The following is a 140,224-nucleotide window of genomic DNA, read 5'->3' as shown; positions in this document are numbered from 1 at the left end:
CCATGTGTCTCTGTCACCCTCACTTTGGGCATTTTACACATGCTTTGCTCTTCTTAATGGTAATAATTTCAATCCTTTTCATTTGACACACCTGTAAAATGTTGTGTAAAAACCTTGTTGAGTACAAGAAAGGAAGCCCTGTTCCCATCCTTTTAAACCCCACCATTACTACTACTGCGCTACTAAAAGCCCACCACCATTTATTACTTCTATTTCTTTTTCTTCCCCTTCTTTTAGCCTTCCTTCCCCTTGACTGACTGACTGACTCCCCTTTCCACCCCCCTCCTCCTTTTTATATTTCCCTTGTTTTTGTGTGTGTGTGTTTGTGTTTTGTTATACGATTATCAATAAGAATCATCATCATCATGTCAGGCTTATACACACACAACTTCTCACCTGTAAGAGCATCTCCGCATGTAAGAACAACCCCTGATGTTGACAGGTACTTGTTTTCTATCTCTGTTTCGATTTCCTTCTATCTTCTTTGTCTTTGTTTCGAAGTTTTGATTTATTTTTTTCCTCGTTTTTCTTTTCCTAGTGGTCAGTATCTGGCAGAGCTGTTCGAGGAGCACCAGAAGTTTGAACCTTTCATGCAAGTCCTTCCTATCTGTAGCCGACTTTTGAATCAAGGTTCTTCTTTTATCTTCTTATATAATCTCGATCTCTTTGATTCTTTTTATTTCTTCATGATCTTGGTGCTGTATATGTCAAGTAATCCCTTTCGCTCTTGTTTATAATTGCTGTTATATCTATGAGGAAAAACCAGAAAACATGATTCCCTCCCTTTTAAATTTTATTTTCCCCTGATGCTGCGCTTCTTTGAATGTTGTAGCCCTCTTTCTTAATTGTTTTTGAATGGATGAGAGATATATGTATATGGTTCTCTTTAAACTCAATCCTTTTTTATGCTTGGATAATGTTAGTCAAGCTACTTCTTGCAAAATCAATTGATTTAACATGATTGAATCTATGGAGTCCTATCTCTACGCTCCACTATGCATTGACTGTTTCACACTTCGTGGTTTCCATGGATGAGAATAAAACACTAATCAAAGTAGCTTACATGTGATGTTAAGGTTGCCAACCCCAGTGTATCTAGCGGAAAAGCAATTTACAACATGCCAAGCTGTTTCTTGGATAATTTAGAAGTAGTAGGAGGCATGTGAGTTGTTATATTCTTCACGCTTGCAAAATCAATCACTGTAATGAGTCATGGTCTAAAACATTCAAGCAGTCCAACTTTCAGGCATAGATGTCATGTCTAATTAATTTCTATTATTCTTGAAAAATATGAATGTTATATAAGAAGTGCACATAAAGCTCCAGCCTTTTGATTGCAAAAATCCTTGATTTCTATTTGCTTGTGACGGATCACATTTGTAGGGAATCTCTCTAAAATGTATTTCATAAATCAATATCTTGTCTCATCCCAAGCTAAGTAAAGTGATTTTTTAACTCATCGCCTTGCTGATTACTAGTATTGATGGTGGTCCTGAGCAGCCATGTGGTTAATGTGTATATCCTCTATGCTGATTACACTCCAGTACTCTACGTGCTTTGACCACTTAAATTATAAGCATGTAAACTTCAGCAGGAGAATGGTTATAGTATTTTTCATTTTGTTATTCCAGAGAAAAAAGAAATTAAAGTATTTCTTTATGTTAGCAGAGATATTGAGGGTCTCGGGAAGGACCCCCAACCAGGGGTTCAGTGACTTTGACAGACTACAATATGGAAGCCTGAGCCCTATGGCGTCTTCTGACATGATTCCAAATAATATAGGAACAGGCTTCAATGGGTGGAATGGACTTCAACACGAAGTAAGTATTTCAACTACTCAAATGCATCCCTCTTCGGCTTGGCATTCCTGTCAATGATTTTCTATTGTAACCCAAATACTTGGGTCTATTGTCAAATTCTAGACCAGTGTATTTAAATGAACAAAATGCATGGAGTTTGAAATATCTAGAATAAGATATGAAAACAGATATGGGAGTGCAGTACCGGTTTTCCTCAATATGATGTACCTACATCTTTTTTATAATTTAACTAGACAAGAACTGCTAGTTGCTGATTATATTTTGTTTTCAGAGGGCTACTTTTCATCAAGAACCTATATTTTGGTAGGTTGAAAATGGTCTGGTTTTTTGCCTCAGTCAGCTGATGAATCTTCTTTAGTTGGTTAAGTTTTCATTTTCCTGCATTTGCTCGGTTTTCCTGAGTTTCAGCATATGTGGTTTCTGCTCCATCAAGATTTGTGGCATTGTGCTTGCTGGTCAAGCCAAGCAAGCTCCTTTGTTCATCACTAGCTGTGAAGTGGATGCCTTGCATCTTACCTATGAAACTGATTTACCATGGTTTTGCATCACATGCCTTTTCTGTTTCTTTCGCGTGAAATATTGGTTACGCTAGCATGAACTCATAGCCTCATCCTCATTACATGACAGAGATTAGGACCACAGGGGATGAGTATAGACTGGCAAGCAGCTCCGGCGAGCCCAAGTTCTCATATTGTGAAGAAAATACTGCGCTTGGATATTCCAGTTGATAGCTATCCAAATGTAAGCAATGCATTCACTTTGGAATTTATTATGTTGATATCTACACGTATTGTTCAGACAGTAAAAGGCTATAATGTACTAAATGCCTGATTTCCTTGTGGGCTTCAGTTCAATTTTGTCGGGCGGCTTCTGGGACCTAGGGGAAATTCACTAAAGCGAGTGGAAGCTTCTATGGGCTGCCGTGTGTATATTAGAGGAAAAGGTTCCATAAAAGACCCAGAGAAGGTAATGTGTTTTCCCTTCGGAATAGCGGTTAGCTTGGGAGTGGCCTCTTGGATTCCTGTAAAGGCAGTCAAACTTATTAAGCCTTTTTTGTTATCATATCCATCATAACAATGTACATGCTAAGCTACCAGACGGTTCTGCTTGAATCTCCCTGTTTTAACAGAGTTTTCATTTCTTTTTTTACTCCAAAGGAAGAGTCTTTAAGAGGAAGGCCAGGTTACGAGCACCTAAGCGAGCAGCTGCACATTTTAATTGAGGCTGAATTACATGCCAACGTTATTGATGCGAGACTGAGACAAGCACAGGAAATCATAGAAGAACTGCTCAAGCCTGTGGTATGTCTTTGAATACAATCCTTTTCTGTTGTTCTATCTGGCTTTTCTAGCATTTTTAAGGAATGTGACTCATATTTGATTCGTGCTATTTTTTTTTCTATCAACATGCTGATCTCACAATTGTTATCAGTAGAAATTATGTTGCCTATGTTGCTTGTTTATCATGGCCAGCATATGATCAAGGACGGCGATGGACTTCTATTTATATTTTTTTCAGTACGCTCATCCTCAATTGAACAATTATGCTATCAGAATTAGAAGACATCCTCTGGCAAACTTGCAGTGCTACCGATGCACCCTTTCATTGAATCCCGAGTCCTTTTTCTCTGCTTATGGCATTTGTATTTTGATTTTATATTACTTAAGATCCATGTGTTAGTATCGCAAACGTTCTGTAGTCTCCTACCTTGCTGTTCCAGACAGTGAGATTGCTGTGTGATTGAAATTGCAGGATGAGTGTCAGGATATGTACAAGAGGCAACAGCTGCGAGAGCTAGCAATGCTGAATTTGAGTTATAGGGAAGACAGCCCAGGTGGGAGTGGTAGCGTCTCTCCCTTCACCTCAAGCGGAATGAAGCGGGTCAAAACCGGTCAGTAACAACATTTGATACGGCTGGTCCAATCTCCTCTCTGGTGGATCTCTGGAAGACTCCTTGGAAGGAATGTCATAAATATAGTAATGTATTGCTCTGCTCTACTTATGGTGGTGGCGGCATGTCAAATTCTGTACAGCTAGCTGCAAACAAGTATGGTTTGGCCAGTTGGTGATAGTTTGAAACAGGTCATTCTTTGGTAACCAAAAAAACAAACACTAGTAAAAAACAATTGGAAAGGAAATAGAAATTCATTTTTTTTTTAAATGCAATTGTCTGTTTGCAGTCGTAGTGAGAGTGTGTATACACACACACATAGAAGAGTGATTATATATTTTTTAAAAAATATGTTAAGAATCAGCAAATCTATTTTTGTAGAACTTGGTCAGTCTTGTAATATAAGGAATGCCAAAGGCAATAGTTGCTTGCTGCAAACATGTTCTTCTTGGAGGGGGGGAATGAAGGAAGGACTGACTCGCTAGTTCATTTGCCTTCTTACATTGATTGATTTTCTTCTCGCTTCGCTTACCTCCTCCTGGATGTGCGACGAAACTAGATGAGATGAGATACATCACGAATGATAGGATAATAACGATGGATGGAGAACGATCAGCAGAGCATACCTTTTGTTTTTTCCCTCACTAAATGATATTTAAAAAGAAAAAAAATAAGCAGTGAGAGTTTGAGTTTTTGGGTACGTTTATGTTTTTTGTATAGCTTCGTGATGTTAAAAAATATTTTTTTAAAAAATAAATAAATAAATTATTTTGATAAATTTTTAAATAAAAAATATTTTAAAAAAATAATCATTAGAACTGGTAACAACCTTAAAATTATAATTGTAATAAAAAACAATATTTTTTTTATGCTTTTTTATTCCAATTAGAATAAGGCTAAAAGAATTTTTAAGAGTGTCTGAGATTTTTTTTATTAATATTTTTGATATTAATTCATTATGAAAAAATATTAATTTAATATTTTTTAAATAAAAAATAATTAAAAAACAAATAAATTAAATTAAGAAGTTATGACAAACAGTCAAACACCCTAGGTACATAGTTAAGGTTAAGATGTCGGGTATAAATTGGGTGGATCATGTATAAAGGGGCCCAATGGACCAGCTTTAGAAAATAAAACCCGGCTCCGATTATTCAACCAATAAATGAAGGGAGCGAAGAAAGAGCAGGTGCGATTGTCTTGGAACCGTGGGGTTTAGAAGCAGCAGCAGCAGCAGCAAGGGAGACGGGAGTGACAAGAAAAGGAAAAGGATGGGAAAGCAACCGGTGAGAATGAAGGCGGTGGTGTACGCTCTGTCACCGTTCCAGCAGAAGGTAATGCCTGGTCTATGGAAGGATCTACCTGGCAAGATACACCACAAAGTCTCCGAGAACTGGATCAGCGCCACCCTTCTCCTCAGTCCACTCGTCGGCGTCTATACGTAACCTCCTCTCCTCTCCTCTCCTCTCTTTATATATTATTCAATTATTCAATTTTCGATTTTTATGTAATGAATTAATTCTTTATTTTAAAATTATTTTATAAAAGCAATTAATTTGCGCTATGCTGGCAGAAGAAATATTGGATGATGAGATGAGGGCTAAGAGTGTGTTTCTTTGCATATTCTAACAAAAAAATACCCCCCCTCCCTTTTTTTGCTGCATGCATGCAACTACAAAAATAAAATAAAGTTTTCTGCTTTCTTCCTTTTTACTTCATTAATTCCCACTGTCTTTTTCTGCCAAATTTTGTGTTTTTATTGACCTGCTGCTGCTGCTGCTGCTTCCACCCTTTTGTTTCTTAGGGCTCCTTTGGTATCCTTTGAGGCTTCCGTTTTCGAATTTTCCCAACAATCACTGTCACTTTGTTTGGTTTTGAAAACATTTGATAACAGATGTTTTTTTTTTTTTTTACATTTTTTCTTTCAAGAAACAAAAACAAACGAGGTTACTTGTCTTGCTTATGTTTCATGCCAGGCAAGAAACATTTGATAATCAAATTTTGTGTTTTTATTGACCTCCTGCTGCTGCTGCTTCCACCCTTTTGTTTCTCAGGGCGCCTTTGGTATCCTTTGAGGCTTCCGTTTTCGAATTTTCCCAACAATCACTCACTTTGTTTGGTTTTGAAAACATTTGATAATCAATTGTTTACATTTTTTTTTGTACAAAAACAAACGAGGTTTCTTAAAAACAGAAATGATACCAGACGACCCCTTAACTTTGCACAAATTCAAAACTCCAAACATCATTTATATCAATTCTAACACTAACTGTTGATGTGTGATTGTGTTCTGCGTTGTAGTACCGGAATGCTTGGTCATATCCTTCACCAATGCTCTTTTCCTCTCCTTTTCTTTTCTAATTTAAGTCTCATTTATAACGGAAAATAAGAAAACCCTGCATATTTTACTATCAGGTTGATATTTTTTGCTTGCATGTTTCATCTGCTCCTCCTAGAAAAGATCTCACCTTTCAAAATAAATCAAGGGAACACTCAAACTGCTTAGGTAAATAGTTCCATGTGCTATTTTTGTTATGTTGCTACTCATATATCAAGTAAGAGATGGGCACTTTGGTATATCTATAGTTTCCCCTTTATCATTTGATAACAAGGAATACTTGATAACTTCATATTCCAGAATTGAGCAATACGCTAACCATGGTTAAGCCTTTCTATCCTCTGGTATCTAATGCATCAGATTCGTTAATCTGGTTTCTGATGTGCCTTTATGTTTTCCTTCTTCTTTATGCAATTAATTTGATGTGAATACCTTTCAGACATAGTAATAGTACCCTTCATCCATATTCTCATTTATCCATTTGTGAATGGACGGGAAGAGAACTCAAAAGGAAATTCCATGGTTCAAAGGTTACTGATTTTGCTTAAGTGCACCATAACTCAGCCAAAAAGGTTGCACGATACTCAGATCAGTGAAATGTTCTGCTTTTTGGACTACATGTTAATGCCATAACCACATTCTGAGCTGAATATGTTGTCATGTGTCAAGTATTCAGACCTTGTGCCGTCTCATTGCTGTCTTTCTATGCTCTTAGCTGCTGTTAGCTTGAGCTGACTGTCTTTCCCTGCTTCATTGTCTTGTAATCCACACAGGTATGTGCAAAACTACCAGGAAAAGGAGAAGTTGTCACACAGGTACTGAGGTCAGGCACATGGTCAAATGGATGTCTGCTTTTTCTCGAAGACTAGATATTTTTTCTTCGTTCTGCTGGCAAATAAGCTGAATGTTACTAGCTGCATTTGTAGTTTTCAGAACTTGCAAGTTTCTTCTGTACTGGGTCATTCTGATGATTTATAGCTTATGTTCCAACTTGCTTTTAAGCTTTTTTTGTGGTGTTGCATGTTCATCACCTGTTGTGACCCAATTATAAGATACGGGGGTGTCGCACATTTCTCTCTATTTGATAGCATCATCTTCGCTGCTGATTTATGTGGCATATATATGGTGTTGTACCATGTACGTTGGGCACACTGTGGACAAATTCATATCTATCCTCATTCTGTAGTGTTCCTTGAGGACTGCATGTAAGGAGTTGCTGGAGAAAAATAAAAAGAAAACGAAAAAGGGATTGCTTGCCAAGTCTTTGTTTTTGAGATAGAAGTAAATCATTTGCGCTGCAATTGAGGATACACATGTTTTAGATGCAATCTGAAAACTATGTTGTGAAAACTTGCAATTACCAAATGATAAACGGTGAACGGATTTTTAAAGTCTCAGCCAAATTACGTGAAGTATCTAAAATCTAGTGCCGTGCTTAATTTGCATTTTTTGCTAATTATTATTATTGAAGGAACTGTATTTTTGGATCCAGGCTATAGTTTAGTGGTTCTGGTGGCCGGCTGGCTGCTGGGTCTCGTAGATGGTATCCGCCTTTTCTTTTAAGTCATCCCAAAAAGTACAGGTTTGAATAAAAACATTTCTGAGGCAAAGGAAGAATTGGGAATTAGGGTTGATGATGTTTGAATAAAATGACCGTTAGCTATGCCATGAAAACACAGCGTTTGGGTTAGTAATGGGAGTCAAGGAAATGCACCGTTTTATTTAGTTACAAGAAACAATGTTATCATGCCATGTGGTTACTGTCAGAAATTGTTAGTAGCCTTAGCTGACAGTTTGTTAGTCTATTTTGACTATATCTGTAACTAACATTTCTTAATGAAAGGCATGGATGGGTAATTTTGCAATTGCATCAATCTCCCTCCCTCTCTCTCCTTCTCCTTCTCCTTCTCCTTCTCCTTCAGCATCATCTTCTTCTTTCTTTCACAGTGGTGAATGCTTCTTCACTGTCTTTTTGCTGGCATTACCTTCTAACTATCAAACCCTCCTAGTTGCTTGGAATTATTCCAAGTAGTAACAATCTTAGTTAAGTTCGCTCCAAGTGGTATCAGAGCTCTTCAGGCTCGAGCAGTGGCGCATTACACTCGATCCCAAGAAATTAAGATACCGGAGGATTCCCTTGAATCTCTTAACAAATAACAAGCACAGAAACATGAGCTAATGATGCAGCTGCTAGAATCTTATAATAAAAAACTGGGAGGCACCAGATCATCACCCATGAAGTTGGATTCATAGAGCTAAGGAGCCTTATTAATGGGTTAGCTTACCAACAAGCCTCTCTTTTACAGACCTTACAACATCCCACGTGTCCATCCAACACTGCCAAAGACAGACAAGTTCTTCATGATAACAACTTTGGTGCCCAATCTTGTTGGTCATGCGAGGGTGGGTGCAATCACCATAAGTTGCAGAAACCCAGCCATGATCTTACAGGGTTTGAAGAAAAAGGTATACACATTTTATAACTGCAATCAATACTTTGAGGTGGAAGAGAGAAAAGTCTGAGAAGCTGAAGTTGACATCATATTACTTGGATGATATGGCCTTGTATTGGCACCAAAATTTTATAATGAGTAATGGTAACCATGTAGTAACTTAAAGAGTTATTATCTGGAGGCAATGTGTGCTTGGTTTGGTGATTGAAAAGAACCGTCGAAAGGGTTAATGAATATGAGGCAAGTGAGATGTCTTATAGACAAGACTTTGATATACTATGGAAAATATTGTTGAAATTTATGAGAAACAAACACTAGTATTCTTTATAGAAGGGATGGAAGAAAATTGAGATAAAAAACCTAGTCAAAATATTTGAATAAAAAAACTCTAAAACAAGCTTATAATTTATCCAGACTACAAGAAAATATCATTTTCCTATAAATATGACCACCACAACTCTTTAAGAGCATCTACTCATTCTTAAAATCAACTTAGCCACACAAAAATGAACTCTCTTCAATCCAGTCATAGAAACCTTCCAATATTGACCTACAACACTCCAAAACACCAATAAAAATGGCATACTACCCACTACCACCAAATCATCTATGAAACCTACTAGGCCGCTAAGAAATAAGGTATTGAAAGATAGAAGGGCAAAAGAACTATGTTTCTGATATGATGAAAGATTTATCCATGGCCATAAATGCATGAACAAAAGAGTATATTCCCTTTGCCCTATTGATGATGATGAAGATGTTGACAAAGGTGAAAATGAAGAAGTAGAGCTAGACACTGAAATGGTTACTTTCCACATATCCATCAATTCTTTTGAAGGGATTGATGGTTTTCATACCTTGAGGGTAATAAGCAAGGTAAACAAATATCCTATTTTTATCATGATTGATTCTGGAGCGCACACAACTTCATTAACTCAAAAATTACAATGTAGTCTAGCAATTATTAAATTCTTAACAGATAAGGCAGCTAATGGTGAGACCATGACTTGCACAACAATGTGCAAGAATTTTAAATAGAGAATGCGGGGTGTGCATTTTGAAACTGATGTATTTATGGTAGAACTAAGCAATTGTGATGTGGTGCTAGGGGTACAATGGTTGTCCACAATGGAGAGAATATAGTGTCCAACTATTTAGAATTATAAATGTTTTGCAAGTGATGACCACCACCTTAACACCTCAAAATCAAATAGCAGGAGACTCTACGTTAGATAACCTACTGGAATGCTGCAAGGATGTGTTGAGGGGACAACAAGGGTCTGCTGGTTTGAAAAATGGTCCAGGAAGGGGCAAGAAGCTTCGTTCGAATTCAGTTGATGCCCGAAGGAGAAGAAGCGCATTCAGATACAAAAAGAGGCGAAGTAATGTCAACGAGGTTGGAGGAATGATCAACACTCAAAAACCAAAGGGAAGGAACAGAACAAACAATGGAGGAACGTTGGATGAGGGACATGATAAGAAAGACCAGCCGACTGGTTATGAAAAGGCGAAATTTGAGGTTAAGGACCGATGTGCTGTGAAGCCTAGAAAGAAAGGTGCCGAAAGATTGTTTAGGAAGAGGGAGAAGCTCCAATATTCAAGCCATTAGGTTTCAATTTTTCAATTTTAATTACTAGAACATTCTTAGCTTGGTTTACACTTCTTGGTCTATAATTCTCTTTAATAATACTTCCTTTCATTACAGTGAAGCGAATGCTGCCTGGTATCTCAAATTATACAAGACGCGGCTTAATCTAGCAGTGCAGGGGCCGAATAAAAATAGATGTACCAAAATCGATTCAACCATTGCAAAAACACCATAATACCACGAAATTTCATACGATATCCTCAGTACAGTTTGGAATAAACTTAAACAGTTCAACAACATGCAATACTATTAAAAAAGAGTAACTCAAAAATTCCTCAGATGCTAAGAGATGAACAAAGTTCCTTCCAGGAATGAAATGATCTAAGCAGTTGCAGGTAAGAATGCTCTTCCGGGCTGACGGTTGGCCAAGGGTCCATGGCATCCAAGAAGCTGCATGAAACACATACTCATCAGTTTGATAACCCTTAACTCCAGGATAAATGGATGCAAGTACATATTTTAAACAAAGGCTCACCTTGGCATTCACACCATCTGACATAATCTTGTTCTCTGCCTTCAACTTCAAATAATCATTGCGATTAAACTTGGTGAAGCCCCTGAGAATCACAGTTATCAGACAAGGTTAGGTTACTAATTGTAAATGCATCCACACTAACTAAACAAAAAATAAACAACTTCCAAAACAAAGAGAAAAAACTGCCTTGTCACAAGTACGGTAAAGCAGCACCAAAAATAAAAAAATCAGGGCACCAGGTGCGCCTCTGAGAACAAAGAAAATGCACGCTACTCCATGCATAACAATGATTGTAACAGAAAAAATAATAGAAAACAGATACATACTGACGGTTAGTAAAACAAATGAAAGAAATTGCATACCACTTCCTGCTGACAATAATCTTTTGGCGACCAGGGAACTTGAATTTTGCACGGCGAAGAGCCTCCTGAGCATGGTGACTGTTGCTGTCCTTGCAGCGAACAGACAGAAGAACCTGTCCAATTGCAACTCTAGCACAAGTTCCCTGTGGTTTACCGAAAGCACCCCTCATGCCAGTTTGGAGCCTATCAGCTCCAGCACATGAAAGCATCTTGTTGATACGCAACACATGGAATGGATGAACCCTGACTCTCAAATGGAAAGCATCCTTTCCAGCAAACTTGGCCATGTATTTGTTGCAAGCAATACGTGCTGCCTCAAGGGCCTCACTGGAGACATTCTCCTTCTCCCAGGACACCAAGTGCACACAGAATGGGAACTCATCAACTCCCTTCCTCTTCATGCCAACATCATAAATCCTAATCTTCGAGTCAGGCACACCACGGCAGTAACGTGATTTTGGGTATGGCTTATTTTTTATCTGACGGTAACATCTTGCAGGTCCTAAAAAATAGGAGAGTAAAGAAGAGTAAGAAACAGCTTAATGGAAGAAAACACTTGTTTTATAAATTCAATCACTCAAAATTCAGATGCATATCACATTTTCTAAGTACGAAAGATAGCTTTTGTGGGTACATTAGAAGGCCATACCAGCTAACATATTTAACAAGGACAAACAAAAACTAAAGGAAGTCTTTAACACACGAACCCAACTTCAATTCAAAAATATATAGCATTTAATAAACCGACCTTTTCAAACACAATAGCAATTGTACTAATAGCAGAAATGACCTTTTTAAGATAAGAATATGGTAAACAAAAAAAATCCCAATGGGGAGTATCAAAATTAAGATCTAGGTTAACATCGAAAAACCAAAACGTACTCATCCATCCATCAATACATCCCTTAGACATCAGCAATATAAACCCTTTTCCAATTGTTTCACAATCTTAACCATACCATCTTCAAATATAAGGATTTGAAGATAAAAGAAGAATCATTTACAATGAATATAGATTGAAAATGCTTAAAGCTTTGGATAATCCAATAAAAAGCTAACAATTATTCTAAACCCACAAAAAAGTAAAAAAAAAATTATAGACAACCTATAACAAAAACCCGATGAATAAAATTTAAAGAAGCATGAAAACTCAAAAAAAGTCACGAAATCATTCATATCATATTTCTCATACAACAAACATTAAGATTTACATGGATGGATTAGAGAACAAACACATTTCAAATTAAAGGAAAGAAAAGAAAACAATCATTGTTACGCGAGTTGGGAACTGAAATTCATTGTGGTTTGCACATGGAAGAGAGAAAGAAGCTTACTTCTACCCATGGCGACTTTGTGTGCAGTAGATCGGCGCAGAAACCCTAGAGAAAGAAAATGAGAGGTAGAAAAGGAGAGGCTTTGTATTTATAGAGAGGAGAGAGAAGGGAACAAGAAAAGTAAAACCCTAACACGGTTTGGTTTTGGGACGTACGTGTGTGCTTGCGTCAATATGGGCTGCAACCTCAGCCCACCATTCATACCTTGTCGGTTTCCTTAGTTTATAGCTTGCGTGTTGGACCTGACCTGCCCGGCCCCTTCTTCTCCTCTTTTCTGGTCGGTCTCCTAATCTTTTTATTTTGCAAAGAGAAACATGAGTTAACGCTGCCCTCTATATTGCATTTTTTATTTTATTTCTAGGATATTCTCCTTTTTTATTCAGGAATGATATATATATATATATATATATATATATATATATATATATATATATATATATATATATGAAGTTACCCCCCTGTTAGTTGGTAGTGGAAGGAAGGGTGCCTCGTCGTAAGTAAGAAACATGAAGGTTCTAACATCACTCTTGTTCCAGGCGTTGAGCTTTAGGCTCCTTTAAGCACAGTGATGCTTAAATTAACTGACCACAACTTCAAAAGTTAATTGCTTTTCATGTTACAATTTATAGCTTTTCTTACACCTCCCCTGCGAGAGCTACCACAACGCCAAACACTAATAAATTAACAAGGCAGTGGCATCGGCACTAGAGGAATCCAACCTTAATTTTCACGCAGTGCAACCAAAAATTCACAGAAATGATACCTGAGGCTCTTTACCCTTCATGGAAAGGCAACCACAACCAACAATTTCCAGGAATGAAAAAGATTAATGGATAGATCCCTCAGAGGCTAAGAGATGAACGAAGTTATTTCCAGGAATGATCAAAAGATCTAAGCAGTAGCTGGCAAGGATGTTGGGCGGAATCCGGGGACCAGTGATGTACTGATAATTACTCAACGGAGGGGTAAGCACACTGAGACACAATATTTTACGTGGTTCGGCAAAACCGCCTACATCCACGGGAGAGAGTCCATTTTATTAGAGTAGAGAAAGAATACAATAAATACATGGAGGAGGATCTCATCACTCAACTCCCATCTCTCTTGCTGCCTTGCAGCTGCAGGACTGCTGCCATGGGCAGCAGCCCTTTCTCTTCACTCTTTCACACACTCACGTTATTCTCCCTCTCACATAGCTCTCTTTGTATGGTGCCTATTTATAGGCAGGATGGTAGCTTCTCTTCTTCTTTCCAGCAGCTGCACATGGGAGTGGGTGGCTGTCATCTTCTTCAACAAAGGCTGCTGCCACTTGCTTGGTGGTGGTGGCCACTTTGTTTGGTGGTGGGGTAGTCCCACTAATGGCAATACCTAACAATCACCCCCTTTGCCATTCATGTGGGGCAATTGTCCGCTTGCTTCTTCAGCACAAGCTTGCATCTTGCAGCTCTTCCAAGCTTACCATTCCGAGAGCGTCTCCGGCCAAGTTTATAGGTACTCGCCAAACCTTTCAATCACCAGAGTCACCAAAGCACACCCTTGCTTACACCAAAGGATCACTTCAACCAGATGGTCTCACACATCACATCTGAAGAGTGTTAACGCTTGTCTCTGGGACAGAACATTCCCCTTCGAGCGTATCATCCATGCTCGGTCCGGAATGATTCATCAAGCCTCACACCAAGGCTTACAACACCCCCTCAAACTGATATTCCCAAGTGCGACAATCATTATCTGAGTATCTCGATATGATCACAAGCCCACCACTCTTCCAAGAGTCTACTCATCCAGGAGTTGCGCCTGCCCTCTGTTCCACCGTAGGAACCACGCCTTACTTCTCCATGAGTCTCTCGCTCTTAGTCGTAAGAGTCCAGGTAGCTCTCCACCTTTAACCATGGGGACAACCCATTAAAGGTTGATCCATATTTGTCTTCATACTCTGAGTATTACAATGCCATCTCCGAGCTCACCACCTTGACAAGAGTCAACTCGTTCCCGGAACCTGCGCATGCCCTCTGCTCCTTCATAGCAGCCGCGTCTTAATGCTCCACAAGTTATCCACTTATTGTCCAAGGCAAATGTCTTCTAGCTCATTGATCTTTAGCATGGGGGCAATATCCATGAAAGTCAATCCTGCATTTGTCTTCATACTCATCATAGCCACTTCATTGGCTATCCATCTGTCCACTTATATCTAGCCATCACATCGGCTCTGGGGCGTTCTGAACTGGGCTCATATCATGGCCCACACACCTTCTCATGAGGTGTCTCCGCTCGTCGTCATGCGGCGGTTTGAACTGGGCTCACATCGTGGCCCACACCTTCCATCTGAGGTGTCTACGCCCGTTGTCTTGGGCGACCTGATCTTGGGCTCATTTCATAGCCCTCACACCTTCTCTCTAAGGTGTCTCCGCCCGCTGTCACGGGGCGGTCTCATCCTCCTTCATTGGGGATGACTCCAGTGGCTCCAAGATTCTCTACCACCATGTGGACTTGGGAGAGATTACTGCCACTGACTACATAGAAAGAGAAAGTTGCGGTATACTCCTCGCAATCCTCCACCTCGATTTCTATGTTTGGAGCTTCTATGCCTTTCTGCTTGACAGCTCCACCTACACCACTCTCTTTGGTGTCTTCGCCTTTTATCATAGGCGGTCGCCTTTTATCACAGGCGTTTGCACCCCCTCAATTAGGTGCCTCTGCAACAGCTCATTTTTCCATCCTTGCATGCATTGGAAAGGTCCTCGCGTGTTGTCTTCATCAAGAGCACAAGAGACTTCCTGTTGTACATAGTCTCTGCTCTGAGCTTCATCTGGGAACTTTTCTTCTCTTTGCACCTGTTGTCTCATTATAGTACCTCGTTGGATCCTACGGGTACTCCTGCACAATCTTCGTGTGCCCTCGTGCAATTTTTGTTCTCCAGATTTCTCCCTATTCCTTGCTTATGTTTGACAGCAGCTCATCCTGTCACAACACCTGTCCAAGTCAAAATAGGGTGCCAATCTTCATCCCCTTGCTGTATTTCTCTTCCATTATCAGGGTCTTCATCAATTCTCCCCTCGAGAAATCACAGTCACCGAATCTAACTTCTTTGGAGAAATCACCACTCCATCAGATCCTTGATCATATGGAACCCAACTGTTCCTTTGTGCCGTCATCTTGCTAGTCTTCAACAGTTTCATAACAAACTGTCACATATACGAAAATAGTACCGTATGGATAATCCTTCCACTAAGCAAGTTCCCAGGAAAGATTGGAGGGGTCACACTGGTCCCGCTTAAAACCCAATCTCCTAGACAGAACTTCTTAGGCCATATCTATCCATCGTACTGTCTCTTCGTATATACAACCATTTGCTAGCTTTGTTGCGACTTTCCTTTACAAGTGATCTGGGATATACAGGTTTAATACATGATTTCTCAACATCTGGCGAGACTACCAGTGCTTAGATTCGACAAGATTGGTCTTCATCAGTTTTCACTCTACACCTCAAATCGTCCACATCTCGGGTGTCCTGAGTGTCCCAATTTTGCCTTCCATCAAGGCATTAAAATTTCCCCATTTAACAGTTCAGCACATGTAATTGGGTAAACATGTGCACCTTCTTCTTCTTCATCTCCATCGACCACCATGATGACCCTCAGATGCCTCCTGATCGGGCAATCTCTCTTCAATAATTCACCACTGCCATTTTCGGTCTCGAATCTCAACGATCGGACCGTACCATTGCATCTGGAATGATCAAATTAGCTGGAAACATGTCTTGAATCGTCCAAATCGCACTTTAGACGGCTAAGATTTGATCAAAACAATTCTGGCCTGATCAACGGCTCAGATTCAATCTCAGATCCGGTTGCACGTAGGATCAGCTACACTGGATCCTATCCCTCGGCTCGCGGCTCGGCTCAGTTCCAACTCGGCTCGGCTCAACTCGGCTCGGCCTGGCTCGGCTCGCGGCTGATGACATGGCATGTGGGTCCCACTGTGCTGACGTGTCTGCTGGCATGGCATGCTGACTGTGTTTGATGACGTCACCAATACATCATGCTGATGTCATCTTGGGCCATGCTTACTGTGCATGCTGACGTCACAAATTACGCCATGATGACGTCATCCTTACCCGGGTCAGCCACGTGGGTCGGGTCGTCTGGTATTCGGGTCGGGTCAGCCCATCCGGGCGAAGAAGACGCGTGTGACGCGTGGTGCACGTTTGCGCGCGTGGCCAGTCACCTCGCCGGAGCGTGACGGCGCGTGAAGGATATTCCGACGTCCGTTTTCGACGCGGTTTTCACCAGTGGCTTCGTCTCGTCCTCCTCTACACAGTGGTATGGTCAAAACACAATTTTGACAACTTTCATTTTTGAGCAAAAATCAAACACCACTTAAACCATATGCTCTGATACCAATTGTTGGGCGGAATCCGGGGACCGGTGATGTACTGATAATTACTCAACGGAGGGGTAAGCACACTGAGACACAATATTTTACGTGGTTCAGCAAAACCGCCTACATCCACGGGAGAGAGTCCATTTTATTAGAGTAGAGAAAGAATACAATAAATACATGGAGGAGGATCTCATCACTCAACTCCCATCTCTCTTGCTGCCTTGCAGCTGCAGGACTGCTGCCATGGGCAGCAGCCCTTTCTCTTCTCTTTCTCTTCACTCTTTCACACACTCACGTTATTCTCCCTCTCACATAGCTCTCTTTGTATGGTGCCTATTTATAGACAGGATGGTAGCTTCTCTTCTTCTTTCCAGCAGCTGCACATGGGAGTGGGTGGCTGCCATCTTCTTCAACAAAGGCTGCTGCCACTTGCTTGGTGGTGGTGGCCACTTTGTTTGGTGGTGGGGTAGTCCCACTAATGGCAATACCTAACAAAAGATGCTCTTCCAGGTTGACGGTTGGCCAAGTACGTCCATGGCATCCAAGAAGCTGCATGGAACACATAATCATCGGTTTGATTAACCAAAACCATTTGATTTATATTATTCTCTATAGAAAATGACTTGCCATAAGTTGCAGGCTTTCATTTTTCCAGTATGGTAAAGCAGCACAGAAATAAGAAATCAAGGCATCAGGTGTGCCTCTGAGAACAAAGAAAACGCACGCTACCTCATGCATAACAATGATGCTAACATAAAAAATAATAGAAAACCGAGAGATATCACGGTTAATAAAACAAATGAAAGAAATTGCATTCCACTTCCTGCTGACAATGAGGGAACTTGAATTTTGCACGGCGAAGAGCCTCCTGAGCATGGTGACTGTTGCTGTCCTTGCAACGAACTGACAGAAGAACCTGTCCAATTGCAACTCTAGCACAAGTTCCCGTGGTTTATTTACCGAAAGCACCCCTCATGCCAGTTTGGAGCCAATCAAAACTCATGAATCAGATTTAATAAAAATTCCAATAATTCTCTGAGACTTGCATTCAAAAATCTTTTTACCCAACATGATAGGATGGGGAGAGGAGGGAACATATTCATTGGTTCAAAACATGGGGTGGGTCAAGGCAAGAACCTCTTGCAAAACCCTTTAAATCCATCAGATCCTTAAACACACACAAACTTGAAACTAAATAGGAGAACAGGTAGGTTTTGATCTCATAGCAATATCATTAATTAATTCATCATTACATTACATTTCAGTAAAAGATATGTTGGTAGTGTAAAAGGTATCTCTATTGCTCTGCCTACTATTTTCACAAAAAGACGAAATCTACAAAGACTCTAGAAAACTAACCAAAAAGCTGATAGATAATCCACCCAATCCAATCTTGAAGCACTATAGCAATGACAATCCAAAATTTGGTTCTCCATTTTATTTTTATTCCTTGTATTTCATTTTATCTAGGAGTGATGGTAGGAGCAACTCCACTAACAAGGTCACTGCTAGAGACTTCTGACGACACACAAGGGTTCTTCAATAGAGAGCATGCAGAGGGCGAGGTCATTTCCATTCCGGTATCAGTGCTCATTGCATCCGTTGTTTTAGTATCCGATTCTGGCATCATATGCCACATGCTTTCAAGTTCCCGGACCACATCAATCATTGATGGTCTTTCATCCGTGTCATCGTTGCAACATTTCATGGCCAGAGTTAAGAACTTGTCGACGCAGTCGGAAGGATAAGAACCCATTCGTCCATCAACGATAGAGAAGATCATACCAGTTTGATATGCGATATTAACCTGTCGAATCATAAATCCAGAGACTATGAGATTCAGAGAATTGAACGGATGACAATGTTTCGTCATCAAGAAATGGACTTGGGGACTAAATGCCAAGTTCGTTTGCATGACATGGTGCTCCTACAGGATCTCTAAATCAATATTTTCCATCGATATAAGAGTAAGAAATTATAGACTCGAGCTCAAATAAGAAGAGGTGGTGAAATCATTACCTCTCTAACAATGTTTTTGCCGTGCGAGATTGGTTGCATCCCAGTCAACAGCTCTAGAAATACGACACCAAGGCTATAAACATCACTCTTGTCTGTCAATTTATGAGTCAGAAAGTACTCTGGATCAAGGTAACCCTGCAAAGTTAATACAACGTTTAAAAGAGAAGAAATACAGGGAATCAGTTGACTCCCGGTTTCTATTTCAACTTCGAATTTCATCATGCTACTGGAAGATATACATGTAAAAGGCTCAGGCTCTATTCTTTTCATTAAAACATACTAACATAGTGCGTGCGATAGACTTACCGGAGTACCCTTAACGACCGTGGATATATGACCCGGCACATCCCCTTCAATGTCAGGTACTGGGGCAAGTTTCGAGAGTCCAAAATCAGCAACTTTGGCATTATACCTGGAGTCCAATAATATGTTGCTTGCCTTGACATCTCGATGGAATATTGGAGGATCAGCTTCTGTATGTAAGTAGAGGATGCCCTTAGCTGAAGCCAGGGCAATTCCCAATCTTGTCGCAAAACTCAACGGTTCTTTTGCCTTGGCTGCGATACCAGATGCATGATCCATCAAATAAAACCCATGGGATAAGCACAGAGAATCTTGAAGTGAATCAATCTTGTTTTAGGATAAAAAAAAATGGAATTCTATAATAAAAATCGCGAGGCGTACCAGAGAGATGATCTCTGAGAGTGCCATTCGACATGAACTCGTACACCAACATCTGCACACACAAAAGGAACAGATAATACAACCTTTTCCCAAATGATGCCGCAAATGAGAATTTTCCTTGAGTTGGCTTCACGATGACGAGAAGCATGCAGTTTAATGTTGGTCAAGGTAAAAACAGGAATGGTGGACTTCAATTACATATCTCAAAGTTAAAAGACATGAGAGTGCACCTGTTCGCCACCTTCATCACAAAATCCAATCAAAGATACCAGGTTCCGATGATGTACCCTCGACAGCAACTCTATTTCTGTTAAGAACTCTCTCTCACCCTGAAAAGATGTCTCTTCAGCCCGTTTTATAGCCACAGCTCTGCCATCAGCGAGAAATCCTTTATAAACTTTTCCATAACCCCCTTGACCGATTTGGCTGGAGCTATTAAAATTGTTGGTAGCCAAGGCCATTTCAGCATAAGAAAAACACTTCACGCCTTCGATTTTCAGGGAGGCTTTTGATACTGTGCCCAAATACAGGAGCATGTTAAAAATGAAACTGTTTCCAGCAATAAACTTTTGTTATGAAGAATTCAGAATGCATATGTGTGTGTCCACGAGCGGAGGCATATGTGAAGGCATGTAAAGGCTCGGGTGGGCTCTAGTTCAGGTCGAGATTTTATTAATATTTTTTTTATTAGTTTTATATAAAACAAATTTATAATTCTCGATTGAGGTATTAAAAATTTCTAAAGATGTGTGTAAAGCCTTCTAATATAAAGTTTTAGCTTGAGTTAAAATTTCAGAATTTTTGAAAAAATTTAAAAATTTAATAAAAAATCACAATTTGACCAGTTTTATGTTATTGAATGTAATTTTTTAATTTGACCATCAGATTGAGCTGAAATTTTACGAGGGATCTTAAAATATATTGAATAAAATCTTGTTAATATTTAGGATGAATAGAGTTTGGTAATGCTAACAAAAATAAGATTGTCAAATAAAAGTAAAACGACTCATTAAGGGTAAAATAATTATTTGTCATTGAAAAAATAAAACAAATCAATTTTTTTTTTTTATATGTTGCCGGGTAAAAATAGAATAGGAAAAGAACAAAAAAAAAGGTGAGAGAGAAAGAGAGAAAAATAAGGGAAAAACATTAAAAAAAATCCAAGGAAAAAAAAAAGAGAATAACTTTGTAAATTTACAAAGTCCAACTTATAAAATACTAATCCAAGAAAGAATTAAGTGAAGGAAGGAAAAATTGAAAGGGAAAATATATAATTACTTTATTTTTAAGTTAATTTACTGGTTTGACACAAATACGAGACAAAACACCACACAAAAAGATAAAATATTTGCATAATTCTAATCTTGGAAAGGTGAGGCACTCACCACGACGTGTTTTTGACACAGCTCGGTAGTTCATCGAACGTTTTCTCAAGATAAGAAGAGAAACAACTGCTGATAATGTAACTGCTCCTGCGATGGCTCCCAATACTATGCCAACCAGAGCACCCGTGCTTATTGTAGATTTTTGACGGGAGACAAAAAGCACTGGGATATAGCAACAACAGTGAAGATGAGGATATCAAACCTTTGTAACACTTTCATCACACACACGCACCGATGAAAGCACACCAGACATAAGAACATATTCATGTATAATTACGATAAGCATTAATTTATTTTTGATAAAACACTGATAGGTTTAGGAGACAGACCATCTGCATAGGGACCCAACAGATTGATGCCGAGAAGCTCATAAGGTCCGAATATTGGACTGTCAGGAATGTTCCACCCGGTGAACATGCTAACGATGCGTCGAACCTCACTGTCGTTGAAGGTATGAGAACTGTTTCCGTTAACATAGTCAGGAAAAAGCTTCAACTGCATTTTTAATCGAGGTCCTTTTTCCCATGCAGCTGAAGAAAGGTCTAGCTGATAAAGATACAATTCAAGACCAGATGTCAAATATTCCTGGAATGCAACTCTGTAAGGGATAAAATTTGAGAAACCAGGACTTTTCAGTCGATATTCGAAGATCAAAGGGGCAGCACAGAAACAAGATGAAGCAGATGTTTGGAAATTTTCGTAAGGGGGTGGGCATGATTGAGTGAGACAGGTAACATTAGATTCTGTTGTATTCTGATCGTCCATATCACCATTCTGCGATCCACAAAATTTTACTATGTTGGAATCTGAGCATGCCGGATTTCCTTGAAGCCTGAAAACCATACATCAGTAAGTGATTGCCTGAAAGTTCTATATTTGTCCACGAAAGTAGGACCAAATTAAAGATCACATCTTTTAGTACTATCAAATGCAAAGTGAGTGTTTTTGGCAGATGAAGATTCTCATAGAAGGGTAGATAAGCATCATGCACATGTAGACATGGTGTAGCAATGCTAGTGCAGAAGCAAACCATAGCGTGACATTCTGAGGGAGACTGGTGCTGCCGGAAATATTTGAAAGCATATTGTTTTCAAAATGCCTGCAACATCGAAGAGCAAAAACTGCTGATTAGCGAAACAAGCATCGATGAATTGTTTTCATTATTTTTTCTTAGAAATCAAGAACACAAGTGTGCTTCAGTGTATTTACAACATAAAGGAAAGCATTTTCATTAGACTCTTCCGCAGTAAGAAACGTTCATTTTTATTTCAGCTCTTACAAGTCAAGTGCTTCATTCCTGTTGGTCCTGGTTTGCCAGATGGTGGAGGGAACAGAGCCACTCAATGAATTGTTTGCAATTGACCTGCCACAGAATATCACCAAGTTGAACCATTTAATTTAATTTAATACATACTACATATGTTTGGGCACCATCTAAGCTTCACCAGTAAAATCAAAATGTTACAGCTTCTATAATAACATGAGCTATAATATCAGCTTTAAGAAACCGGAAACCAATTATGAGAAAGAATGAAATAGCAAGTGGAAAAATGCTCACAGTAGCTGAAGTAGAGGAAGGTCTGAAAAGTAGGCAGGAATAGTTCCGTTAAGATTGTTGTTGGATAAACGGCTGCAAAATAAGCAATGAACATCAACGTCCAAAAAAGCTTCGCTGTCATAAGTCCAATGATTTCAAAATTTCAAATAATACTCCAGACACTTGAGCGATTTGTCTTATGCAAAGAATCTATTTATTTGACTTAGGAAAACTGCTACAAAAATGTAGATCATGTAACATTTGCAATAGGGAGAAACCTTACATGGTTGTCAAATTTTCAGAAAGCTTGTTTGGAGGTATGGGTCCAGCTAGCTGGTTGAAACTGAGGTCTCTGAGAAATCACATTGACAATGGTAAGTGAAAAAAAAGAAGCCAGCAGAGTTATCCAGGAAAGGAACATGATATAATTATCCAGTCAGGTGGAAGCCACAGATAGAAAATATATGGACTTACAGATAGCCAAGATTTGGTATCCCGCTCAGGTCAGGCATCGGACCTCGCAAGCTACAGTTCCTGAGACTCCTGATAAAGGCCAGTCAAGGAATAGACGGCAATCACAATAAGAAACACGTGCAACTTTTGAAGCTTGTACACTAAACAATAAAATGAGAAATCACACAAAGGTTCTAAGGACATGAAAGGTTTACGGAATCTAGACTAGCTGACATGACATGTCTTCACTGCAGCAAAGTAGATTATTGAAGGTGAAATGAAACAGTAGATGGCAAGGAAACGATAGTAGAAAGATACTCAAAAACTCCATATTTAACAAATTTTATTGTATGATTAATCTATCACAAATCAAAAAGTTTGGTGTGTATCAAAACTGATTGAAGGAAAATGATTGACAAGTTAGGTAGCAAGACTAGTTCAGTTGAGGATTCATCGGACATACAGGTATTGCAAGAAGGGAAAAAAAGGCATACGTAGACGTTTGTCAAAGCAACTTCTTGTCAAATTATAGGACTTATCATCAAGGCATTAAGTTCTACTCGCATGCATTTACACACACACGCGCACAAAAACAGTACCCACATCCTCATGAGAAGAAAAGACAAGCTTTACTTCTCAAATACTTGCAAATCTAGGGTTGCTATTTGCACTTACAACTTCAACAATTGAGTCATGTTTCCATAAGAAGGTGGGATTGTGCTCCCATCAAAGTGGTTATTGTCAAGCTGGCTGCAAAATGAAAATAGGCAAAGATTACTAGACACTAAAATCTACTATATTGATATAAGAAACCATAAACTCATGATTCATAGTTTCCCAGGAAGTAAGAGAGCCATACAGTATAAGTAATTTCGGCAATTTGTATAAATCTGGCGGAAGAGTTCCTGATAGATTGTTGTTATCCAGAAGGCTGCAAATATTTTTCATGTTGGCAATAAATTGACACATAAGAGACCAGCAGAACAATAAAGGGAAGAAATGAAATTAAAGTAAGCAAGTTCAGTGACGGATAAACGACACACTTCAGAAACAGGAATCTGGATATTGCAAACTTACATGTGAACAAGTTTCGGTAATCTGGAAAGCTCAGCCGGGATTTGACCACTAATTGAATTGTTGTTCATGTGACTGTCCACAAGGGAAAACGATACATGTACCATGAAGTATGAACTAGTTAAGTATAAGAATCAAGAATGTTAGCACTAGTTATAGAGAGTATAACATCAGAGTAATCCTCACAAGTGCTTTGTGCTGTTCAAGTACGCAAATGATTTAGGTATTGGTCCTGATATATGATTCTGGTCTATCTGTATTCTGTCCAAATTTGGAAGATAGCCAAGCTCTTTTGGCAAGGGACCGGTTAACTGATTTCCATTCAGGAGCCTGGAAAAATAAATCCTCCATCAAACATAGAATGGGTAAACAACTGTAGAGTGTAGTTCAGCAATAGAAACAAAATAAACTGTATTCACATTGACTTTGTTGTCAACATTCAGCGCTAACAAATCAGTTCATGGGATATAACCTAAACAATTAGAACTCAGAGACTTTAAAATGCTTGATCTGTTGTTTTCATACTGTAACACTGTTGAAAGTCTAAGCTATTAAGCTAAAAAGAAGTTCCAACTTACAAGAGTTTCAAAGATTTAATATTGCCTATCTCCGGCGGTATGCTTCCAGTAATTCTGTTCCACATAAAATCCCTTCGATAAGATCAATAGAGAACATATGTCAGTCAAGCAGATAAACTGTCAACAGATAGCCATTCTAACAGAGAGATTTGTTTCGGAGGAAAGGACATGAGCCTTACAAAATCTCCATGTAAGACAAGCGGCCAAGCGATGGTGATAAAGTTCCTGATAAATTCATATTTAACAGTTGTCTGCAAAGAAAACAAAAATATTGTTACACAGTGTCTGGGAAAAAAAGAGAGGGAAGTCTGGAAATATCCATTATTCAATCAGTATACAAAGTTCCATTAAAATTGTCAAACTTATGATCTTGGATTCTAACATGTAGCTTTTGCACGAGGCTCAGATAGGGGTAATTATCGATTTAGTAGGGAATTATGGAGAGTTTTCATGTGATTTGTAGAAGAGCACAACAAAATAATGAATTCTCGAACTGGCAATCTGCAAGCTTTAAGGTGACGTGTTTTGAAAAATTGGGCAATCCACACCAGATTACTCCTAACCTTGAAGTAACTCTGGCCAACATATATTCAACATCAAAACAAAAACTTAAGGTAAACTGAAAATAAAAATGTTCAGGCAGCTTATTGGAACTAACTGAAAAGGAAATAAAAATCTGAGGTTTGGAATCATACAATTCTCTAACATGTAGATAGGCATCCTCTTTTGTTGCATTGAAGCACAAAACCCCTGTCCAGTTTGATGTGCATGGATCCCCTCGTCTCCAATTACTCAAATTCTTATTGATGTCAATTAAACTGTTCTTGATGTCTTGCAATGCCTTCACTGCAAAATTTAAGCATTTGGTCATCATCGTTTCATTTTTCATTACGCCTTGAACAACTACTTAACAACATCACAGAAACAATAAGAATATGGTCTTCAATCAGATTTCTCAGTAGGTTCCACGATGAATCATAATATGATGTTTTCAGCATTATTCAAGATACTTGCAAACATCATCAACATTTCTTGCCTGGACAATTAGCAAACTAAGGATAAACAGTTCAAAACCACTGGAAGTCTCAAAATTTGCTCCATGTACTAATTACAATCAGTATTTGATGCGCATTCCAGCAAAAAAAATTGAAGCTACAATAAGATTAGTTAAATCAATCAAGCTCACTAATTAGGAACTCTATTCACAAGGGCATATTCAAGCCAGACTGTACTAATTCTAGAAGGAGAAATCAAGCCTGCAGTGTTGTTGTGGAAAGTATCTTTAAAGGAAAAGAAAAGAGCAGCTAACAATTCAAGCAAAATCACCTTCTTCAGGGGCAGTAATTCCATCTTGTGCTGCTACAAGCAATGAAGAGCAACAGAGCCAGATAAGCAGAACAGCTCCAAATGTGCAAGCTCTTGATTTAGACATGCCAAGAAGGGGAAAAGCACCAGAATTCCGAATCATCTCCTAAAACCCAGAAGTGAAAGTTTTTGGACAATTCAAATTTCCCACTGATACAAAGAAACAGATGCTTCAAGGGCTTGAATCTGCACAGAAAAGTCCATGCTTTCTAATGAAAATAGAAACCACGTGTTCTAATAAAAAATATCAAATATTTTCTAATTACTTCTCAAACAAGGTAGAGAGCTAGTCAAAACAATAGTTTCCAGAAGGCTAGCTAGAGATGCAATAAACAAAGAAACAAATCGCTAACAAAAACAAGAGATAAATTAAGAAAGAAAAAGATAAGATATTTTTATATATATTAAAGTATAGAAGCAAGCAAACATAAGCTTTAGGTAGAGTTGAAAATCAGTAGTGTTGATCAAGCTTGAGCAAGAAACCTGTAACTAGAGAGCTTTGATGATTCGGTAAGTTTTTGACCAGCAGTACCATTAAAATGCAGCAGCAGAGATTATTGATCATGCAAATGGTGATGATGATAGCCATCTTTTTCATATAATTCACCAACCTTTAAATCGGCGTTGAATAAATAAACCAAAATGGGGCTGGCCCTTTTGACTTTCTTTGGTGGGAGGTTGAGGAGTTTTGAATGCTTTAAACAAGAAAATGGTGTGTGGCCACCATGGACAAGAACGTAGCTCTAGCTGATGTGTTCCTTGAACGATATGGCCAACCTACCTCTACCTGCAGCCAATAGTTTAATACTAGAATAATATGGCCTAAGAATTGCCACTTTCAATGATAATCATAACTGGAATTTAGAATTTCAAGTTTAATACTAGATTTTTTTTAATCTTGTTATTAAATTTGATCAAGTGGGTTAATTTTAAAATCCGCTGATGTAGTTCTTTATTTAACTTAAGTTTTCAATTAAACTATGTAGGAGATAATTTGATTTAAATCGATTAATTTTATAAGTTCAAATGCAACTTTGATGATCGATAAAAATATGATTTAACTTTTAAAAAAACTTTAAGATGATTAAATTTTTAAAATATTAAGACAATGACATATTGGATCAATCTCGGTCCCCTTATGACCCGGGTCATGGACTTTGTTGGGTTCAATAACTTTTTTTTAAATTTTTTTTTATTAAATTATATGATAAAAATATATGCTCACAAAATTAAACACCAATCTAAAAATAAACGTTTATTTGAGACAATTATCCTGATAGAAAGCAAACAAAAATTCATAATACAATCTATTTTTCAACCAATCTAATATTAAAGGATGAAATAAAAAAAATAAAAACAATAAAAAAACCAAAAACAAAAAAATATATATAACATCGATAGGTAAACTAGTCAAACCTGTGAATCGGGTAAGCCAAGCGAGTACATCAAACCTATGAACTGAATTATAAACCTCACTAGGATTATAATTTGTTTTTTTTTTTTTCAAAAATATTTTTTATTTAACTATATGATAACAAAAATAGATGATTGTGAAATCAAACATCAACCCACTACTGATATGTTTTTTTTAGATCGCGATAACCTCATAAAAGGTTAAACAAAATCAATTATGAAACTAAATTCTCAATTAACCCAATATTCTAAGGATAAAATAAATAAAAAAACTAATTAAAAAAGTTAAACTTGCCAAATTTGCGAACCAAGTCAACCAGTCAAACCTGTGAATAGGTTCATGAACTTTATAAACTTTAATAACATAACTTTTTAAAAAAAAAAAAAAACATTTTTTTAACTATATGAGAAACAATAGACGATAAAAGAGTCAAGATCAATTAAAAAAAAAACATCCTACCAAACTTGTAAACTATGGCAACTTGGATTATCTCAACAAATTCACAAACCATGCTAACCTTATAGAAATGTAAAATAAAAGGAAACAAATTATAAAGTTAAATTCTCAAGTATCCCAATATTAAGAGAAGAAATCGACAAAAACACATTATGGATTACTATTGTCATTCACAGCGCAATGTGCGTGGGAGAACAATGGTTTACTCACATTCTTTATTTTTTTTTACTTTATAAAGTTTAATAACATGATTTTTTCTTTAAAACTATTTTTTTAACTATATGAGAAAAAAATAGACTATGAAAAACTCAGGTTCAATTAAAAAAAAAAAAAAAACAATCCACTAAACTCATAATCCGAGACAACTTGGGTTATCTTGACAAACTCGTAAATTATGTTAATCTCGTATAAAGGCAAAAAAAAAAAAGCAAATTACGAAGTTGAAGTCTTAACAATCTCAATTTTAAAAGTTGAAATCAACAAAAACATATTTTAAAAAATAAATCATAATAAAAATTCAAAAACAAGAAAAAAAAAAAGAAAAAACAAAAAGAAATCACAACTTTGTGGATTGCTATTGGAATCCATAATGCAATGGGTGTTGGGCAAACAATAATTTCCTCCACATCCTTTAATTTTTGTTACTTTATAAAGTTTAATAATATGATTTTTCTCTAAAATTATTTTTAACTATATAAGAAAAAAATAGACAAATAAAAAAAAAGTTAAGTTCAATTAAAAAAGAGAGAAAAACCCCACCAAACTCATAAACTAGGATAACCTGAATTACCTTAACAAATTTACAAATCACGCTAATCTCATATAAAGATAAAATAAATAAAAAACTAAAAAAATAATTTTTTTAAAAAATCATAACAAAAAAAAACAAAAAAAGAAGAAGAAAAGAAATAAACCTTGTGTTCAAGTAAGAAAAATAAATAATGAAAAAAACACCATTGCAATCGGAGTGTTTTGTAAAATGCTTTCTTCAAATGCTTTAGGTTATGTTAAGAATTCGTCTAAGCTGAAGGTTGTTAATATTAGACATGAAAGGCAGCGGGAAGGTGGATTACTTTGAGGGCAAAGGTTATGACCACCACTTGCTTCGACTTTCTTTATTGCAACCTTGACAAGATCAAAATATGAGCATTTTACTTCGACAAAACCAAGTCGAGCAAGCTATCTCAAAATTCATTAAACCCTTTTCTTTGATCTCATCATCAAAGATAAACAAGACCAATTTCATTTAAACACTTCAAAATTAATTAATTAACGAGGGGAATAAATGTCCAATAGCAACATTTACTTGTAATATTAAAATTAGTACTTCTCTCGATTTGACTTCCGAGCCCATTGATAATAATTGTTGAAAGATTCATTTTACCTGCTGCTTTTATTTTTCGCGATGCTGATAGAGTTGGACGTGCATGTCCTTGTTTTTCCCAGATATCTGAGCCTCCCTCAATAAATGATGAGATCCTTTCTGATCATCAGCCACATGCATGTCCTATATTTATGACCCGCATGCCACCACCATGAAAAACAAATCAACTCTAGCTATGTATACAGCACAATTTTGATGATCATATTATTACTTCATCACATCATTATATGTGAAGAAGTTACATGATTGTCACACCCGACATCGCGACGGCTTTAAAAATTAAATGTATTTTTGAAAAGAATTGATATCTGGCATCCTATTCTTTGATGAGGAATATTCTTGTTTAAGAAGTCGCCGCCTGATATTATGGTCATTAGAAATCTTAACTGGTCAACAGAGATTCTATGGTTCGGGATTAGTTACGTAAAAGGAAAGATATTATCACCCCTTAAACGTTCTGTCTAAGACAAACTACATTGCTGGTTTTGTCTTATAATGCTAAATGTTTATTAGTTTTTGTTATGATAATTTGCTTATAATATTCCTGACTCTAGCGCCAACTGTCATAACCCAATTTTGATCCTGTATTTATGACCCGCATGCCACCACCATGAAAAACAAATCAACTCTAGCTATGTATAGAACTCAATTTTGATGATCATATTATTACTTCATCACATCATTATATGTGATGAAGTTACATGATCATCAAAAGATGAAATAGAATAAGCTTGGACAATCCCTTTCTTACTAAAATGTTTAAGCGAGCGTTTCCCTAATGGCTAACTAATGCCATTTTCTCTCTCTTGTAAGTCTCTCCCATAACATACTAGTTGAAAGTTCTTTGTTGTGTGTCTGGTCAATTTATTTTTAAATATAATAAAAAATTATTTAAGTAATAGATAACTATTTAATATTATTATTAATCTTGTCGGCATAAAAGATTAATATCCAAGAAAGTAAGAAATGAGGTGGGTTGAAAATACACGAAGATTTGAAAAGTAGAAGATGCAAGCACGCGATTAACTTGATCAATAGCTGAACGAAACACGGATGATATGATTCTATAGGTGGAGCTGATGGAATGTCAACCCTTGTATGCTTAATTTCTCATTGTGATTCCGAGGACTAGTCTCACCAAATGATCCAACCATCCCCATCACTTTCTCGACGTGTAATTATCAATCTGATCAGGAAGTCAGCATAGCAACTTGCAGGTGCAAGTCAATGGATTTATTTATTTATTTATTTTTAGTTTGAAAATGCGGATCTTGAGGGAAGCTAATTAATTAGGTGATTATTTGATCAGCTAATCATACAAGGTTGTGAAATCAGGTTGTCCCCCAGATATTTCCCCATCATATTCTGGAGCCTGTTCCGCGTTGGACAATTCTATCAGCCAGTACAAGGACTCGAAAATCTTCCTTTACTTTTGTTTCTTGCTCGATCTGGGAGAGTGTTGGCAGTATCGAGATATTTGCTGTTTATACTTTAATCCATAAATAATTCTAATATCCAATGACGTCGCATCATCGATCATCATCCAATGATTCTTATGCAATGGAGATATTGGCTCTAAATTAGCTCCTAAGAAAGGACAATGTTTGAAGAACAGACAAAGTGTGTCTTATCTTAATTTCCACTTTGCAGGGATGAGGGTGCTGTCTTTGCTGCATGCCTTACGAAAAAACTAAAGCATATTGGTTCATGGCTCTCCAAGTCGTAACTAGATAGATCATTACAAATTAATTAATTAACCACTATGATCTAGCCATAACTGAGAAGCTATGATTGGATGTTCTTAGCTGTCGGTGCTTGTTTTATATGGTTATATATTTTTGTATCACGGGTCGTCATGATAAAACAAACGTAGTAGCTTCATATCTTATTATTAAGATTAAATGAGAAATACCTTGGGAAAATTACTGTTTCCTACGCTATTGTTCAGCCCGAGACAAATTATCGTAGATTGTCACAATAATTTGTGTTTTTTTTCTTACACTCTTATAATAAGCTCAAATTGATGGTTAATTATAACATATTTATTAAAAAAAAGTATAAAATTTAAAGATAAAGAACTAAACTGAATAATAATAATAAAAAAAAAACATGGTTTTTCCAAACTTGTGGCTAGATATACACTTTGATCTTTTAACTTTTCAAAGTATAAAGTTTCAATCCTTAACAATTTATAAAATTCAAACTTCATTTTTTTAATTTCATGGTCCCTGATTTGAGAGAAAAAAGAGAAAGTGATTGGATTTCAATAATAGAAAGAAAAAATCTCAATAGAGATCAATTCCAACTAGAAAAACAAATGATTTTGGTGTCATTAAGTTCCTTTTAACATGGAGAGTTTATCCAAGGTTCCCCCTTAAACTTGCATAAAAAGGTATATCTAAACATGAAAAAATTTTAGATTTTGGGTTGATTGTGGGTTCAAAACTAATTTTTAAGTTGTGAAAAGCTATAAATATATTTTACAAGGTGTTTAGGGTTTTTTTAATGAAATATGATTGAAATGAATTTTTCTTGATCTAAAATAAACAATCCTGATATTTTTAAGACCAGGTCTTCAAAATCTAGCATGGCAGGCATCCCCTATTGTTAATGTTGTTTTTTTTCAAATATATAATATTTTTAAGACCAGGATTAATTTTTTTTTTCATCTATTATAATTGTATTTTTTAATTTATTTTTTAATTTCATCACTTAATATTTAATCGATTATAAGTATCTATTTTAGATTAAAAAAATTGAATCCAATTGAATTCATGATCTTGATTACAAGTTCAACTAGTTAACTTTAACTATATAGGAATCGAGCTTCATAAAAATTTTTTATTATATAAATAGTTTTTAATTTATTTAATTAGAAATATGTATAAACTTCTCAATTTCTATGTGGAAATATTTTATACTTAAACACATTGTAAAATTCAGTATATCAATTTTATTTTATTTTTAATATATATATATATATATATATTTGAGCTGCAGCTAAAGAGGGATGAAATAGCTGATTAATGTGGCCGGCACAACATGAATTATAGCTGCAGCAAATCATCCAAAGTTGCTGATTCGCATGCTATTAATTATAAATTAGTGGAAGAAATATATATATGGTTTGGAATTTGATGAAAATACAAAAACAATAAATTAGGATGAGTATAATTCTAGGTGAAATTAGAGAGAGGCCAAATAGTGACAGGAAATTAAAGAATGTTCTATATAAATCCCGAGGGCATCACGGTCCCCTAGCCTAGCCGAGCTCATATTTGCGGCTTCAACAAGCCAATAAGTAAACGAGAGCTACTTGGATTGGAAGTGCAATAATTAATGAGAATATATATGGGCTTGCAAATCCAGTTTTAATATTGTTTTTTCACCATGCTAGCTTTGCTGATAATTAAAACTATCAAGAAAGAAGAAGGAACTAACCTAACTCCATCCAGGGTCGGAGTAGCCCTAGCTAGTGGAAGCATGATACTCTGTAGCTAGCTGGATGTAGAGAGTCGAGAATGTCCCAATCAGGCTGCATGATGAACTCTCCCCAGAGAACATTGTTTGATGCCAGTACTGCTAGCTGCATGCTGCATGAATGGTGCATAATATTGGATCCCGCGAGTAGAAATCATCTGATGCTCTCACCACAACAGTTCGTTTGGAGCTGCACCGTAACATTTCAGTGCACCACATCACATCAGAAAAAGCTCCAAACTTACCAAAAACCAAAATTACAAAATACATTGAGCATCCACCTTAACCCAATCAACACCAGCTGCTGCCAAATAACTACGCAACTCTTTATAAAACTAGGAAATTAACTTAATAATTACAACACATTAATATCAACTCTTTCTTTAGCTATTGATTATACGAGTTCAAAAAAAAAAAAGGGAGAGAAGATGTAGCACGGGTTTAAGCTAAACCTAAGGGCTCGGTTGGACTCCTTTTAGGCTCGATCTGATCATATTCAAGTCGAACCCAACCGGGCTCACTTTAGGCTTGGTTGGACTCCTTTTGAGCTCGGTCTGATCATGTTAAAACCTAGCCCAATATAGGGTTTAGCTTTACCAGGTCAAACCGAACCCAACCGAGTCTAAAGTGGGCTCAGTTTGACTTTTTTTAAGCTTGGTTAATTGAATAACTCGGTCTTCTCCTTCTCTTTTCTCCCTCTCTTTTTCCTCTTTCTCTCTAGATTATTATTATTCATCTTGACTATCCATATCTCAAGGAGGACGTCATGCTATATATATATAGACTACACTTCCATCTAAGATTCACCTATGCCATTCAACTATTACAACATAAAGTATACATATGTTGAGCTACTCCTATTTTTTTTTTTCCTTAAGGTAAGCTATAGAAACAAGGTAAAATAAAAAAGGAGGATAGATTTTCTTATTCATAACTATATGATTGCAATTATTCTCTTTATATTTTTCTGATAAAAAAAAATACCCTTTAAACACTACAGTACTAACTAAGTCATCAGAGTGTTATTTTTGCAAGTAGCACCCACATCTCCAGTCTAGTATTATCCGTGAAGTGAGCCCAAACCCAAATGAAGTTTTTCTAAGCTTCATCAGTGATGTAGCTTGGAGGAACTTGAACAAACAGCTTGCTCGTTCTCTTTCAATTTTTACAAAAAAAAAAAAAAAAACCATGGTGACAGGACTCTAGTATATAGGAGAGTAACTGATATCCCTATAAGAACTTTAGTTCCATAGGTATTCAACAACTCTCCCAACAAGTACAAGTACTCATCAACATTGTTCTAGCCATATACGAATAGCTTCGCTATCTTCTATACAACAAACAAAAAGGTCAACTAATAACACTAAGTGGACAACTCTAGATCCAAAAAGAAAATAGATAAAATAGCATGCCGAGTAGGCACCATACATGGTTATTCCCATCAATCTTCTTCCTAGTCATGGTCTTCTCATTCGCATGCTCCTCATCTCAAAATCCTAGGCACAATGTGCCCGAGATTACATCAACCTCAGCTCCTACATGTTATTCCTATAAAATGAAAGAGTTTTCACTTTGTTCATAGAGTGTTACAAACTTGCCTAATCAAGGATTGTGTCATTGCTAAAGCCAACATAAATAATTATGGTGACCTTATAGACCTTAGGGAGCATGTAAAAGTTTCAGAAGCATCATGTAGCTAGTGACAACATAAAATGACACTATGTGCAAGATTTTCCCCACAACTTTTCATGGATATGTCAGGGTGTGGTATTATAGCCTTAAACTTGGCTCCATTCTAGGTCTCCAAGATCTCTACATGAAACTTATCTCTCGTTTCAACATCAGCATTCCTACCAAAAAGAGCATTACAAAGCTCTTTGTTGTCACACAGCAAAATGATGAAAACATGATAGCATATCTCAAGAGATTCAACGAGAAAACACTAAGTGTGAAGGATCTACTTGAACCTATCACTACTAAAGCCCTGATCAATAGAGTCTACAACTATTTGACATAGGAAAAGTTATACACACTCCCTAATGAAGATTTCTTTAGCATCAAACATGTGATGGATAATCACATCAAAGTGAAAAAAGCTAGCATAACTAGACAAAGTCACCCACATTTCCACACACAAGAAAAGTCTCCGTCATACCATAAATCTTCAACGATATCGCATCCAAAAGAAGCACAAAGGGGAACATCCATGATTGTTCGACATTCCCTAATCTTGTGAGTACCACACCTCTTACTCTTACAATGAAACGTGCTAATGTGTTGGCTACTATCATAACTCAATTTTAGATCCCTCGAAATTGTTTTATAAAAAATGTATTTTTTATTCAAAAATCCAAAAACATCATAAATTAAAATTCTAAAAATATTTTCAATACAAAATGAGATAAGCCTTTGAAATGCAACAAGTCAAAAAGTTAGAAGAATGATCAAATTAGGATATTTTGACACAACAAGTTGAAGAAAAACTTAACGGAAAGAAAGTTAAGGTTGAAATCTAAACTTGACAAAAATTAGAAGAATTAATTAATTTTAAGGACTTAATTAAACTTCTAACAGGTTTAATTGACTTATTTAAGGATTTAATTGAAGAAAAATTGAGTTTTGAAAGTCAATTGGGCAAAAATTGAAAGAATTATTAAGTTTAAGGACTTAATTAAATTTCTAATAGGTTTTATGGATTCAATCAAGGACTCAATTGAAGAAAAATCAAGTTCAAAGACCTAAATCAGATCAATTCGCAAATATTGAAATATTAGAGACACAATTAAAACTTTGAAAAGCTAATTTGGTGCAATAAGTGACTTAATTGAAAGAAATTTGAAGTGTGAAGTTCAACTGAGGACCATATTGAAGAAATTCAAAACCAATGACCACTTTGTTAAAAAAAAGCTGAAATTTAAGGGTCCAACTAAGCCCAAGGGTGAAATTGCAAGGAATCTGAAAGATTAAGGCTAATTGGGGGCTTCATTGTAAAGTTTCAAATGTTCAAGGACCAAATTAAAAAAAACTATAATTTTACTATTCATTGTCTTCTAAAAAATAAAAGAAAATGATGCCCAAATACCCACTTCTTAACCCTAATTGCTCCATCACCTCTTCACCAAACTACACAAATATCATGTCAACTTACCTATACTTGTATTTAACTTTAATCCAGAATTCCAAGTTTTATATATTGAACTAAAAATAAACGCAGATTCTCTTTCAAAAACACTATCCAGCACTGCTCTACTTACAAAAACAGCCTTGTGTTCTTTTTTTGGTAGTTGAGAGCCGGACAGAACATTTTATCCTTAGCTTCTATGAATAGTTGAGATTTATTCCTCAACATCATGGGTCGAGATTTCATTAACCCATGAGCCCTAAAACCTCCTCTTTTCTCCTATGAAAATCCCACAAAACCCTAACTCAAGTAGCCTGGAGAGGGAGATGAACGCTGCCATATCTATTGCCTCCCAACCTAGACTGCAACAGTCTTTTTCCTTGTTTTTTCCAGCCTGAAACAAAACAGCCTCCGTAAGCAATTGTTCTCCGTAGCAGTTTTTGAAGAACCACCAGCAGCAGCAAACCTCTCTGCACCAGCACCATGAGCAGCAGCTTTCAAGATCAGTAGCCTGACAGAATTGGACAGCTACACATCCAGCAATATCTAGCTTCGGCAGCATCTTCTTTCTGCTCACCAAGGAGCACAAACAACAACACCGTTACCAGTGACTGATGTCAAAGCTGCAGCATCCTCTTTCTCTGTTCAACAACAAGACCACTTCTTGCTCCTCGCCAGCTGACTGTCCTCCTCCAGCAACGAACAACAACTGTTATTCATCTCCTTAATTTGTATTAGTCGTGAACTCCAGTAGCCAAGAACCACAGGACCAGCAGCATGATCTTCAACAAAGCAGCAGCTTCATCTTCCTTGTTATAACCGAGAGCCACACCAACAGAGGTCTTCAAACCATGAGCAGCAATTGTGCAGTCTCTCCACAACAAAACCAAAACCGGTGTAGCAGAGTTCCGAAGTCTAGTAGTCTGGACTTGTATTTTTACCATTGAAGGTTCTTGTTAGTAGATTCGGCCTTCAAGGCCTTATGGTCTCTAAAGAGGCTTGGGTTGCTTGTGCTACGCCTATTCCATTTCATTTGCTCGCAAAAAAAGGCCCATTTATTTTTCTTAGGATTAGCGTTAGTTTCTCGCCATGTTAAAAAGCCCAGCTTGTGTGGCTGAGCTAAGCCTATGAAGGGCCTTAAGACCATGTTTGGCTTGACAAAAATTATGTCAAAGAAAAAATGCATTTTTTAGGTTTTTAATGTTTGTTTGTCAAATATCATCATCGTCGTCGTTTTAACCTTGTCTGCTAATTTACTTAACCTTTTTCCATAGGTTGAAGAAGCTCCACCCCTTTCATTAAAAGATGTTTGCTAACTCTAAAAGCTGTAATTTAACGGATCAGGATTCTAGATTTGTTTTTTAGAGATCATAAATTCAAGCCTCGCAAACCTCAGAATCATTAAATACTTATATGATTGTTAACTTCAACGCCTATAAAATTAGTTGAGATGTACGCAAGCTGATTCAAATACCCATATTAATAATAAAAATAAAAAATAAAAAAAGTTGTGTCATTAGGGCCTCAAGTGATTCCAGAGCAAGCTAAAGTCATTACAATTTGTTGGAGAGCAGCAATAATATTATTCATCTCATATTAGATTTAAAAAAAAAAAAAACCACCAATCATTTAATGATTAATGTCAATAAAGAACTAATCTACCGCTAATTGAGAAATTGATTAGATTTTAGAGGATTTTATTTATTAATTTATTTATCAAAACATAATATATAGCTACAAAAACATACAATTTAATTATTAGGCCACGTATGAGTCATGTATCATGGTGAATATTCAACCTTGATCAATTGAACTATTTAGTATTTTACTTAGGATTATATACACATGTTTGCATGCAGAAATTGATGATAGATCAGGTGTGTGTGTGTGTGGAAATCACCATGTTGTTTGCATTGGATTCAGTGTTTAAAACTTCTTATTTTTTTATTTTGATACTCACTTTTTTTTTTTGGACCGTTGCCCATTTTTAAGGTTAAATTAAAAGGCAATCGATTCAATTTCGTTGACCAAGGATATAATTGATAAAAAAAAAAATCAAAATAGAAAAAGCGCAAAAAATGAGTGGTGGTGGGTTCATAGTTATAGTAAAAAAATCAATTTAATCTTCTTACTTTTCAAATTATAACCATTTAATTGAACCCTTAGTTTTTTCAAGTCAATTATGGTGCAAAATATTATTTTTATTATTTTTCAATTCATGATTTGATAAGAGAGAGAGAGAGAGCTTGTTCTATTACAGTGGTAGAGAGAGAAAATCGATATTGACACTAATTTTATCTATCAACATGGTTGATCTTGGTATTAACATGTTTCATTTAGTGAGAAGAGTTACACTTGAGTGTTTTTTCACCTTAACCTTGCCTAAACAACCAGATCTAAGCTCGAGAATAATTTTTTTTGTTTCAAGTTGATTTTAGGTTGTTTGTGCAATTTTTTAGGTTGTTTAAAATCATTGATAAGTTTATTAAAGTGTTTAAGGTCTTTTCTAGGTGTTTTGGTTTAAAAATATATTGAAAACTAATTTCTCGATCAAAAAACTATTAATCTTGATTTTCTAGTCATCATAGTGGGCAAATTCTAGGGAAAAATAGATGACATGTTTTTTGGCTTTAAAAAAAAATAAAATTAGACAAGCAACATATCACCTACCCCGTTAGCATTTTAAAGAAGGGCTCACGTTCATGTTGTTTTCAAATAGGCCAAGCATGCTGGCCTATTTAGGAAGGTCCAACAATGCCAGACCTCTTTCTTTCCCTTTGTCTTTCTTTTCCCTAATATTTTTTTTTTAAAAAAAAAAAATTGATGATTTTTTATATGTATTTTTTAATAATAATTTTTTAATTTATATTTAAATGAATAACCATTTTTTTTATTTTTATCTTCTTTTAAATAGCGAGAGCTTTTTTTTAATTATTTCTTATGTATTTAATTTTTTGAAGAGATTATTTTAATTCATCTGTATTTTTTTTAATTTTTTATATGGATGAAATTTATTTTTAAAAATAAAAAAATATATTTCTAGATTACATTTTTAACCAATGCAACCTTGCATGATGTCTTTATTTTTTTATTTTTTTAATTAATTTAATGTGTGTTTATTTCTATTTATCATTTAATTAAATAAAAAAATAAAGTCATTGAACACAATTGAATAGAAGATTCATATTCCAAGATTAAATATCTTAATTTACTTTTATGTTTTTATTTTTTCCTGTTATGTCTTTAGTTATTATTAATGTTTTTTTATTGGTACAAATAATTCTTAATATATTTTATCAGATAATTGCATTAATTTCTTGATTTACACTTAATATTTTTTTTGGTATAAAAATCATGTGTAAAAATTTTGCATGTTTAATTTTTTTATTAAGAAAAACAAGCAAATCAAATAAACACGAATGTATCAGGTGCGGTTGCATTACCAGTGCCTAACCCATTTGATTATAGAAAAAAATAAAAATTCATGAACACCAGTTTCTTCAATAGGAGTGGACGACGTGGCAGTATATGCCACGTGTAGATGTGATAGTGGATGAGAGTAGATGGAGATATGATTACAGTGGGAGCCCACCTTAAATTATCCAAGCCAGCAAGAAAAACATAAATGTCAGTCAAAAGTAGGGTGGATTGGTGTTGGCCCTATAGCGGCAGTGGATGGGATGCCTTAAGACGACGTGGTGGCTCACTGGCCAAAACTTTATGACAGCGGTAGCTGAAGAAGTCGTGACCACTTGTTTGAGTGGCAGAGACTTATCTCGAGACCTCCATCCAATAATGGTTTGGTTTGGTTTTGTCTGCCCTTTTTCTTTCTTCGCTGTATGGATTTTGGATTTGTATTGTAATGACTTAACAGCTTAGCTATCATAATCTTAAAAATGGACCTCTTCCTGTATGTTTTCTGCATATTCTTATCATAATATCAAACTGAATTCCCCACTCTATCTTCCTCCTCCCCTCTCCTTTTCTTTAGAATCTCGAATTTCGTTGTTAGATCTCATCAATCCAAAGTATATTGCATGGAATCCGAGCCATTTTGTACTGTGATTTTGATAATCAAAACGACTTAATTGTACAAATCTTATTTGGGATAGTTTTTGTATTATTTTCTTAAACAATCATTGAGAATCTTGTTGATATTTTCAAAATTGTCGTCGCGGAATATTAATGCCCATTTGCCAGCTAGAGGGTAGAATACATAGTCCATAGCAAGTTAGGTTAAAATATTCAAGATAACATCCGCAGAACTATATTTAGAGGAAGGAAAAAAAATGAAAGTACTACTGTAGATAAGTACGAGATTAAGAAAAAGCAACCCATCCAGTTAACATATATTCCTATATAACGCAACATGGATGCTCCCCTTATCTGAAGATCTCTTTCTTTAGATAAGACTGTGCAGACATGTCTACTCCTGTCAGAAGCAACAGCAGGCTCTCTCTTGCCATGGAGAGAACTGACCGGTGGTACTAACAATTTGTTCTTGTCTGTAATTGATTATATATGGTTACATAAACATTCTTGCTAATTGTCAGCCTTTCTTTCTAATTTTTCTTCAGGGTCTTTTCTCAAGATATTCCTACAGATGTTGTGGTTGTAGTGTGTGAAACCACTTTTTCTCTGCATAAGGTATGGAAATACTACTCTCTTTTTCCTGAAACCCATCTTGTATATATTAATTTGTTGGGGTGTGAGAAAATAATTAATGAATGAAATAAAGTAGCAGCTAGTGCTTAAACATATGCTTTGATTGCTTTGTGGCAGTTCATGCTAGTGGCAAAGAGCAACTACATAAGAAAACTAATACTGGAATCAAAAGAACCGGCCCTAACAAAGATAGATCTGTCTGGGATACCTGGAGGGCCTGAGATCTTCGAAAAAGCAGCTAAATTCTGCTATGGTGTTAACTTTGAGATCACAGTTCACAACGTTGCAGCCCTTCGTTGTGCTGCTGAGTATCTTCAAATGACTGATGTGTATTGTGATTACAATCTTGCTGGTCGGACTGAAGATTTCCTTGCTCAAGTAGCCCTGTCTAGCCTTTCCGGCGCCATCGTTGTCTTAAAATCCTGTGAAGATCTCCTTCCCTTGGCTGAAGACCTCAAGATTGTCCAAAGATGTGTCGATGTCATTAGCCTTAAGGTATTAGCTAGATTAACGTAAATTAGTAGCTTGTGTAACATAAATTATCGGGTTAAATTGCAGTACAATAATGATTGACTGATGTTTATTTGATGCTTCTAATTAGGCTTGTAATGAGGCAAACTTTCCAAGCAGAACACCACCGAATTGGTGGACCGTGGAGTTGTCTATTTTAGACATTGAATTCATAGGCAGAATTCTGTCTGGAATGAAGAAACGCGGCTCGAAAGCACTAACTTTAGCAAGTGCTTTAATAACTTACACAGAAAGAAATCTTCGAGATCTTGTTCGAGATCAGTCTGGCAAGTGCACCAAGTCCTCCGATTCTGATGATCCCAATCTGCATGCCCGTGAACGCGAGCTTCTGCAATCAATAGTCTCTCTCTTGCCCTCAGAGAAAGCTTCCTTCCCTATCAATTTCCTCTGCTGCCTTGTCCGTACTGCTATCTTCGTCAACGCCTCAAATTCTTGCAAGAATGAGCTCGAGAAGCGAATCTCGGTGATATTAGAGCATGTCACAGTTGATGATCTGCTAGTCATGTCTTTCACTTATGATGGTGAGAGGCTTTTCGATCTGGATAACGTGAGGAAGATCATATCAGGATTCGTGGAGAAGGAGAAGAACATGGCTGTTTTTGGTGGTGCTGATTTCAAGGGATCATCATATTCTGCAGCTATGCATAGGGTTGCCAAAACTGTAGACTCATATCTTGGTGAGATTGCAAACTATCCGGAACTCACCATTTCTAAATTCAATGGGATTGCTATTCTTGTGCCAAAAGGAGCCAGAAAGGTCGATGATGATCTATATCGTGCCATCGACATCTTTCTAAAGGTAAAACCACCGAAATTGTATCAGCTATGCTTGTCAAATTAAGCTCTCTTTTTTTCACTGCTTGTTCCTTTGAAAATAGACATAGAAGTAATAGTTTTGAGTGGTGATTGCAGGCTCATCCGAATCTTGATGAGATAGAACGGGAGAAGGTTTGCAGTGTCATGGACCCATTGAAACTGTCCTATGAAGCTCGACTCCATGCTTCTCAAAACAAAAGACTACCAGTACAGATTGTTTTGCATGCACTCTACTATGATCAGCTTAAACTAAGGAGTGGTGTGGATGACCAGCCTGATGCTGTTGCAACAAGGAGTCAATTGCAGTCTGATGTTTCACTTGTCAGAGAGAATGAGGCCTTGCGGTCAGAGCTTATGAAGATGAAGCTTTACATCTCAGACATGCAGAAGAATCCAGGGAGTTCAACTAAGAGTATTGCAGCTGCAGCTCCTCCGACGACTACTGGATCTCGAAAACATTCCTTCTTCTCATCCATGTCGAAAACACTAGGGAAGTTGAATCCTTTCAAGCATGGATCTAAAGATACTTTTCATATTAATGATAACATCGGTGTGGATACTACCAAGCCTAGGAGGAGAAGGTTCTCCATATCTTAGGAGTTAAAACTAGCTAGATAATTACCTTCCATTGAATGTGTGTGATGATATGTGTAGATTGATCAGGTGGATCATCCACTTGAATTATGTTGTGATGTTTTGTTTCCCTTTGATTTCTTGCTTTATTTGGATTAATAGTGAGTGAAAGTAATCCATATTTGATGTAAAATATTTTAGAAGGGAAAAATTGATCGAGAAGTTTTTTTAAAATAATTGCAGTACTTAATTGAGATTTTCATTTAGGTTTGATTTGAGATAGCATAAACCTTTAATCTTTTGTTGTACCCATGATTACGAGGGCGCGACGCTACAGCGACTTTTCCTACAATTAAAGATACAACAAGATAACAACTCCACTAGAAACACTTAGACTAGGCTTTGGAGGTTAGGTGGACGTACCCTTAATTACAAGGGTGCGACACTACAATGACTCTTTCCGCAATTAAGGATACAACAGGATAGCGAATTCACTAGAGATACTTAGACTAGACTTAGACTAGACTTTGTAGGTTAGGTAGAGAACTAACAGCTTTCCTAATGATTTTTAGTTAATGTTTAAGTTTGTGTAATCTCAATTTTTTATTGGGTGCTTAAACTTGAAATGATTGGTACATGTGCGATCTCATTGCCTACTAAGCCCCTATATTGCTTCACGAGGGTAATCACTAGGACAACGAGAGATCTTTTTAAAGACTAAATAGAAAACTCACTCTCTATATCACATTGAAGAATTAGAACCTGTTTTTAAGGTATATGCTCCCTACACATGTTTTGCATCAAGGCAAGTCCTTCATGTAGCATCTTGAGTTCAAGACTTACAAGAGACACAATGACTGTCACTCAGTGTCGCACTCGACATGGTGGTAACCTTTAAAAATTTCATGGATAAGAACATATATTTGACATATTGTTCATAGAAGAAAAAAAAGTCCGGTTTAAGGAGTCGTCACTTGGTATTACAATCACTAATAACCCTAATTGGTTGATAAAGATTTTATGATCTGGGAGTGCTTACGCAAAAAAAAAAAAAAGATATTATCACATTTTAAGGATTCTATTTAAAGTAGGCTGCATTGTTGATTTTGTCTTCAATTGATAAGAATTTAGTGTATTATGTTTTTAATGGTCTGCCTATAATATTCCTGACTCTAGTATCGGTGAATATTCAACTATGAATATTTACAACTTTGACGTTGATAAATATTACATGAAAGAAAAAAAGAGTATGGCATCCATGAACATTGATAAAGATAAAGGATGAATTTATACGATTGCAGGCAACAATGTTGCTGAAGACAGAGACCATCTTTTCATTGGATGTCCCTTTATGCGAGATATTTGGAATTCTATATTGCAGAGAAGTTGTATTAATTGAAGGGTTAGTTCTTTCAGGGTTTCAATGGGCCAAACAGAATTTGCAGAAATGTTCCTTCTTATCGGTTATGCCAAGGCTTGCCCTGTGCTCTCCTATCTATAATGTTTGGATGGAAAGTAACAAGAGAATTCACTCCATGATCGAATGCGTGGAGAAGATTTGACTGGGTGGATAACTCGGGCTGTTAAATATAAGCTGCATAATGCTCTTATTCTTGATGATCAACATCTTACTTCAACAACATGCTATCACTGATGATCAAACTGGAGCTTATAGACAATTCAGTTGATCCTGATGGAATTCTCCTCCTCCCAAGATTCTTGAAAGGATAAAGACTTCATGAAACTTAAATTTTAGACGCTGCCTGCTGGTTATCAACTGTGTAATGGAATCACAAGTAGGGCTTATAATTGAGCCGTAAAATTAAGATTGAAACTTGACTTTTCTTCAACGTGATTAGTTTTTCTGGTTTATATTTCTATCCCACAGCTAGATTCTGAAAATGGACAGATTTGACAGGAATGTTGAAGGAGGTCACAGTGGCTAGCAACTAGCTGGACAGATACGGTGAATCCCTGTGCCATTATGAACGACTTGACAGAAGACCTGAATTCCCTTCCATTACCTGACCCATCTGATGACATTACGGTCACCTAAAATGTCTCATCCATTTATTAAGATGCAGTAGTTGGTTTTTTACAAGGAAGAAAAAACAGGATCCAAGACTTCATGTCCTAAATCATTTGTCCTCCTCTTATTAGCTTTCTTTGGGATCCCAGCACTCTGTTTTAACATTCTCCTTCCCTGGACAAGTGGTGATGTTGCGACCAGCATGCTTGCATGGCCTCCAAGCCCTTGTTTGTTTTCTCATCTCTTTTCCACCTTCCTTTCTCTATTGCAAGGGACGTTCCTTTGTCTTTGACTTTGGAGGGCGTCCCACAAAAGCACCAGTGTTTTTTGTCATGAACTTCTTCACCGGACGAAACAATTTCTCCTGAAAGTTATGGTGTAATGGAAAATACATAGAATGAATTTTAAAACAATATTTGTGAAGGACTAAAAAGAAATTCACTGTTCCAAAAGACAACATGCTCTTGACTCTGTGGCTCCATACAATGTTGCATCAAGAAATTATCAATAGAGCAGCAACAATGTTTGTTCGATATCTTTGATGAGAACCAAGATAGTATAATAAGAAATGTCTAAAATAGAGCAGAAAATGCACGACAGAAGCAAGCAGAAACTTCCAGCAAAGTCACGGCAGAAGAAGTCTTTGCAGGAGGAGGATTTGCAGCAGCATTAAGTCGACAACCAGAGGCGAATGAAGAGGCAGGAGCCTGCAAATTAGTTTTGAATAAGTAAGAATTCTTCACGAGTAACATCAAAACTAAAATAAAAAATAAAAAATAGAAAGAAATTACCTTCATCAACTACTGAAATGCTTTTGTTATTTCATTGCGCAGAAGTGCATAGTCTTTCCATTTTTATCCACTCCTACGAAAATACTAAAAGGCATATCATTAAAATTAAAATTTATCATATCTGATGTATCGAATACAACAACATCTCCATGTCTTCGATACCAATCAAAGAGGTGGGCATGCAGTAGATCAAGATATATGCTCTAATTTTCCCTGTCACTAGTAAAATCATATTGAAATTTTCATCTTTAATCTAGTTCAATTAAAGGTTAATTTTCATCTTTCAAGTAACTAAATATTTTAACAACTCTATAACTAACAGTTAGGGTAAATTCTCAAAACAGATACAAAAAAAAAGAGCAAAAATGTGTTTAGTTAAAAGAGATAATAACAGATATATAAAATAATTTTGTTTCGCGAAAAGTTTTAGAGTGAGCTTATGACAAGTTCATTTGCCTCCTTTATCTTTATCTTTTCCATCTCGAAACAACAGTCAAACGCAACCTAAAGACACACGGTAGAAAATCCCTTTATTTTTTGGGCACCTTTTACACTGGAATCAAAATCTACGTAATTCACTAATATAATGAGCGAGAGATATGGACATGGAAGTAAGGTCACAAGAATAATAATGGAATTCTCTGTTTTTATTTGGTTTTTCCTCTTTAATTTCAGAATAGATAGATGGCATTGACTAATTTGCTGTTGCCAATTTACCACAGAGTATTGCAACTGTTCTTTAAGAAGCTGGAATCCATGATCTGTGGCACAGCAACTTCGGAAAAGGTTACTGGACCAGCAATATCAGCCTGTAAATCGTCGACGACAACGTGAGCTAGAAGCACAAACGAGCATCAGATTGGTCGTACGTGTTGGCGACATTAAGGCAAATTTGTTTCCTTTGATCACGCATATATGGAATCTTGGCAAAGTTTGTTGACTAACTAGCCCAGCCCCTGTTAACGACCTTGCCAAGCAAGTTGCCCTGCAGGAATTGCCACACAGATTTTTCAACTATTTGATCCGGATGTCCGATTGAACCTATAAATCCAACTCCCATTGCATGCTACGTTATGATCCAGTCGTCACTCTAATATTTGAATTAACTATCAGATAATGTTTAATCTATGCAGCTGCTCTGTTTGTCTTTCCATGTCTTTGTTATCCCCCAGAAAGCGTTCACTGATTCCGGCGGTCTAAGGAAATACACAAGAAGAACAGAAAGCGAGTCTAGAAAATTATGAAACATCACCATGTCAGCTTGTGGGGTGCCCGTGATCCTAGGATGTTGCCTTAATAATTTGAGATTCGGTTGTGACAAAAATATATAAGTGGGAGAGATGTTATTATCAGAGATGAATATGGACAATGGGGACTTAATTGGGATCTAGAAAGAAAGATTCTTAGGAGCACTCAGAGACAAATCACTTTAAATTATGCTATGATTGGCATTGCGGTTCTTTTGAAAATTTTTGAAGTTTTTTTAGCTTTAAATTAATATTTTTGATGTTTTTTATCATCTTAAAATTATGATATTAAAAATAAAATATATATATTATTTTGATATATTTTTAAATAAAAAATATTTTTAAAAGTAATATCTAACACAACACGCTATTAAACACACCATAAGTAAGAAAAGAATCACCTTTGCTAGGACAATGGTTGTAATCTTTGTCACTTGCCTTGTTCCTGTATTTTCTAGTCTTATTTTTCCTCTCTTACACCTTAATTTGTTTTCCCATTTTTAATTGTTTACGGCTAAATAATAACATGTACAGCTTATGCTTAATATGCTACTCTATTTCACCTTCTTATTAATTAAGGCTTCGTTACATGGACCTCAAAATGTTATTCATGTTTACATTTTCATCAAGGAAGCCATTTCAGTAGGGGGGGAACTATGGAAGAACACACGTATATAAGTTGATGGATCGATATATCCTTTATGAACCTCTGATGAATTTTTTTTTTTTTTTTTATCATACATGATGAGGCTACAAAAATCATTAGGAGTATTTTTATTTTCTAGAGATTCTTGCACATCATTTATAATATGTTTTACGACCTTCATTTCAAAACTACATTGGTTTCTTTTTTAATGGATCTCTTTTAGGATGTTAATATCTTCCTAAACAAATACTTGCACAAAGTCCTTCGGGGTGTTGACGGGGACCCTCCGAAGATCAAGTCAGTACTAGGTATTTTTATGTAACAAAAAACATTAATGAAATTATTAATAAGCTTTTATGAAAATAGAAAAGAGAGGAAGGAAGAAGATGTAGAATTAAAGAAGAAGAAGCAGAGAATATGTTTTTGTCTCAGAGTATAAGGTTTTGAACCCCTTCCTGTATATTCATGCTTTCTTTTATATTGCCTGACTTGACTTGCTTCATACAATACAGGAGAGGTAGAGATATAATCTTGTGATAGTAAAATAATATTATTCTATTGCTCGTGCCATCACATCTAATTAATATAAGCATATATAGGTTATTTATTCGTATTTAATAGAATATGATGTGTATTATAATTACTAACCCAGGCTTAGAGTATAGAGCCTCAGTGACCCGTTAGTTATGCATCAAATCTAAGGGATGTTGAGCTCAATCCATGCCTGAAGTCCAGGAAAAACAGGTCTAGCTCGTGATTGCACTAAAAAATAATCAAAAACAGTCATGTCCAGACCCAACTTAAAACTAGATGCGAGCATGTTCTAGCCTAAATTAGGGTTGGGCAATAGAAGGGACATAGCCCCATTTTGAATTGTAACTTCTTGAGATGACCTTTTAAATGGAGTTAGTTCATGGAAACAACGACCCATCACATTAGAAAAAGGGATAATGAAGAAAGTATCCTCAAAATATAAGGTCCTACCCTACCTAATTTGTGGACACACAATCTCAAACTATAAATTAAAAAAATCCTCGCACAAGGACAATGGAGCTTCTATTAATAAAGGAAAGAAAAGATAACGAGACATCTTTTCAAAAAAACACGGCCCTCTCAAGTTGTTTTTAGCTGCCTTTATGTGCAGTAACCACACCAAAAGATGATGAACAGCAGAGAGCTGGCCAATGTAATCAATTATATATGAGCTCGGTCAGATTTATGTGATCATGGAATACACACACAGAATCCTACCTACCTATATATACATGCATAATGATCTGGCTATCAACTCTTAATTATTATTTTCTTTAATAAGATGTTCTAATTGATGTGGTAATTACGTGATCATAAAGTAATCAGGTTTCCCGGTCCCCACTCCTCCTCCAAACTTATGACTTATTTTCAAAGTTTCCAAAATAATCCCATTTTATATGTACGTTGTGAATTAATTTATCGAAAACAAAAATCAGGCAACAAAGCTTCCACTACATCTCTGGCAAGCTGAGAGAATAATTCTTCCCGAGAGTTTTTTATCATGTAAGCTTACAACCCACTAGAGCTAGTTAATGTAAATGGTTAATATATAAGAACACCAATGCATGTAATCCTCTTGCTTTAGATATATAACATTCTTGTGTGTGTGGACAAGAGAGACTAGCTAGAGATGTGATTTGTGAGTTGTATTCTCACTCTAGTTAGCCGTGAATTATTGATTTGGAAGAAGCCATTATCTTTTCTCATACCAAATTAACAGCCCCACAGTTGCAATCATGAGCTTTTTTATGAGAGTTTAGACATCATAATTAGGGTTGGAAGTTTCCATCCGTGAATTCTTTTAGATGGGATCTAGCTAGGGAGTGGTTAGAGAGTAAGCTTTACCGGAACATTTAAGATATACAAGTGATGCAGCAGCAGGTTTACAATTTTCTGAAGGCAGCAAGGGCAAAACATGATTCCAAAATCCGTCACTTTCATCAATTATCACCTCCAGACCTCTCATTGACCAGATTTGAAAGCAAAGACAATCCTCTTTTGTCATGATTCTGCACACTTTTATATATATTTCTAGCACGTACAAGATCTGCAGCTGCATGTGTACATGGAGAGAAAAAAGAGCAATAAAATTGATTTGGTGGAGGTGGTTGCGCTTAATAAAAAAGGGATGGTCTATATTTACTTCACCTTTCCAAACCCTGCTGTTGTAGTTTCTCCGAGGACTGTCCATCTATATAACCGATAGTTTCTAAGTATGCTTTTCAATTAATGCTTACTGTTCATATTTCAGCTCAATAATGTGAACTTAATAAATCGCCTTGCCTTAATTTTTTGTGAGAATTCTGCATTGAAGCTAGCTGTGAAGTGGTGTGTCCTCAACCCATTGATGGCACGAATGAATTCATCACGCAAGGTCCTGGCTAGAGAAATTGTACCTTTTGACTTGCCCACCATTCCCACAAAGAAAATGCAGAAACTGAAGAGAGCGCTATACATTGTATGACTACATTATTTAAGGATCGTTCAGGATTAAGGTCGCCAACGCCAAGAATATCAATTTAATGCCTTTTTAATCTAGCCATGAGCCCATCAGCGTCACCAAAAAACACCCCTTCTCATTTACTTTTGTGGGGTTTGGATCGAGTGGATAGCAAACTACTATTTGCCCCCTCCCTTCCATTCCTGATGGTTGAAGTGACTTGTTTCCTTTCTCCACACCAGGGTTCAAGCTTTATTTGTATACGCCCTTATATATTCACTGGAGAGTCCATTAGTTGTGGTGCGCAAACTGGCCTGGACACCCGGAAGTGAATGAGAATTGCCGGGTAAGGTATGTGTGGTGATAAGATAACCTCAAGATCACATTCATTTTTCTTCTGTTTGGCTTCAAATGGCTTGAGAGGAGTCATTATTGTTTCATTTAATTATAAAGAAAATTTTTTTTTTTTTTTTTTTTGGGGGGGGGGGGGGGAGGAACTTGAAAGGATTAGAAATGTGTCTGTACAAAGACTAATAAGTTTGTTCCATGCAATACTTGTAGTAAAACTTTCTTCATTAGGTTTCAACATGCAACTCATGACATTCACTTTGAATTGAAAGATGCGACCCTTTTAAAACCCGAAACTCTCTGGAAGTTGCAGGGTATATTATAGACAACAGAGGAGTGAGGGAAAGAAAGTGATAAATTGATAGTGTAGGTTCACGATATACTAAAGCATTCTAATGTATTAGAAGTTAGAACAGTGTGAAGTATGAGAAGCGAGGCCAGGCAAGGCCCATGACTTTCCTGTGTAATTGCCTGTGGAGCCAAGGGTACAGTAAGTAGTCCCCACAGGCCACGCCACACCACACCGACTATTTTTTATTATTTCTTGTGTAAAGGAGAGAAGGGCAGTTAGAGTCAGGAAAATAGAAAAGAAAGAGGAAGGCTTTGCCTCCAGGCTTGCACTTGTGACTTCTATCCATGTGGACAGGCATCCTTCCAAAGACTTTATGTACTATGCATGCAGCCTACAGTGGCAGAGTTTTGAGTGTCAAGTTAGAGAAGAGCAGACAGTTGGTGAGATGACCATCACATTAGCTATCTGAATCTGTACAGTAAAGTAGCCTTCTTTGGAGTTGATTAGTTTATGGTATGAGGTTGATTATGTAATTGTCCTTAATAAGTCAAATTCACACTCTCTCACTCCCACTTTCTCTTCTCTCCCTTTTTACTGTTACACAGACCAATGTTTCTCGCTTTTTGATTTTCTCTTTGCTTCTTCTAATCTTTTGCTTTTGCCCATTTTATTCAAAAACCAAAAATTTGCCTTGTTTTCCACTCTTCAACAAAACAAATACTAGTTCTATACTCTCACTTCTGTTTATTTTTTATCTTGAGTAAACTCGAAGCTTAAAGCTGCTGCTTCTACCCTCTTAAACGCTCTGCTAATCTTGGCCTAAGAATGCTCTACTATTAGTTGGGGGTGGAAGCAAATCCTCGAAGCTTGTGAATTCCTATGTTGGTAGCTCATTGTCCAAAGATTACCCATTTCAGCTAATTACAACATTCAAACTGGATCTAAAGCTTCTCTCTTTGCAGATTCTTGATGTTCTGGAAATGAGTTTTTTCGGCTGGTTGCTTCTTTGGAGATTTCAGTTATAGTTCCTCCATGTATAGAGAGGGAGAGAGGGAGCTGTAGCAGTGGCAGCTACTGGGTTCAACTATCAAGGCATTATTTTATGCATGCTTCTTCTTTTTCCCAGGTTCACAAACTTACCCTGTAATTCATTAGTCTTCTATTTCATTAATTAAGCTCTTCAAAGTCTCAAATTTTACCTGCATTATCTACTGTTGTACATTTTGGGCATCTCTTTAAGCTTCTAGATCTGTTTCAATATGAATATTGTTTGTTGATCCTCATAAGAAAGTTCGATTTCTTGGATTTTCAAGTGAGTTTGTTGTAGTGTTTGTGGTACTTCGGTTACTTTTTAGGCTTGGCTAGTTTCGACTTGCTTTCCTTTCTTTTCAGTGCAAAGAATGTACCTTTAGTTGTTCAACAACTCTTGCTGACATTACTTTAAATTGCTTAATTTCCCCTTTTCTGGTAAAGCTTAGCACTCTTTCAGGTTTCTCCATGTCTTCTTTTATCTCTTCAACTTGAACAGTTGTTGCACTTTTGTTGTGTCCTTAAAGCAGAATTTGAATAGGTTAATCCTTCCAAATGCTTGTGATTTAGGATCTTGCTGGGTTATATCTGGTATAGAACCAAACGTGGTCGTCCTTGGATTCTTTGTTATTTTGTTTTCTTTAATTAATGTGAGTGTAATTTTTATTTGGTGCTCTTTGATGAGCAAATGATCTTTTATTTCTCACTTTTTTTTCTTTCTTTTTTTTTCCTTTGGGTGTTGAATCTCTCCATGCCCTTTCGCCATCACTATAAAGAATAAGCATTTCATTTGGGGAGCCCTGGAATGTAATGGAAGAGTATTGTTCTTTTGCTTGCTTTATTCGTTTTGTGATATCTTTTGCCTCTTGCTTTTGGATAATGATTACCTTTTCTAATTGTTTTTAACGTTTCTTAAGATACTGGGGAAAAGTTGAGAAATATTTCTTAACTTTTCTGGGAAGGGAAGTTGAGAGAATGATCAGTCCATAGCTTTTTAATTATAGATCTTTAAATCTCTTAATTGTTGAAGCACCGGACACACTTGCCCCTGTTTTGGGTGCTTCGCAGAGAAGACTGCAGTAATCATTATTGTTTATGCATTGGAAAACTAAAAAACTTTTCACTTTTAAAATTTAAGCTTACCAACAACTCAAGTAGATCTAATTTGATAGACACAGCGAGTTGAAATGCTCTTTATATGAGAAATTGCTATGCCATGACTAGTGCATTTCAGAAATGAGAATGTTCATCTTTTTTGCTATAATTAGCTTGTAACAGAGATCCATATGTTCTTTTCATGAATTGCCTTATTTGCTGGCTGTCTAATGTTGTTTTTTCGTTTCTGTGCCGAAACAGAGGTACAGCAATACCTGAAGGGCATACATTTTCATATAGCAAGTCCAAATCAACTCCCCCATGAAGTTCTTCCGGGCTTCAGTTATTCATTTATTCATCATCCTAACTATCATTTTTCCCTCTGCTATTTCTGACCTGAAGTCAGATAAGCAAGCTCTTCTTGACTTCGCTGCTGTTGTACCCCATTCAAGGAAGCTCAACTGGAACCCTGCTTCATTGGTCTGCAAGTCTTGGGTAGGTGTCACTTGCAATTTGAATGGCACTCGTGTGGTTGAACTTCGACTCCCTGGAGTAGGACTTTTGGGTCATATCCCACCAAACACCCTTGGTAAACTAGATGCCCTCAATACTCTCAGCCTCCGATCCAATGTCCTTGAAGGTGACCTTCCTTCTGATGTTACCTCTCTTCCATCACTCCAGAGCCTCTTCCTCCAACATAATAACTTTTCTGGTGGCGTTCCAACCTCCTTTTCCTTGAAGCTCAATGTACTGGATCTCTCATTCAATTCTTTCACAGGCAACATTCCCCAAACAATAGCAAATTTAACACAACTTACCGGATTAAGCCTCCAAAATAACGCACTTTCTGGACCCATACCTGATCTCAACCACACTAGGATCAAGCATTTGAATTTAAGCTACAACCATCTTAATGGATCAATTCCAGTGTCTCTTCAAAAGTTCCCTAATTCATCCTTCATTGGAAACTCTCTCTTATGTGGACCACCTCTCAATCCTTGCTCGATAGTCCTTCCTCCTCCGCCATCTCCTGCTTACATCCCCCCACCAGCAACTTCACATAAGCGAAGCTCAAAAGTGAAACTGAAAATGGGAGCAATCATTGCCATTGCCGTGGGAGGGTCTGCTGTGCTGTTTCTTGTCGTTTTAATTGTCTTGTGCTGCTGTTTGAAGAAAAAAGATAAAGAAGGCACTGGTGTGTTGAAAGGGAAAGCAGTTAGCAGTGGTAGGGGTGAGAAGCCCAAAGAGGATTTTGGAAGTGGGGTGCAAGAACCTGAGAAAAACAAGCTGGTATTCTTTGAAGGCTGTTCTTACAATTTTGATCTTGAGGATTTATTAAGAGCCTCAGCTGAAGTTTTAGGAAAGGGTAGTTATGGTACAGCCTATAAGGCTGTCTTGGAGGAATCAACCACAGTGGTGGTGAAAAGGTTGAAAGAAGTGGTGGTGGGAAAGAGAGACTTTGAGCAGCAGATGGAGATTGTGGGGAGAGTTGGGCAGCACCCAAATGTTGTGCCACTTCGTGCTTATTATTACTCAAAGGATGAGAGGCTTCTAGTGTATGACTATATCCCAGGTGGCAGCTTATCCACGCTTTTGCATGGTACGTCTTTAGCTCTATTAATGATGCTTATAGGTTGCTTTAGAAACTGATGATGGATGCTTTCAATTATTTTTATTTTACACTACAAGAACACACTAGTATGACCAGAATGCTGATAATACTGTGAAACTTTTGCACATTGCCACTGACGTTTACCAAATTTACTTTCCTCAGTTTTTCTCATCTGCTTTGGGAAAATAAAAACCATTTTCTGATATCCTACATGGAGGATTAGCATGGTAATCTTGTAACATGCCAAAGAATAGCACTATGTATTTCCTCGCATGTATAGATCAATGTGCTTAGACAAGCAGTCCACGTTCCTAGGAGAGATGGTTCTTGCCACACACGCACATACAAGGACTAAACAATTAGTGTTAGGAGATCATCTTCCATGGCATTCATCAACCTATAGTCATTGACACTTGGACATGGAATTTAAAACCGCTGCTTCACTAATATCCTAAACTCTATTCAAATTTGACAACAGCAAACAGGGGAGCTGGCAGAACTCCACTAGATTGGGACTATAGGGTTAAGATTGCCCTTGGTACTGCACGGGGAATTTCCCACCTTCATTCTGCTGGCGGTCCAAAGTTTACTCATGGAAATATCAAGTCGTCAAATGTTCTCCTCAGCCAATATCATGATGGTTGCATCTCTGATTTTGGCCTTACCCCTCTTATGAACGTCCCTGCTTCTTCATCTCGGAGTGCTGGTTATCGTGCTCCTGAGGTGATTGAAACCAGTAAGCACTCTCATAAATCAGATGTCTACAGCTTTGGTGTCATCCTTCTCGAGATGCTGACTGGGAAAGCTCCAATCCAATCACCAAGGCGTGATGACATGGTTGATCTCCCAAGATGGGTCCAATCAGTTGTAAGGGAGGAGTGGACAGCTGAGGTTTTCGATGTTGAACTGATGAGATACCAAAACATTGAAGAAGAAATGGTGCAGATGTTGCAAATTGGGATGACCTGTGTAGCAAAGGTGCCAGACATGCGACCTAACATGGAAGAAGTTGTTCGAATGATTGAAGAAATCCGGCAATCTGACTCAGAGAACCGGCCATCTTCTGAAGGGAATAAGTCCAAGGACTCAAATGTGCATACTCCATGATTGACTAAATTGTTGGTGCTTGATTTTAAGATCAAGATTCAAAAAGTGCTATGAGCACCTGCCTAGTAAGGTTTCGAGCATTTATTCAAGCTTATGTGTATGTGCAGCATCATAGAGTGTGAATTTGTCTCAATTTTTTTTCCTCTTCTTTTTTCAGATACGTAGCAGTGCTTTGATTTTTAATTTTTAAGCCTGATTAGCTGGAAACCTCTTGATTTGTTGTAAAACTTCATTCAAAAATTGTGAATGAATTGATGTGACTTGAATCAAGAACACTCCATTTTTTTCTGCCTTTGCTGTTGAAGGTACTGCCTGCTTCTTGTCCATTACAGCAGCATCTTAGATTCTTATCCATCTTCAGGAAAAATGACATTTACTAGGGTTCTCTTCTGGTTTGCCCTTGGAAATCATGATTCGCTCTGAGGCAAAGCATGATAAGATCAGTTTTTGACTGCTTGAGATTATCAGCGCCAAATATGTATGACATGCGATTCTAATTTAAGTCAATAATATATCAAAGGCCAGCAGATTTAAACCTGGATTTGTGCTGTAATGATTTCCAGAAATCACTGTCCATATCATATCATTGTTCACCATTGCAACAATACGTCCCCTGTCTGTAAATTTGTTTTTGATTCATTTTGGTTAATTAACTTTATTTTCTTTCAATTTCTTCCAAACAAGTTCCTTTTTTTCTGTACTAGATTTTTTTTAATCTCTTTTGAATATCATTACCAAGGTGTTAGAGATTGTTTCATATCAATTTTACATGAGAGAATTTTAAGTTGTTGTCAAAACAAAATAGAAAGAATAGAAACTAAAATTGATATTAACAAGGTTTCATAGCTTTTCCAAAGGAATGTAGTGTTTACACTAAAATTTTCGTGTAGTGCCATTCCAAAGGAATGTAAAGTTATACTTTAGTCCCTCAGTGTTTATTTTATTTTGAATTTGGTCAGTTCTTGTTTTAGATTTTTGTTTTGCTCTCGAACGTCATTCGTTTTGTTTTTCAATCCCTAGATCTAATGTCCTCATAATTTGCCATCTTATGGATCTAATGACCGTGCACATCTATGACTATCGAAGCCATTGACCCAGTATGTTGTGCTTCATGATATGTTTCACAACCAATATCGTCTTGCTCTGCAAAGAATGTTAACCCTAGTTTTGGTTTTGGTTCTGGTTCGTACTAGCCATATTTCTTTTTCCATGCGCCAACAAATTTTGGTAAATTAATTGATAACTTGAAAGAAGAGAGATGCCCCGGAGAATTACAAGACGGTGAACTCAAAGGGATCCCTTCTCGTGAAAAAACGCAACTAAACTGTGTTGTGAACTCGAGGCCACCGTTGAAAATGCCTTGACATGGTTCCTTGATATCTCCAACTGTTCGGTGTTGATGATAGTCAGGATAATACATAGCACAATCCAGTGTGAGTGTGTGTGTCTATATATATATATATATATAAAGTAGGATTAGACTGGTAACTTATCTAGATATTGGCTTGTTTAACAAATGGAATACAAATTATTTGTTTGAGAAAAAAGAAATGGAAACGTGATTGCGATGGGTTAACCACGGTAGGATTAAAGCTTAACGGAATCTTGTCATCTCGTTGTGACAGCATCAGGCTAGGTGGCAAGCATGTTCTTCGAATTTAAGCTATGACACTGTTCTTGACTTCACAATTCAATGACATTAATTTGTGAGGTGCGTGTTCTTATTACATGTAGGAGGTAGGACATGAGATAATGGAATCCCACAAATCATTTGACGTTGTTGGAAACCTAAGATATACTGTTTAAGAGGGAAAGGCATCGCCTTATCACCTGTCAACAAGCAATGAGGGCCTCCCTGCTGCAAGCTCTAATGCATAACATTACATGATTGCTCCACACATGCATGCTGTCTACTTGGGCTTGTACCCATCATCCCTTGCTTCCTCTCCAAGCGAAAGAAAACCTCCCAACGTTAATTTGGTTTAATCATAAACTGAAAACGATGGAATCATCTGTTGATTCTATCATCAATCTATTGCTTTCAAAGTATCGATCTTTTTATGCCTCTGCATACCCTTCTTCGAAACAGAGGTCAATTGATGACATAATTATATCATAATCTAAACACTAGAGAGATTCAGCTTTTTCTATGTAGTGAAGAGAGGTTATACAAATTACTAACAAAAACAAAAATCCATGCTTGAATTAATATGGTGGTCGAGAAATGTCTGATCAGACCCAAATATCACAGGCACAAGGATCTAGTTGTTAACAAATTGTAATTTTATAAGTTTCTCTTCTTCAAAGATGTTGAACTCAAAATCTTATTCTTCTATATATATAAGTTGACGTGGATATATAGCTAGCAAGCTCATGATCTGTGGAAGAAAATACTCCTCCTAGCAAGAAGGGTGGCCGTGACTTTCTTCTTGCTTGGAATGGCAGCGCATGCATTTATTCATCGTACTGGCATACGTTTTCTTTATCTCTATGGATCCCCCTTGGCCACGGAAAAGAGGTCGGTCGGTTATAATGATGAGCTATCCATCTCAAAAGTTTTTGAATCACCATTTTCACCGCGCAGACAAAGTAATTTCTTAATATTCAACGGAGGAGTAATTTTACGGGAAAGATGAGTCAACTTCTTTCTTCGATTTGGAGCTACCACCTAGCAAGCTAGCTAGCTAGCTAGTAGCTCTAATTCTCCCACTTCGATATACATGCATGGTATGGAAACTTCACTTAGAAAGACTGCCACCGAAAAGTAGAGGCGACCTCATAATAATTAATTACCATCGCCGCTACCGTTGTAAAAGAGAGAAAATGGAGTGGGGTACTGGCCTGAGCTGGGTTGATTCAAAGAAATTGACATGCCAGGAATAGCCCTTCTGACGCGTCAGGAGAGGCAGCTGGAAAACATTTTTTAAAATTTTTCTTTCTTTAAATCAATTTTTTATATAATTTTAATTATTTTAATGTGAGAATATCATAGATAAATTTTAAAAAATTACAAAAAAAACAACCATTATAATCGGAAAATATCGCACCTAAGCTAAAGCTAGTAGGAATTCAAGGATCCTCCCGTGCATTACACACACACACCCCCCCACGGACGCACATGCCTATATCTTACTCCGTAGATCTCTCTCCAAATCAGACACTCTTTTTAATGACTATTCTCTCTCTCTCTCTCTCTCTCTCTCTCACTCACACCCACCCCCAGAGTGAGTGAAGATCACTGAACTGCAGCAAGACATCAGTCTTTTTCTAGTTTCCCGCCAAAAGCTTACCGCCCTTAATTTGCAGCTTCAGGCTATCTAACTTCTTGATCAAACCCGGAGTTGCTGGTGTCACTTTGTCACCTTCTTCCACCTCCTCGAAGCGCAAGCTATAGCTTCTCTTTTTGTCTCTAGATTTGTCACTAGCTACTTATATAATCCCTCCAACTCTGGAGATCCAATTAAGCTTAGTATAAAGTAGCTTCCTTCAGTCTTTTTCCTCCAAGAAACCAATAAGAATCTACATCATTGATCACCCAAATAAATTAAGCTAGCTAGAACCTACCTGAGCTGGTCAGTACATGGTTTTGCCGCTGTGTCTTGACCCACTTCTTAATTGAATACAAAAACCAACCCTTGGTACGACCCACCATGCATCTTCTATTCCCCAATGAATTACATCCCATGTTTACCTCCAACGCCACCATGTCCGTTCAACCAAAAGTCAAATTTACTGAACATGTATTCATCACTAGTAAGCTCATCGAGAACCAGCAGCTGCATCCTTCTTCAAGAACCCGCCAAAGACTTGTTAGAATCATCCATACCGACCCTGATGCCACTGATTCCTCCAGCGATGAAGAAGAAGGAGAACAAGAGAGGAAGTTTGTCAAGAGAGTGAAGAGACAAGTGAGTGAAATAAGCTTGTTAGAGCAAGAAACAACAGCACCAGCAGCTCCTTCTTCCACAACTTCAAATGATGATCAAGAACCAAGAAGAAAGAGACCTTCTTCAAGATTACCGGTACCTGACGTATCTCGTCAGAAAAAGTTCAGGGGTGTCCGTCAGAGACCCTGGGGAAAGTGGTCCGCCGAGATCCGTGACCCGAATCGACGGAAACGGGTCTGGCTCGGCACTTTTGACACTGCAGAGGAAGCTGCTACAGTATATGATCGAGCTGCACTGAAACTAAAAGGACCCGACGCCGTTACCAACTTTCCTACTAACTCCGTTATAACGGAGAAAAGCTCACGTTAACTCCGGTTCAAGTGATGTGAAGTGTGAATCACGGGCGTCGCCGTCTGTCAGGGGTCCTCCTAACGTTATGGCATCACCCGCATTAGTCCTCCGTTACGGAGATTTGACACCGTCTGACCCTGTTTTAACGGAGAAGGCTAAGGTTGCTCACGGTCAGCGCGAGTCATGTCAGTCGCCGTTAAGTGGTGTTCACGATATGTCATCACCGACGTCTGTTCTCCCATACGAAGAGTTATCGCCGTTTGATAGTTTGGGTTACGGTGACGTTGACGCTTTTGGGTTCGAAATTGACGTGCCGTTAAGTTTGCCAAATTCTATGTTGTCGGGGAATTTCTTTGACAAGGAAGAATTCGTTGACCTCGATGATTTCTTGGTGGATGCCATCTGTTAAAAACATATCCTCAATTTTGTGGAAGTTTGGGGTGTCTTTTGTAATTGACACAACCCTATCGTGATGTGGCATACCATGATTCGTGATTAGAGGTGGGATGGAAAGGGCGCCTAATATAGAGTTGGAATACCTAAAGTGTCCCTTTTTTTTTTATGTTAAGTTTTTGGTTTGATTAGTCAAACCACGGAGTTTAAGTATATAATGGAGTATTAATTAGTCCATATTTAGTGAATTATATGGCGATTTTGTCACTTCCTGTTGTTATTAAGGATTTTGTGTACTCAAGATTAATAATTTATATTATTATTATTGATTAATTGTAGCTTATATTATAATTTTTCATTTTGTATTTTAGTCTTTTCAAATAATAATAATAATAATAAAGATAAGATTTATTAGAGTTTTTAGTGGAGGTTAGGTATGTGGGGTATATGTTTTTATGAAAGTATTTTTCAATTAAAAATATATTAAAATGATTAAAAAAACATTTTTAAAAGTAATTTAAATATATTAAAATGATATATTTTAGTCTTTTTTTTTTATTTTAATATATTTTAAAGTACCAACATAGATACAAAATACACAACTATAAAACGTACTCAAAACTCTTTCATTTTGATAAGAAGATCAAGCTTTGATGGATGAGGATCAATCTTAAATTAAATTCATAAAAATCCTAACTTGAAACTTTATAAATATCCTCTACAAATCAACCAAGGGGCAAGATGGAGAGAAAAAAATAAGAAAGAAAAGAGAAAAGGCTTATTCTTGGAGTTCATTAATAATCAAGTTTATTGCTCAGCATTTAAGAATTAAAAGGATAAGTTGAAGGTTGAGTAAGAGATTGGATTTTCGAAGGAAGACCGGCAGTAATTATTTTTGGGAAGGTATAATCCTTCACTAATCTAGCAGAGGTGATATACATAAGGCACACCTTTAGCTTGTTTTACATGTTTAAAGATGTTTTTAAACTTGTTTTAGTATTATGATGTTCTTTAGTTTTGATTCCAATTCGTACATAAAATGTTTGTTGTTATTGGTTTAATCTTGCTTGATGTTGTTGTTGATGTTATTGGATGCCAAGATAATATGTTTGTCATTGAGTTTGATAAAATAAAATGTTTTTATATTCCGCTAAATATGACAGTAGGTGTTCGATGTCTTTTTAGGGCTTGTTGATGCATGTTATAGGTTTCTTGTTTTTGTTTGGATTCTTTTTAGCATAATTTTAAAACATGGCCCTGTCCGGCGGGTCACCTGTTACCTAGCTGACCCGAAGCTAGAACCAGGCCGAGTTTGTGAAAAATAAGGGTAGTTAAAAACCTAGCTGACCTGGTGAGTTGCCTTGACAAGACCTGGTCAAAAACTTAGTTGCAACCTATTGACTATTTTTTTTATTTTTTATCAAAACAACGTTGTTTTGATTTGTAAAAAAAATTGAGGTTGACCCAGTAACCTTGTCAAAACTCATGACCCGGACCTTGAGCCAGATTGACTACAGGGTCGGGTTTAAAAATATTGCTTTTAAGTGTCAAGATATCAATTTTGAATCCAAATTCATAAATATATAAGTTGTTTTAAGTTGATGGTTTTGAAGATTGGAACCTCTTACATGATTTGGATGTTTTGATATTATTTGTTAGCTTTTTTTATTCAAAAATATTTGGTTATGATAGTGTGAATTGATAAAATGAAGAAATCGTGTTTTAAAAGTTAAAAAAAAAAATCAGTTTTAAAGGCTTAACAGTGGTTGGGTTTCTTTTTTTATTGGCGGTGGCTGGGTGTAAGGTAATGTTCTTCATCTTTTTAACAAAAACATTGTCTTAGCTCCATAATTTGGACCAGTTTTGATTCAATTCTTTGTATTAAACTATTTAGAAAACTTGACTAGTAAATAATCTATGATTTATTTGCATCAATAACAAGTTTCTAGGGGTTTTGATCTAAAACCCATTTTAATAAAATTGTATTGTTTCTTTGATAATCGAAGTGGATTGATGCTATATTATAGATCCTTGAATGATTTCTAAAATGTATATGTATTTTTTTTTATTGTATTTCGTCTGATTTGGGATTCACGTTGCTTGGTTTACTTTGGATGTTCTTTGTGTTCTTAATTTTTCTGCGTTTGATTTGTTTTTTGTTAGGATTTAGTGTTTTTGTGTTGTTTTTTAAGTTTGATTCATTTTAAGTTTTAGTTTCAATTTTGGTTTAGTTTTTGAATTAAATCAGTTTTTTATTTTGTTCAGTTTATGATCGATCTAAAAATTTTGAGTCAATCTAGTCGGGTCAAAATCAGGTCAAAAGATTAAGACCCTGTTTAGTTGGCAATGTTTTCTCTAAAGGTTTTTTTTTTTATTAAGAGTGTGTTTTAGCAAACACCCTGTTAAGCCTATTTTGACAATTTTGGTTTTTAAAAAAATGAATTTTTGTCAAACAATGCCTAAATAAAATAAATATATAAGATTTTTTTTCCTTGCATATGACCAAAGATCCTTAAAATTATTTGAGTATTTAAAAAAAATCTAAAATAACTTGGCATGTTTTTTTTTTTTAAAAAAAAATGTTGCAAAGATTTTACAACAAGTTTGTAAAATTTCAAAGGATTTTGGCCTATATTTCAGAAATATTAAAAAATTATTTTTGGCAAGAAAAATATTATTCGCCTATAATATAAGGATTAAAAAACCTACTCACTTTAATATAAGGATAAAAAAATATGTATAAGATTAATATCCAAAATATTATTAAGAATAATACATCTCATTCATTTATAATATAAGAATAAAAAACAGTTGCAATGAATTTTATCTTAAATATTTTCTGGAATGCGTGATAGCCAAAAATTACAAATTTTACCACGACGAAGCCTCAATAATGATTGAGGACATTTCATTATTTATTCCAAATTCTTAACCTAGAAAATCAGGGTTTGTCTATCGTAGCAAACCAGTCATAAAAGGCTAATAGAAATAGAAACATTATTAAAGCATAGCAAACAAGAAGAAAAAAAAATAATATATCTTATTTTAAATAAGATGTATTAGAGGTGCCAATACACTTCCTTTATACATCCAATCTTCTTGTCCAGAATCTTTAAAAAAACAAGTTAAAATTTATAGTAATTATAATATTAAATAGCAATTGCTTTTATTAAACCAAAAACTTTTCCAGGACATTACCTAGAAACACTACTAGAAAAGAGGGTGATTAGCATCGGATATTAGCATCAGAAAAATTTAGATACAATATTAGCAACAAATTAGCAACGGATTGTATATATATTAATATTTTAATATTAGCAACGGATTTAGCAACAAAAATTCAAATGCTAAAAAATAAATTAATATATTAAAAATCAGCAACGGATTTTCTGTTAGTAAGATTGTTGCTGATAAAAAAAAATAAATTTTAATTTTTATATATATAAAAAATAATATTTAATTGTTAATTATTTATTGGTCCTATACCTGAAAACAAAAAAAGAACCCACACAAACAAAATTTCTTCATTCTCCGGAAGAACCCGTGTCCCTTTCTTTACTGCTCCAGAAACCTAATTAACTCATATCTCCCTTTCAATTCCTTCTCTAGAAATCGAACTCACTTTCCCTTTCAATTCCTTTTCTAAAAACCAAACTCATGCGTCATTTTCCACAATTTGTCATTTTCCTTTCTTCTCCAGTTAATTTGGGCTTCCAAAAATTCCATCTTGCAGGGAACAAGGTGAAAAATTAAAATAACAGGTATAATCAAAAACCCATATTTTAGAGATTATGTTTGTAATTTAGAGAGAATATATATTGTTTTATTAACTAATTTTTATAGGATAATTTTGTAGATCTATTGCAAATTATTTGTTAAATATGGCTGTCATTACATGCTAATGTTGCTAATTTTTAATGTAGTGTTCTCAAACTTCATGGTTCTGTGATGATTTCATTGTTGTTTGGTTAAGTAGTGAGATTTTTTACAGGGTTTTGGTATTTTTTGTTTTGCTGGGTTTATGTGTGTTGTTTTTTGAAGGAGAAATATGGGTAATGTGGCATAGGAAGGATGACAGAGTTTCTGCATAATCCATGGTAAAAACTATGACAGTCGGCTTCCCAGCTGATTTACTGGTTTGTGAAGGAGAAATACTGGTACGTAGTTATGTTGATCTTTATTATTTGAAACAAATAGAGACAAGAACGATGCCATGTGGTAGTTAACCAACATGTAATCCAAAAAAGGGTATTTAAAATTATTTGCTTTTAGGCCTAAAGACTTCAGCTTGTAATCCAATTCAACACAAAATCATACCTTTTCCATGTGATAGTTAACCCACGAAGCATGACATTGAAGGCATAAATATTGGGTTTGGTGAGTTGATTAAAAACAAGGGATGCGTAGGCCAAGTCTTTGAGGTCAATGATTTTGGAAAGAAGGAAACTGGGTTTTGGTATTGAACAAATAAGCATTTGTGTGTGGATTTGTTTTAATAGGTTTTTGAATTTGCATTGTTTTATCAGAGACAAAAGCTTTTCATTCAGGGTTTGATGTTCTTTTTAGGTTTGGAAGTTGAGGTTTGAAAGAGGGAGATGGTACGGGGGTAGAAAAGAGGTAGGTTTTGTCTTGAGCATTGTTTTTTTTGGAACTTGACTTTGCTTACACCTCCAAAACATATAACTAAGGCAACGTTTGTTACAGTCTCTGGACACAACAGGCATAGCATAGATAGTTACCCATCATTTAAAAAAAAAATCGCGTTGGATTGACCCAAAAAATAATTTTTAAAAAATAAAAATCACATCGTTTTGATTTTGAAAAAAGGTTTTTTCTTGCAACACCAGTTTGATTTCTTGCATGTTCTCACCAATCAACATTTGACAGATGATATGCCCGGGAGAAGAAACTCTACCAAGAAGTCAGGGTACATCTCAAATCTTCTGCTTAACTTTTTGAATGATGCATTCTGAGCGTCCCTAGTTCTCAAGGCCATGATTATAGCATAGAATTTCAATTTATTTATTTTTGATGCTGGAATGGGGTTTATCTATGATCAGCAGCTAAGAGACGATCCACACAGGGTCCCAATCAGTTCAAAGAGATTTGGAGCAGGGTTGTCAGTTGAATGAGGCAGAAGTATGGAAAGCTAACCAAAGATTGGAACTTGCCTGAATCTATCATATTTCTTTTTTCATCTATTTTGTTATGGCATCGCTGAGTCGTATCATATGTTGATTTTTTGGGTCGGCAAGGATATGGCAGTGTTGGGATTCCCTGGTCAAGAATGGCTTCCTTGTGATTTTTGGATTATGCATTTTAGAAACCAGAAGCTTCGCTAAACAAAGCAGTTTCGACAGTTTTAGGTTTATGAATACTGTGAAATGTAGATAACTTTTTGATGCGTTGTTAAATTTATTTTTATTTGACTTATTATTTTTATAAAATAATTTCTAGTATTAATTTATGTTCTTTATTCATTTATTTATAACATTTGAAATAGCCACAAATAATTAAAAAAAATTCAATAAATGGGAAAAATAATTTAAAAAATTCATGTTTTTAAAAAATAGTCATTGGAAAAATCAGCAACGGATATTCCGTTGCTCAGCAACGATTATTAGCAATGGAATATCTGTTGCTAATTTACATATTTAGCAACTGAATTTTAGCAACGGATGATTTGTTGCTAAACAAATCAGCAACAGATAATCCGTTGCTAAAAAATTAGCATCTATTATTTGCATCTAAAATTATCCGTTGCTAATTCCGTTACTAAAATTTATTAGCAACAGATTTTAATATTATCTGCAACGGATTAAATAGTTGCTAATAGGCTCATTTTTTAGTAGTGAAAGTGTCGTAACGCCCCTGCGAGGAGGGCACGACACACTTGACCAAAACACATACATTAATTTGACCAAGATATATTCAACAATTTAACCAAATAGTTCTAACTTGATTTTCATTAGCATCTTAGATTTTGGAATAGAGTACCTCCTTTGAAAGAAGGAAATGAAGTTTTATTAAGATCAAGAAATATTACTTGTATACAAACAAATTAAATTAAAGTAGTAAATAATTAATTATCGATAACTACTTACATTTGCAATAAAATTAAATCATTGATCGAGTATAAGAAGAATTATAAAACACGTCAATAAAACATATATATATATATATATATATATATATATATATATTATATATATAAAATGATTTGTTTGTTACATTTGAGGGTCCATCACCTCGAGATAATTAATTCTCCCAGGTAAATCGATCACAGAGAAAGGAGTATCTGGGGGAGAGTTAAGACATACGTCCTCATGGCCACTTTTAAGCCATTAAAGATGAAGATCTTGAACAATGCAAGGAAAGAGATATGGGGAGATTATTATTATTCACCACAAAATACCTTGATTTAATTAATCATATTTTCTGAACTCGAGTACTTCTTGATAACGTACTATATGAATATTTTTTTGTTTTGTTTCTCTTTGAAGTGACAAAATCATGGATGTACATGACATTTCTTCGAGAAAGGTACAGCATATGAACTGTTCTACGTCATTGGACTCAAGAGCCAAGAGAGGATAATAAAGTAGTTGAATATATATTATTACAACCTTGTCATTTGTTTCTAGCTATTCTTGTTTATTCGTGCAAGACAATGTTCATGTTGCTATGGAATCATTTTTTTTTCCTTTTCCATTGTGATCGCATGGCAGGAGCCAATCATTAAATCAAACCCTTCGAATTACAAATTTTTTTTTATAAATGTAGCATAGTGGTGGTCAGTACTTAGCAATTCAACCTCAACCTTGCCGGCAAAAAAAAAATACAGAGAGAAAAGAAGAAGAAGAAGAAGAAGAAAGAACAGATATTCCAATCAAAACACATAGAAAAACAATATTGTTGGGCAAAACACTTAGGGATGTCCATTGTTGTTTGATGGTACAACGATCCCCAAAACCGTGCTCCTCGAATGCATGCAGGAATTTGGGGATCGAGAGTCAACATTTTACAGCTATTACACTTGACCATAATCCACGTAAATAGATGGGTTCATGGCGGGGGCCATAGCCCCACCACAAGGCGGTGGTTAGTGGCAAATAATGATAAAGGGTCCACCTATCTCAGCCACGCTTCACTCTAGACCACATAATGTTATTGTGATTCGAGCTTGAAAATGTGGCATCATTTAGCTATTCCACCGTCTACCGGCGGCTGCAAATAAATGGCAATTAATTTTCAAAGGTAGAAGAGCAAATCTTTAGGTGGAGGGAAAAGTTGGGAAGGGAGTCTCAAACAAATTTGGAGTAAAGGAAAACTTGAAGAAATATAAAGAAGGGGGGGGGGGGGTGTTCGTCGGCCCCGTAGTTGGTGACCAAACGGATTTGAAAGCAAACCACGGCGCCCGCCTTCCACTATCCCAATTTTTTTTTTTTCATGTTTATAATAGTACGAAAACAACAAAGGTTTGCTTTTATTTTTGTTGGGATTCGGAATTTATACAGAAATCACTCGTTTAAATACATCAAATCAATGTAAAAATATCCTTGAAACTGTTTTATGAATTAACTCAAGAGTATCCTTCATTGTCTAATGAAAAAATTACGCAGACAATGATAGCTAGCTATTTCTTTATTAATAAAACATTAAAGAGGCATTGGGAAGTGGCGAGACACCACCTCTACTCGCCCAATAATTGTGTCAGTGTTGGTACAAATTAAGCTGCAATATTAATGTATTCTCTGTTCATGGCCGGATGGATATTCACTTCTTCCTCATCATCACGCGTGGCCAGATTTTCTTGTATTGATCTCTGATTTCAAATGTATATTAGAGTGATTTTTTCTGTTTTTTGAGGAAATATATTAGGGTGACCTTGAACTTATAGAATGTTTTTTGTGGAACAAAACTATATACGATTCAGTAAAATAGTTAATAATAGTAAATGTTCTCTTGGTATGCATCAAAACCATGATGGATTGGTACGTATTCGTATAGTAAAAGTAGAGGATTTACAAAAACTTTCTTGTCACTTGACTGCAAGTTTAATTTACTTTTGCTAGATATAGGAGCTAAGAGCTCAAAAAACATAAGATTTTCTGGAACAAAAGATCACGGGTTGAAGAGAAAAGACCCACTGTTTGAAGCCACAACCAGAAGAGACTACACTCTCTCTCTCCTACACTCTCTCTCTCTCTCTCTCTGCAAAATTACTCGAGAATTTTGTGAGAATCTAATTAATGCATGCACCTACCGACACAATAGTAAATAATAAAAATAATAATCAATCTCAAAGCCACACATTTTACCCCTTTTTTAAACTTTTGTAAATAACTCTCTTTCTCGGAAAAAAAAAAAAAAAAAAAAAACGTCTCTTCCAATGATCACCAAAGGAATGACCACTAATTCTTCTATTTAACACCTACCTGATGCAATGTGTACTGCCCTGATTAATTTAACATGAGCACCAAACTGTGATTTTTTAAAAAAATAACATAGTTTGTTAAAAAAAAAAATTAAAAATAATACATATTTAAAAGATAATACAGTTTAAATATAATTACATTTTTAAAATATCATTTTTAAACAACCACTATTTTAAATTATTGTTGTTTAGTCAAGTTTCAAGACATATTTCTTTTTATAAATTAATTAACCTAAAAAAAAATCAACTCAAAATTTTATAAAATTCTAATAGCTAAAATATATGATTCAAGATTTAATTAATAGCTAAGAAAGATATATGAGATAATATGACGTGGTAAGAAATAGAAACAAGAAATGAAAAAAAAAAAAAAAAGTCATCAGATACATATCAATTTTCTATTTTTCACATACCTAATACCGCTAAAAAAACTCAAATGAGATGGTTTTAACTACACCATAAAAGAATAACAAATGAGATTGTAAGTAACTACAAACAAAACCCTTAACAAATTATAAAAATGTTTAATTATTTTTTAAGAAGTGGTTAAAAATTATCTAGTCCAGACTTTTCTAATAATATAAGATATGTTGAAAACAGAGCTCATATGTATTTTGGGAGATATTTTTTTTTAACCATTGAATTTTAAATCTCATTTCCCAGTCATTTAATTATCCCTGTAACTAAGATTTTAAATTAACTTTTTATACATGTTAATTAAATATTAAACCAAGAGAGAGATAATTTTTAAAACAACTATATAACAGTTAAATCTAATATTCCTTGAGTTTTTTTAAAAAAAAAACATGTAATATTTTTACAGAACTGTGACGACTGACGAAAGAAGGCCATGTCAGAATTCCAAAATACCGGCAACAGATCCTTGTAAATCCAATCACATCAACAGGCTCCACCTGGGGATGTGTGTTGTGAGATATTTCTTTCTGGTTTTGTTTGTTGGCTGGGACCATTCCATCAAATGTCCTCCTCACTTTACACGCAACCCTCCATTATCTAAAGAGATCGAGTTCAGACATTCCATCCATTTCTCGTACAGTTGCATGCCACTTTTAAATCAAAACACGTGTTTTGACTATTGTGCCATCCTTTAGCTTAGATTAGCTTGTACGCGATATCAAATTATAGTGCTTAGTTGTTAATAATCAAGCAGAGACTTATTTAGATCATGTTTTGAGTGTGAGGTTATTGTTTTTTTAAAAAAATATTTTTTTTGTTTAAGTATCAAAATAATAATATATTTTATTTTTTAAAAAATTATTTTTGATATTAACGTATTAAAATGATCTAAAAATATTAATTTAAAGTAAAAAAAATAAAAAAATTAAATTTTTAAAAATACTTTTAAAATACAAAAAAATAAAAATATTTTAATTTATCTCGAGTTTTTGTCGCTGATATTAGAGGAGATTAAGAATATTATTTATTATTGTAATCTGGTTTTGATTTGTCACTCTTATTATCTTTGAACAAAACAATCTTTCTCTTATTTTGTTTTTTTAGATGATATCAAAGTGGCTCGATCATACTTTGATTTTTGTCTCGGATCCGGATAGAAAGGGTCAATAGCTTGAATAGATCTGAATTAAAAAATAAAATAAAAATATCTGCGTATATTAATATTACTAGTGACTAATGTCTTCTTTGTTTTTTCTTTTTTTTTAAAAAAAAAGATAACGGGAAGTCACCCAACTGACAACGACCCCGTTTCCCCCACTTGCAAACCTAACCCGTCCAAACTCAAATAAATAAATAGCAACAAAAAGGTCATGTCCAGGTCCCCTGTACCTACCCAGTCATCTCCGAAACGCTCACCACTTTATTTTGTGGCGGTTCTTGGTGCCACGTTTGACCGACCACGCGACGGACACCGCCTCTTCCTCGTGGTGATAGATTTCCCCCCCCCCTCTCTCTCTCCCCCCCACAAGACCTAGAGAATCGTGTATCAGTGGCCGGATTTTGTTTGAGTTTTCGAAGGAAATGATTTTTCACAGGGTTTTGAAAAAAAAAAAAAGTTTATAGGTATTTTTAAATGTGATAGACCGGCTTACCATGTTCATGTTGGCGGGTTAATTTATATTTCTAACTAGATTAAATCATATTTATTGTTTTTACCATTTTTTTTTAGCTCGAATTCATCTAGATTTCAAGTTAGCTGGTTACCAGGTAAACCTAAAACGCCCATCCAAATCTTAAAACACTGCTTATTATCATCCATCAATACAATCTTCTCTTATTTTACCTTTTCACAATATTTTGAGAATATGTCACTGTATAGATGCATTTTATCATGACGTTTCATGCTATTTCTTTTGTTATACAAGTTCAAGTGATATTATCAAAACCTAACTTGAGAGAAGAAAAAAATCATTATTCCTTTTCTAACATGATAATGTTTATTAAAATAATATTTTAAAAAAATATTAATTTAGTTTTATTTTTTTCAATTTCACTAGTTAACATTATATTTTATTGGAAATTGAGATTCATAACTTTTTTTAATTTATTTTTTATAAGGTTATCCCAATTTCATGACCTATATCACAACATCTATGCATTAATTGAGTTAATCCAGGGTTTTTTATTTTTTTTATGCTTGATTTTTTTTACAACTCAATCCTTCAACTTTAATATTGGATTGATTGAGATTTATACTTCATAATTTATTATTTTTATTTGTTTTTTAAAGTTATTTCAGTCTTATGGGTTATAGATTTGGTAGGTAAACTCGAGTTAACTCACGTCATTTTGTTTTTTTATTTTTAATTTTGTCCTTAATATATTATATTTATTGAGAAGTTAGGTGTCATAATATATATATTAGTTTGCTCATAATTTTTTCTAATTTTTAATTTCAACTTGCAATAACTTTTAGATACATGTGAACATGAAAATCACAGCGTACGTAGAGGTTGAGATCCTGAGGATCAATCCCTTTTCACACCCCATTTTCAAGGGACAAGAGGTTTATTCACGGGGCTGCTAGCTCCTTCGATCGGATGTGAAAGCCTCGATCGAGGCCTGATTGCTTTGTTCCTCGATCAGTTGCGCGCAGCCTCGAAATATTGATGAATCAAAGTATATATGATCTCTTGTGAGATGAACATGTTCCTAACTTTTCCGCTCTAAGAAACATTTAAGATAAGCTCAAATTAAGAACCATACAGCAAAAATGTCATACATAATTAACGTAACACATGGTGATAATCGTCACTTCTTAGATATTTTTGGTAGAGGACAATAATTAACCCTAGCTAGCTACTTGTTTTTTTATATACATTAATGGCCGCCATCTGCTACTGTTTGTGATCGATGACATGTTTGAACTGAATACATAAAGATCATACAGAGCATTGTGCCAAGTTGCAAGGCTAAGGCAGTGTTTGGAACGCGGTTCAACCGGCATTCCCAAAAAATTTGAAAGTTTTTTTTTATTTGTTAAAATTGAGTGCAGTTTATATTTTTTGAATCGTTTTGATGTGCTGATGTCAAAAATAATTTTAAAAAAATAAAAAAACATCATTAACATACATTTTAGCACGAAAAGTTATTTGAAAAGCAACCGCTACCACATTACTAAACACGTTCAAATCACACACATGCATCTCCTAACTTATTTTATTATTATATCTTATCAAATTTAATTATCAAATATCATAATCAAGTCACCTGATTTCTAAAAATAAATACCAAAAATTCATGTATTTATAGGATTTTTAATAATGAAAGATTGACCGGACCTGAAGGACTTAAGACCTAAATTAATTTAGGTGGAGGAAAAAAAACAAAATAAAAAACATGTAAAAACGTGGTTGATGATGAAACTATGCACGAAGGAGGGGTAGGTCCCATGTTGATTTGTAAGAAGAAATGGAAACCATCAAACGGTTTCTGTCAGAGAGACGTGTTGGATTGCACCATGTCCGTCCCTTGCGACATCTGTGATTTTTCCTCAACGTTTCTGCACATATAACTCCACTCTTCCTGGGCCCTGTTTGCTCTACCTATGAGCCTATGACTCCGAACAGTTAGTTGTGTTTCTCAGCTAAATTTTCAGAGTGTTTTTGGACTTTATAGCATAGTAAAATATAATAATAACAATAATAAAATAACACTGTAAAAATTATTTAATGAAATAACCAAGGAGTTGTATGCCATGTGGGATTCAAATTGCAAATTTAATAATGATATTATTAGGAACTTTGAAAAGATATAACATCAAAAAAATATATATAATAAACGGTGATCAAAATAAACTATACAAGAATTTTTTAACTATATCAATAATATTATTATCAGAATTTTAGATTTCAAGGGTTTTTTTTTCTTTTCTTTTTTTTTTTTCTCTTTTCTTATTAAATAATATGTTTTTCAAATTTATAAGCATATGACATTTACAACTCAGCGTATCAAGATTTTATATAAAAAAAAACTCTTTAAATTGTGTTATTTCTTTATATATTTTTTGCATTTTATTATATGTTTTTCTTCTCGAATTTCCAAGTCCAGAGCATCGTACCATGTACTGATCAGAAAAGCTCTGACAGAAGCTTGGTGCATAGGGCAGAAAACCTTGCGGTCACCCACCAATCAATCTCTTGCTGCCGGAGGCCACCAGGAAGTGAAGGATCCAGGAATCTTCAACATTTTTACTTTTGCATTGTCAGAAGTTGAAGCTAGTTTATAACATACATATTGGATGGGGTCGGTCAGAACGGAGGACTGATCAGATCGGTTTTCAAGTGTAGAAATTAGGGTTTAGGTGTTTGTTTTCTTGTGTTTTAAACAAACTATTTACAGCATTCACAAAAGAATTATTTACGATCGATAGCCTACTTTTATATTTAAATTCAAATTGATAACATGGGGATTACACCCACTTAACACCTAGTATCTGTTTGTCTGGCATTAGAAATTAGGTTGATTATCTTGACTTTTGCGCTGAAAGTAAATCCAATCCACACAGATCTTAATTATATCTAAGAATCTAAGACCTAATTAAAGAAAGCCGGGGAAGCTCCATTTTGCAAGCTACTTAGACAACAGTATACCACCTGACTGTAATGTGTGTGTGTGTGTGTGTGTGTGTGTATGAGAAATAGAATAATCCAGTTAATTTAAGCTGTGCGAGTACTGCATTATTCTATGATAATCAACGGAGCCTGGCGCCTGGAGAAAATATCAATATTTGGAAAACAAAAAGGAAAACCATAAGGCAGGAGTTTTCTTGTATAAATACTTGATGGACCCATGAAAGACAGCACAAGACGAAAAGGGATGGAGGAGGAAAGTTCTTCGAGATACAAGGAGCGAGTTAATGATGGCTGACTTGTCCCTTGTCACGCTAGCTGGGTTATAAAGCCAGATTTCGTGGAAACTTCTCAGCTTGCAGTTTTTGTGTTCATTGAAATGGTGAAGGAACAAGTTGCATCAATGGTACGTTGCTTTCAATAATGATGCCCATCTCATTGCCACAAGACTCTCAATTATTCAAAGATGGGTCCTGTATATGCCAGAGCTGGGACTCACACGTGACTTGCTAGGGTGTCAAGCCGGTAGATCTTTTACATTGCACCCGAGCATGGTTGAATTCACTACATTCATAAATTCAAATCTAATATTGTATAGATGTTTATATAAAATTTTAGATGAATAATCTACACTTCACTAACAACGTTAAGTGTATTAAAGTCTCATATAGTCTGCTATGTTTTCATCTTTTTATTGAATAAAATAAATGTATTATAACTCACAGTACAATTCAAAATATTATAAAAGTAAAATTACCCTTCAACCTTTTATTTCTATAAAGGAACAAGATTCATACGTTATGAATACACATTGAATCCTTCAAAATAAAGGTTTAGAATCTTAATTCTTTACTGTATACATATTCAAGAGCATCCATCTTTATAAATATTATTATATTTCTCTATTTTTGAAAATATTTACTTAAATATTTAAGAGTTTCTACATCTACTAATTAAAGGGGATCTTTTACAAGTGCTAACCACAAGTTATACTAGTTTACTAAGCATTCAGCACAAACTATCAACCACATTGACTAAAAAGCATGAATAAAAATTGCTATGATCATTTGATTAACCGATTATATAACCTGAGAGTCCTATTATTAAGCTATTTAGATTTTTAAAACATTATCAATATAAATTTGTTTCTCCATATTATATTTTGATTTAAGTGCAAGGAAAACAATATTTTTGTGATTCATTAGTCTTTGATGTTAATAAGTTATTTAAAACTTGAAAAAAAAACTAAAAGAATGCTTTACCGTTGTTAAAAGGCAATTTCCAACTCTACCACCATAAGGAAAAAAGCGTGAAATAAGGGCGGGGGGCAAGAAGAAGAAGAAGAAGATGGTGAAAATGTACAGGCCTACAGGTGACATTGGTGCTTGAGTAAGGCCCAAGCAGACTTGGAAAAAGCTTTATTGACTTAAGCCCATAATTAAAATACCCATAATTAATTTAGTAGAGATTGTTTTTTTAAATTATATATATTAAAATAATATTTTTTATTTTTTTAAAAAATATTTTTAATATCAGAATATTAAAATTATTTTAAAATATAAATAAATAAATAAATTTAAAACTGAAAAAATATTTAAATTTTTTAACAAACGTGGTTAATCAGCAATCACCCCGAAGTCGGTTTGTAGGGCGTTTCCAAGGAACAACAGTCGTTAGTTTCTCAAAACACAGATAACAAAAGCCCAAACCAGCAGATAACTGAAGAGAAAAAACGCAACCCAAAGCAATCGCTAATTCTCTCGTAGCGGACGCAGAAAAACACAAAGGTAACCCCTCTCTATCTAGGGTTTATTCAATTCCAATCCCTTTGCTTTCTGTCTTAGGGTATCAAAATTAGGGTTTTTGTCGAGTTTCGTTTTTATTTTTCTTTTCTTTTGATTCGCGCTTGTTTTTGGTTGCAGCAATCATGGCGGACGATAATACTGACCTCAAGGATGAGGTGGCAGAGGTCCTTTTTTTTCCTTACTTTTTTTTTATTAATTCGCATTTTTTCTTCGCACTGATTTGTTTCATATATTTGTTCTTATTTAATGACGAAAACATTGAAAATAAGGCTTTGAAGATGACAAGAGAGTCTTCATTCCTGTCTCTGTTGTTTGATAAAGAGTTAATTTATGCTATTCCTAAAGTTAATGATGCGGCTTTTGTAATTTGTGAGTGTGAACTTGTTTTTTATTTTTTTGAGTATAGTATGAGATGGATTGCTTGCTTGAAACAGATGTAAATTTGTCCAGTTTCCAATTTATTTACTTGGAGTGCGAGCCTTTCCGTTCAGTAAGATGTTAGGAGTGGGTTGTTGTTGTTTTTTCCTCTGTTACTCTGTTGTGATTGGCTTGGAATTCTCCACTTGCAGCTTGCCCCTTTTGATCCTACCAAAAAGAAGAAGAAGAAGAAGGTGGTGATACAAGAGAATGCTGATGAGTCTGTAGACTCCCTGGCAGAGAAGACTGAATCATTGTCAGGTAATTTTTAGTGTTTCATATTCTCCTTCCTGTTTTGTCAACTTTACTATCTAGTTGTAAGTGAATTGGTTTGCGAAGATGTATAATTACTCATTGTTGGAAAAAATCTCCTTTTCTGTTGGTTAAAGTCTCTGATGGGCTCGAGAGTTCTTTTACTGGTTTGAAAAAGAAGAAGAAGAAACCTGTAAGTTCTCGTGCACTGTGGGATTTATTGTTGCCCTTTTTAGTAAAATGTTGTGAATCTTATGTTGATACTTGGTCTTATACAATAGGTTGAAACCAGTTTGCTGGATGAGGAAACTGGGGATGCAGGAGAAGAAGATTTGGATGGTAAGAAGCTTCTCTTTTAAATTTTCATCTTCACTTAATCTATGTTGAATGTGCTATTTGGATTCTGAGAGAGATCCATTTCTATGTTTTTCAGATCATGCCGGGGAAGATGAAAATGGGGAGGGTGCTGACCTGCAGCAGCAACGATTCCCTTGGGATGGGACTGACCGTGATTATGATTATGAGGAGGTATAGTAAAATTTTCATTTATGTGGAGTAGCACCATTGTACACTGAACTGCATTTTCTGGTTTGTCTGAACTATATTTTGGCAACTGATTAGCTAAAAGATCTTGATATGATGTTATGAGTATTCATATAATCTCTTTGATTGCAGCTACTATAGCTCCTCTTCCATGTCTGTTATATCTGTGCTCTCCACTTGTTGGCTAGCTGCTTAGCCGTAATTTCTGTCATGTATGTATGTTCTTGTTCAGTAATGAGTTTTCTTTCTGTTGTCATTCACAGCTTCTTGGCCGAGTTTTCAACATTCTTCGTGAAAACAATCCTGAGCTTGCTGGTGACAGGCGAAGAACTGTGATGAGGCCTCCACAAGTTCTTCGTGAGGGCACAAAGAAGACTGTTTTTGTGAACTTCATGGATCTGTGCAAGACGTGAGTTGATGTTGCTCTCCTTTTTGTCTTTTCGGTTAGCTTGTTATTATATGTTTTTTTCAATGCACTGCTACTTGTCTTTGGCATAAACACTGACTGCGAACTTTTACATGGTGGGGAGATTTCAGAATGCATAGGCAGGCAGACCATGTCATGGCTTTCCTACTTGCTGAGTTGGGTACCAGTGGATCCCTCGATGGACAACAGCGGTTGGTCATCAAGGGTAGATTTGCTCCCAAGAATTTTGAAGGGATTCTTCGTCGATATATCAGTAAGTTCCTAACTCTTTCTCAATTGATATCTTCTATGTTAAGCTGTCCAGAAGAAAGAGGTTGATTGGGCAGGTTCTTCTTGCCTAACACATTTGATATTTTCTATTTTATTTTCAGATGAGTATGTCATTTGCCTTGGTTGCAAGAGTCCTGACACCATTTTGTCTAAAGAGAATCGTCTCTTTTTTCTCAGATGCGAGAAGGTAACAGCTTATCATCCTTCCATCTCTTCATGTTATTATGATTGTTGATAAAATACTAAGAGAAAGAACTTTGGGGAACTAGGAAGGGGAAGTTTAAGAGCTATCAGGGAAATCATTGCTTAATTGCCAAGTTGCACTCATTGGTAGAAATCTGAGTCTCTGAAGCGTAATAGGAGGTTCAGAGTTCACATTGTCACCGTGTCGAAGACCAAAATCAACTAGGATTTGGCTTAAAATCCCTTTGATAGAACAAAGATTCCTCTATTAACTAGGAATATAACATTATGTGAAGCATCAGTAAAAAAAAAATTTATTGCTCGCGCACTAACGGCTTAATGTGTGCACAGGAGCTTTCATCTTCTTTACGTGTCATTATCTATGATTTTCCTACATCATTAGATTAATTGATGAGAAGATGTATGTAGTAGATTTAAGGCCTGATATTGCTAGTGTTGTTGATTTATTGTCATTAATTTTAGATAGTTCGGTTATTAGAGCCCCACATGAGGATCTCATATGCCTTATAAAATTTAGTACGGAGTGAATATATTGGATGATTTGTTGATTCTGATTTGGAAAGAAAATTCTACTACTTTGGCTACTACCTTCAATGTTATCCAATTCTACTACTTTGGTTACTACCTTCAATGTTATCCAATTTTATCTCTGACCAAATCCCTATCAAGTGTCGACTTAAGATGATGAGATCTCGTAAGCCTTATAAAATTTAGTATGGAGTGATATTGGATGATTTGTTGATTCTGATTTGGAAAGGAAATTCTATTACTTTGGCTACTACTCTCAATGTTATCCAATTCTACTACTTTGGCTACTACCCTCAATGTTTTCCAATTTTATCTCTGGCCAAATCCTCTCAAGCGGCGACTTAAGATGATGAGATGTCCATTGCCAGATTTTCCAACCTCTTAGGCAGAAGTATGTTGTACATCTAAGGCCCCTCTGGGGAAGGAGTGGCCCTTGTGTTTGATTAAAAATGGAACATGTGGGAAATGTTTGGTCCTTGCTTTTGTGAAAGCTGTCTTCTATAGACATGGCAATCTTTTCTCTTTTCAATTAGTATCTGCATTTTTATTGATTGATTGGATGAATCTCTTTTTATCACTCAGTGTAAATCATTCTGTTCCAAGAATTTCTTGCCGGTTTCAGGTTGCTGACTTTTTTGTGGTTTTTATATTTTCATTCCCTTGCTACTCTGTTCTTACTTTTGTATCTTGTTATGCTTGTGCAGTGTGGTTCTGGAAGATCAGTTGCTCCAATTAAAGCTGGTTTTGTTGCTCGGGTTGGCCGTAGAAATGCTGGGACATAAGTACTGTGAATTAGCTAATAGATCTTGCTTTTTGTTTGGTCTCCATCATCTACTGTGTACTTGAATTTTGACCATCTTCCAGAGATGCTGTCAAATTACGAAGGATACAGATGTTTCCTAAGATGGCTATTTTGTTTCTTTCACCATGTACCGGTTTTTACTCTACATTTCAAAAGAAATATTGTGGTTTGGACAATTTCCTGTTTTCTGTGAATGGGTCCCTAAGAAGCCGAGGTCGCTGGCTGGGTGCACGAGTCTGCATGGTTTTTAATTTGAAAGTTCATGGAATGGGATGGTAAGATTGAATTTCTAACTTGGTAATGAGAACTTTATACTATATGTCAGAATAATCTTAATCCAAGAGTTGAACTTATCATATTATTTTAGAGAAGATGATTCTGGGAAGGATGCTTAATTTCTGTCTAGAAAAGTGAGTGCTACCCGCGCGCTTATACTGGTTTGGCTGCTTTTTATGAGTTTTTAAAAGACAAGCTATTAATGCCCATGCCCTCATAGACAAGTGGCCGACATAATCAAGAGGTCCATGGAGAAGTTTGAGGACATCATCAATTACGATGAGGATGAAGTCAGGTTTGTCAAGTTGTCGTGGAAGATCAGTACTGAAGATGATTATGATATTGACGTTGTTGTTGATGATGATGATGATGATCACTTGATATTCTTAGCTGCAGGCAAAGCAAGATAATCATGAGTTTTGGTCTCTTGCAATGAGTCAATATTGCAGCCCCAACAGTTCCCTGGGTATGCACCGCCAGGTTTAGGAATCACTAGTTTTGTCAAGGAAAGATTAAGCTGTAAATTGGGAGGTTTAAGGACAGGATGCTGAAGCGGAGGTCGAACTCGTTAGGGCACAGTAATTGATCCAGGAACTTCAACTTTTTTTAAACCTGATTTTTCAAACCACAACCGTTAAAGTTACCGCAATACCATTCCTTTGCTGTATTTCTCTGTTATTTCTTTATGGATTTGTTCGTCAAAATCAAATTGTCAAGGCTGAAAATCTTTCCTTGTAGGATAAACCCTATTATTTGCAGTTTGGCACCATGTGTTCTAGCCAACGCAGAAAAAAAACACCTCATGAAACCTGGGAGTAACATGGAGGATATCCCAGTTGCAGTAAAACACAACAATATAATTTCACATGCTCATTCTTGAAATAGTACACCAATGAAGAGCTTATTTAAGTACCAATTTCATTCTTCCAAGGATTATACTACCAGGAAAAAAAGGGTATCACATGTTGAAGATGGTAATGAAAGCCAGTGCAAGTAGAGATGAGAGCGAGGACATGTATGCTTTCTGAAGTGTCTTCATTCCACTGCTGGTGAAGATTGTAGTATTAAGACCTGCAGGAATTCCAAAACAAGTAAAATTGATATCTCCAGGTCGTCTCTCGGGTGACAGCCGAGATGAGCAGATGCCTTGTTTTGATGTCTAAAGAGCACAGTGAAAATGCGGAGTTAATGAATTTACCTGACTTGGTGGCACAAGCTTGAGAATTAGTACGATTGATGTCCAAGACAGTAGCCTTGTTTGCAAACCAGAAGTCTCTTTTTACATAATGGATGCATTTAAGCACATAATAGACATGTTCTACACACCCACCTGGCTTGCAGTATTCAACCACCTCACTTTGGCTTACAACCACTGCCCCTGATAGTTTTATTTTGTAATTGGCTGAGCACCTTGCAGATTCCTACCACACAAAATTATAACTTACAAGTACACACACACATACTTGTATGCATGTGTGTGTGTGTGTGTGTGTGTGTAAGAGATACTTACATTTGACATGCATTCATAGGCGCTTCTCCATTGCCAGAATGGACTTAAGAGTCACGTTTTTTAGGGGCTGTGGCCAGTCTGTGTAACATAGAACCAATTAAACTTTGAGTAAAACATAATTAACTTAAGGAGATAGAAGAAGAAGAAGAAGAGGGGGGGGGGGGGGCGATTACTGTTAGCTTGAACACAATTGAGAAGAAGAAGAAGGATCCCCAAACAGAACCAAAGGAACCTGACCCTGTAGTTTTCCATTTCCTGATGTCGAGAAGGATCGAGAAACAGCTTCTAGTCACAGAAACCTTGATTGATGACACATTTAAATACCTTACCTTAATGTCAAGATAGCCAAATTAAGATATGATATGATTAACGTTTGATGTAATGCCAAAAGTAGAGACGCTCCTAACAAAGGAATAAATGGTGGTTTCTTAGCATATGCTTCTGACAATAAGAAGCAATCTTTCGACAGTACCAAGAAACAAAGAACAACAACAAGCGGAGAAAACTGAAACAATGCTACTACATGTTTTTGGATTATGAGGTGGATGTATAGTGTATTAATTGGACAGCTCGAAGTTAACAAAGGAACAAGTACTTCATAGGCCACTGTTTTTTTGATAAATCAAAAGAGGGTTATGTTAAGGATACCAGGGAGGCAAAAAATCAACTTGGAGAGGAGCTGTAAATGAACTTCTTGATCATCGTAAGCCAGTGTATTGTGCAGCTCAAAAATATTATTAACAAAATAAAATGTTCGAATCAGAACATATACTTTTTTTCTCTTCTGGAATTTAGTATAAATATCTCAATATTGAGGCAGATGTGGTATATGATCAAGCGGAATGATGCAAATCAAAAGGTTCCATATAGCTAACTCCAGCTGATTAGAGAGTGAGGCTTGAATATTGTTGTTTGCTGATGATGATCAACAGTATAAATATTTTTTCCAAGAAAATTTATCTGTGTTAAATCTCTTGTTTGCCTCTATGAGAACAGCTTGATTAAATGTTGCAGCAATTCAATACACTTGCTCTCATTTCTAGTTGATATGAACTGGTTTTTATAGGTAAAGGAGGATTGAAGTGAAAGAAAAAGGAAATTAAACAATACACCAAGTATAAGAAACATAATTTCCAGTTACAATATTAGAAGGAAGCTGCTGCTCCTTTAGATCGAGAAGCAAAGAAGGGGTAGAGAAAAATGGGCTATGATCACTGTCCAATACAAGAACTTGACAAGGTTGCCATCTCTCTATCATTTGCTCTTGTTTCATCGGTTTTAGCATCTGGTCGTGCAATGTCTTGATATATATATTCGTGGAACAGAATTAGCATCCTTTCCTCGTTCAAATCGAGCTCCTTTGAGTGCCCTGACAGGTCCTGGTCGCAGTAGCATTGAAGCTAATATGGTGTCCTGACTTAATCCAAACAATCAAGGGGCCGGGATTGTTAAGAAATGCAAAAATGCAAGTCCTGTATTGGAAGGTCTTGTCCTTGTGCATTGGAAATTTACCTCTCTGGTGCTCATATGATAGAGAAGTCGTTTCTGGAACTCCTCCTTTATTATGATGCTTGTTGGAGGCTGATCAATCCCCATCCCATATCCTAAATCAGCTACCTCTCCATATTCAGACACATCAGGATCACCCTGCTCCATATACGGCCCAGATATGGAGGCAGAGATTAGGCCCTTTAGGTGCTAAAATAATCATAGGTAAACTGCATGTTAGCTCAGTACTAGCAGTATTCACTCTCAAAGGAAAAGGACAAGCTTGATCTACCTCCAATGGATGAACACAAGATTTATGTCATCACAAATGCTACACAAAGAGGTTTTGAATGCTACAAACAAACACTAAATGCAGTCATCCGAACTGGAAAATGGAGAGGCGGTGAAAATGACTGATTTGACAGATAATTAATTAATTAATTAACAGATTTTGAAAGCCTCAGCTAGCGATCTAATTAAAAAGAGAAGTAATGGATTAAATCCTTACATCTTTGATATCTTGATCCGAGCCATGCTTATGTTAGAATTATGAGATTCTGCCTTGAGAAGGATAGTGTTAAGAGTAGTTTTTTAATATTTGAATTTTTCGTTTAGCTTCTTCAGGATTTGCAGCAGAAACTTTCTGCTGAGTTTGTTATTTTCAATTCCAATAATCTCTCAAGTTTGTTGAGAGTTTCAGTCATTTTCAAGTTCTATGTAATCCTATTTATAGGCATTTGAAGTTAATCGAAAGTATTGATCTTTCTACTCAACTCTGCCATCTTAAATTTGTTTCTTCTTCTATACGTAAACTGTAGTGTTCAAGAACAATTTATTTTTTAACAGCTTCAACATGCTGGCTGCAACATATATAGCCATACGATTTTTCTTAGCAAACCTGTGTAGAGCATCTGTCAAGCTCAAACCTCCTGCACCATGTCCTACCAATATAACCTGTGCTCAGCAAAGCAAGCATCAAACAAAAACCAATCAAAATATTGGTTTGCTGATACTTGGCAGAAAGTATCGAGGCTAATATTACTCATGGTCAGTTTACCTGTTCATTGTCAGGCAAATTCGACAGGAGACGGGTAAGGGGTGCATTGTATTCATCAAACACTTTCAAGGTCGGGGCAAGTAACCTTATGGCCAGATTTTTCCACGAGACACCTGATCTTGTACCAGCACCAGGCTCCGTGGCATACTCCATGAACTACAACAAAGTGCAGGTTTGAAAGTCCTGCCTGCTCGTCCATTTTAGCCCCACCTCCCACCTCCCCTCACTAGAAATGCACCCACCTAGCTAGCTACTCTCTAGGACCGCTTGGATGTTCTCGGACTTCCTTCACCTTCAATCTCTTCAACATCCCTTTTTCTTTGTGATGTCTTGTAAGAACACATTATTGATTAATATGTGATAAGGTTAGTGATTTGTCTTGGAGAGAGGTTCTCGGCATGCGTGTGAGATGACATATATAACGCGATTGGTCTTTGTGATTTTCTTGTATGGTGGTCACCACTCCATTTTTTAAAGGAAGAAAAGGGCAGATGACAAACTTTATAAAAAGCAAGAAAGTTGGTTTGGAAATTGGAAGTGATACTCTGAAAAAAAACAGATTTTAAATTAAAACCTTTGCGCATGAAGCATGTTTGTGTATATAAAGCCTAATCGTTGTTCTGATTGCCAAGCATGCCTTCTCACTCCTCTTATAATAGTCAAAATAAACTTATGACGAGATTGTGTGTGTGTGTATTTTAGGGGTAATTTAATAAGAAACTTTTTATATATTATTTAAGATTTTATGTGATGTATGAATAGGTAGAAAATAATAAATAATAATAATATGATAAATTATTTTAATTACAAAGTTAATAAAATTTCAAAGATATATATTTTAATCAAATCAAATATTTGAATGTAAATTTTATGCTTTTTATACATAGTTATGGATGTACAGTTTTTTATTTTATAATATGTACCGTATAGTTCTTCATTTCCACGTCCTTAAGTATGTCCAAAAAATATTATCCCACGACATGATGGAATCACCAGGGATTTACTCGATAATGCCGTTCGAATTGATTTTTTAAAATATATATTTTCTTAAGAAATCAAATTAATATATTTTTAGATATTCTTATATGATCTTAAAATACTAATATAAAAAATACAATACAAAACTGTGAAGAAATCATTTTAAAACATTTTTAATTAAAAAAATACTCTTGTAAAATACTATTATCACCGCATTACCAAATATACATTAATTCATTTTAGGTTATATATTAAAGGTGAAAATCTATTTAAAATACCTATAAATTCGTTTTCATTTTGATATTTAGAACAATCTCGTAAACAAAATTTAAAAAAAAAATCTTGGAAATTCATAACAAGCGGTGGTGTGTTGACTCATCAGCAACCGACAGCATTAATTATGGATTCAAATATTTATAATGGCTTCTCAAGGTATGGGAGAAGGCAGGCACTCGTGAAGATAGGCAGCATGTCTTGGTATTATTATATATTTATTATTTTATTTGCCAGAAAGGATCAAGGAGGAGTCATGGGAAGCCTGCAAGCAAGCGAGCTAGCTGTAGCTACGTTCTTCAATAATGGCAGACCATCCCTCAAAAATAACAGGGGAAGGGTTGCTTGCTTCATAAGGGACAGGTGGCATTGTAAAGGTGAAGAAACCCTGGCCCTTTGACTTTTTTTTCTTAGGTATTATCTAACATGCAAGGGGGGTTTATGAAGCACTATATAGTTATTTTTTATTGTATTTGTTTGAAAAAATATTAAAATAAGATTTTTTTATTTTTAAAATAATTTATTTTTAATATTTACATATTAAAACATTTCAAAACACCAAAACAATCAATTAAAAAAAAATTAAATTTAAATAAAAAATATTTTAAAACTCATTCTTAAACACTTGATTCATCAACTTTATATCTATACGTTGACATATCTGGAGATTTTTTCTTCTATATTAATGGACAAGAATTGAGAACACAAATAGCTCTTGTTTTCGTGTTAAGAAGAATTGAGCGTGTTTAAAAAATGTGGTTGTAATTATTTTTTAAATAACTTTTTATGCTAAAAATACATATCAATAATATTTTTTTATTTTTTTAAATTATTTTTGATATCAGGACATCAAAATGATTTGAAAATACTAAAAAATATATTAATTTGAAGTTAATAAAAAATAAAAAAAAAATTAAATTTTTTTCAAAAGTGTTTTTAAAACATAAAAACAAACAAAAAATATTAATTTAAAACACAGAACATAAATCTCTTTCAAATGTGATTAAGATTTTTTTTTTCTGTTATTTAGAGATGAAGACTTTCTTCCAAATAGTGTTTAGTAGTAGTAATAATTACTTTTTAAAATATTTTTTTATTTAAAAAATACATTAAAATAGTATATATTTTTTTAAAATTTATTTTTCATATTAGCATATTAAAATGATAAAAAACACTAAAAAATATTTATTTTTTTTAAAAAAAAATATTTATTTATTTTGAAAAATATAACATGGCTGCAAAGACAAATAAACGCTTAGTATAACAAATAGACTACCTAACCTCTTATCTATTTTTATATTATTTTTAGAAATTAAATTTTATTTGGAATTTAATTATTTAATACTGTTATTTTATTAAAAGTTTTGAATTGATTTGGAAATTTTAAAGATGTTGTTGATATATATATATATATATATATATATATTATATATATATATATACAAAGTCAAACATAATCAAATAACTTGAGAAAAATGGCATATCCTCTTAACATACAAAGTTAGTGGAAACCAACTAAATTTGAAAAGTGGAGTTCTTTATTTATATTTCAAACCAATAATAACTATATTTAATAAAAAAAAAACTGGATTCCACGATACTGATCAAAAACATTAAATTCACTAAAATCAGCATCTCCATTTTTTGAAGAGAGAAAGGAAAAAACAGTAACAGCTAATCTGGCAATGATTATAGTCTATAGAAATTTAATAATTGATGTAAATTGTAAAAAAGAACAAAAGGGGACGGCACATTTTTTTTTTTGCAATTAAAATTGATGCACAAATACTAATAATCGGTATTGTATCATTTTTTTATTTTTTTATTTAATCTTGGAAAGAATGATTGGAATTTCTCAAAATACATGGGAATGATGAATTGAAATTTAATAGACAATGAAAAATTAATAGCATTAATTAATAATAATATTCCATCCCATGTGTAGCAAAAGTGTATTGACTTTTTATGGAAATCCATGTGGGAAACCAGATTTATAAAGGTTGCCATCATTTCCCATCTTCTTCCACCACTGTAATGGTGTAATAACTCTCTCTCTCTCTAGCTGTGGGGGCCTGAGGTTCTTGTCAGTGACGATACAATTTCATCAGATTTGTCTCTATTATTTCTTTCCTTCTTTCTTTTGAAACTGATCATCCACCACTACTTACCATCCCTGCCATTTCCGATAACAACAAACAAGAAAGCATCTTGCTTTCCTCCTTGTTCTCCTCTCTTCTCTTCTGTAAGCTCTCTCTTTCTTGTAGCTGCTTTGATTGATTTTTCTTTGTTTTATTTCTGTTTTTCTTTCATTGCATAAGCTGATTTGTGTTATGATGTAATAGTGGTTGTTGTGCTGCCTGCTTCTAGATTAATTGTTGAATTTGATATTTTATTGAGAATTATTAGTTTCTTTCATTAAAATCCAGTGATTCTTTTGATTCTAATAGCAGCTGATTTTTTTTTTCCATAACTGAAATCAAATGCAACTGTAAAAACTCAAATCTTCTCTTATTTTTAAGAAAAAGGATAAAGGTTTGATCTTGATCCCTTTAAAGGACTGAAAATCAACATGTAATAGTTCTCAAATGATCATAGAACAGATATTTTTGGTAAAAAACATTTCTTTATGTAACTGAAATAAGAATTTTCGATTCTGGTAATCGTAATTTAGTTCATGTAGAAACTTTAGATGAGTAGCGGTCAATTTAAGGGATTAGTTAATTAATTATACAGATTTTAGTGATTTTGTTCAAGACAAAGGAGTCGTGGAGGTAGCTGGACTTCTTGTTTGGACAATTGGAGTCGTGGAGGTAGCTGGACTTCTTGTTTGGACAATTGGAGTCGTGGAGGTAGCTGGACTTCTTGTTTGGACAATTGGAGTCGTGGATGGACAGTTGTGTTTCCCGCGGCTTTTATTAATTGTTTTTATTATTTCAAGATATTTATTCTTTTTTAGAGCTTTTCGAGGAACTGGTTTGTCACCCGCGCTTTCCATGCGCGTGTGAGTGAGTTAATCCATCAATCAATCACCACCTTCCTTCAATGGGGCCCGCCCTTCTGCACCGATATGCATGTGGACCCATTTTTGGATCTTATTAATATTCTATTGGACATGTTTGGCCGGTGACGGTGGCGGCGACTGTCTCAGAATTCCATCAACACACACATATACATAAAGATGGATGAAGTGATGTTATTTGTTTCGTTTAATTCAAAGCTAGTTAGAGGACGGGCAGTTTTTAGCAACCACTTCTCTCTTGACGCTTGTGGAAGGACTTTGCTTTTGGCTTATTTTAGCAAGTAGATGGGCGTCTCTGTCTCATGCAATGGACAACATTGGAGGAAACTTTTGTCTTTCTTTTAAATGATTTTGTTTTGTTATTATAAAAGATGTTGTTTTTCAGGGTTTTTTTCTTTGTTTTGTGTGTGTAGTTGCTAAGGTTAGTTCACCATGTAATAGTTGTCTTTGTAATTGTGTGGCAGGTTAGTTAACAATACAACATCGGCTTTTTACATTCATTGGATTGGACCTGCGTTTTTCCTCCAACGTACTAAATGGCTTCTTCTATGGTAAGAAATGATTTTCTTATTCAATTTGTGCCTTAATTTCTGTTCATGTTGATTAAAATCTGTTCACTCTTTCTCCTATTAGCTTCCATGATTCTCTTCAATATGTTAATCTGTCATGCTGACATTGATTGTAGTTGCTTTCACAATGTCAAAAGTGGTTTGCAACCTGCAATTCCATGTCATGATCTGAATTCTGTGATTCATACTCTCTATGTATGCTCACATATGATAGTGTTCAACTTCAATGTTGTTATGGAGTCCCTTTGCCATCTGTTCCACTGAATCTTCCTCAAGTTGGTCTTGTAACTCGTACTCTTGATCATGCGCTTCCTATTTCAGGTTCCGTCTAAGAATTTTAAGAGATCACAATCAAGAAAATCGCATTCGTGGTGGTGGGATAGTCATATCAGTCCGAAAAATTCCAAGTGGCTTATTGAGAATCTTGAGGGTGAGCAACTAATTTCTCACTGTCCCTTTTGTTGGTAGCGCAGAAATGTCACATGCATTACATGTATAAAAGAGACGGAACCAAATGGTGGTGCCTTGCCACCTTTTCTAAATCACACATTTAAGTATAATGCTTCCCAAAGACAGGATAAACATTGTTTTAAAAGTTAAAAGGACATGCAATAAATTATGAAACCAAGGTGTTTTCTCTGGATGTTGCTCTCCTGATCCATGAAGATATCGATAAGGAGCTGCTGTTCACGAGTTATAAAGTCATTTATGTTTAATAATATGCATGTTTAATACCGTGTCTTGTTTGGTGCCTATATTTGGGGATCTGCCTCTCTATTTTTTCATCTCTAAGAGAATGGTGGTTAGAATGTTTGCTAGTTATAGCCAATTGCTCCTAATGATTTTTTTATTGGGATTCCGACATGGGAATACCTTGAGTGATTGGTATGGTTAATTCCAAAAACCCCCCAAGCTTTTGAAACAGGATTATTTTTTTCCAAACTTGGTATTTTAATTTAGTTCCCGTGATCATTTTCATTTCCAAAATGCCAAGAGTAAAAACAAGAAAACAATCCTTTGCTGCAGAGATGGACCAGAACGTTAAGCGGATGCTGAAGCTAATTGAAGATGATGGGGATTCATTTGTTAAAAAGGCTGAGATGTATTATCAGAAGAGACCAGAACTAATTTCTCGTGTAGAGGAGTTCTACCGCATGTATCGATCTCTGGCTGAACGTTATGATCACGTGACAGGAGAATTAAGGAGGAGTATTCCATCAGATCTTCAATCCCAGGGCTCCGGAATTTCTGATATTGTCTCCGAACCACCTTCTCCTGCGCATGAACAAAAACTGAGCCGTCATAAATCTGGCCCTCGAGCTGCTGGGTTTGAATTCTTTCTGGGTTCCGGTGGTAGTAGCGATCATCACCAGAAAGAAGGAGATGAATCATCCACTTTGACAGATTCAGAATCAGAATCTGATGATTCTTCAGTCAACAACTACTCAAGTCTATCAGGGAATAGCGGTGACCATGGACTGTCCAGGAAGATAATTGATTTAGAAATTGAGCTTCGTGAAACAAAAGAGAAGCTGCGGGTGCAGCAAGATGAGAGTGTTGATGGCTCATTTAGGGGAGTGAGAAAAGAGGATTTTGATGATATTCTTGCTAGAATTGCAGGGTATGAGCGAGATCTGACAAATGCAAATCAGAGAATACAGGTGTCAGAAGAAGAGGTTGCTAGATTGAACATTGAGCTTAAAAAATATAGGTCATCTGAGGTCACTGAAGGTTTGCAGTCTGAGTTTGCATCGTCCACTGAGAGCAAGGCGATGACAAGGGAGGCTGAGCTGGAACCTGAGATAAATCAAGCTTCACATCTTCAAGAAAGGGTTGATGGGTCAGAATCTGAAACTTTTGACTCCAATGCTAAGATTCAGTCACTAATGGAAGAACTTAGGATTGCTAGTGAGAGACTTCAGGTTTCAGAGAAAGAAATTACTACTTTGAAAGGGCAACTTGAGGGTGATGGGCCCTCTGATAAAATCAATAATTTGCAGGATGAACTTGCATTGGCTCACAAGGAGATAAATTCGTTGAAAAAAAAGCTCAACGCTGAAAAAAGGGAGGTCTCCAAGCTGCAAGAAAGAATTTCCAGGTTGAAAAGTAGTCTCTCCGACCGGGATCACGAGGCAAGAGATCTTAAAATAGCAGTCTCTGATGCTGAGCAGAAGATTTTTCCAGAAAAAGCACAGATTAAGGCTGAAATGTCTAAACTGGTAGAGGAGAGGACATGCTTGGAGGAGCAGCTGAAAGAGCAAGAATCACGTGGCCGTTCCTTAGAGGATGACATTAGGATGTTCCAGGCTGAAAAAGCAGAAATGGAGCAAAGACTTGATTGTGAGATTCAGCAGTTAAAGGACGACATTGTTGAGAGAGACAATCACATAGAAAAAATGGATAAAAGCCTTGATGTTTTAAAATCTGAGAGAGATGAGCTTAATGTTAAAGTTATTGCTCTTAAAGCGGAGGTAACTTCAAGAGATGAACGGATTGATCAAATGGATAGGCATTTGCAACAGTTACACATGGAGCATGTGAAGATGGTTTCCGGTGCTGAAGAGGTACGAAAACTAATGGATGTGCTAAGATCAAAAGTTAAGGATCTGGAGGAAGAAGTTGAGAGGCAAAGATTTGTAATCCTGGAAGGGGCAGAAGAGAAACGGGAGGCTATAAGGCAACTGTGTCTCGCTCTTGAACATTACAGGAATGATTATCATACGCTAAGACAAGCTTTTGTCGGGCATAAGAGAGTTCCAGTCTTGGCGACATAACTTAGGTTGTGGCTGCAATGCAACTGCACTACCCGGTCAGGTACTCAATAGTGTAATGATGCAAGATATTATTTCTTTCTTCACATATCTCAAGCTTGAGTTGAGTGATGCCCAGGTTTACTACTATTAATGGTTTGTAGTAGTCCTGTGTTATTTCTTTGGTTTGTGTAGCAAACATAAAAAGAGAACTGTCATGACTTGTGTCTTGGGGTCCATAAAAAGAAATCCTCGAGCATCAAAAGTAGCTGAGGATTCTCGTAGATAAGTTTTTCCAAACCTACTCCTGCTAGCAATGTTGTTTTCTTTTGATGGGTTGGTCTTGATTTTTACCTCTACTTTTAATCCCTGAAATGGAGTTTTTATTTTGTGCAAAATTTCTACCCAATTTTGTTGAATCTTCTAGTACTAATCACATAAAGAGATTTGAAGTGGGTTATGCTATGGTAAGATTTCTATTCTTAATAAATGAAAGGCCATCAGAAAGCTCTATGAGGCAGCCACCAAGGAGAATGAAATGTTGGCTGTAAAGAAAGTGAAGGTGTTGGCAGTTTCTTAGGAAGAGCATCCATAAAACCACGAAGAATGCTGCTGGCATTTTCATTTTTAGACTTTCAAGGCAAAAAGGGAAAGCACTGCTACCACCTCTCATAGGATCTCAATGAAAAGAATGTTGAAAGCGGTGCAAACATCAAGAACATATTTTTTTGTTGTTTTTTTTTGCTAGTTCTAGGTTTTTTTTTCGAAAACTTTTCAAAAATAGGGTAAAAATTTGAGTCCCAACAAAGTTTTCAATAGAAAATTCTAAAGATGTACAACTTGCGCAATCTACAAGCAGCACTGCTACGAGCCCTTTTGAGATCATTCAGCCTGTCCTCTTTTTACAACAAGCTTACTTACGGTAGGATGATGTAGAAGGCGTAATGAGATAAGGAGAGGGAACAAGTCCTCCGTGACTTTGTGTCATCTTCAGCAAGTTGTTATTCGCCGCCCGCCCAAATTCGGAAGTTACACATTCATTTTTCTTTCAGCATATCACAAGTTTGGGTAATTGTACAGAAAATGCACGCACGCCCTTATATGCACCCGCTCGCGCACACGCACTAACCTTAAAAATCTTGAAATCCTGAGCATGGATCATCAATGCTCTTTAAAAAGGCACCAAATAGATCATCATCAATCAATCAATCATCCCAAGCACTGTCAGCTGCACCCTCACTTTTAATGATTGAAGGAGCTATCATGAACCTATACTTATCCTCGATGTTTATACACGCGGGCCCCATCACCTTGGACGGATCATTCCTGGCTTCCTTTTGCAAAGCTGCCGCTGCCTCTCTCTCTTTCCTTCTCGCAGTCTAAATATCAACAGCACTAAGCTCGGTTAAAATACAAGAAATATAACAAAGCGAAACATCATTCAGGATGTAATAACTACATAGCAATTCCATTCCACGCAACAAGAAAAGGTTTGCATGGAGAGTCGTGTGGAGCAGAGAATGTGAGGTGATAGAAACACAACCAATCCAAGTATATTATTACAGAAAGAAAATATAGAAAATAAAACCAATACCTTCCCTGTTGCAAAAGCCACCGTGTTCCCCAACTCAACATCTGCTATTGCTTTCTTTATTTGTGCCACGAGGAACTAAAGTAAGAAGGCACACCAGTCAAAAATTGAAGGGCTGGCATATTTACGGGAAAGGAGCATAAGATAAGATAAGGTGAGGAAGGTACCAGATCTTGATCAGTGTAAAATGAAGTGGCTTGGCCAGTTGATCCTGCACGGCCAGTCCTTCCAATTCGATGCACATAATCTTCCATTGTCTATATTGAGACAGCCATAACTGAAGCTTCAGGTTTGCTATTTCAGAAGGAAATTAATAGCAACTGAAATGATAAGGCTAATGAAATGCTAAAGATATGTATCACAAAGACTACATGACCGCAAGCTGACCATGATGTGCCTCAAGGCATGGTTCTTGTTAGCCTCAACACGAGATGAGATTTCAGGATACTTCTATAATCAAGATCACTACCAATGCTATTGTGAACAACAAGAAAGGCTGGCAATCCATAAACCAAAGCAGGATTCCCGAGTTTTTCCAACAAAACAATCAATGAAATACTGCCAGGCTGTGTTCGTGGATTTAATCTAGCAATAGGTGATCAAAAAAGTTTCCACTAAAAATACCTTTGGGAGATCCAGATTAATCACATGAGCAACTCCAGTTACATCCAATCCGCGAGATGCAACATCAGTGGCAACCTGCACATGGATTGCTGTAAGAAACATAGACAATATTGAATTTGTAAAAAAGGAAATCTAAAGAAGAAATGGGAAGAGGGAGCAAAGGAGGAAGTATAGAACAAATCTACTGCACATCAGAAACGGTACTTTTTCTTTCTTTTTTTCAGGAAAAAAAATAGTAAATTGTATTAAAAGGCACCAGAGGATGGTACATCGAAGAGTACAATAAGATAAACAGGCATATGTGACAGAGCGAGTACAAGTGTATAGAGGATGGGGAGAGGGAACACGACAAAAGAGTGGGACGGTGATTACGAGCATTAAATTTGATTCATTGGATAACTTCAACAAAGAAAGTAAGACAGCTTGAACACGACACAGCTTTGGAATCTCACAAACTGAGTTATCTAAAACATGTGACGATACTGATATGAACATTTCCAAAAGCAAGTGCTCAAGGTCCTTAAGTAATATAAATCATAATACCAAAATACTAGTAGAGCCCCTCCTAAAATCACGCAGAGCAGCCTCTCTTTCACTCTGACTACGACCACCATGAAGAGCAACTGCCTGTAAAGCTTGTGCTACCAAAGCTTCGGCAACTTCATTGCACCTTGTCTACATGCAGACCATATTCAAGTATCAAAACTTTACCTAAGATTGTAGTGTAAATAACAATAGAGAAACATAACTTAAAGTGCATTAAAAATATACAGCATGAGGTGTACCTTCCTCTCCACAAACACAATAGTCAAGGGGAAAGGTTGATTTGATCTTTCAGCCTGAGAAGCATCCTCCACAAGCAGAGCTAGAAGGCAATCAATCTGCACCACATTGAATGCTTTCACAACAGTATACCAATTTGATTAATCGATGGGTCACACAAACTTGAAAGAACAGATGTTACCTTAAAAATAAGTTATAGAATTTAACCATCCAAGTTATATAATTTATGGTAAAAATATACGATGACATAGAATGGATATGCTCCAAAAATACAGGATAGAACATTGTAATGTTTCCTCACTCACAAGTCAGAGAGCAACAGTATCTTGTATCTTGATGATTAGACTCGAGAATGTTCTCTCTATTACAAATAATGAAATTGCTTCAGTTACCAAAGTGGCAATGACTAAACCAGCAGTGAAGTTGATGGCATGAAGACACTAATTGTGATGCACAAGCCTGCTTAGAAATGAGGAACTATATACTAGGTCCACATAAACCAATAAATAGAAAGCCAACCTTCAACACTGTATGTGAAACAACATATCTTGTACTGATGCACCAAAAGAAACATACCTTCTCGCTTTCAGAAACCTTTGTCAGAATTTGAGACACGTTTGCAGTTGGGCTACTCACTTTTCCTACCCTAACTTGCACAGGGCTAGTTAAGTACTCCTGAAATTGAATAAAAACAAGGAGATTTTCACATTAACTTCTTTGTGGCAGGGTAAAGTAGCCAATATAATCTTACAGCACAACTTAATATTAATAAGTAGGAAATATCTCAAGATTTTCAACTCAAAATTGATAGTAATTGCAAGCAAAACCAGCCAGATAGGCAAAGGGGAGGAAAGAATATAGTTGGCTTCTTTTCAAAAATATAGTAAAAGCAAATACATGATTTGCAGCAGGATCTTTGAATGCCATCATAAAACTCATCCTGGTGCTAGAATGATTTGAAAGCTAAACATATAGACCACTGAAACAGAGAAACCATGAGACACCATACCAATTATGACAGAGAATAGTAGTAAAATAGGATAAGAAGAGCCATGAGATCAAAGTGACCGTGTCTAGTATCACAAGAATGAAATTCAACATTGTACTTTAAAGTGTGATTTTCATGCAACAATTCAAATTTTGGGATAGTATTTGTTTTCCAGCAACATTTGACCATAAGGAAACAATAAACCATTATCTGAAGATGCTCATGTTTGAGTTTTGAAAAGATTATTTCCAGGGACTTGCAGACACACAAAACAGGAAGGAGGATCGAAGTACATCTTAACAGCAAAACAAATACACCAAATGAGATGGCTTCATAAATTAATCGAGTTCAGATGGAAGAAACCTGAAATAAAATCACCTTGGGTAATAAAAATATGAATTTGAAAGAAAACGGTTACTGTCAAAAGGATATCAATTTCCAGGCATTGAGTTTTTTTCAAAGAAAAAGTTTAACATTAGATATTCTACTCCATGGGCCAGGATTCGATTCAAATGATAGCTGTTAAAGAAAATGAAGCACGGATCCATCAATATCTTCTAAATTATCCCCACTCTCCTCTTCTTGCAAGAATCATATCATGCTTTCAAGGGTAAATACAAACGGAAATAAGCAGGAGCTCTAACCTGTGTTAATGTTTCAATTTCCACAGGCATAGTTGCACTGAACAGCAAAGTTTGATGCTTTTCTGGAAGGTTGCGCATAACCTGAAACAATATGGAAGTGATTAATACATCTTCTTGTTGAAGATAACTGCAATGCTTGCAAGTGTAATAACACTAGTCATATGAAGTACTGTTCTATCTGCAGTTGTAGAATCCACTCAAATGACAATGATGCAGTGAAAGCATTAGAATCAAGCACATGTGCTAACTTTATCTAAAAAATATAAAGATTCAACCACTCGCATGCATTTGCATCATATGCTCGCGGAAAGGTAAACTCAGATATCTCCCTTTAGTGTTGGGCAGATCAATGAGTTAGTTATAATGCTGTGAAGCTGGGGTTTCTTACCTGTTTAACTTTTTGTTAAACAAGGATAAAGTTGCAGTTCTAGTGAACATGTTTGTGTCACCAAAACCTATCTTGACTGCTTTAAACTTTAAAGTGTACGTATTTTATTCAGTAATAGATCATCAACCAAGAAAAAGCAGAAATGAAAAGGGGAGCATAACTAGCATGGTGCATACACTGTTGAGCATCAAATTGCAGAATCATGTACCTCTCTAATCTGTGGTTCAAACCCCATGTCAAGCATTCTATCAGCTTCATCCAGGACGATAAATGAAATTCTTGAAAGGGAAGTGTTTCCTTGTTGTAAATGATCGATTAATCTTCCAGGAGTAGCAACAATTACATCCACTCCTGCCCGTAGCTCCATCCTCTGTCACGGGATGCAGCGTAAAAAAAAAGGTATTAGGAAACTATATGAAAATCACATTTTACCATAATAATACTAGAAAACAGAGCATCGAGAGACATTCTCAGCTGCTGGCAAAGAAAATGAAACTCTGTTATAGGACTCCAATTCTCACAAAGTTATGGAATTTCAGTGAAGCTTCAACATGCAAAAAGTTTCTTTTATTCTACCTAACCACATGCAGACAATTCCAAGGCAACAGGCATGGATAATAACCCATCATTTCTAGTCTTTTAATGCACCCAGAAACTACAATCAACCATTAGAAGCCAAATGATCACAGCATTTTTTACCTGGTCAGCAATATTTGTTCCTCCCACCACGATTGCCGTTCTAAAGGACTCGAGAGATCTGCTAAAACCTTTAACCTGAGAGATATGACAAAGTAGCTCAATATCGGTGCTTGTCAAGTATGTCTAACAAACCCATGTAATACAGAACAAACTCAAGTATAGACAGAAACCTCATGAAAATATGTTCCATCAATACAAATAAAGTTGATAATTGTCTTGACTCTAAAAAATAACCAAATTCAAGATGAATTTTCATAGAGTTGCATTCATTGACGATACTCCATAATTTCTATAAATGAAAAATATAAATAAAAGATGACCGGAGCAACAGATGTAATCCATGAGTATATTATTGCTCTCTACTGCTGGAAAGCAGCTACCACACCTCTTTTTCAATCTGCTGAGCGAGTTCTCTTGTAGGAGCCAGCACCAATGCCAATGGTCCATCACCACGCCGAACAGGAGGTTGAGCCAAGCAATGCTGCAGATCAAAATATGAAAAATCCCAATCAAACTACACAAACAAATGCAATACCCCTAGAACACATCTACCAAAAGCATGGCTTTTAGCATTAATCTAATCACCTGTATCATAGGAATGCTAAATGCGGCAGTTTTGCCACTACCGGTTTCAGCACAACCCAGCAAATCCCTTCCACTAAGTGCAACTGTCATTGCCTGAGCCTGGATTGAAGTCGGCCTCGTATACTCATGATGTGCAATATCCTTCATGATACTTTGATGTAAACACTAACAAATATTTACAAAACCTCTTCAGTTTCACAAATTACTCCGTAATAAATAAAAAAAATATTAATAAATTAAAAAAGAAAAAGAATTTACCATATCTTCAAATGATTCAATAGCTGCAGGTGCAAGAGGTGAACCCGAAGCAACACTAACATCTATATTAAGCCGAGACCGAATTTCTGCAATCTGCATTTATCATTACAGTCTCAATCAAGTATTTATTTAATTAACGAATTGAATTTTTTTTATTTTTTTCGAAATAAAGAGAAAAGATCACTAATAAATAAAGCATATTTTAGTTCAATAACAACTTAAATTAGCAAAAATAAAAACTTGAAGAAGAAGTGAACCTGATCGGGATTGAAGCGAAGGACGCGGTCGGAGGGCGTCCAGTTAGGAAAAACAGGTTGAGGAACGGAGATAGTTCGGGAGAAGGCGCCAGAGCTCCGACGCGAGGGTGAGGCGAATGTGGTGGAGGAGGAGGTGTTGAAATTCGAAGAGGAATGAGGGAGGTTAGGGTGATCGTTGGTGTCAGTTGGAGGAACTGCGTGAGCTCTAGAAGTAGAAATGGTGGCGGTTGAGCTTGAGTTTCTCAGGTGAGGAGGAATATACGACATCGTTTTTCGAGCAGTAAAGACAGAGTGACTCAGCGAAGTGGAAGGAGGAAATAAAAGAGATAGAGAGAGAGAGAGAGAGAGAGAGATGGTTTTGGTTTTGAAGGGGGGTATTTTGAAGCCTAATCTGTTTTCAGGCCCAACGTTTCAGTGGGCCGTGTTGGATCATTTTCGATTCAGGTCATATTTATCTCTCTTTTTTTTAAAGAAGTGAAATCAGAGCTTAATGATGGCTTTTAATTCATTGCTGCAGTATTGATTAAATAAAGTGAATATCATAATTATATGCAAATTGTTACCTGATAAATATTTATTATTCCATGTTGCATACATAGGATTTGTTTTTTCAGTGTCAAGGACATAAAGTTTAAATAGTAATTGATGTTCAGTTCTTCTACGTGAAATGATTACAATTTAAAAAAACACACCACTTATCGACATGGTGCATTTAAATGAATTTATTTATATTAATTTAAAATTTTCAATCTAAAAAATCATAAAAAAATAAATGTAATTAACCATTAAACTAATCTCCTGGGATTTTAAATAGGATGGTATGAAAAGCTGTTTTAGCATACAATTCCTTGTGAAGAAAGGCTTGTTTGATTCGTTGCCGCTCAGCGAATTTTTATTTATTTATTTACATGGGTGTCCGGGTCAGCTTACACGCACCACGACTAATCCCACGGCTCATTGAATATCCTGCAAATCCAGTGAGCATGTAAGGCACCGCGGGGATGACAGGCGTGCACGGTGAGATTTGAACCCAGGATGCAGAGGAAGGGAACAAGTCTCTTTAATCGCTGTGTTAAGATCTAAATGCGCCGCTCAGGGAATTTAATTCGCTGCGTGGACATGCTCATTGGCACGTCAGTGATTAACACATGCTTGATTGGCTTAGTGTTTTTTGTTATTCTTCAATAAACTTGTTCATAATAGTTTTTATATAGATTAAAATTAAGTTTTTATTATAATAATTTTAAAAACATATTTGTACCAATACGGTGTGTTTAAATAAATTGTCTTTCAAAGGGCAGATGGGAAAGCGCGCGCCCAATCGTACTGGAGGACACGACGTGATGGAATGGACATGAGCTTTTTTTTTTTTTTTTTTTTATGTGTATATGTTTCATTGTATTAAGCTACCCCACCTCGAATTGAAAAGTTATTTCAAGAATGTAAAGAGAAGGGGGAAGATTGTATCAAATGGCAAGCTCCAATGGCCGAAGCTACGTTGTCATGAGACAAGCAACTAAACCCTCCGACACTCAACAGGTCCAATTTACGGGGACAAGGGCTACACAAATTAATACAAGAATCTGCTCATTTTTTTCATAATTTAAAATGCTCCCAAACTAATTTAACATCATGTTTTTTTTATATATTATTAATATAGATATTCAAACCAGTTTGTGCACACATTAACTAATTCTACAAACCTTAAAGTTAACGATTATATAAACCTCTAGTTAAGATCATAAAAAAAACAAATCATTAAATTTTTAATATTTCAGGAACATATAAGTTATATCAATCGGATGCATTTATGAAAAAAGTTCTCAAATTAAATACTAGCTTCGAAATTAAGACTTTGGAAAAAAAAAACGAAGATTCTCCAACGTCTATCCAGTAGACGGGTAATAAATTCTTGGCATTTGACATGGTTGGATGGACGTGTAGAAATCGAGATGGTGATGTTCGTTGATGGAGAGTTCGGAAATAAGAAATGGGGTGGACAAATGAGAGCACATTAACGCCATCAATCCAGGTGTTCTTAAACCTGTATTTTTATTATGCAATTTAAAATGAAAAACAAACTTAAACAATAAAAATAAATAAATAATTCCTGAAATTATGCTCGGTACAAAAACATCTCCCCAGCACCATACAAGAATGCTAATGGCGAGCTACACATGGGGAGGAGGGCGGTGGTAGCTCAAGCAATGGTGACTGTGGCGTTGGTGGGAGTAGGTGTGCAATGTGTCCAAGTCTTTGTCCACGGTAGTAGGTGAGCTCTGTAGCCGGTACTGGGTCTCCATCATCATACAGATAGAAATATCCATTTGAGAGAATTATATTTTATAACTAACCTTTGCGGTGACTTGTAAAACTCAAATCAGAGAAAAAATTTACTTGCAACTTGGCCGCCAAGTTTGACAAATACTAGAAGTGAAAAGCAAATTTAATTTATTTATTTATTAAATAATTATTTATATTTTAAATTATTTTAATGTGTTGATTTTATAAATAATTTTTTAAAATAAAATAAAAATATTATTTTAATATATTTTAACATAAAAAACATTTTAAAAAAATAATTACAACTATATTTTTAAATAAATAAATATATATTAAACTAGAAGAAGAATTAGGATATGTTTGTTTTTGTGTGTGATTGGAGCGGTGTTTGCCGGTTTTATTTCATGTAATTTAATTTTAATTTAAGAAAATTTTAATTTATAATTTTCTTAAATTATAATCATGAAAACTATTTTAATATCAAAAACTCATTCACATTAAAATAACCAAAGGCAACGTGGAGGTGGAAAGAAGAGGGCTCTGTATGGTTTAGGTGGGTAGATAGCATGCGGGGACGTGAGCCTGACACGGCAGCAGCAGCAGTGACGCCGTTAATGGTGACGGGAGAGTTTAGGCGGCAACTAACGAACCCTTGCGTTTAAAGGCTGACTTTTTCAAGTGGACCGGGAGAAATGATTGGTTGTTGTTTTTTAAAATATTTTTTATTTAAAAAAAATATAAAAATAATTTTTTTTATTTTTAAAATTTATTTTTAACAGCATATCAAAATAATAAAAAAAACACTTAATTTATTTTAATCAAAGTTTACTATTAATCAAAGGGATTAGCTTGATATATAGTTAATGAAATTTTCTCATTTCCTTAATTTCCTGGGTCCAGATCTTTTGATCAACTTCCAGAATAGTTTTAATTTTCCTAATATATCAGACATTTAAACTCTTCTAAATATATAATTTAAATTCTTTTAAATATACCATGTATTAAAATTCTCTTGTGTATATACACCATATCAATATACGTAGGGATTGAACTTTTAAAACCAGCTAACGAGCAATTTAATATAAATTAATGCACAAGCTGGTCCAATGATAATATTCTTTATATAATTGTTATGCTAATCCCTCTGAACCAACGATGAAGTTAAAAATAAATTAAACTTAATTTATAGTTTGTTAAATTTAATTGACTAGTCTCTATGATATTAAAATAGTCTATTATCTAGCATTGACCATCTTCAATTTTATGAGTTCAATATTGTTCTTAAAATTAATTCCTTTCTTTTCCAATCAAGATTTTCCATTTCACTCCCTTTTAAAAAAAAAAAAAAAAAAATTCTTACACCATTGGATAAAAAAAATAAAATAAGGCAAACTAAAAAAGAAATAGATAAAATATTAAATTATAAAAAAATTCAAGAATATAAAAATTATATAAATACCATTTCATATACTTCTTGTCACTATACTTGACTTTACCCTTTCGAGATTAATTAGATGTAAATATTATTTATTATAATGTATTTTAAATTTGAATGGTTTAAATATTTAAATTGAATGAACTAATTATTATATTTTTAACTAAATTATTACTAAATTCAAAATTGATGGTGAGATTTAAAATATATATATATATATATATATATATATATATATATATATATATATTCTTACTTTTCATTATCTAAGTGATGTACAAAATTAAGATTCTATCCTAAATTCCCCTAGAGGTATCTTAATTATGAGATGCATGTCCAATCAATTAGGCTTCGTTTGTTTGTTGGAAAGTAGTTTTTTTTTAAAAAGTGAATTCCGATAAAGTATTTTCTGATGTTTGGTAGTGTAATGGAAAATGAGTTGGAAAACACTTTCCAGTGTTTGGTTATGTCATGGAAAATGAGTTGAAAAATAACTTATTAATATTTTATTTTTCTCAAGTTTATTAAAATAATGATGAACAAATCTTACAAATTAAAAGATTGAATGAGAATGAAATTGAAAAAAAATATATAATTTCATAAATTATCTCAAATAAAATAAATAATAATCAAAATAATAGAGATCAAATAAAAAAAAAAATGAAAGATGAAGAAATTAAAATAATAATAATCAACATTTCATAAATTATTTCAAATAAAATAAGTAACAATCAAAAGAATGAGGACCAAATTTGATAGATAAAAAATTTCAATAAAAATATGATAAGAAAAAAACAAATAGCAATTATAAAAATAAAAACCAAAGTTAATATAAAAATAAAATTTTAAAAGATAGAATTGAAAAATAAATATTCAAAACAAAATATATATAGCAATCAAAAGTTTGAGGATCAAATTTAATATGATCAGCAAATAATGACATTTCTAAATTTTTCACAACTTCCCGAAAGTGTTTTCCCTTTAAATTTTTCAGGAAAACATTTTCCTGAAAACCAAGCCAAATTTTTCTTTTACTGGAAAGTGTTTTTCATTGACCAACTTTTCTACTGGCAAACAAACACAAGAAAGTTTGGAAAGTGTTTTCCCGGAAACCACTTTCCGAAAAACAAACACAGTTAAAAGGAAAACATTTTCCTGAAAACCAAGTTAAATTTTTTTTTTGACTGAAATTGACTGGAAAGTATTTTTCGTTGACCGGAAAGTGTTTTTCGTTGACCAACTTTTCTAATGACAAACAAACACATGAAAGTTTGAAAAATAATTTCCCTAAAATTACTTTCCGGAAAACAAACATGACCTAAAACCACCAACCCACTTGCATGGCAGGCTTAACAAGAAAGGAAGACAATACAACCTAGCTTATATATACAGCTAGCTATTAATGCAGATTAATCAGTAAATTAAAAATTATGCAAAGCTACAAGGCATGATCGTGCTCCTTGACTTTTTTTTTTTTTTTTAAATATTTGGTGTGAAGCTCAAACCACCCGTTTATATTAGGTATTTATACACCGCAGTCCATTCACAGAAGAAGAAGAAAATTATATGCTAAGCTCCGTTTTTAATTTATACAGAAAAAATAAATATTATTTTTCATTTTTCCAGCTATGTTGATGATAAACTAACTGAAAATAATTATATGGTGTCCTTGATTCAATTACAAAATCAATTGTCTCATGATACTCTCATCTCTCCGCGGCTTATATGCTGTTTTCCTTACTCTAAGTTCATTTTTCCTTCGATCGTAATAATTTTTCCATCAACCAAGTTAGCCAGACATGAAAAGGTGAGAAAAACATTTTTTGACATAAGAAACTAACGTTGCTTGGATTTAAGATAGAATTATTGACCTTGTAAGAAGACAAACGTATTCTTGGAAATTAACATGTATTAATAAATGCAAAGTAGTTTGTCACACTATGGGATAAAATCTCTAATAAAAAGTAAGACCTTATAGTTTCAAGAGGTTAGGTTGATATTTAAAGAGAGATTTCTTTTATAACTTTTTAGGTTGAAATCTTGAAATTAATATTAAAAAGATTTGTTAATCATTTTCTTTTAAATACTTTGGATTGATGCCAGGGGTTTACATTTAAAATTATTCTTAAATGAAACTTGATGGTGTGTGTTTGATATTGTATTTTCACATGTTTTTAAAATGAATTTGTTTTTAAAAAATATCAAATTAATAATTTTTTTATTTTTTTCAAAGATTTTAATGTATTAATTTTAAAAATAAAATAAAAATTATTTTAATATATTTTTAAATAAAAAATATTTTCAAATAAAAGAATTAAAAAATAAAAAAGAAGGGAAAAAAACTTTCTTGAAATTTAAGAAAGCGTTTGGGAACACGGTGCAAACCGTGTTCCCATCAAATTTGAATTTTTTTTTTGTTAAAATTTAATGCGGTTTGTATTTTTTGGATTGTTTTGATGTGCTGATATCAAAAATAATTTTTAAAAAATAAAAAAAATTATTGATATATATTTCAACACGAAAAGTTATTTAAAAAGCAATCACTACCACACTGTGAAATATGCTCTAGATCATCATAAATCAGTGGCGCCCACATTACATCCTGTATAGAAATACAAAAAGGCCAGGCAAATTAATTAATATGGTGACCATATGACATTTTCAGCCACCAACCCGCCTTACCTACTACTATCCATGATTATCAATAACAGTCTCCTACCACCTCAAATGTAACGCCGTTAACTCTCTCTCTCTCCCCCACACACACAACCCAACGCGTGAAATTCAACTTCATTTCCTCTCTAATTTTTGCAGCTTATAAAACCCAAGCTCTCCTCATCCTGTTGCTCCCATCCAGCCATCACTCTTCTTACCTAAAAAATCCCCACCTCTTTTTGACAAAGAAACCAGTTCCAAGATCATGGATCTCCTCCTCCTGGAGAAGACCCTCTTGGGTTCTTTCGTTGCCATTCTCGTTGCCATTCTCGTTTCTAAACTACGTGGCAAACGTTTTAAACTCCCTCCAGGTCCTTTACCTGTCCCCGTGTTTGGAAACTGGCTTCAAGTTGGTGATGATTTGAACCACCGTAACCTCACCGACTTAGCCAAGAAATTCGGTGACATCTTCCTCCTTCGCATGGGCCAACGTAACCTCGTTGTCGTCTCTTCTCCTGACCTATCCAAAGAGGTTCTGCACACACAAGGTGTTGAGTTCGGGTCGAGAACAAGGAATGTTGTTTTTGATATCTTTACTGGAAAGGGACAAGACATGGTGTTCACTGTCTATGGTGAACATTGGAGGAAGATGAGGAGAATCATGACTGTCCCTTTCTTTACAAACAAGGTTGTCCAGCAATACAGGTATGGCTGGGAGGAGGAAGCCGCTCAAGTTGTCGAGGATGTTAAGAAAAACCCTGAGGCTGCAACCAATGGGATTGTTTTGAGGAGGAGATTGCAACTCATGATGTATAATAATATGTACAGGATTATGTTTGATAGGAGATTCGAGAGCGAAGACGATCCTTTGTTTAACAAGCTCAAGGCTTTGAATGGGGAGAGGAGCAGATTGGCTCAGAGTTTTGATTATAATTATGGTGATTTCATCCCCATTTTGAGACCTTTCTTGAGAGGTTACTTGAAGATCTGCCAGGAGGTTAAGGAGAGAAGGTTGCAACTCTTCAAGGACTACTTTGTCGATGAGAGGAAGTAAGTTTCTCTCTTCCTTTCCTTTCCTTTTTTTATTTTTTATTTTTAACACATCGAATCTTGGCCATTTAGATTCTTAATTAATCAATAAATAATCCTGAACAATTTAGTAATCTATTAATATTAGTTTTATTATTATTATTATTATTATTATTAGTTCCCTGCAAATTCTTGCATTACTATTTTAGATTTTTTTTTTTGGGACGTAATATACAGGCAACTAATCAAATCAATTCAAGGATAAACTATCTGGCCTTAAAAGCATATTCTAGATAGATCATGATGTTAAGCATTAAAAAAATATAATGTAAATACTTGTATATTAATAAAACCCCTCCTTAATATTATAATTCCACTCTTCTTTTTCTTCCAACTTATTCATCATCTACAGCGTCATTCTTAGGGAATTTGATTTTGATGGATCATTAACCAACAGTTCTAGTGTCTGTTCTCTGGACTGGCAGCTTCCAAGTCTTCGTGGTTGTTGCCGTTTGGAATTTATAGTTTTGGCATTTTGTGCGCCAAGTTTTTGGCATCTTGTGTGATTCCGCACATGGAGGTGTGTGTATAGATACCTGTTTACTTTTGGTTCAACCGATCTGACCGGTGACTCGTCGTTTTCTTTTGTAACTGAAACCGTAATGATTCTGTGTTAAGGTTGAGTTAGGCAGAGACGGTAATGAATATTAATGATGATGTTGGTATTGGACAATAGGAAACTTGCAAGCACAAAGAACATGAGCAATGAAGGGTTGAAGTGCGCAATAGACCATATCCTGGATGCTCAAAAGAAGGGAGAGATCAACGAGGACAACGTCCTTTACATTGTTGAGAACATCAACGTCGCTGGTATGTTCTTTTACCTAGTTTAATTTATTCTTTTATATCCCTGACTAGGAGTCAGGTGCCGCCGTTTCATGCTCATCTAGTGGAAGGGCATTTTTGCAATGTCAACCCTCTGAGAAATTACAAGTAAAATCCCCCCAAGTATAAGGTTAAGAAATTACAAGTAAAATGGGGGGGGGGGGGGCACTTTCTCTATATGTGTGTGTGTGTGTGTGTGTGTGTGTGTAGAGTACAAGTAAAATGGAGTGGTCCCACACACACACACACACACAAGGGGTTGAGTCAGAATTGGGGGTGTTAGGTTGCAAGTAAGAGCTGGGACCACCACCCACCAGCTATGAGCTGTGAGGACGCCACGGGCTTGTTTAAAATTTATAATAGTAATAGTGATTAAAAGTTTTTTTTTTAAAAAAAAATATATTAAAATAATTTTTAATATTCACACATCAAAACAATTTAAAAATATAAAAAAAAATTATTTTAAATTAAAAATAAAAAAATTTAAAATTTTTTAAAAACATACAAGACACGCCTCCAATTTGAGTTGTTTTTTAGGCTTTTCGGAAAGTTTCAAATGTGTGCATTATCATTCTTTCTTCTTCTCAAAGGGTAGGTCATTGGTGTGATAGTTAAAACGATTTACACCTTTGTCTAATTTTTTGAATTTAAAATTTAGAATAAGATTTTGTTCATCTAAATGTACGGGTTGAATTCAATAGTAGATTAATTTGCTAAATTAAATTGATTGTCCTATGGAACAGCAATTGAGACAACACTATGGTCGATCGAGTGGGGGATTGCTGAGCTTGTGAACCATCCTGAAATCCAGAAGAAGTTGCGCCATGAGCTCGATACATTGCTTGGACCTGGTCACCAAATCACCGAGCCTGACACCTACAAGCTCCCTTACCTTAACGCTGTTGTCAAAGAGACCCTCCGACTCAGGATGGCAATTCCTCTACTTGTCCCACACATGAACCTTCATGATGCCAAGCTTGGAGGCTTTGACATTCCAGCTGAGAGCAAGATCTTGGTCAATGCCTGGTGGCTCGCCAACAACCCTGCCCACTGGAAAAACCCTGAAGAGTTCAGGCCAGAGAGGTTCTTGGAAGAGGAGGCCAAGGTCGAGGCCAATGGCAATGATTTCAGGTACCTTCCATTTGGAGTTGGGAGAAGGAGCTGCCCTGGGATTATTCTTGCATTGCCAATTCTTGGCATTACTCTGGGACGTCTGGTACAGAATTTCGAGCTCTTGCCTCCTCCCGGACAGTCAAAGATCGACACCTCAGAGAAAGGTGGACAGTTCAGTTTGCACATATTGAAGCACTCCACTATTGTTGCAAAGCCAAGGTCCTTTTAATTTCATTTCACACTTCTTCTTCTTCTTCTTTTTCCTTGGTGTGTTGTTACTGTAAGACTGTTGAAGAAGAAAAGCGGGATGGTTTTGGATGCGGGATCCAGATGGAATTGTCTAATTATGATGTTATAATGGGGGTGTCACTGTAAATCTATGAAGTTATGAACTCAAAAGGGATCTTTTTTAAGACTTTGCAATAATTTCACTATCCAAGGATTTTGATTGAGCACCTTTCCATGCTTGTCATCAAATGTGTAACTCTTTGAAAAATCCATTTAAATCTCTATTTCTTCATCACTTGAGCATTACGTTCTTTTGTATACATTTCTTGTCCCTCTGCATATTTGTGTTGCATTATGCTTCTTATTATAGTTTTAAAACTCAATCTAGATTAATTGGTCGATCCGAGGTAGGAGTCAGACCGAATTAAAAAAAATATAAGGAAGAAAAAAATATGACTGGTTGCAAAACTGTTAGATTTTTATTTTTTTATTAAAATAATATTATTTTAATTTTTAAATAAAAAATATTTAACTTGACCAGATCGGATCTCGAACCTATGCTTATGGTAAAACATGTGCACATGGCCTCTGACGTACTATGATCATGAGCTACTGGTTTGGGTAGGAACTAGGAAGGTGTCCCTTAAGACATCATGTCGTCTGCTAGTGGGCGGACAGAGTATTTCTTTTGGAAGCACATGTCTGTTATGAATGGTTGTTTGTTATTTCTCTTCTAGCTTGCGGTTTTGAGCGTGTCTGGCAGTGTGGTAGCGGTTGCTTTTTAAATAGCTTTTCATGCCGAAATAAATGTAAATGATGTTTTTTCATTTTTTAAAAATCATTTTTGACATCAGCACATCAAAACAATCCAAAAAGTACAACCGCAACTCAATTTTAACAAAATAAAAATAAAAATTAAAATTTGTCAAAAACACAGTTACAAACACAAAAACAAACGCTTCCTTTGTTTCCCAGTCATGTTAGTTTTTTGTTTCCTAGATTGCAGTTCTTTGCCTGGACTACACTCTAAGAATTTAAAATTAACATCTAAAAATCACATCACAAAAAAATATCATGAACAAATAAATGAAATCTGACTAAAAAATTGACTGGTTAATAGCTGGAGATCTTGTGCGGGCGAGGGGGAGAGCTAGAAACACCTTCCCTTTGCAGATGGCCCATGCTGTGATATCCTTGGACGCTCTACCTCGATGCTAAAATTCTCAAAAGCATAGAACGGATCTCCGGCTAACCTTATGCTCTCACCACCATATTAAAGCTTCTCTCCGAGCTCTTCTTCCGGTGTCCTCAACCCTTCAATTAATCCCCTTAGTCCTTCCTCTACCTCCTCTCCTTTCAACTTTCATTGCCTTTTCCCATATATCTTCACGCCTTTAATTAACTAAGGTTACAAAACATAATCGTAGTAGGGAAGTTCTCGACCTAAATTTAACGGATCTAAAAAACTCTTCAAGGATTAAAAAATTCACGATCAATATAACATGTCTAGACCCAACCATTTACGAGTTCAGCCTATAAAAAAAGCTCAACACCACAAGAAATTTTTTCTTACCGTATGTTTATAAGTTAAATACTGTAAATACTATTATAGATAAAATTTTAAATGGTCGTAATAAAAGTTTTGACATAATAAAATGATAATTCATATCTCCCCTCTTTCTTAAGAAATTTCAAGTTGAAACATTTACATGAAATAAAACATAGCAAGAAACCTTTACATGTTTTGTAATAGTTGAAAGAGAAATGTTGCTTAGGGAAACAAAGAAAAGGATTTGGGTATTCCATATCAATTCAATACATGTTAATATTATTTATATTAGTAAGATAATATATAAAAAATAATTAAAAGTTATACATCCTAACAATAACGGCTAATATTAATAATTTTGCACCCTTATAAATATGTTTGTTGTTGTTAACATATAATAGAATAAAAAATAAGTTGGAAAATAAAAAACACAAGTGTTTTCCTTCAAACAAATGTATACTTGAATAATAAATGAACGTGATTTATTATTATTTAATATGATTATACTTAGATTAATAACAAAATTTTTTTGAATATATTTATATTATTTTTTATGCTGCATGTATTTTTTATTTTTCAATAATTATAAATACCATTATTCTTTTTAGGCTAAACATCTCTATTTGTTCTTATGTTTCAAAAACATTTTTAAATGAATTTGTTTTTTTTTACTTTAAGTTGATGTTTTTTGGTGTTTTTAGATTTTAAAGTGTTAATTTTAAAAATAATTTTTAAAAATAAAAAAATATTATTTTAATATATTTCTAAATAAAAAACATTTTAAAACAACATCATAAACATTCTTCTAAATAAATAAATTAAAAATGCCACCATCTTTGAGTAGGACAAGGGATTGAACGAATGGATAAGGAAATAGGCCCGAAGCCAAGTCAACGCATGGCCCAACAGTACCATATTTGCTATAAACACACAACGAACCCCCAACAAGTGGGAAGCATCAGACATCAGAGGGAGGGACTAGCCAAATTCATGATGATTCATTCACCTAACTCGAGCCCGCAAAATTAAAGAAAATTGCTTTCATAATTATTTTTATCCAAATGTAATTTCATCATCTTTAACGACATGCAAGGATCGCTCATAGTGTGAAAACGATAAAAAAGTTGAGTTTATTTAGATCAATACTAGTTTATAGCCGTGATATGCTACAAGTCAGAATAAAAAATATTTGTTTTTAAAAATATAACTGATATTATTATTAAATTTAACATAACAGGTTAATTTTTCTAATTTAATTTCTATTATAATTTAAATTTATAATTAAATTATATAAAAATTAACTTGATATAATCTAGTTAATTTGCCCGTGATTTTTTTTAAAACTTTTTAAAAAATAAATTATAAATTTTTTCAGAATAATTTTTATAAATTAGTTTAAGTTGTTTTATATAGTTGGATAGTTATAAATTTGCATGGTTGAAAATAATTTATTATTTATATAGAATATTTGTTATAAAATTAGCTTAGAATTAAAATTTTTAACTTTTGACTTGTTAATGCTAACTTGTATGAACTTCTTTTGTCATTAAAATTGCTTTCAATCATTTTTATAAAACATACTTTTAACGTACACAACTTATTTTTATGATATATTATTCGTGAAAAGTAGCTTTTAAATTATAATTATAATTAAAAATTAAGTATTATATTTCATAACCATGGCAAACATACCTTTTAGTTTCATAAAACACACAAACTGGCTTGAATATACTTCTTATTATGAACGACTAGTCATCTACGAACGGATGCTCAAATAGTCCTATTTAATTTAATTATAAGTTGGCGCCTTTTAGAAAAACAGAACCGAACAGTTTCGTTCCGCTCTCTCAGCATCTGGCACTAAAAAATAATCAAGCAGCACTCACTCCATCAATGAATGAGCGTCCTCTCTTCTTCTTCTTCGTCGTCTTCTTCGTCTAGGTTTCGTCAATTCGCTTTAGATTCATCTGATTGGATCATTTTGCTCCGTACGAAATTTGAGTTTATTAACTGATTTTAGTTAGAGAGCCTTTTGCTTGCAATCTTACTATTCTGATAATAATATTAAGCGTGCAAATGTTGCAATGGATGGGAGGATCAAGAAGGAAAGTCACTACTGTACGCCCCTCACCCCCCCCCCCCCAGCTTCACTGAATTTCTCTTCGGAACTCTTAATTGCAATTTTTGTATGGATTCATCGGTATTGAATTTGCACTCTATATTCTAACCCAAGTGAATAAATCTTCTGTCTTTTTTGCATCATTTCATGTCATCTCTCGTGAAATTTTTTAAGTCAAGGAGATCTACTCAGAAGAGGTATGGATTGGAAACCTTTTTATTTTTAAATTTCTATTTTTTTTGTGCTTTTAGGGTTAATATCAATGCATAATATTTTGGATAATTGCATTACTTAGGCATTAGTGTATAATGTGTATGTACCTTTATGTGATTTTCTTAGGCAAAAGCAGTATTTTGAACAAAGGAGAAGGAAACAGCAGCAGCAGGCAGCTGGGTTAGACAGCTTTGAAGAAGGGGTTAACATTCGAGGGGAGAATTGCAAAGAACATCATCGATCATTGGATGTTCTTAGTTTGCAGAACTGGTCAACAATTGCTAAAGACTGCACGTCTACTTGCCACCCTGGTAGCCCTTCTGAATTCCGTGGCATTTTCCCGTATTTTTCTAATTTTGTTGACTTTCTCTTTCTGCTATTTTCTTCATATCCAACCACTTAAGGAAGGGAAGATGCAAAGGTCAATGCTTCAACAGTCAACTCCCATATCTTCAAGGATCCACCAATAATTCGAGCCAACCCTATCGGTCCTCTGCAGTCTCCTGAAATCATGGAAACAAGTATTTTTCCTAATTTGTGTGCACTGCTACGTGATCTCATGCCTTGTTTTCTAATTTTTCTGGACTTTGTAAAGTGCTAAATGATGTTTAGTGATTGCTGTTATTATTGTGAAAGGAACTCTATCAGGCTACCAACCGGAGACTGTATCACCGAAGAAGTGAGTAAGGGTGTGATGAGAGTGCATGCACATGGTTTTGATTTTATGAAACACTCTTCTACTTGCTCAGTTATACTCAACAAACCCATGCAACTTTAAACTGACACAAATTAGTTAACTTCTATCATCATGTTGCACTCCATCCAGTAAGGTTCCAAAGTAGACATAGACACATCTAGCATCATCTGTTGGTCCAGTCCTAGTGTTGAATTGGTTTACATTTTATTACAGGGTTCTGTTTAGCTCTTCAAATAATCGCAGCAAAGCTTTCAGTGGAACCAACAACAAATTGGATTCTTGCAAGATGACAACTCAGCAATGTAAATAGCAAATATTCATCGGACAATAGTTTTTCTTTGTATACAGCTCTCATTGTAGTTGCTTCTGGTCATTTATTCGTGGATTGTTTCAGGGATCTTCAGTTAAGGTCTTCTGCTGTTAAGCAGATTTTTGTATGCTTTGGAAATTCTCGTAACTCTTTTTCTTTCATCCCTGATTTGTTTTCCAGCATCATCTGTTTTTGAATTGCTTGCTGACGATGAACCAAATGGAAAGTCAGATGGAAGTCCAGCACGTGAAGCTCATGTTGCATTTTCAGTTGAAGGTATGGTCTTGTTGATTTGGAATTTGAAGGCAAGATTAGTACTTCACTTGTTGCACTTTCAATTGAATTCACTTAAATTTTTGGTCAACTGGATCTTGGGGCATATAATGTACGATACAAAACAAAGCATCTTCTCCAATAGTGTCTCCCGAAGTTTATGGTTTTTGCTTTAATTTCTCTTCTAAAGCTAAAGGCATCACCACTTCAGCAATAAGCAGGAAACTGGAAAATCTTTCAAGATAAAACATAACCAAGAAATATGCGAGGAATAACAGAAAGTCATTCAAAAGACCTATTAGTCCGTCACATATCACCCTTATAAATGCAATCTCCGATTTTCTTACCTTTATTTGTCACGAAGAGTGTGCAGGGTTCACGTGCTACACCTCTGCATACACTCTTTATTACAGCTATCTCTCCATATATCTCCAAATTTTCTGTCCCTTTTAGTTCCATTTTCCCTGAAAACTTGACTGGGTGCTCAAAAAATAGTTCTGGATGTTGTTAGGGGAGAATCTTTTTCTGAAAATAATTTCAAAGGTTTTTATCAATTTCTGTTTAGGTACAACGTTTCCCTATTAGGCATGGATATCTAAATACCTAAGTTCTTAGTATTACTTCCTGTTTAACAATTTCTACAATTTGCTATAGAAGCTGGCTTAACAGAGTTTTGTAACCTATGAGTAAATATATATCATTGTTCCACACTTGTCATTGTTGTTCTGTCATCCACAAAACTATTTTGATGCCTGCATTTGCATGTCAGGTTTGGGTAAAGTGGGAGCAGAAACGCCCCCCTACTCACCGCGACAACCTGACAGGTACTTGAACCCATTTAGGCTTGTGCCTGTATTTTTCACTCCCAGTAGAATTTGCATCTATTTTTCTGAAGAAAGCTATGAGAAATTAATTTTAAAAACTGCAGCCATCTTGATCTTGCAGGACCCTTCTGTATTTATAATTGTAATTGAAACCAGTAGGAAATCTTTTCAGGGGATATTATTAAAATGCGACTATTATGCCACTTTATTGGATGATGCTATAAAGGAAGTTGAAATAATACACATATCATAAAATATTCCCATATAATTTGTGTTGACTGCTGACATGTTAAAATTGTGCCAAATATAGTTGATCTGATTTTTTTGTTTTTGTTCAAGGTGGAAAGTTCAGTAGAGTGTATCATGTCCGTGCATGACAAATGTATAGAAATTTTTGTGTTTCTCTTTTTGTGTGTCATTTCTTTCACTTAGTTTTAAGCTCTATGGTATAAAGCTGCAATTATATCTTGCTTATCAAGTTGAAGAAACTCTACATGGAGAATAAGCTATGAATTTGAACACCATCTAAGTTAATTTTCATGTGACTATAGATATGTTTCCTATGGCTGCCCCTCACCATTGAAGGCTGCAAGGCAAATAAGCTCATCAAAGAACCTTGATTATGTTCTGAATGACCTTGAAGTTGAAGTGGTAAGTGCTCTACTGAGTACACCTCCACCTGAAGTATGACATCAAATTTCTTCCTTGGCTATATCTCATATGATTTCTCCCCTTTAATTTTCTGTTTCATTTTAGTAAATAACTCCCGTCTTTCCTTCAGAAACTTATGCATGCCCTTTAACCTGTATGAAAGATTCTACTTCATTTGCTGTTTACCTTCTGCATGTTTTATGTCAGCTAGTTTTTTTAAGTGCGCTTTGTATGTGGCCATGCATGGTGAATTTATCTCTCCATCTCTTTTTGAATTTTAGAATGTAGTTTTGGATATACCATATATCATATAAATTTTAAAAAACCTAAGTTGTTTTTGGATGATAAATACCTAAAGCCAATATCATGCATGTAGCAAATTGAACTAACTAAATCATTTTTCGTGTGTGATAAATTCTAATAGCATTGATCTCCTATGAATTTTAATTTATATATCTTTCTAAATCATACTTTTCGTATTTCTAAAGACTAATATAGCTAATTTTTTCCTTCTTGATTTTTTTTTTTGTTGAGCAGTTTTTTTATTGATAAATCATCATTGTCTTCTATCTTTATTGCTCCACTTATGTTGCTTGTGAAATTAAATCAATTTAAGTGAAAATTTAATGCAATGTTATAATCTAAATAATTAATTGAAATTTGCTCACTTATCTTTCTATCACTTATTAGCTAATATTATTATTGAATGGATTCATTTCAAAGATAGTTCAAGTCAGGAATTAATAAGTTTTTCCTTACTATAAATTATGAAAAATAGTTTTGTAAAATGAAATTGTGGCAATATATACTTGCTAAACAACTAAAATCAACGTAATGTTTTTACATCAATTTTATTTTATTTTTTTATGCTCTTCTATCATTTTTAATGTGAATGAACTATTCTCTAACTTCACACTTCTCAAATTTGCATTATGAAAAAACCTTTTCAACATTTTCATTTTCATAATGATATCCTTATATTTCTAATTTTCATTTATAAAAGTTTATTACAAAAAATAAAAAGATTTTTGGAACTTTATGTTAGAGAAACCAAAAATCTATAAGAAAAATAGTTGAAGTATACTTTCTCATTATATAAACTAAATATGTAAAGTATCTTTTTATACCCAATATAATTTATATTTGCAACATTAGTATAGTAGTCATTGCATGAAACCTAAAAAAACTCTCTAAGAATAATTGATTTTACAATATCAATATCATTGAGAGAGATTTGCAATTGATTAGTGTGATTTGCCATATGCAGGATGCAATAATGCAACATGTTGACATGCCACTACGAGGCCATCCTTCGGAATTTTCAATGGAGATTGAGGATTCGTTTTGCAAGCTAAATAATAATTTATCTACCATCACAGAAAGTGTACAGCTTGATGGCCATGGTAGAATGAGGAACTCATTTGGTGAAACTGAGAATAACGACGATACATGGGGTGGTAATTTTTGGTTTGCTTTTTCATTCATGCAATTAATATTTTTATCTCATTCATGGATTATGCCTTTTATGCTTGTTTTTCATGAACCAATTTGCAATATCCTGCAGTTCAGAAATTTGTAATATCCAAGTTCAAAAACCCTTCCTGTATTCTTATTAAATTTTTAAACAGTGGTTTCTTAGTGTTTTATATGCATCTAGGTTTTGTTATTGTCACTGGATGAAAACATTGCACTTGCTGAAGGACAATCAAAACCGACTGTATGTGCCCATGTGGTTAAACATGCCTTACCTAGTTCTGGAGAGACATTTAAGGCATTTCATTTGGCTCTAGGTTTGTGTCTCAATGATTACACTTTTAAGAAAGGAAAAGGAAAAAAAAAAAGAGAAGAAAAAAAATTACTTTGAGATATAAAATTCTCAATTAACTTCTGAATCATGGACAGCACTATTATTTTTTCCTTCAATATCATGTTGGATATGGACTCCTGGGGTGTTTTGAGTTCTGTTCTTATGGCTTTCATGTTTAATGCTGATTTCTGGGGTGAAACTGAGGTTGGGGATACGGTCAGCTTTTGTTTATTTACATCTCCAGAGTGATTTTAATCAGCTGTTCTTATAGTTGATTTTTAGTCCTTCCTGTGGTTCTCCAAGGATCCCAGTGTGGAATATTTATTTACCTTTTTACTTTCCAGCAAGGTGTAGGTCACGGGATGCCAATTTTCTTGATAAGAGGGGATTTGATATTTCTTGGAATAGCTGGCCATATTCTATGGATGGTAATTCTGCTGAATTTCTGAAATACGGAAACGATAGATTGCCAGATGATGCTTTTGAAGGTTGTCATCTGCTGAAGAAAAGGTGTTTAATCAACACCTGACCTTTCTCCACCTGTTTTGACAAACTATAATGCATGCTTCTTGATCATGGTATTATGTTTATATTTTTGCAGGGATTCTATAATTGCCAAGGAAGCATTCAATATCTTAGGTGCTTTCTCTCTCAGCTACTTGGATTTTGTATCATGCCTCTGTTCATACTGCTATTTAAAAAAAAAATATACATGAAAATGAAACAATTTTTTTTTTTTTCTAGAATCATAATCATGAAATATATAATAATTGTGTGTGGTTTATTTTTCTGCCATGGTATGTACATTTTAAAAATTCTAATTTGTTTTTTTGGCTGAATCCCTCTCATTTCTTGCTTATGTCTTGGGAATGAGTGTGAACTTAAATGTTTAGCAGCTGATGAAATTTCTTACAGAGGAGCAGTTTCTCATTTGGATAGTGTCCTCCATTCTTTTTGTTTGTCTTTTTTTCTTAATAATAGATTATTTATCATTTTGTATAATAGATTATTAACTGGCTGTTTAGTAGATCTTTTCTTGGTCTCATGGTTTTGGTTGCTTGTTGTGTTAAAGGCGTTATGAGTTAGATTCCAATTGGACTGGGATTCTTCCTATAAGATCTACCATTGTGGCATCATATGCTCAAATGACTTTTACCTCCTGTTTGATTGTTGTCATCATCATCACCAATTTAATGATGATGATGAAAGGATGTTGTTTTTGTCCTTCCGCTAGTATTAGATTGCATATCTGGTATAGAAGATTGAGAGATTCACGAGAAAAGGGCCCCCTTTCCTCTCCACTGAATGTTCTCTGTTCTTTTAATCAGATTCACCCTCTCTGAAGCATCAAACACCTGAAACTGGTTTTGATTTCATGATTTCTGAAAGGGCGGCAAGGTAAGTCAAGTTTTATGTGAAATTATCTCAGTAACTTGAGCATATATACACCACAGTTTTTCCTTCGCATGATGACAGGAAGCCTTCACTGCAAACGAATTTGGGTTTTGGAGATACAACCATCCAACCTGATTGGTCTTGCTTTATCACAAAAGATGCTAGAGACAACCAGAGCTTGTTGAGGTAATTGTTAGTAGTTCTCCACACCTGCCCCCTTACGTAATTCATTTTCTAATTCAACTGATGTTTCATTACCTTCGTAAATATTTGGCAGTGAAGAGTCAAGCTCGTCCACTGCAGGTTATGCATTTTTATTGGGTATGAGGGTTTTTTGATTCAGCTTGCTCTAAAACTCATATTTAAATAAAGTGACTTTTTTCAAAGGCAGTGAAGGACAAGGTGACAGATATTTCGCCATCAAACTCTAGAGCAAGACACAGCCAAAGGCATCAAAATGCTTCTTGTTTCCCTGAAAAGAATTGCAGAACTGAAAGCATTTTTCTCAAGGGAAGACAATTCAAAAATAGGGAAGAAATTCAGAAAGGAAATAACGTATTTGGATCAGGAAAATCCACACGGATCCCAATGCTATCAGAGTCAAGCAACTTAGATTGTCCTTTCCAGGAGAAAATAGGGTCACGTAGGAATTGGATGCTTAAAGAAGGATACGGGTCAGCAGATATGAATATGGGTTTCAGTTCACCATGCCTAACCTCAGAAACAAAGCATCCTTTGTCAGGCTCCAAGCCTTGGACTGAAGATACTTTCGATGCCTTTGTCCCTGAACCACAAATTGATGCCAAATTCTCCTTTGGCACCTCCAAACATGGTGGCTCTGTTAAACATCCACCATCTGGCAGTTTTATCTCTGAAAACTTTGCCTTCTGCCAACAATCTTGTAGTATGCACGCTCATGATTCCCCTACGTTCTCGAAGGTTGAGTTTGGGGCAACCAGGGCAGATTTTACTCTGGATTCTCCAGATTTTGAGTTCAAAGGCAACCCTCCAGATTCATCAGAATATGCTGCTTCTCGTGGAGAGAAGTTGGTTTTGGAGTTATCAGCAAAGGAAAGTGTAAGCAAAGAAAAGAAAAATAGATCAAAATTTCAGCAAACCAATTATGAAAAAGTCGAGACATGGAATGGCCCTGTTGGAAACAACATGAAGCCAATGAATGCATTAGAATCTGTGGATAATGGTCCTGACCGCAAGTATGCAAAAGATGAACCTTTGGAGACATCATCATCTGTGAAGATCCCTAACAAATCTGAAAGCAGTGTTGATAAAAAAGAGTACGTGTGCCATACTCTCTTCCTCGTGCTTTATATTTAAACTTATAATGTGTGGTTTCTAAAGCGGTCCATTATGTTGTCAGATATCACCATGATGCTGAAGTTTCTCCTCCATGCCCAAAGAGGAATAAAGGTATCAAGATTTTGCCTTCAGTCTTGAATAGCCAAGTCTCAAGTCTTTTGAATTGATTGATGGCCCTTCCTTGCCATTTCTTTCTTTCTTTCACTTATTTTTTGTACTAATATGCTTGTTTTGGATTGAGGCTTGGATCTTATTGTTGTTTGAACCAATAAGCTTGACTCATCTTAATACAGAAGCAGAAAATGAAGGGCCTGGAGACAGGAAGATAAGCAGAGATGGTAACCGTCTTGATTCATCTCCCCCAGTGATGATGCTAAAAAGCTACGTTCTCCAGCTTCTTTGTGTGCAGAAGGCACCGAAGTAGGCTTCTGTACAGACACCTTAAGGAAGGTATATTCTTCCTTGCAATTGGTATAGAGATTCTTTTGAGACTGAGGGAAAGAAAAACACAATGCAATCCCTCTTATTCACTTGTGTGCATTTAATGGCCTCAGGTCCCTTCATTCGTGCCTGTAACTGAGTACAGAATCAAACATGTCTGGTGATGCACGATATAGTTTTTCTTTTTCTGTAGACTTTCATCTGTTCACTTGCTTCTGGGTTAATAGTACGCACACGTAAACTTGGAACTTCAATTTTAACAAATTCCATGTTCAAAATAAGAAATTATCTACAAATGCGGATTAAGCAGAAACGAAAGGCAAACAACTTTGTGCTTGCACTAAAACCTCCTTATATATAGATAACTACTTTAGATGTTAACAAAAGGGATGAAGCAGTCTAGTGTATAACACACTTCTATTGATTGCACTAATCCTAGAATTACTCCCCAAAATCAACATTTTTTCTTTCATGTTTCTCTTTTTGACATCTTTTCTGCATGTTCATCTTCCCCTGCAAAGCCTCCTTGTGATGGATTGTTCTGTTTTTTTTACATGGCACTCAGTTTTGTCACGTCTGATAGCTGAAGAGGCTTTGGCAAGAACTCTTGAGCTCCTTCCTCCATGCACCTGTTTAGGTGGAAAATATTTGATAAATCAATGATTTCTTTCTTTCATTTTTTTTAAAAGACAATTAAACCAGAGAAGAAACAAATTGAAACTGCAAGGCAGGCAATTACTGTTTAATTCAAGTAGGGATGTTCTCAGATACAACTACTGGTATCTCCTTCATGGTAGGTGATTCCTGTTTGAGAGGATAGATTAGAAATTACAGTGGAGGCTACATCATTGAAGACGAGTACTGATATTTACAACTTAATTCTTTTCAATAACTCATACCCTGTCATTCCTCGCATGCAATAGTCTGTGATGATCAGGTTCGCCTTCAAGTCCTGCACCCCAAAAAATAATAAAACGAGTTGGAAATGATAGAGTTAAATTCATAAAAGCTAGAATCAGTCCTTCATTGTATGACTACTTTGCTTACACCATGATTGGTGTGTTGTCCATCAACTAAACCCAAAAATTCTAATGCCTTTTTTTATTTTCTGCTGTGGTAATTGTATAAATCTAGTGATATTTTTATTTGAAAAAATATATATATATATATATATATTATATATTTTTTTTTTTTAAAATTCATTCTTAACATCTACAATTCCGCATGTGAAAACAATTCAAAAATATAAAAAAATAATTAAAAAAACTCAAAATTTGAAACCATCTACGGAAACAAACACAGCCCTAATCCCTTGCTACCTACCTCTCTAGCGTCCAAACAAATCGAGAAGTAACGACAACAAATCAAATTGTTGTTTTCTTTTTCAATTTCTCAAAATGAAAAAATCAAAACAGAAGATGTTGGGTCTAGTCTTTTACTATCGTCCCCTTTGGAAATGAGTCCTGCATTTGTGACCCTGTTAAGTACTTCCATGGTGACATGACCAACTTCTGAAGTGGAAATCATGTTCTCCATTAGACTAGCTAGTCCTTGCAGCAGTGAAAGTCTAGCTAGTGTGATCGATTTTTCGAGTCTTTTCTGTTCCCTTTTGCAAATGATGCAATTTACTCTACTTAAACATCAGATTATGAAAGAGAAAGTACCGTTTTATCAGAATCAGCTGTCTTTGCTCCTACAAAACCATGGGTAGAAACTAGGAAACTTAGAACAAGGTTCACCAAAACCCCATGGACAAACTATGATATAAAAGAGATAAAATATGTTATAGAATGTTCTTTGGTAACAAATTATACCAACAGATAGAGAACAAAGTCACTAAAAAAAGAAACACTAATAAGTGAAAAGATAGAGAAAAGAGATTATATAGACACATCCACAAGGAATTACATCATTTTCATACCATACCATACCATACCTTTATATTCAGAGTTGACGTGTAACCTTTCAATAGCTTTCCGATCTATCAAGCCATCATCAACAGCTTAAACATGTGGTTTCTCATCAAAATCAAACCCCATTGATGGTGATGATGAAGAGCCGGCCATATCTACCTTCAAAGCACGCACACTGTAATGAGTAACCACCTCAACAGAACAGAAAAAGAAGAGTAAAATTTGATGTCCTGATGTTAACGTCTTGTATACTGATTAAAACATGAAAAGCTTCATAGTTCCGTGACTGCATTTCCATTACCTGGTTCAACCATAGTTCGTAGAATTGATGTTGGGCATTCAGTAGTATAAGTGTCATTTTAGATGATAATCTTCATCTAAGTGTATGCTCATAAAATTCTGCAGAGTGGATGACCATTAGTGTCTTGAAGGAACTCCAGTGACATGCTTAATTCCCGACCAGTCGATCCGCCTCTTCATTGGGTGTCTTATCCATCCGATCAAACTGATTAATCCACTTTGCTTTATGGACATCCATGTTTAAAGAAACAAACCTTTTGGCAGCCAAGAAATCAGTTTCTTGGTCATCTGAAAATTCTTTGAGCATAAGGGCAGGCAATTCTCTCTGGATTGCATTTTGAATCCTCGTTCTACCACGCATCGATGCTGGCAGAAAAAAAGGAAACAAAGGATGCTTTATGGTATACAAGCAAATATACACTCTAATAAACAACCAGACAAGTTTAAATGAGCAATGCACCTTCAAGACGCCATGTGATGTCGTGGTGAAGACATTGCAACCATTGAGAAGCTGCAGTAGCATCTGGGAACCAAAAAAACTAAATCAATAAAAAATGTATGCTTTACATGTCACAGTTGGTTGAGATGGGAATTCTACTCAAAGCAACCTGAGACATTGAAAGTACCTGCCCTCATTCTCAACATATAGATCCTAACGTCTAACTTCAGTAAGGTAAATCTGAGACATTAAAAGGATGTCTTCTCCGGTCTTCCCCAGTCAGAAAATTTTGCTGCGCGTGGAATTTTGAGAAAAAGAAAATCTTTTGTACTTTCTATACAGATATCACTGATGCTCATTATATACAAGCGGCTTTGAAAACTTAACTAGGCCAGGGTTTAACTTCAAAATTGAAACTAACCTTCTAGAGAAAGAGAAGAACCCCTTGCTGTGCTTGCTGACACCTCATCAAGAACAGAACTGCTTGCATTTTCAGATGCTGTAACTGAAGATAGGGATGACTTCAATTCATCTTTGTCCCTTCTCACAGCTATCCCCAAATCACCAACCTCTTCATCATATTCTGTTTTCACACACAAATGGTCACTCGGGCCCTTTGAACATAATCCCAGTTGGTCACTTCCTGACGAACTATTTGGGCATCCAATCACATCATTTTCACCAGATCTCTTTTCCTGCTTACTTGGGATGTCAATATTTTCTAACGTATCTCTTCTAACAAAATCGCGAATCACTGAAAATACCTGTTTACTGCTTCGTATCCTATTTATGATCCCTGGATTGAACTCATTAAGCAACCCACATGGTGGAGAGATCCGAGAGTACATGTTAGTCGGTTCTACCTTTAAAACCTTCAAAAATCCATTTGGTACACCAATCCTACGCATCTCACTGTGCTTTTTTGGCGTTGGCAGCATGCCAACGGAAGGTGTGGTCCCTGGATTAATTTTCTTGAGCAATCCAGAAGCAGACACAGCAACCTTAGTCAACCCATCAACTCGCCGCACCTTTGCAAGCTCCGGTTTTTCACTAAACCCAGCATTTCTGTGCCTCTCTCGCTTCTTATTTGGCATCGGAGCAGGCCTTGGTTTTGAGGCAGACAGAGGCAATGGCGAAGGCGAGAGAAATCCATTTTGTTTCAATTCGAGCCAAACTCTCATAGCATCCTTTTCCTCAATCGAACCAGCAGCACAATGATCTAGGGTTTCAACAATAAAACCAACAATTCAACTCTACAATCCATGAATATAATAACCCAAACAGCATGAGTATATAAAACAAGTAAAAATCCTCCTTGATTTTTACCTGAACAACTGCGTGTCGGGTTCATTGAAGTCTTTAACATCTTTTCCTTTACAATTTCTTCTTCACCAACTGTAAAATCCAAAAGGGTCTGATTTCTCAGGATATAAAATTTAAATCCCATCAATAAAGCAGAATTCCATTATTTTCTCACAATTTCAACAACAAAAGACTAAGAAATACATAAGAAGACAATCTTGAAGGGAAAAAACATGCATAAACACAAAATTCAAGAAAGGAAACATCTTGGAAGAGAAGAAAAAAAAAGGGCTTATCTTCGGGACTAATTAGCAACAGATAATTTAACCGAGCCAGAGATTATCCAGATAGACTTACCTTTAAGAAAAATAAAAAAGCAACCCAAGATCTTGGAAGAGGTGAGTTTTGAAGGGCTTGAGGGTTTAGCAGCAGAGACTGAGATTATATTTTTCAAATTCCAAACAAGGAGTAAATAGAACCTTTTTGACATCCCCGCGAAATCAATATGTGTTTCCCGGCAAATTTTTTAAACCCAAACCTTAAAGGGCTTTTTATAGGCCCATAGTTGAAATTTGGGTCCATCTTTCTAAACCGTTAGCCCCATATAAGATCAGGTAGTTGGTGGTTTAATTGATAATTAATATAGTCATCTCAACTAGAATTTTGCGAGGGATGAATTTGATAGAAATATAGAACAAGAAAGGACTTAGAGTTTAGACCAACTACAAGTTTTGGGGGAAAATTGAAATAACCTTAAAATGTAAGGGTCAAATTGAGCAATATCAGAACTTGGGGTGCCATGGCCCCATGCTAATAAGTTGTTTCTTTAAATTCATCATGTTAATTTCTCATGTGAATAACATTTAAGACTGGAGGCAATGCTGTGATAATTACAGCACTGAAGAATATTAAATAAACAGCAAGATCAAATTTCTTTGTCCACGTCTTTTAGTTTTGATGCAATCACATGCTAATGATTGGATCATAAATTTAAGTAATTGGATCATAAAATTATGCAGGATCTATTGTTGGTAACATAAGCGCATATGAGTACTTTTCTTACTTCTTAAACAAAAAAAAAAAACTCAAAAGTCTAAATTATTAGATGAGATTCTAAGATATAATTTATATTATTTTTTAACATGTATCTTAAGTGAAGACTTTTAAAATTTGAAACTCAAACATGCTTACATTATTTTTTATTTAATTTTTAATAAATAAATCGAGATGATGAGATTTGAGTTTATGACTACTTTATTATCAAAGTTCTGATATCATGTTAAAGAACCAATTCAACCAAAAAAACTTAAATTATTAATTGAAATTTCATAATATAATTTATATTATTTTTTAATAAAACAGTGTAAGGAAGATTAACATGGCAAATGATCCAAATATGCTTTTAATAAAAAAAAAACAACAATCCAATTAAGGTATTTTACAATTAATTAATCTCCTTGAATTTTTAGTGTTATATATCTACATGCAGTGCATGAATGTATCAAAAAAATGTTAATGCATGCTAAAGAACCCACGGCGCCGATCCCATCACCTGCACATGCAAACCCCAACCCCAGACGAAACTAATATACGACAAATATTATTCACTAGCAAATTAAATAATTAATGGCACGTAGTATTTTTCATCGAGAAATTATTAATAGTGCTGGGCTCTGAAACCACATCCTTACAAGAGTACTTGCTCTAAATAATATTGTTTTAAGCTCATGATCTGTACATTAATCACAGCAAATTATCGCTTCCCTGTAACTTTTATTGCCACCGTCATTTGTAGTTGTTGGTATAAAGCTCAAGATTTATTATCAGCATACCAATGTGTTTACTTTTTATATTTTAGTGAAATGTTTTCAAAAGGATAGGGCAAATTAAATTAAAGTCGTTGAAAGGACAGATCAAGAGAAGTCTATTGCCATGGTCATTTATAAGTTGTTGTTATTATAAAATCCAAAACTATATACATCCCATTACTGGGAATTTAATAGAAGAAAAGGAAATTTATGATCAGCATGTATACAAGGAGGAAGCGTTTGGGAACGCTGTTGAAATCGTGTTCCTATAAAATTTAATATAATTTGTATGTTTTGATATGATAATGTTAAAAATAATTTTTTAAAAATAAAAAAATATCATTAACATGTATTTTAATACAAAAAATTATTTTAAAAATAATCATTACCACATTACCAAACATACTTATATATAATATGTTTTTTCACATTTTAGCGAGGTTTTAATATAATCTCAGGTGGATAGAGCAGGATTTTCTTGAAGAAAAAGGGAAGACAGAAGAGAAGTCACACCAGGCGCGCGCGCGCACACACTTGAACGTTTACAAGATTAAACTTGTTTACAGTGCTATGATCATGGCTATGAAAATTATTGTAGTGGGATGATACTGATGTAGATTGAAGAAATCTTCATGTCCTGCTTAATTAGCCGAATAAGGAAAAGAAATGGCACTTGAGGAGTAGCTATTGAGATTAATTATGTTCCTTAATAAATTTTTTTAATTAATATAAATATCTGAACCAGTTTATATACACCTTCAAGAAAATATAAACCTATTGAATGAAAAGACAAATCATTGCAGCATGCAGATAATTACGAAGAGACTAAAATATGTCTTATGTTAAACATCTTCCTCGTTTTCTTAACCTTAATTATTTAAAAAACTTTAAATGAGAGAAAACAACTTACCATTCCCATGAAATGTTTTTCATTTTTATTTTAATGAAATTGAATGAGTAAGGATTAAAGTACTTGTCAGCCAATCACGTTTTAAACTGAGATTAATTGCAGAAAAATAAATATACAAAAATAATAAAAATATTATATTTAAAAAAAAAACACGCTTTAACGTACAGTAACTAGTTTCAGGCCGTGGTTTTATTGCTGTAAAAAGACAGGACACAAGTAGCTGGGAAGATAGCAGAAGGGAACAGTCAAGCTCATCTACATGTCATCTGACAGTTCTTCACAAAAACCCACGAAACCGCCGTGTGATGCTATCATTGTCCGAATGAGCGAGTTAAAGAAAAAGAGTCGGCTACTGTTCCTTTCTCTTCTTTCCTATGTTTGTTAGGAAAGCGGTGTAAAGTGTCGTGCATGCATCCTTCCTTTTTCCCCCTCTTCCCTTCCTTCCGCATGTTTGCATGCACTCTCTCTCTCTCTCTCTCTCTGTGTTCTATTTATAAAACAAATAAACACACTTTGTCTCTCTGTCTTTGCCCATCCATAATACTACTACTACCAAACAAACTTAACTCGTTCGCTGTTCCTCCCCCTCCTCTTCTTCCACTCTGCTCTACTCACCAAGCACTAACTCTTTGGTTTTGTGCTAATGAAGGTAAGTATGCTGAACATATTATCTTAAGAACTTGGGCTTTTTCTTTTTTCTTTTTGGAATTATTTATAATGTTGTGCATGGAGAGATTAGATTGTCAAGTTTTAATTTTTGTTTCAATTAAATTGTGGGTTTTGGTTAAGAAGGGGTTTTAGGGATCTTTGTGATTTGCTTTTTTTGTTAATCATTGGTTGTTTATCAATTAAAAGGGCTGATTTTTATTTTTTGAATAAAAGAAATGGGCACCAAGATTTGCATGAATGCATCGTGTCAAACTGCAACAACTCATGAATGGAAGAGAGGTTGGCCTTTGCGATCTGGTGGTCATGCTCTTCTCTGCTACAATTGCGGGTAATCCCCCCTCCTCTTTCTTCTTTTTAATACTGGATTTAATTTCCAATGCTAGCTAAGTAGCTTCTTCAAGGGCAGTTTGGGGATGTGAGGTTTTGTTTCTAGTTCATCACTTTGTTGTTTTTGCTAATCGATTCCTTGTTTTTTTGAATTGGGTTTTCACTGGACTAGATTTCTGTTATGTGGTGTGTTTTCGTACTTTTGTTGTAAGAATCAGTGACATTGTGATTATGGTTATTAAGACATCTATAATTAGATAATTAGTACTTGAGCAAAACCAGCTATACCTCAGCTACTGCTTGTTATCGTATCATGGAAACTTTTCATCTTTAATTATAGCATATAATTAAGCAGCTAATTATGGCTTATAAGCAACCATACAATTCACCCGCCACAGCCACAGTGTTTTGAATTTTGTTCATGGTATTAACCAGCTGAGGAAAATTGCTGGCCATCCTAGGAGAACCTATCGAATTTTATCTTTAGGCAGAATGAGCCTAAAGCAATAAAATTGGACAATTGTTTTTTGTTTTTTTTTGTAATGCACTTTCTTATACATTTGGCAGGGAGTGGATGCTCAACTTTAATTTGAGAGAATAATCCATTCTCACATTAACTGCAACTGTAGCAAATTTTAAAATTTGATAGAGATGTTGCCATGTCAGTTGCTTTCAACAGATTTTAGTAGTTCAGATTTGAACTGGCTCATTTGTTACGCTTGTTTTTTCTTTCCCACTGAATTTCTGTAATTCATGGAGCTTTATAACCACCCCTTGGCCGTTTCTGAAAGCGTCGTGAAATTATGAGATATCTTATAACTTTCATAAGTTTGCAACAGTTTAACATTTACTCTAGTTGACCTTGTGTGTGCATTACAAGATGCTTTTACCTTCAACTCAGAAGTATCCTGGTTCTGATTGACCATTCCATTGGTGTCATTATGTTTGCTTCCATTGCTTTTCACTATATACTTGCTAATTTGATGTGGGTTCTATCTTTATATTCAACTTAAGATCTGCATATGAGGATTCCCTTTTCTGCGATACTTTCCACTCAGAGGAACCTGGATGGAGGGAGTGCAATATATGCAGCAAGGTAAGCTAATAATCTAGTAGCTATTACTTTTTCCAAACCCTTCCTTTCTATTGTTGAACCTTTCTCAGATGATATCAATTCATGCCACCCCCCCCCCCCTCCAAAAAAAAAAAAAAAAAAAGAAGAGAAAAAAGTCTAATTGAAATTTGTGTGACAGCATCTCCACTGTGGATGCATAGCATCAAAGTTTTTGCTTGAACTCTTGGATTATGGGGGTGTTGGGTGTGCTAGCTGCGCAAGGAGTTCTCGACTTCATTTGGTAAGATGCATTGCATTTCTAGTTTGTTGTATGCATCGTGTTTGAATATTAGTTTGAATGGGTTAAACAACTGCTTTTGGTTTTCAACCGTCACTGGTCATTCTGTCAAAAGCATGAATCATTCATAGAGGCTTATTAGATCACACGCTACACGTGTGAAAATAGTTTGCAAGCATTATGGCTTTGAAGACTTTGGTTGTCCAGAAATGGTTCCAGGATTGTTGCCTGTTCCTTATATACAATTTGGTGACAGACATGATTAATGTGTTCTTGTGAAAGAGCTGAATATATATGGAAGTTTTTCCTTAAGCATTATAGTTAACCAATTTTGCATGTGCCTATAGATCCTCATGCTTGATTTTTATTTTGATGACTTAAAATTATGGTTGTTGTACATAGGATGATGTATGCTGTTGGCATTTTAAATGATCTGACTGTAAGACAGTATGCTTTTAATGGCTCTAGTCACATGGTCTTTCATTTGTTTCTTTATTTGCTCATGCAGATGCAAAGTGATGAAATTCCTAATGGATTTGGCTTTTTGGCAAGAAATAATGCTGGTGATTCGGAGTCCATTCCTGCTGAAAACACAGTGGCTGGTAATAGCAATGATGAGGGAGGACTTGCTCAGTTGTGCAGGCTTCTAGAGGCTAATGAACCCCGTCTATTGCATCCCTCCAAGAGAGCCAACACTAATGGAGGTCTTGGGCAATTTAGACAAGAAGAGATCATGCATGCAATTGGGGATATTGGCACAGGCTTCTCAAACGTGACTCAACCATCAATTGGATCACCTAAATTTTCCAAACCAGACAATATGAGTTCTTTGTTAGATTTGAGAGATATGCACAGTACACTTTCTCAGCCATCTTTGAGTATGGCATTGGGAGCTCCATCTGGGACTACAAATTTTGTAACCTTTCCTGATGGGGCTGTTGAAGGAAAGGAACAAAGAAAAATACCTTCCTTTCAGCAGGGACAAAGATCTCGACCAATATTGCCTAAACCCTCAAAACCTGGCCTTTCTGTGAGTTCAGAGAATAATATAGGTGCAGCTTCTGAGCTGCGGATTGCAAGGCCACCTGCTGAGGGGCGTGGGAAGAATCAGTTACTTCCTCGGTATTGGCCAAGGATAACTGACCAAGAGCTGCAGCAATTATCGGGAGAGTATCCTTTATTTTAAAGTCTAATTTGTTGGGTAAATTTGCTTCTGTGATTTGTATTTTTTTCATCATCAATGGATTCAGAATTAGTGGTTTCCTTAAGCATGTTGTCTAAAAGTTTGAACTCCAATATTGTGCCATTGTTTGAGAAGATTCTCAGTGCCAGTGATGCGGGTCGAATTGGTCGATTGGTTCTTCCAAAAGCATGTGCAGAAGTAAGTTTAAAATTGTATAGTCTGTGCCCTTTTCCTGTTCCTTTTTTTTTGGTTGTGCTTCCCTATTTGCTTTTGTATTTGTGTAAGATTTAAGCCATTGCAGGCATATTTTCCTCCTGTCTCCCAATCTGAAGGGATTCCTTTAAGGATTCAAGATATAAAAGGGAGAGAATGGACGTTTCAGTTCAGATTTTGGCCCAACAACAACAGTAGGATGTATGTGTTGGAGGGTGTAACCCCTTGCATACACTCTATGCAATTAAAAGCGGGTGATACAAGTATGATCAATTATATTCTTGCTTAAAGTTGATATTAATGCCTCAGTGCTCAACATATTTTGCACATTGAATTGTAGACTGTGATGCTTTAACATAAAGTTTATGCTATTCCTTTCTGGGGATGACTCTGTGCTTGATTTCTAGTCTTGATAAAAGGATGATGTTAATACATAGTTATATAAGATATATATTGCTTCATTCAAATTAAGGCCATAACAATCAGCTGGTTTATATAAAAATCATGTATGGACCAGGAAGGTAGTACAGTTATTGAAATTAATGGAGCACCATATAACTTGTTTTGGCATGAAGTGAGATGTTCTCAGCTGCATTAGCCTGCTTAAATCTTGTCTATCTGTATGAAATTCGAATCCTTTCCAACAGAATTAAAGTGCATTAACGGTACCTCATTTGATCACTGTGTGATCTATTATACTAGTCATATTTTTGCGTTCTTTACTCTAGTGGAAGTAAATATCTTTTGCATGTCATGTGTTTCTCTTTCTCTCTAATGTTATCTTAGGAATGCTATCTTTTTCCTATCTCAGTAACATTTAGCCGGATAGATCCTGGAGGCAAACTTGTCATGGGATTTCGCAAGTCAACAAACAACGATAAAGATACAAAGGTTGAGCCTCATTGGCATTTTCACTTCATTCTGAATCCTTTAACTTTCATATGCCTTTTCACTTTTTTGGTGTGTGGAAAAATTTACGTTTACTTTGCTTGTTGAATAAACAGGAGGTCCAGGCATCTGGTCTTCTCGATGGCACTGCTTCAGGGGAAACTCCCTTTTCTGGTACTGTTGAGACTCTCCTTACAGTAAGTGGTTAATCTGTCTTTTTCAAATCATTAAAGGCAGCAAGGATCCTTACCAAAATACTCTGTCCAAACGTTTGAAATTAGCTGATGGGGATATTGGCTGGAACAATAGTGAGAACCACAGGGGCAGGATAGATGGGGATCTACTGCAGCAAACAACAGCGACCACAGAGAAGAAAAGGACTCAAAATATTGGACCTAAAAGTAAGAGGTTGCTCATGCATAGTGAAGACGCTATGGAGCTAAGACTAACATGGGAGGAAGCACAGGACTTGCTTCATCCACCCCCAAGCGTGAAGCCAACCATTGTCACTATTGAAGACCATGAATTTGAAGAATATGATGTAAGTTTCTCTTGTTCCATGCTTTTTCTTGCCCATGCATTGCAAATTATGTGCAATGATGCATCAAAGGATTCATAGTATTGAATTTCCAAATTCGACCATTTTTTCTGGATTAATTATTTGATCAAATTTCTTTGTCTTTTAGGAGCCTCCAGTTTTTGGGAAGAGGACCATATTTACTTCTAGATTATCTGGGTAAGGATTTATACATATGACTAGCATTACTTTCTGTATTAAGAAAAAGAACTACAGTACTGTGTTGGTAAAAGGATATCTTGGAGTTCTTTCAGCATTTGCCCAATGTACGGGTTGTCTGTTGTCAACATTTTCCTGTAGTCCATTGTACTCAAATTTTGAAAGAGGCTCTGTTAGTTTCTATTAGAAAAGGCATGTGTTGATTCCATAGAACTTGATATGGATGGCGGCAAAGTTCTTTTTGCCTGCTTGCTCCCTGCTTCTTACTATCTTTAATCAAGGGAAGCAACAGAGATCTAGCAGCTCTATTCCCAACCTTCATCTGTTTTGAGCTTGTAATATACCTCTCTTCCTCTCCCATCTTCACCATCACAAGAACTAGTGCAATGAATGGTTATGCAGCAAGCTGGAAGGTTGATCACTTGGTGGAATTTTTAATCTGCATGAATGGGCTTGTCTAAGTTCCCAATATTAGTTATTTTAATGCTCTATAGCTGAACCTTCAGGGGACAAGAACAGTGGGCTCAATGTGATGATTGTTCCAAATGGCGAAATCTTCCTGTGGATGCTCTTCTCCCTCCAAAATGGACGTGCTCAGAGAATGCTTGGGATTCAAGCAGGTTGCTCATTTTTTTATTGTTTTTTAGGATATTTCATTTAAAATCATTCATGATTGTTATTTGGTTTCACATTTCATATTTTAATGGTCTACATTCCTAGGTGTACATGTTCTGCACCTGAAGAGATGACTTCAAAGGATCTGGATAATGTTCTGAGAGTGAGCAAAGGTATGACCAGAACTCTGTGCTTTCTGCATAAGCTTTTATACATTGAGGAGTTCTATGTCTGTTGTTTGATTTAGACAGACTTTAGCTTGCTGTAGACTGTGTTTTTATGTGTGCTAGTAAGTCTTTGCACATAGTAAAATAACTGGGCAGACTAATAGGCGTTTTCCTCCCATGTCATGTTCTGATGAGGAATTTTAATGCAAGTGGGTGAAATTCCATACTAATGCAGGTTGCTTAAAAAACCAATATATATAATAAAATCTTTCATTGTCAAGGAAAACACATGATTTGAAGAGTCGTTGATAGTATTTTTTATAAAGATTTTCATTTGAAATTTAAGCTTAATAACCTTGTATGTGAATCCGTGATTCAGTTACTGTCAAGTAAAAGACAGTTGAATAGCAGTGGTGATTTTTTTTTTTCCATTTTTCTGAAGTGCGTGATTTTTATCCTCGATGAATCTCTGAACATCTCCTTGATCTGAAATTCCACCCCTACATCTTTGCAAAAGCAGATTTCAAGAAGCGAAGGAATTTAGGAAGTCAGAAGCGGTTCCAAGAGCGGGAGCCTTCTGGCTTAGATGCTCTGGCTACTGTTGCAGTTTTAGGAGACAATCTAAATGATTCAGGCGATCCATCAGTTGGAGCCACCACAAAGCATCCCCGGCACCGCCTTGGTTGCACTTGCATCGTTTGCATTCAACCACCAAGTGGGAAAGGCAAGCACAAGCCCACATGCACGTGTAATGTGTGCATGACTGTAAAGCGCCGTTTTAAAACCCTCATGCTGCGCAAGAAGAAACGCCAATCAGAACGCGAAGCAGAAATCTCACAGAAGGACAAAATGGATCATAAGGAGGAATCAGAAATGAAAGGCACAGTGAGTCATGAAGTGTTGCATATAAATAATCCAGACACCGAAGGAAATCAAAGCCAAAGGCAAATAGAGAAGCCAGAAACTAGTGCTGGGAAAATAGACCTAAATTGTCACCCCAATAGAGAGGACATGCCACTGGAAATACCAGGATTGAGCACGATGAACCTTGTTGACACCGCCGAGTCACCGTTGGATAATTATATTAAGCAAAATGGGCTTTCAAGCTTCGTGTGGGACCAACAGGGAGGGCCTGCTCAACAAAGCGGAGAGAGTCTGAGGCGCCTATCCGATGAAGCATTTCTTGCATCAATAGGCTGGACTCACGAGAGCAGACGCGATTGAGGCTACTGTTTAGGGCTTGGTAGTTCATGAAGAGTTCAATTATCTTCTCTCTTACAGTGCAATCCATCTTCGTTTTTATCCAAAGGGGTGGTGTTGCCCATCTCTCTACAGTCATAGAAAATGCAATTTTGCAGGATTAATTTTCAACCCCCAACCCCCCCGTCTATGTGTTCATGCAGGGTGTTATGAAATTGTTGACAGAGGATCTCAAATTGCCCTCTACTTAGAATTTAGAAGCTGTTAGTTTTATTTGATTCAATTTAAAGCAGAGGGTTTGACACAATTCTTAACAATTCAAAGAACCCAGAAGAATCAACCTTCGGTTAATGTCAAGTAAAATCGTGCCATTTCAACACAATTCTTTGCACCCCATTCATAAGCTCAAACTGTCTACTTGTCAATTAATTTTTGCTTGAAATCCAACACTCAATTCGGAATAATTTCAATTTTGTCTGCCATTTAAGTCCAGAAGGTTTGTTTTGTACACCTTGCAAGGGGGTGAGCTTGGATGCATGCAAGCCCACATTATCATTTCTCACAAATTCACAAATGAAGAACATGATTTGAATTCTCATTATTTGATTGAAAAAGGCTGCCAGATGCTAGCTATTACAATGCTATTGTTACGCTAATCTCCATTGATGATGTTTTGCAGCACACACATTCCTCGTACTCGGTTCAGTATCCTTGTGGAGGCAAGCGTGGTTTTGCAAGAGCCATGCTGTCTTCTTCTGCAATGGCAAGGTCGATGCTGAACTGGTTATTTTATTTTTATAATCCTAGTTGTAATTTTTACTTGCTAACTTGGGTTAGGTAAATTTCTTTTTAATTATTTTTTTATAATTTAATATTGAATTGATTAAGAATTAGATGTAATAATTTATTTTCTATAAGATTATTATAGTTTTTAGATCACAAATTTGATATGCTAACCTAGATTATCTCATATCAATCAAATATATTATTATTTAAATATTTAAAAAATATATTATCTTGGAATTTTATTTAATTAAATATTATTTTTACATGTTGTATGAGTTTTTTTTATGTTAATAATATCAACCAAATTATATCAGACAAACCATCACATAATTTTTTTTTATAATAAAAAATATTAATAATATTTAAATATATTTTTTACCATTCAAAAAAAGATTTAACTTTATCCACAGGATAACAAGATGGATCACTCATCTATTTTGATAGCTAAGGCACTCCCTTCTATGTGGCATTCCATGAACAGGTCACATGACATTCATCATGCTAACTCTCTTTAGGCTACACAACAACAGAGGCAGATTACCGGCCCATATGCCTCAAAATTGATGGTCGGTTTTGGTGGAGCCACTGGTATTTCTCCATTTCTTTTTTTTTTTTTAGATTTACGTGGGCATTTGGACTAGCTTGCGCGCATCATGACTAATCCCACAACTCATTAAACATCTTGCAAACCCAATAAACATGTAAGGTCCATGCATCTTTTAAAGTGCGGCATTTCTCCATTTCTTGATCATGTTGATGGTCCATGTATCTTTTAAAGCTGATCATGTATCATGTGCTGGTTCATCGTACCTCCACAGTTTTCATTAAAAATATATGAGCTCCTGAGTAATGGGAGGCCAACACACAAATGTTGTTATGTTGCTATAGTAAAGAAAGCAAGGATATCAACCACGACCTATTATTCGAAATACATAGAGAACACAAACAAGGCAAGCAGATAGAAATGACGAGGAGTAGAAATCTTTGTGACGAATTCAAATTTAACGAGCTCAAAACTCTTTAATGGTCCAAAAAGAATGGGTTTAGGTGATCCTTGGATTCAACAACCATGGATCCTTGGCAGCACGCCCGGACACTTTTTTTTACCCTTAATGGGTTTAAACAACTCGCAGAGCCCAATAGTTTCTCGGTATATCATGGTTTTTTTTTTTAAATTAAGAAACACATATATACTATTTGTACTTAACAAAATAAATTTAAAAGCTATATGAATATATAAATTGTAAAGGAATTGTTAATTTTATTTAAATGCTCAAGTGAAAAAGCTAATATTTCTCCTAAAAACAAAAATAACTAAGAATAAAAATATTTACCCTGACTTTTCTTTCTAATTTATATATATATTTTATTTTATCTTAGAGGTCTTTTTTCATACCAAGAAATATTTTTTATTTTTATAAATATATCATGCAAATAAATTATATTTATATTAAATATATATAAAAAATCTCTTTGAAATACTATGAAAATATAAAAACATATAAAAATAAATGATAATTAAATAAATTAACTTAAAATTTTAAAAATTCAGAGAGGGGGTATTTATTTAAACTTAAATAAAAAAAATTATTGAACTGATAAAAAGTTGTTAATACATTTTTAAAAGCTAAAATATAAAGGAAATCTTTCTCCTAAAAGCCAAATACATATGAGCATGGAAATATTTAAATATTATTTTATTTTTAATGCATGTATTTTTATTTATTTTAGATGACTGATTTTTATTTTTATAAATACATCATGCAAATATAATCTATTTATATGTAATATAAAAGAAAAAAAACACAAAATAATATGAAAATTAAGCAAAACATAGTGAATCACAATTTTGTATTCAAATAGTTTTTACTTAAAAGAATTATATTAGAAAGTGATATAAAATTATTTTTGAGATTTTATCTTTAACATGTTTATATAATTATTTTTTGAATACTTCTAGAGTAACTACCAAATAGTTACTCCGGGAGTTTATTTTGAGAAGATAGATAATTATAACAAAGATAAAAAAGAAAATTACATTTAATCCTAACAAGATTGATAAAAAATATATTTTCACCTAATTAAACTCAAAAATTATTTTTTTAATTTTCTCTCATGTTGGTCGTCTCTCCTCTTTAATTATGTCTATCCCTATAATATAAAGTAATTATTGATAATTATTTCTAAAATACTCTAAAACTTCTCCTTTTACATTATTCTTTGTATAATATGATTTATTATTAAGTGTCTTGGTTGTCATTATTTTTCTAGCCAGCTAAATTTCAAGAAATTTGACCTAAAATAAAACGCAAATGGAAGGTTAATTTGTTCATAGTACTATATATGCACACACACACGACGTGTTTCTTTAAATGAAGTAAGCGTTTCTTTTAAATTTTGTTATCTTATTTATAAACGATTTATAGCAATATATATAATCAAAATCGAAGTCTTCTGCTTTTTTCTGGATAAAATGAAAATCTATTTTTATGATTTTTTCTTCTTTTTTGTGTTTCCGTGTTTAACGATCATTAATTTGTTTGATCAAATTTTCACCAACTTTGACTTTTAAAATGCACGCAGTACTCATGTGATTGATGGATGGTTTATGTTGCTGTGAATGAGATCGATGATATCTAGGTTTTGTGCGCAACAGAACTCATGAAAAACATTGTTCATACGAGCTGAAGTTCCGCAGCCACAATTTACATAATCAGATAGAAGTGGCGGACGGTGATAATGAAAGTTGTCCTGGAAAACATTGTTCCTTGTGGATCTTGCTGGTCCTCACGTATCTCCATTTCTTGACCAGATGTTGATGGTCCATGCATCTTTTAAAGCTGATCATGTATCATGCGCAGGTTCATCGTACCTACAAAGTTTTCATTAAAAATATATAAGCTCCTGAGTAATGGGAGGCCACCACACAAATTTTATGTTGCTATAGTAAAGAAAGCAAGGATATCAACCACGACCTATTTTTCGAAATATATATAGAACACAAAACAAGGCAAGCAAATGGAAATGATGCTGAGTATGAACTATATATCTTTGCCGTGAATTCAAGCTCAAAACCCTCCAACGGTTCAAAAAGAATGGTCCAGGCACTCCCTAGACTCGACGATCAAGGATCTTGGGCAGCATGCCTGAGTTCATTTTTTTGCCCTTAACGAGCTTCAACAACTCGCTTGAGCGCAATACTCTTTTAATAATTTTTTGAAACCTCCACATGGATTTTTTAATAATTTATACTGATTTAATATATATTATTTTGAGTGGAATACAACTAAAAAAATATTAATGTGATAAAATGACTCTCTAGCCCCTCATCTCCACAAAAGAACATGACTTATAAGCTATAAATGCCTTATGAATCCTTCAAGCTCTAGGTTCATAATCTCTTATTCTTAATATTTCTAGCATATGTATTTTTAGAGTCTATATCTCTAAAATATCATTGCACTTTATCTCTCTAAAAGATACTTACTTAAGCATCTAAGAGTCTCCAAATCTACAAAAGAGGACCTTTTGGAGGTACTAGCCAACTAGTCTTGGCCTACCAAACACCAGGTACAAGCTATCAGCCACTTTAACCAGGAAGAATGGATTAAATTGGTAGAACTAAGAGATTAACTGATTATCCAATACATGAGCCTTGATCCTAAGCTACTTAGATTTTTTGAGACTTCATCATTGATGTCGTTTGAGGGAAACTAAATAAAAAGTCAATTTATTCATGTTTCTTAAAAGCTATTTTCATGGCTGATAAAACCCAATCGCAGTGGTAATTGTGCCTATGTCTACACCCACAATGACACATGACAATTATGCCCTAAGGCAACACACATAATATTTATGGCAACTTGTACATGTCAAAAGGTGCCACCGGGATTTAGGGAGCTTTGATGATACATAAAAAATAAGTTCCACCTATTAGACAAGCTCCATCTACTGGAGAAGCTCCACCTACTAGAAACTCTTTAAGGGGTTGATATGAGATCTTCTTGGTGCAATAATACCACTCTCCAAGGGATTCATATGAGATCTTTCTATTGTAAAAACACCACTCTCCAAGGGATTAGTAATGTGTTTATCTAATGCAATGACACCACTCTCTAAGAGATTAACTTAGTCTTTCTAGTGCAATAACACTACTTTTTAAGGGATTAACTTAATTTTCATAGTGCAATAGCACCACCCTCATTGGGTTCCTCTTAGTCACTTAGAAATTTTCTAAGTATAGGCTTATTCTTCTATGGATTCCCTCTAGCCATTTAGAAATTTTCTAAGTATGAGTTCCACCCTTAATGCATTTCTCCATTGAGTTCCTCTAATGAGAGTTCCTTCAAAGAGAGTTTCTTAAGTGAGAGTTGCTGAAATGAGAGTTGAATTCTTCTAATGAGTTCAAAGATATGATTTTCTTTAATGGGAGTTGAGTTCCTCCAATGAGATTAGGTATGAGAGTTTCTCTAATGGGAGTTAAGTATCTCTAATGAGTTTAAAAATGAGAGTTCCTCTAATGGAAGCTGTTTTAATAAGAGTTAAGTTCCTAGAAAGGGAGTTCCTCTAATTGGAGTCCCTCTAATGAGTTCGGAAATGAAAGTTCCTTTAATAGGAGTTGACTTCCTCCAATGAGTTCATAAATGAGAGTTCCTCCAATGAGTTCAGAGATGAGAGATCCTTTAATGAGAGTTGAGTTCCTATAAAGAGAGTTCATCCAATGAATTCAGAGATGAGAGTTCCTCCAAAGAAAGTTCCTTGAGTGAGAGTTCCTCTAATAGGAGTTAAGTTCCTCTAATGAGTTTGAAGATGAGAGTTCGTTCAATGAGAGTTTAGTTCCTTCAATGAGTTCAGATATGAGAGCTCCTCTAGTTGAAGTTAAATTCTTCGAATGAGTTTGGAGTTAAGAGTTTTTTTAATGGGAGTTGAGTTTCCTACAGGGAATGAGAGTTGCCATGTAGTATTTTAGTCATTATAAACCCTAGCTGGTCTTAGATTTTTGGTAAAGGGACTGATTGCATAAAGAGAAGGTATAAACACACCCCCTAATACACCTTAATCAAGATAAGATGTATTGTTTATTTGTCTAATATAAACTAAGAAAAAGTTGTGTTTTCTAACTAATGATCTATTTAAGGTTTAAGAAAAATCCTTCTCTGTAAGGAGATCCATATCTTATCAAGTTAAAAATCTAACCGTTCAAATGCCAACATAAAAAAATAAAATAAATTATCTTTTTATTTAATATTAGGAATATGTCTTCCATATAAGTTCATAATCCCATATATTAAAAAAAATTAAAAAATCTTTTTTTTTGTTGTTGATATTTTTGAAATGTAGAACAAAATCCTTTGAAATTTTACAAACTTGTTATAAAATTAATCTATGCAATATTTTTTTTTATAAAAAAACATGTCAAAGTATTTTAGATTTTTTTTTTTAAAAAATGCTTAAATAACTTTAGGATTTTTAGCCATATGAAAGAAAAAAAATATATTTTATTTTATTTTTATTGTTTTAGATTTTTTTTGGCAAAAATCCATTTTTCTTTGTAATAAAAATTCCAAAAATAAGCTTAAGAGGTGTTTTCCAAACACACCTTTAAGCCCCAAAACCCTTTCATAAAAATTATGACAAACCAAACAGGGTATTAAACCCTGTGACTTGATTCCACCAAGTTGACTTGAAATTTTTGGTTTGATCATAAACTGAATGAAAAAATCTGGTTTGACTCGAAAACAATCCAAAAACAAAATTAAAAGAAACAAAATAGATTGAACACCCAAAAAATACAAAAAACTAAAAAATTCTTGAACAAAAGGATGAAAACACACAAAAAAGATGTAAAAACACCAAGAACTTCAATAACAACGAACATGAACCCAACAACATGGGTTCCAAAATAGACTAGATTTGGTTTAAACAAAAGCATATAAATGTTAGAAATTATGCAAGGATCAATAATCTAGCATCTATTCACATCGATTATCACTAAAACATCTCAATTTTTATCAAAATAGGCTTCAGTTGAAAACCAAAATTCTAGGATTAAAAACCTATAAAAACATGTTATTGATGCAAATAAACACTACTTTATCTATGTTGTAACCCATTTTTGGTCCCTGCATAAAAAAAAAAATACAAAAAAATAAAAAAAATATTATCAACAAATATAACAGTGAAAAAAAGAATGCAATAACGCTCAGAAAATAATCAAAAATTGGTTAAGGAGGTTTAAAAATACAAAAAATTAAAATTTGATAGTATTTTATTGACTGATGATAGACCTGTTGACAAAGAAAATTCAATTTGAGGAAGAAAAGTCCAAAATCAGATGTTTATGGACTCAATTAAATTTGATTGAAGGTTTAATTGAATTTATGGAGAGTTTGATTGCAAGAAAAATTGATTTTGGAGTTAATTTGGGCTTTAATGGGAAGAAATTAAAGTTCTGGGGTGAAATTATAATTTTTGAAAGTTAATTTGGTCAAATCAGGGGCTTAATTGCATAAATATTGAAGTTTTATGGCCAATTAGGGTTTTAATTGAAGAAATCCGAGGCCAAGTACCAAAAAAACAAAACACAAGCAAATTGAAGGCCTGATTTTGAATCTGACGCGTTTTTGGCACCAAAATCCATTTAATGAACTACGCATTTTGGGAAACGACGCTGTTTCATGCATTGTTCACAAAAAAAGAGAAAAGCTTGAAACGGTGCCGTAAAAACGGCACCCATGTCTTCTTCTTCCCCTAGACGCGCAAAGCAGGGGAAGAAGAACAAGATTTTTTCCTCTATTCCACCGCCAGCTCTCTCTTAAAAAGACACCGACAACCCACTTGCTTGCCACATGGTGGAAGAATAGAGGGGACGTACCCCTTGGGCGGTTTATGGAGGCAGCACAGTGGCCGCCCCAGCCACGTCTCTTTTCCCTGTTTTTGCCTATAAAAACAAGGGAGGGGGAAGAAAAAAGAGGAGGAGCTCGGGAGAGGGAACAAACCAAGAGAGAGATAGAGGACATAGAAAAAAAAAGAGAGAACAAAAAAAAAAAAGAAAGGGAGAAGATAGAAGAATAAAGAAGAAGAGAAAAAGAGAAAGAAACAGGGGAGAAGAAGAAGCATTATAGCCGCTGCCACCCTCAGCTCCCCAGCAGCATTGGCATCCACCACGAACCACTAGCAGCGC

The 140,224-nt window shown here is 35.2% G+C and overlaps 14 protein-coding genes, 1 long non-coding RNA gene and 1 pseudogene across 26 annotated transcripts in view; 10 read left to right on the top strand and 6 right to left on the bottom strand.

Annotated features, from left to right (window-relative positions):
• Positions 1 to 3,981, top strand: part of LOC118054047 (KH domain-containing protein At3g08620) — a 4,460-nt gene extending 479 nt beyond the window's left edge. Inside the window, exons 1-8 of one of the 3 annotated variants that reach the window (XM_035065490.2) lie at positions 1 to 59; positions 373 to 442; positions 539 to 630; positions 1,669 to 1,820; positions 2,448 to 2,561; positions 2,670 to 2,786; positions 2,978 to 3,121; positions 3,573 to 3,981. The exon at positions 1 to 59 is cut by the window's left edge and continues 73 nt beyond it. In XM_035065490.2, the coding sequence (XP_034921381.1) occupies positions 591 to 630; positions 1,669 to 1,820; positions 2,448 to 2,561; positions 2,670 to 2,786; positions 2,978 to 3,121; positions 3,573 to 3,719 (714 nt within the window). In that variant the 5' untranslated portion in view covers positions 1 to 59; positions 373 to 442; positions 539 to 590 and the 3' untranslated portion in view covers positions 3,720 to 3,981. Of the gene's footprint in view, positions 60 to 97; positions 443 to 538; positions 631 to 1,668; positions 1,821 to 2,447; positions 2,562 to 2,669; positions 2,787 to 2,977; positions 3,122 to 3,572 lie in introns of those variants that run through there. The other 2 variants (XM_073403750.1, XM_035065489.2) reach the window with 2 other exon arrangements.
• Positions 3,982 to 4,867: 886 nt separating this feature from the next.
• On the top strand, positions 4,868 to 7,129 carry LOC118054050 (cytochrome b-c1 complex subunit 8). The gene is made up of 2 exons (XM_035065492.2): positions 4,868 to 5,152; positions 6,823 to 7,129. Exons 1-2 carry the CDS (start codon positions 4,983 to 4,985, stop codon positions 6,869 to 6,871), a joined length of 219 nt encoding a protein of 72 aa, XP_034921383.1. The 5' UTR covers positions 4,868 to 4,982; the 3' UTR covers positions 6,872 to 7,129.
• A 3,179-nt stretch (positions 7,130 to 10,308) lies between these two features.
• Positions 10,309 to 12,477, bottom strand: LOC118054049 (large ribosomal subunit protein uL16). Its single transcript, XM_035065491.2, has 4 exons — positions 12,322 to 12,477; positions 10,988 to 11,489; positions 10,626 to 10,707; positions 10,309 to 10,540 (listed from the first exon to the last, which is right to left on the bottom strand). The coding sequence occupies exons 1-4, from the start codon at positions 12,329 to 12,331 to the stop codon at positions 10,472 to 10,474; spliced, it is 663 nt and encodes a 220-aa protein (XP_034921382.1). The 5' UTR covers positions 12,332 to 12,477; the 3' UTR covers positions 10,309 to 10,471.
• A 5,435-nt stretch (positions 12,478 to 17,912) lies between these two features.
• LOC118054044 (probable LRR receptor-like serine/threonine-protein kinase At1g06840) lies at positions 17,913 to 26,478 on the bottom strand. Of its 2 annotated transcripts, none has more exons than XM_035065482.2 (21): positions 26,227 to 26,478; positions 25,761 to 25,985; positions 25,130 to 25,280; positions 24,614 to 24,685; positions 24,435 to 24,506; positions 24,043 to 24,186; positions 23,860 to 23,931; positions 23,642 to 23,713; positions 23,458 to 23,532; positions 22,804 to 22,872; positions 22,613 to 22,681; positions 22,351 to 22,422; positions 22,072 to 22,155; positions 21,823 to 21,891; positions 21,122 to 21,624; positions 20,793 to 20,954; positions 19,638 to 19,921; positions 19,408 to 19,459; positions 19,030 to 19,280; positions 18,724 to 18,858; positions 17,913 to 18,511 (listed from the first exon to the last, which is right to left on the bottom strand). In XM_035065482.2, exons 2-21 carry the CDS (start codon positions 25,900 to 25,902, stop codon positions 18,167 to 18,169), a joined length of 2,895 nt encoding a protein of 964 aa, XP_034921373.1. In that variant the 5' UTR covers positions 25,903 to 25,985; positions 26,227 to 26,478; the 3' UTR covers positions 17,913 to 18,166. The 2 variants fall into 2 exon arrangements, with proteins under 2 accessions (XP_034921373.1, XP_034921372.1); XM_035065481.2 differs by having other exon boundaries at positions 26,283 to 26,477.
• A 12,978-nt stretch (positions 26,479 to 39,456) lies between these two features.
• On the top strand, positions 39,457 to 42,476 carry LOC118054043 (root phototropism protein 2). 2 transcript variants are annotated; one of them, XM_073404018.1, is made up of 5 exons: positions 39,457 to 40,135; positions 40,232 to 40,301; positions 40,437 to 40,814; positions 40,921 to 41,649; positions 41,763 to 42,476. In XM_073404018.1, exons 1-5 carry the CDS (start codon positions 40,077 to 40,079, stop codon positions 42,261 to 42,263), a joined length of 1,737 nt encoding a protein of 578 aa, XP_073260119.1. In that variant the 5' UTR covers positions 39,457 to 40,076; the 3' UTR covers positions 42,264 to 42,476. The 2 variants fall into 2 exon arrangements, with proteins under 2 accessions (XP_073260119.1, XP_034921371.1); XM_035065480.2 differs by having other exon boundaries at positions 39,458 to 40,138.
• Positions 42,477 to 50,629: 8,153 nt separating this feature from the next.
• Positions 50,630 to 55,196, top strand: LOC118054042 (probable inactive receptor kinase At5g58300). 3 transcript variants are annotated; one of them, XM_035065476.2, is made up of 4 exons: positions 50,630 to 50,946; positions 51,028 to 51,191; positions 52,451 to 53,789; positions 54,280 to 55,196. In XM_035065476.2, exons 3-4 carry the CDS (start codon positions 52,511 to 52,513, stop codon positions 54,906 to 54,908), a joined length of 1,908 nt encoding a protein of 635 aa, XP_034921367.1. In that variant the 5' UTR covers positions 50,630 to 50,946; positions 51,028 to 51,191; positions 52,451 to 52,510; the 3' UTR covers positions 54,909 to 55,196. The 3 variants fall into 3 exon arrangements, with proteins under 3 accessions (XP_034921367.1, XP_034921368.1, XP_073260234.1); XM_035065477.2 differs by having other exon boundaries at positions 50,630 to 50,950; XM_073404133.1 differs by having other exon boundaries at positions 50,630 to 51,191.
• A 3,416-nt stretch (positions 55,197 to 58,612) lies between these two features.
• Positions 58,613 to 59,555, top strand: LOC118054041 (pathogenesis-related genes transcriptional activator PTI6). The gene is made up of 2 exons (XM_035065475.2): positions 58,613 to 59,071; positions 59,187 to 59,555. The coding sequence occupies exons 1-2, from the start codon at positions 58,613 to 58,615 to the stop codon at positions 59,553 to 59,555; spliced, it is 828 nt and encodes a 275-aa protein (XP_034921366.2).
• A 15,094-nt stretch (positions 59,556 to 74,649) lies between these two features.
• Positions 74,650 to 78,448, top strand: LOC118054037 (eukaryotic translation initiation factor 2 subunit beta). Its single transcript, XM_035065473.2, has 10 exons — positions 74,650 to 74,811; positions 74,947 to 74,993; positions 75,399 to 75,507; positions 75,636 to 75,691; positions 75,780 to 75,837; positions 75,932 to 76,026; positions 76,305 to 76,450; positions 76,579 to 76,721; positions 76,840 to 76,925; positions 78,175 to 78,448. Exons 2-10 carry the CDS (start codon positions 74,952 to 74,954, stop codon positions 78,250 to 78,252), a joined length of 813 nt encoding a protein of 270 aa, XP_034921364.1. The 5' UTR covers positions 74,650 to 74,811; positions 74,947 to 74,951; the 3' UTR covers positions 78,253 to 78,448.
• A 917-nt stretch (positions 78,449 to 79,365) lies between these two features.
• Positions 79,366 to 81,151, bottom strand: LOC140954444 (uncharacterized). 2 transcript variants are annotated; one of them, XR_012167689.1, is made up of 4 exons: positions 80,232 to 81,151; positions 80,059 to 80,136; positions 79,747 to 79,969; positions 79,366 to 79,619 (listed from the first exon to the last, which is right to left on the bottom strand). It is a non-coding gene; the product is annotated as an uncharacterized lncRNA (long non-coding RNA). The 2 variants fall into 2 exon arrangements; XR_012167688.1 differs by having other exon boundaries at positions 79,747 to 79,926.
• Positions 81,152 to 81,203: 52 nt separating this feature from the next.
• LOC118054039 (methylesterase 17-like) lies at positions 81,204 to 83,178 on the bottom strand (annotated as a pseudogene).
• A 2,709-nt stretch (positions 83,179 to 85,887) lies between these two features.
• LOC118054035 (protein NETWORKED 4A) lies at positions 85,888 to 90,590 on the top strand. Its single transcript, XM_035065470.2, has 4 exons — positions 85,888 to 86,096; positions 87,338 to 87,424; positions 87,764 to 87,872; positions 88,469 to 90,590. Exons 2-4 carry the CDS (start codon positions 87,410 to 87,412, stop codon positions 90,214 to 90,216), a joined length of 1,872 nt encoding a protein of 623 aa, XP_034921361.1. The 5' UTR covers positions 85,888 to 86,096; positions 87,338 to 87,409; the 3' UTR covers positions 90,217 to 90,590.
• Positions 90,591 to 90,984: 394 nt separating this feature from the next.
• LOC118054036 (DEAD-box ATP-dependent RNA helicase 20) lies at positions 90,985 to 97,354 on the bottom strand. Its single transcript, XM_035065472.2, has 14 exons — positions 97,010 to 97,354; positions 96,753 to 96,845; positions 96,495 to 96,659; positions 96,295 to 96,390; positions 95,910 to 95,984; positions 95,419 to 95,580; positions 94,823 to 94,903; positions 93,767 to 93,865; positions 93,193 to 93,288; positions 92,951 to 93,082; positions 92,408 to 92,482; positions 91,951 to 92,040; positions 91,787 to 91,861; positions 90,985 to 91,571 (listed from the first exon to the last, which is right to left on the bottom strand). The coding sequence occupies exons 1-14, from the start codon at positions 97,274 to 97,276 to the stop codon at positions 91,398 to 91,400; spliced, it is 1,680 nt and encodes a 559-aa protein (XP_034921363.1). The 5' UTR covers positions 97,277 to 97,354; the 3' UTR covers positions 90,985 to 91,397.
• Positions 97,355 to 103,561: 6,207 nt separating this feature from the next.
• On the top strand, positions 103,562 to 106,929 carry LOC118054034 (trans-cinnamate 4-monooxygenase). The gene is made up of 3 exons (XM_035065468.2): positions 103,562 to 104,432; positions 105,148 to 105,281; positions 106,040 to 106,929. The coding sequence occupies exons 1-3, from the start codon at positions 103,648 to 103,650 to the stop codon at positions 106,636 to 106,638; spliced, it is 1,518 nt and encodes a 505-aa protein (XP_034921359.1). The 5' UTR covers positions 103,562 to 103,647; the 3' UTR covers positions 106,639 to 106,929.
• Positions 106,930 to 109,993: 3,064 nt separating this feature from the next.
• Positions 109,994 to 118,427, top strand: LOC118054032 (uncharacterized). Of its 4 annotated transcripts, XM_073404030.1 has the most exons (19): positions 109,994 to 110,304; positions 110,480 to 110,502; positions 110,645 to 110,829; positions 110,923 to 111,039; positions 111,131 to 111,197; positions 111,429 to 111,517; positions 111,706 to 111,801; positions 112,568 to 112,622; positions 113,174 to 113,273; positions 114,541 to 114,730; positions 115,425 to 115,590; positions 115,682 to 115,719; positions 116,409 to 116,478; positions 116,557 to 116,661; positions 116,753 to 116,778; positions 116,867 to 117,770; positions 117,854 to 117,903; positions 118,086 to 118,242; positions 118,347 to 118,427. In XM_073404030.1, the coding sequence occupies exons 1-18, from the start codon at positions 110,263 to 110,265 to the stop codon at positions 118,214 to 118,216; spliced, it is 2,454 nt and encodes an 817-aa protein (XP_073260131.1). In that variant the 5' UTR covers positions 109,994 to 110,262; the 3' UTR covers positions 118,217 to 118,242; positions 118,347 to 118,427. The 4 variants fall into 4 exon arrangements, with proteins under 4 accessions (XP_073260131.1, XP_034921353.1, XP_073260132.1 ...); XM_035065462.2 differs by having other exon boundaries at positions 111,155 to 111,197; positions 118,086 to 118,427; XM_073404031.1 differs by having other exon boundaries at positions 114,541 to 114,727; positions 118,086 to 118,427.
• A 136-nt stretch (positions 118,428 to 118,563) lies between these two features.
• LOC118054033 (uncharacterized) lies at positions 118,564 to 122,677 on the bottom strand. Its single transcript, XM_073404032.1, has 9 exons — positions 122,545 to 122,677; positions 122,212 to 122,280; positions 121,307 to 122,104; positions 120,907 to 120,969; positions 120,448 to 120,812; positions 119,898 to 120,305; positions 119,133 to 119,185; positions 118,973 to 119,037; positions 118,564 to 118,862 (listed from the first exon to the last, which is right to left on the bottom strand). Exons 1-5 carry the CDS (start codon positions 122,675 to 122,677, stop codon positions 120,595 to 120,597), a joined length of 1,281 nt encoding a protein of 426 aa, XP_073260133.1. The 3' UTR covers positions 118,564 to 118,862; positions 118,973 to 119,037; positions 119,133 to 119,185; positions 119,898 to 120,305; positions 120,448 to 120,594.
• Positions 122,678 to 125,136: 2,459 nt separating this feature from the next.
• Positions 125,137 to 132,658, top strand: LOC118054031 (B3 domain-containing transcription repressor VAL1). Of its 2 annotated transcripts, none has more exons than XM_073403797.1 (14): positions 125,137 to 125,554; positions 125,788 to 125,902; positions 126,916 to 126,997; positions 127,155 to 127,256; positions 127,762 to 128,423; positions 128,538 to 128,634; positions 128,738 to 128,912; positions 129,461 to 129,540; positions 129,654 to 129,711; positions 129,819 to 130,078; positions 130,224 to 130,273; positions 130,780 to 130,893; positions 130,994 to 131,061; positions 131,573 to 132,658. In XM_073403797.1, the coding sequence occupies exons 1-14, from the start codon at positions 125,314 to 125,316 to the stop codon at positions 132,277 to 132,279; spliced, it is 2,811 nt and encodes a 936-aa protein (XP_073259898.1). In that variant the 5' UTR covers positions 125,137 to 125,313; the 3' UTR covers positions 132,280 to 132,658. The 2 variants fall into 2 exon arrangements, with proteins under 2 accessions (XP_073259898.1, XP_034921352.1); XM_035065461.2 differs by having other exon boundaries at positions 125,138 to 125,554; positions 131,576 to 132,658.
• The last annotated feature ends 7,566 nt before the right edge of the window (positions 132,659 to 140,224 follow it).

Source organism: Populus alba, chromosome 13, assembly GCF_005239225.2.
Source record: "Populus alba chromosome 13, ASM523922v2, whole genome shotgun sequence".
Classification (NCBI taxonomy): domain Eukaryota; kingdom Viridiplantae; phylum Streptophyta; class Magnoliopsida; order Malpighiales; family Salicaceae; genus Populus; species Populus alba.
The sequence above is the reverse complement of the archived record's forward strand: the minus strand, read 5'-3'. Positions and strand labels throughout refer to the sequence as shown.

Coding starts and splice junctions, on each gene's coding strand:
- LOC118054050 (XM_035065492.2), top strand. CDS start 4,983: ATGGGAAAGCAACCGGTGAGAATGAAGGCGGTGGTGTACGCTCTGTCA. Junction 5,153..6,822: donor CCACTCGTCGGCGTCTATAC/GTAACCTCCTCT, acceptor TAATCCACACAG/GTATGTGCAAAACTACCAGG.
- LOC118054049 (XM_035065491.2), bottom strand. Junction 10,708..10,987: donor ATTATTGTCAGCAGGAAGTG/GTATGCAATTTC, acceptor TGTGATTCTCAG/GGGCTTCACCAAGTTTAATC. Junction 10,541..10,625: donor CAGATGGTGTGAATGCCAAG/GTGAGCCTTTGT, acceptor TGTTTCATGCAG/CTTCTTGGATGCCATGGACC.
- LOC118054044 (XM_035065482.2), bottom strand. CDS start 25,902: ATGATTCGGAATTCTGGTGCTTTTCCCCTTCTTGGCATGTCTAAATCA. Junction 23,932..24,042: donor TTGAACAGCACAAAGCACTT/GTGAGGATTACT, acceptor CCTTGTGGACAG/TCACATGAACAACAATTCAA. Junction 22,682..22,803: donor ATACCAAATCTTGGCTATCT/GTAAGTCCATAT, acceptor GTGATTTCTCAG/AGACCTCAGTTTCAACCAGC.
- LOC118054043 (XM_035065480.2), top strand. CDS start 40,077: ATGTCTACTCCTGTCAGAAGCAACAGCAGGCTCTCTCTTGCCATGGAG. Junction 40,302..40,436: donor CCACTTTTTCTCTGCATAAG/GTATGGAAATAC, acceptor GCTTTGTGGCAG/TTCATGCTAGTGGCAAAGAG. Junction 41,650..41,762: donor CCATCGACATCTTTCTAAAG/GTAAAACCACCG, acceptor TGGTGATTGCAG/GCTCATCCGAATCTTGATGA.
- LOC118054042 (XM_035065476.2), top strand. CDS start 52,511: ATGAAGTTCTTCCGGGCTTCAGTTATTCATTTATTCATCATCCTAACT. Junction 53,790..54,279: donor CTTATCCACGCTTTTGCATG/GTACGTCTTTAG, acceptor ATTTGACAACAG/CAAACAGGGGAGCTGGCAGA.
- LOC118054041 (XM_035065475.2), top strand. CDS start 58,613: ATGTCCGTTCAACCAAAAGTCAAATTTACTGAACATGTATTCATCACT. Junction 59,072..59,186: donor CTGCAGAGGAAGCTGCTACA/GTATATGATCGA, acceptor AGTGATGTGAAG/TGTGAATCACGGGCGTCGCC.
- LOC118054037 (XM_035065473.2), top strand. CDS start 74,952: ATGGCGGACGATAATACTGACCTCAAGGATGAGGTGGCAGAG. Junction 74,994..75,398: donor TCAAGGATGAGGTGGCAGAG/GTCCTTTTTTTT, acceptor CTCCACTTGCAG/CTTGCCCCTTTTGATCCTAC. Junction 76,926..78,174: donor TTTTTCTCAGATGCGAGAAG/GTAACAGCTTAT, acceptor ATGCTTGTGCAG/TGTGGTTCTGGAAGATCAGT.
- LOC118054035 (XM_035065470.2), top strand. Junction 87,873..88,468: donor GCTTATTGAGAATCTTGAGG/GTGAGCAACTAA, acceptor CCTTTGCTGCAG/AGATGGACCAGAACGTTAAG.
- LOC118054036 (XM_035065472.2), bottom strand. CDS start 97,276: ATGTCGTATATTCCTCCTCACCTGAGAAACTCAAGCTCAACCGCCACC. Junction 96,660..96,752: donor TTGAATCATTTGAAGATATG/GTAAATTCTTTT, acceptor AATATTTGTTAG/TGTTTACATCAAAGTATCAT. Junction 93,083..93,192: donor TTGTGTTTGTGGAGAGGAAG/GTACACCTCATG, acceptor GTCTGCATGTAG/ACAAGGTGCAATGAAGTTGC.
- LOC118054034 (XM_035065468.2), top strand. CDS start 103,648: ATGGATCTCCTCCTCCTGGAGAAGACCCTCTTGGGTTCTTTCGTTGCC. Junction 104,433..105,147: donor TACTTTGTCGATGAGAGGAA/GTAAGTTTCTCT, acceptor ATTGGACAATAG/GAAACTTGCAAGCACAAAGA. Junction 105,282..106,039: donor TGAGAACATCAACGTCGCTG/GTATGTTCTTTT, acceptor CCTATGGAACAG/CAATTGAGACAACACTATGG.
- LOC118054032 (XM_073404030.1), top strand. CDS start 110,263: ATGTTGCAATGGATGGGAGGATCAAGAAGGAAAGTCACTACT. Junction 111,802..112,567: donor TGTTGCATTTTCAGTTGAAG/GTATGGTCTTGT, acceptor TTTGCATGTCAG/GTTTGGGTAAAGTGGGAGCA. Junction 116,662..116,752: donor GACAACCAGAGCTTGTTGAG/GTAATTGTTAGT, acceptor AATATTTGGCAG/TGAAGAGTCAAGCTCGTCCA.
- LOC118054033 (XM_073404032.1), bottom strand. CDS start 122,677: ATGTCAAAAAGGTTCTATTTACTCCTTGTTTGGAATTTGAAAAATATA. Junction 120,970..121,306: donor TTCTTCTCTTTCTCTAGAAG/GTTAGTTTCAAT, acceptor TTTGGTTCCCAG/ATGCTACTGCAGCTTCTCAA. Junction 120,813..120,906: donor CATCACATGGCGTCTTGAAG/GTGCATTGCTCA, acceptor TTTTTCTGCCAG/CATCGATGCGTGGTAGAACG.
- LOC118054031 (XM_073403797.1), top strand. CDS start 125,314: ATGCATCCTTCCTTTTTCCCCCTCTTCCCTTCCTTCCGCATGTTTGCA. Junction 127,257..127,761: donor GGAGTTCTCGACTTCATTTG/GTAAGATGCATT, acceptor TTGCTCATGCAG/ATGCAAAGTGATGAAATTCC. Junction 129,712..129,818: donor AGGGGAAACTCCCTTTTCTG/GTACTGTTGAGA, acceptor GTTTGAAATTAG/CTGATGGGGATATTGGCTGG.